At 30.6% G+C, this 144179-nt stretch overlaps 8 protein-coding genes and 3 long non-coding RNA genes across 15 annotated transcripts; 6 read left to right on the top strand and 5 right to left on the bottom strand.

The window, feature by feature from the left end:
* Nucleotides 1–9116: 9116 nt before the first annotated feature.
* LOC145956918 (uncharacterized) lies at nt 9117–10687 on the top strand. Its single transcript, XR_014433301.1, has 2 exons — nt 9117–9574; nt 10477–10687. It is a non-coding gene; the product is annotated as an uncharacterized LOC145956918 (long non-coding RNA).
* Nucleotides 10688–11241: 554 nt separating this feature from the next.
* Nucleotides 11242–12364, top strand: LOC145957460 (uncharacterized). The gene is made up of 3 exons (XM_083073722.1): nt 11242–11250; nt 11336–11560; nt 11687–12364. Exons 1-3 carry the CDS (start codon nt 11242–11244, stop codon nt 12362–12364), a joined length of 912 nt encoding a protein of 303 aa, XP_082929848.1.
* Nucleotides 12365–13875: 1511 nt separating this feature from the next.
* Nucleotides 13876–16020, top strand: LOC145956919 (uncharacterized). The gene is made up of 2 exons (XR_014433302.1): nt 13876–14905; nt 15810–16020. It is a non-coding gene; the product is annotated as an uncharacterized LOC145956919 (long non-coding RNA).
* A 7664-nt stretch (nt 16021–23684) lies between these two features.
* LOC109801907 (uncharacterized) lies at nt 23685–38453 on the top strand. Of its 4 annotated transcripts, none has more exons than XM_083072817.1 (21): nt 23685–23933; nt 24041–24113; nt 24785–24907; nt 25666–25835; nt 27104–27253; nt 28091–28234; nt 29105–29162; nt 29319–29629; nt 30844–30975; nt 31056–31175; nt 31617–31703; nt 31831–31962; nt 32109–32229; nt 32324–32449; nt 33335–33469; nt 33957–34096; nt 34189–34377; nt 35803–36129; nt 36466–36591; nt 37432–37513; nt 38027–38453. In XM_083072817.1, exons 1-19 carry the CDS (start codon nt 23883–23885, stop codon nt 36544–36546), a joined length of 2670 nt encoding a protein of 889 aa, XP_082928943.1. In that variant the 5' UTR covers nt 23685–23882; the 3' UTR covers nt 36547–36591; nt 37432–37513; nt 38027–38453. The 4 variants fall into 4 exon arrangements, with proteins under 4 accessions (XP_082928943.1, XP_082928944.1, XP_082928941.1 ...); XM_083072818.1 differs by having other exon boundaries at nt 23686–23933; nt 33954–34096; nt 34237–34377; XM_083072815.1 differs by having other exon boundaries at nt 23686–23933; nt 33954–34096.
* Nucleotides 38454–41087: 2634 nt separating this feature from the next.
* Nucleotides 41088–51688, bottom strand: LOC109801910 (GDSL esterase/lipase WDL1). Its single transcript, XM_083072819.1, has 7 exons — nt 50628–51688; nt 50091–50236; nt 44354–44431; nt 42804–42944; nt 42588–42661; nt 41592–41735; nt 41088–41501 (listed from the first exon to the last, which is right to left on the bottom strand). The coding sequence occupies exons 2-7, from the start codon at nt 50202–50204 to the stop codon at nt 41288–41290; spliced, it is 765 nt and encodes a 254-aa protein (XP_082928945.1). The 5' UTR covers nt 50205–50236; nt 50628–51688; the 3' UTR covers nt 41088–41287.
* Nucleotides 51689–64249: 12561 nt separating this feature from the next.
* On the bottom strand, nt 64250–66482 carry LOC109802015 (zeatin O-glucosyltransferase). The gene has a single exon (XM_020363203.3). It carries the CDS (start codon nt 66028–66030, stop codon nt 64603–64605), a length of 1428 nt encoding a protein of 475 aa, XP_020218792.2. The 5' UTR covers nt 66031–66482; the 3' UTR covers nt 64250–64602.
* A 4673-nt stretch (nt 66483–71155) lies between these two features.
* On the bottom strand, nt 71156–78590 carry LOC109802959 (LIMR family protein At5g01460). Its single transcript, XM_020364393.3, has 14 exons — nt 77996–78590; nt 77820–77905; nt 76441–76556; nt 76228–76338; nt 75203–75301; nt 74971–75093; nt 73592–73654; nt 73442–73506; nt 73209–73318; nt 72965–73079; nt 72786–72851; nt 72300–72410; nt 71755–71821; nt 71156–71665 (listed from the first exon to the last, which is right to left on the bottom strand). The coding sequence occupies exons 1-14, from the start codon at nt 78343–78345 to the stop codon at nt 71618–71620; spliced, it is 1530 nt and encodes a 509-aa protein (XP_020219982.2). The 5' UTR covers nt 78346–78590; the 3' UTR covers nt 71156–71617.
* Nucleotides 78591–90573: 11983 nt separating this feature from the next.
* Nucleotides 90574–92153, bottom strand: LOC145956917 (uncharacterized). The gene is made up of 2 exons (XR_014433300.1): nt 91967–92153; nt 90574–90949 (listed from the first exon to the last, which is right to left on the bottom strand). It is a non-coding gene; the product is annotated as an uncharacterized LOC145956917 (long non-coding RNA).
* A 3001-nt stretch (nt 92154–95154) lies between these two features.
* Nucleotides 95155–99250, top strand: LOC109802055 (vacuolar cation/proton exchanger 3). Of its 2 annotated transcripts, none has more exons than XM_083072814.1 (12): nt 95155–95594; nt 96346–96413; nt 96541–96569; nt 96751–96980; nt 97094–97306; nt 97669–97797; nt 97888–98004; nt 98092–98145; nt 98261–98377; nt 98470–98560; nt 98667–98733; nt 98827–99250. In XM_083072814.1, exons 1-11 carry the CDS (start codon nt 95325–95327, stop codon nt 98726–98728), a joined length of 1380 nt encoding a protein of 459 aa, XP_082928940.1. In that variant the 5' UTR covers nt 95155–95324; the 3' UTR covers nt 98729–98733; nt 98827–99250. The 2 variants fall into 2 exon arrangements, with proteins under 2 accessions (XP_082928940.1, XP_020218851.1); XM_020363262.3 differs by having other exon boundaries at nt 95159–95594; nt 96784–96980.
* An 11785-nt stretch (nt 99251–111035) lies between these two features.
* On the top strand, nt 111036–115924 carry LOC109801945 (thylakoid ADP,ATP carrier protein, chloroplastic). Its single transcript, XM_083072813.1, has 10 exons — nt 111036–111443; nt 112424–112480; nt 113057–113119; nt 113223–113279; nt 113361–113444; nt 113589–113657; nt 113731–113843; nt 113939–114108; nt 115335–115413; nt 115558–115924. The coding sequence occupies exons 1-10, from the start codon at nt 111120–111122 to the stop codon at nt 115670–115672; spliced, it is 1131 nt and encodes a 376-aa protein (XP_082928939.1). The 5' UTR covers nt 111036–111119; the 3' UTR covers nt 115673–115924.
* A 176-nt stretch (nt 115925–116100) lies between these two features.
* Nucleotides 116101–125989, bottom strand: LOC109801944 (alcohol dehydrogenase-like 4). Its single transcript, XM_020363122.3, has 10 exons — nt 125781–125989; nt 125447–125583; nt 125246–125295; nt 124827–125161; nt 120030–120112; nt 117873–117948; nt 117132–117193; nt 116952–117047; nt 116576–116737; nt 116101–116421 (listed from the first exon to the last, which is right to left on the bottom strand). Exons 1-10 carry the CDS (start codon nt 125866–125868, stop codon nt 116311–116313), a joined length of 1200 nt encoding a protein of 399 aa, XP_020218711.1. The 5' UTR covers nt 125869–125989; the 3' UTR covers nt 116101–116310.
* Between the last annotated feature and the right edge of the window lie 18190 nt (nt 125990–144179).

Raw genomic sequence — 144179 nt, 5'->3', positions numbered from 1 at the left:
ACACCTGGTTGGATGCGATTTGGAGAGCAGATTGGTTGTCACAATAGAGGAGAGCAGGTCGAGTAAAGGAGATGCGAAAATCTTCTAAAAGATATGTGAGCCATTGAATTTCACAAGCGGTGGAAGCAAGAGCTCGATATTCTGCTTCTGATGAACTGCGTGATACAGTGGGCTGTTTCTTTGATCTCCATGAAATGAGTGAGTGTCCAATATAAACGGAAAATCCTGTGATAGAACGTCGAGTGTCTATGCAACCCGCCCAGTCAGAATCACTGAAGGCTTTCAATTGAAGGGAGCTGTCTGCAACAAGAAAAATGCCTTGTCCAGGGGCTTGTTTCAAATATCGAAGTATACGAAAAACAGCTTGTTGATGAGAAGATGTGGGCTGAGAAACAAATTGACTAAGATGGTGGACAGCGTGAGTAATATCAGGCCAAGTATTGGTGAGATAAATCAAGCGCCCAATTAACCTTCGATAGGAAGAGGGATCAGTCAAAGGGGTACCAGTATCAGCAGATAAACTAGCTTTATAATCCATTAGGGTGGATGATGGGCAACAAGCTAACATGCCAGTGTTAGAAAGAATATCAAGTGTATATTTACATTGACTCAGATGAATACCTGTGTTGTTTCTAGCAACCTCAAGACCAAGAAAATAGGTTAAATCTCCAAGATCTTTGATTCTAAAAGCTTGATCAAGAAGAGTAGTGATGCGTTGTATTTCAATGAGGTTGTTCCCAGCAAGAACGATGTCATCAACATAAACTAGGAGAGCTGTACTAGTAGAATCTGTAAACTTCAAAAACAAAGAATGATATGCAAAAGAGTGTGTATATCCATGAGTCAAAAGAAACGTTGAGAGGCGGGCATACCACTGACGGCTGGCCTGTTTGAGCCCGTACAAGGAACGATTTAGCCTGCAAACTTGTCCCGATTTAGTGGAGGGTAAACCAGGAGGAAGATGCATATATACTTCCTCATTGAGATCACCATGCAAAAATGCATTGTTGATGTCCAATTGTTTAAGAAACCAGTTATGAATTGCAGCTAATGAGAGAAGAAGGCGAACTGTAGTTAACTTAGCAACCGGTGAAAACGTGTCAAGAAAGTCAAGGCCCTCAAGTTGTGTGTATCCTTTGGCTACTAAGCGGGCTTTGTATCGTTCAACTGATCCATCAGCATTGTGTTTTATCTTGTAAATCCATTTGCAACCAATTGCTGTTTTGTTGGGTGGTAAAGAGGTGATAGTCCAGGTATGATTGGCTTCTAGGGCAGTGATCTCATCTTTCATAGCTTTAATCCAACAGTCATGCTTAGAAGCTTCAACAAAGGAGTTAGGCTCGGTGGTAGTAGAAATAGATAAAATGAAATGACGAAAAGATGAAGATAAGTGAGAATAAGAAATGAAAGACTCTAAGGGATAGCGAATACCTGGAGAAGATGGTGATCCAGTTGATGTAAGTGTCACATGAAAATCTCGAAGATAGGAAGGTGGATGATGTGAACGAGTAGATCGACGAGGAGCAGGGGTTGAATGAGCATATTCAGGTGAAGAAATAGAAGGAGAAGGCTAAGAAGTGGAAGGTGCAAGATTATGAAGATTGAAGTCAGAAATAATGTGGTCATTTGTGAAAGGTAGAGGGAGAGATGGAGTAAATGATGTAGGTTGAGCAGTATGGTCAACATAAGGAAAATGGTCTTCATAAAATATAACATTTCGAGAAACCTCAATGTTACGAGTATGAAGATTGAAGGTGAGATAGCCTTTGGTGTGGGGTTTGAATCCAAGAAAAACACAAGGGTGAGCCCTGGGATCCAATTTCTTACGGTGGGCTTTAATAGTACTAACATAACAAAGACATCCAAAGACACGAAGAGTGGTAATGTCGCATGGTTTGCCATATAATTTTTCAAAAGGGGAAATATGTTGTAAGAAAGGCGTGGTAAGGCAGCTGATGATGTATGTAGCATGCATGAGTGCAAAACACCAAAACGAAGGGGGAAGAGCAGATTGAAAAAGGAGTGCACGGGTAACGTTTAAAAGGTGTTGATGTTTACGTTCAACAATTCCATTTTGCTCAGGAGTTTCAATGCATGTGGTTTGGTGAATAATTCCTTTGGATTCAAAATATTTATTCATGGAAAATTCAACCCCATTATCAGTTCTTATAACTTTGACTTGAGTTTCAAATTGGTTTTCAACGTAAGCAATGAAATTGGTTACACAATTACGCACCTCTGCTTTAGTTTTCATGAGAAAAACCACGTATATCGTGTATGATCATCAACTATGGTAAGAAAATAACGATGTCCATGTAAAGATATTTTTAAACAAGGTCCCCAGATATCAATGTGAAGTAAGTAAAAAGATTTAGATGTATGAGAATGACTCAGAGGGAATGGGAGTTTCTTTTGCTTAGCATAATGACAGGTGTTACACGTAAAGTGTTTGTTACTATATAGACAGGTAATATTGTTTCATAGAATGTAATTTTTCATATGGCAAGTGACCCATGCGAAAATGCCACAAATCAATGGATTGAATGCTATATTCAGGATTGCAGACAGTAGAACATATAGAGGGTGGAATGGCAACAATGGTCATGGTGTAGAGTCCAACATTTACATCAACTGTACCAATCTTCTCGTTGGTTTTCAGATCCTGAATAACACAAGACGTGGAGCAAAAAAATGAGTTGCACATCAAGAGAAGAAACCAACTTAGAAATGGAAATTAAATTGAATTTAAAATCTGGTATAAACAACACATCTGATAAGTAGAAAGTATCAGTGAACTTTACCAGACCGGAATGGGTAGCGAGTACTTGTTGACCTGTGGGTAGCTTGACGACAATAGGATTAATGGAACGATACGAAAAGAAATTTGAAAGGGAAGAAGATATATGATCAGTGGCTCCAGAGTCAATGACCCAAGAGGTGAGATTGTATGTGCTGACAGAGGTGGAAAAACAATTACCTGGGGATGGTGAGGGCTGTGTGGAACATGAAGAAACAGAACCAACATGATTTATATGTGAAGAAGGAGAAGCTGAGCTGCTATTGGTTGACTATTGTATTAAACCCATCAAGATTTGATACTGCTGAGGAGTGAAGCGATAATCCTAGTTTGGAATAGCTTGCTGTTGATCACTGGCCTTACATTCATCAGTCACCGTGTTGTTTACAATGGAAGTCTTGCCAGTCGGGGATTTGTAACCTGGAGGAAACCCGTGTTTACGATAGCAAACATCTATAGTGTGTCCATTTCTCCCACAATGAATACAAATTTTACCAGACCGATTAGAGGCACCACGATTGCTTTTATTGTCATGGTTAGAGGGAAAACCATGTTTACGATAGCATAGATTCTCCGTGTGTCCTAATTTACCACAGTGGGTACATGTGAAAGATGAAGCAGTTGCATTGATTGTAGCAGTTTTTGTAACCGTATTGGCAACAAAATTAGACCCCAAAAGTTGGCGTTCCTGTTGAGCAACATAGGAGAAAATCTTAGAAATTGGAGGAATGGGGTCCATGAGGAGAACATGAGATCTAACATTGCTATATTGTTCATTTAATCCACGTAAGAACTGCATGGCTTGATCTTCTCACTTCCTTTGAGCAATGGTGGGTAAAACATTGCAAGAACATTTGTGGGTACATGAACATGTAGGATCTGGCCTAAAATTTTCCAATTCGTCCCAAATAATCCTAAGTTTTGTGAAGAACTCAGTGACAGAAAGGTCTCCTTGCTGAAGGGAAGAAGCTTCATACTGCAAATCTGAAATACAAAGGAGGTCACCTTGAGAGTACCTTGATTTAAGATCATTCCAAATCTCATCAGCTTTGTCCATCCAAAGTATACTCTGACGAATAGAAGGAGAAACTGAATGTACAAGCCAAGAGACAACCATATTATTACATCGACGCCATGCGAAATAAGTAACACCAGACTTAGGCGGTTGTGGAGCATTCCCGTCCACGAATTCCATCTTGTTTTTGGCACTAAGAGCAGTAAGCATGGATCTACTCCATGAATGATAATTGCCTGAATCAAGAACAGGTGATACAAGCGCAGTGGTAGGATTCTCGCCAGGATGAAGATAGAGGAAACTGTGAAAATGGGGTGTTGAATGAGTTTCGTCCTCCATAGTAATAGGAAGGAAAGAAAAAAGATGAATGCACAGCAGAGCTCTTCAATGGAAGAGCTCTGATACCATAATAAAATCCCGCATGAGGGAGAAAAGGAGAATGAAGGGTGATGCGAAAAAATTGATCAACAACAGCTCAATCTCTTATTGCTGAGAAAACGATGGTATATGTACAAAATGGTGCATCAAAAAGGTAGAAAGAGAAAAGGTACAAAAGAGAATCTGAAAATAACGGAATGAAAAATCAAAATGAGAAAGTGGCGTGAACGAAAAAGAAAAACGTGACGTGCATGAGAGACGTGCATGAGTCATGAGAGACGTATGAGTACAGCTGTTAAGAAAATCTACACTCCAAGGTAAGGGGGAGGAGAACTTTGTTTCCTTAAAATTTTATCTATTATTATGTTTATTTATTTATGTTATTTTCTTTGTACATTTATCTAGTGAGGTGTCCCTAACCTCATTTATTTGCTTAAACTATGCTTATTTTTGTCTATAATAATTATTAAGGTGTTCATATTTTATATTGTTTAATTATTTTATAATGATTGTCATTTTTATTTATATCATCGGTACTCTTAATATATTCTTTTTACGTAAATATATTTATAATCAACTATGATATAGTTGTGATATCTTGGACTCGTCTTGTTGTTATTTCTTCACATTTTTATGAAGATAAATATTGTTCTATGGCCATAGAAGATAAAATTTGAATTATTTGTAGCTGGAGGTTTGACCTTGGGGATTTAAATGAGTAAGAAATGAATGTGAAATATCCTATTGTTGGTTAAGGTGAAATATCCTTTTATTGGTTGATATTATGATGATGCTCATTTATCCTGACTAGTCACTACAAGTATAATTCAAATTTTAATGTTAATCATCATTAATATATTATATTTTTTTTGTATTAATTATTGCTATGCGTATTATGTGATTAAAATTATTTATTTGAAAATTGTTCTCACTCCTTATGTTTCTTGTGTAATATAATCATAAAAATAATTAAATAAATAGAGATGGATGTTCCAGCAATTCCAGCCCCTTTTCCTTTCGTAATTTCTGCAATATTTTCTGGGACTACATGGAGTGTAGATGCAGTAGCAAACACAGTCACATTTAATGGAGTGGCGGTGTCGAGTTTTACCTTCTCTCCAAACCAAGAAGTCCTTACAGTGATCGACGGCCCCATAATAGTTACTTTCTTTTTACAGCCCGCTAATCACGTGAACTCAATTGTGAATTTATTTCAACCACTCATGTAAATATTATAATTAGAAGTAGAAAAAGAAACTAGGTTATGTAAATAGGCAAGTATTGTAAATATTTCCAATAATATGTAATATATATGTAAAAGTAAGGAACTACGCACGTAGTGGTAAATATTTATGGTATGGTATGATATATAATATTATTACTATATATGTGTTTTCTAGCTAGAAATATTATTTATATACGTATATTACTGTGATTAACATTAATACGACTAGGCGTTACATTTTAATGGTATCAGAGCAGGTCGATCTAATCGGCCGTGAGTTATGAGTTTACCGTGCTTGCTTGGTAGATGAAGTCTATAGTTGCAACGATTGAATTTAAGGAGATTGTATGTCGAGAATTAGAGTTTTTAATGTTCTTGATGAAAGGCCAAAGTGTGCATCTTTGTTATTTTTTTTATTACATGATTTAGAAATTATAAATTATTCCTAACTAGGAGGCACTGCCACCTTTACTGGAATTAATTTATATTTCCTTTATTACTTTTAAATCTTATTATATGATTTATTAAATTTGATGCTTACCTATTGATTTTTTTATGGGTTAGGCTGTATGAGGATTTTATTTTAGTTTCTAAGTTTTCTGTGCTAAATAGGTAAGTTGTTTGGTTTAGGATTGTAGGAAAAAACTTAAATAATGGTTTGGAAGTGTTTTAAGGTATTTTTGAGGCTTTAGACTTTGGTGCGCTCTTTTGCTGATCCATGCAGGAAATGTCTTAGCTGCAGTTTTATTGTGTCAGTACAAGTATTATATTGACAGAGTATTATATTGACAGAGTTGGATTTTATGATCTTCATAAAAGTTGTAGTCTTGGATGTTAACTTTTTAAGGGCACCAAAATCAGGTACAATGGAGATCTAGAACTTTTGTTATGACTATTTTAGTGAATAAAGGTCTAGCTGTTAACGCTGATTATATCTATTACAAATTTTGAAATTTTTAGCTAAGTATATGATCATTTTAGAATTTCAAGTCTTCATAAGAGTGATAGCTTATCCTGTGAGCTTTCTTTTGGTGATAGGTTTAAGATCATTTGGTGATAGCTTGTATAATTCTCTATGTATCATTTTCTTTGATAGTTGTTAAAGGGATATATATGTTATCATGATGTTTGTAGGAAATCGATTTTATTCTGATTTTTTGAGGTGTTGTCTTGTGGATCAAAAGTTTCTATGATGTTATGTGGTAAAGACTGTTCATGTACAGGCTATACAGAGTAAACGGTAATTGATTCATACATGCTTAAGGATGGTATATATGAAGGTTTAAAGTAGGTATTCTAATATGATTTGATATGCATGTATGTTGATGTGGATAGATAACCTTAGGGATCAATTAATGAATATTGGTGTGTTTAGTGAGATTGACCTTAGGATATGATATCATCATATTGGAATTAAGGGTAAAAATATATTCAAGACAACTTTACACCAATCTATTTAAGTATGAATTTCTATTGTATGAAGTGAATTTTCTAGGTTTTGTAATTTTTAGTGAAGATATAATATAGAACTATCTGTGGTAGAAGTTGTGCTTAAGTGGGAGATACCAAAGTCAGTTAGTGTGGATATGAGTTTTCTTGAATTAACTTACTATTATAGGAGATTTATTGAGGAAATTTTTAAGATAACCTTACTTTTGACTAGATTGATCAGGAAAAGATAGTTGCTTTTAAGGAATAGTAAGTGTGAGAGTATTTTTCAAACTCTTAAGAAAAAAATTGACTAGTGTTAACATTACCGGACTCTAGTAAGTCCTATGTGTTATATAGTGATGCTTCGAAGGCGGGTTTGAGTAGATTGTTGATGCAAGAAAGAAAGGTAGTAGCTTATATTTCTAAGCATCTAGGTATGGAAAATTCATGGAAAAAAAAATTACCTTACCCATAACCTTGAATTAGAGATTGTAATATTTACACTTAAGATTTTGGAGACATTACTGGTATGATTCTAAGTTTGAGATATTTAGTGATCATAAGGATCTTACATATCTGTTTGATCCAAAGGAGTTGAATAGGAGACAGAAGAAATAGTTGGAAACTGTTAAGGATTAAGATTTTAATCTTAGTTGTTATTTGGAAAAAGCCAATGTGGTGGTCGATACTTTTAGTAGGAAACCTCTATATATATCTCCCCTTATGGTTAAAGGGATGTATCTTTTAGCTCACATTAGAAATTTAAGTTTGACTTGTGAAATTATTTCTAGTAGTATGAAACTAGGTAGACTCGAGTAAAGAATGGACTACTGAAGGAAATTAGAGAAACATAATTAGTTGATTCATTTTGATGGCAAGACATGAGACCATAAGACAAGGTAGTAGATAAAGTTTGAATTATTTGTAGCTGGAGGTTTGACCTTGGGGATTTAAATGAGTAAGAAATGAAGGTGAAATATCCTATTGTTGGTTAAGGTGAAATATCCTTTTATTGGTTGATATTATGATGATGCTCATTTATCCTGACTAGTCACTACAAGTATAATTCAAATTTTATTATAATATAAAAATTTAATATATGATCTGTATATATATTTATATATATATATATGTTTAATATTGATTATAAATAATTCTATATATTCTTTTGAATTATTATATTTATTGGATATTGTTCTCATTCCTCTCTTTTCTTGTTTTTAAAATTAAATATATTATAAAATAGATGGATCTACTTGAGATTCCAGATCATTTTGCAGTTGTTGTTACTGCTGTCCTACTTGGAAGAAATTGGAATATGGAGGCTATTTGATGGATCTGTTATAATTCTATTTGCTAACCATATTATTTCAATTGTAATTTTCTTTCCACTATTAATGTAAATATTGTAATAGAAGGGGAAGAAAGAAATAATGTGTAAAATATTACATTATTGTAAATATTTTAGAACGATATGTCATGTATTAAATTTATAAAATATTCTTTTTCTTTATCTTTACCTTCAAAAAAAAGAAAAAAAATATTGTTAATTATATAATTGCGAAAATATTATATAAGAAAATATATAATAATTATTATATAAACTGGGCGTTACACTTTATATTAATATCTCACTTTAAATCTCACTAGTTGTTATTCGCATGCATTTTTTTTTCTTTTATCTTGTTATGAGTTACTCTTCACTATAAAAAAAATTTTATCATATGATACACATCCTATAATGACATAATATTTGTTGTTAAAAATCATCTTTATCTACACTATAAATACAATATGTATTAGTATATTATTAAAAAATGTAGATATAAATCATAATAACATACAATATACGTTGTTGAATCTTATTAAAAATCAACACTACAATTATGTGTAATTGTAAAATAAATTTATACCTACATATATTATATTTATAGTGATACTTTTATATGTTACTTGTAACACCCCAATTTTTTTATAAAGAGTATTTTTGTATTAATGGCATTTTCGTATTTAGTAATGGTATTTTCGTAATTTTAATAGAGGAATGAGGGTATTTTTGTAAACTTATTATTAATGGCATTCTCGTAATTTTGTTAAAGTTTTTGGGTATTTTTGGTTTCTGGAACGGGCCGTTCCAAATGTGGAACGGGCCGTTCCAAATGATAAAATTGTGTATTTTTGGGACGTCCAGAACGGGCCCAGAACGGGCCGTTCTCCAAAGGAGAACGGGGCATTCTCCTTGCAGAACGGGCCGTTCCAGAAGGAGAACGGGGCGTTCTCCTTGCAGAACGGGCCGTTCCAGAAGGAGAACGGGGCGTTCTCCTTGCAGAACGGGCCGTTCCAGAAGGAGAACGGGGCGTTCTGCTGGGTTTTGGAACGGGCCGTTCTGATTTCAGAACAGGCCGTTCCAGTTGAAAATTTTGCGTAGATTTGAAGGATCCAGAACGGGCGTTCCACTTTTCGGAACGGCCGTTCCGGATAGGTCCGCGAAAATGCCTATAAAAAGGCCCCTCCTCCCTCTCAAATCCTCACACCTCTCATCTTCTCTCCCTTCTCTCTTTTCTTTCTCTCTCTACTTCCTGCTGTTGATGGAAGGAGCTTAGGGGTGGAGGTTCTACCCTAGTTTCGGTCCCGATTTAAGGAGAGAGAAGAGAAGGTTCTGCCCGAATTTTGACTACCGTTTAAGGAAAAAGAAGAGGAGGTTCTGCTCAAGTTACTATTCATCCAGGTACGGGGGAAAAGGGGATTATTTATATGTAGAGTACATGAGGGAATTGGGTAGAGGAAGAATTTATTAGGATTATGATTTTATAATTATTTTATTTGAAGAATCATTAGTTCTATTGAAATTATGTGTTGAGGTTTATAGATATGCCAAATTGTAGGAATAATGATCTGGGAAGAAAGAAGAAATCATAAATGCTGTGAACTAGAATTTGGAATAATTATGAGTTTCACTGTTATATTAAATTGATTATCTTATTGATTATTATAATTTATGAATATTATTGCTATATTACCCGTTAAGAATGGATGATCTTGATGTGAATTGCTTGAAGGGTGTGTAAACCCTCATTTTGTTGGGCTTATCTGTTGTGTATGTGATGTGTATGTGATGTGGAATTATGTACGTGATGTGAATTTGAGTTATGAAATGAGAAGTGGGGAATGTGATTGAGATGTGATTATGGTACTGATGACCAGGGGTGAGCACGACCCTAAGCTGATGGGTAGCGTGACCTTGGCACAGTGTTATGTCAGGGGTGAGCACGACCCTAGGCTACTAAAAAGGGTAGCGTGACCTTGGCACAGTGTTATGTCAGGGGTGAGCACGGCCCTAGGTTGGAAAAAGGGTAGCGTGACCTTGACATAGTGAAATTTGTGTGGATTATGAATGAATTGTAATGTTCAAGTGGATTGTGATGGATTGATGTAATTGTGAATTGAGATGTGAATATGATGAATGGTTGATAAATTATGATACACACATATATATATATATATATAGATAAATGCTTATGAATATTTTATTAAATAATGAGTTATTATGAGATTATATTGTGATGTGTTTGTATGTACTTTGCATATAGATATTTTCTTTTCTCACCGTATAAACTGTGGATATTTTAGGAGAAGAAGATCCAGCTACGAGTGGCTTCTAGGATGCCAACAATTAAAATTCTGGGAATGCTCTGATAGTGTGACATCGGGGCAGAGGATTTCTAGGATGAAATATTTATGTGTATTTGGCACTGTAATATTGTTTTGAAAACAATTTGTAAAACTCTTGTGTTTTATGTTTTATATCTCTATTAATGTGATTGTCGAATTTTTATGTGAACCCTTTTACCAACTTAGAAAATTTAACCTTCTTAAATATATTATAAATTTTTTATATATGTGTTGGGGTAGTAAGGGTGTCACATTTAGTGGTATCAAAGCAGGCCGATCCAATCGGCCGTGAGTTATGAGTCTACTATGCTTGTTTGGTAGATTAATTATGCTCTTATTTATTTATTTGTGTGCATTGTATTCTCAAGATTTGTCTGATAGACATGATATAATTTGATGATGCTATTTTTTTATTGATCTGATCATAATTTCTTATTTGTTTGATACTTTTTTACGTAAAAAGACCTTAAATTTGGATGATTTAAGAGTTTACGGTTAATGGAATTTAGGAATCTATAGTAGTAAGCAATTGAATCAAAGGTGGTTGTATTTGAGAATTGGAGTTTTGATATTTTGATGAGAGATTGGAATGTTCCTTGAGTATTGGTGCTTGCATGTTAACTTTATGGTTTAGGTAGTATGTAAATTTTATTCTCTAAGTCCTTTGTGAGCTGTTTTGAAAAGCTTGAATATGAGTTTAAAGTGGAAAAAAGTGAGTTTGGAATGGTTAAGGTATTTTGTGAAATGTTAGTACACTAATGCTAGTATGATAATTCCTTATGTCTGTTGTTTATTTGATTGTGTACTATTTTCTTAGATTATGGCTGGTAGGAATGATCGTGCAATTGCTGATGCTCTTCAAGCATTAGCACAAACTGTAAGTAACAACCATAGGACTGAAATCGCTCCTAATTGGTTAGAGCGATTTCAACGAAATAATCCACCTACTTTCCAGGGAGGATATGACCCAGATGTTGCGATGAATTGGCTAATGGAAATCGAAAAGATTTTCAATGCCATGGAGTGTCCTTTCACTCAAAAAGTGAGGTTGGCTACCTTCATGTTGACTGCTGATGCCCATTTTTGGTGGGAAGGAGCACTTCAAAGGATGATTGATGGAGAAATGCAATTGAATTGGGACAACTTCAAGAGGGTTTTTCTTGAGAAGTATTTCCCGGATGATGTAAGAAGCCAGAAGGAAGTTGAATTTCTTGAACTAAAGCAAGGGAATGACACAGTGGCAGAGTATGCTGCAAAATTTGATGCCTTGGTTCGCTACTGTACTCATTACCATGGTGAGGATGGCGAAAGGGCTAAGTGTATTAAGTTCGTGAATGGCCTTCGCCCTGAGATAAAAACAGCAATCAATTATCAAGAAATTTATCACTACCCGACTCTTGTCAACAAGAGTAGAATTTATGACCGTGACAATCGTGCACGTGCTGACTATTACAAGGGAGCTGGAGGTCCTATGCGTACCACAAATTCTAGTGCTTTAGGTAAAAGTAAAACTTACACCAAGTCTACTGGGAATTCAAGTTCTAAGGTGAATAATCAAGATTCGATGCAACGAAAGAGTCAATCTCCAATGGTTGGACAAACATCAAAAGGGGGGAGTGAGGGTTCTGTTCCACGCGATAATTGCTTCAACTGTGGGAAGACAGGTCATAAGGCATATGAGTGTTGGGTACCAAGAGTGATAACATGTTACAACTGTTACGAGAAGGGACACAAAGCTCGGGAGTGCCCCAAGAATAAGAAAGAAACAACAGAGGTTGAAGGGAGGGCTAGCAAGCCTAGAGCCACAGGGAGAGTATTTGCCTTGAGTAGTGTTGAAGCTACTTAATCCAAAGATTTCATCTAGGGTATATGTTTCATCAATGGAACCCCTCTAATTGTTTTATATGACTGGTGCGACTCACTCTTTTATATCACGTGTATGTCTAAATTACCTATTTTTTTTCCTTGTCTTCTGAACTAATAGTAGAGACACCCACTAATGGTTCAGTGATCACTTCTGATGTCTGTCCAAAGTGTCCCTTGACTATTGATGGTAGAGAATTCATGGTTGACTTAATTTGTTTGCCTATAAGTTAGCTAGTGAAATTAGGAGCTTCCTTGGATTGGCTGAATACTATAGAAAATTCATAGAGGGATTCTCCAAGTTAGCATTACCTTGACAAGTTTGACTACGAAAGGAGTTGTGTTTGTATAGGATAGTAAATGCAAGGATAGTTTACCGGGCCCTTGAGGAAAAGTTGACTAGTACACCTGTTTTAGTATTGCTTGACTTTTGTGGTTTATTGTGATGCTTCTAAAATAGGTTTGAGTGGAGTGTTGATGCAAGAAGGAAAGATAGTGGCTTGTGATTCTAGGCAACTGAAAACTCATCATAGGAATTACCTTACTTATGATTTTAAGTTTACAGGTGTAATATTTAGAGACATTGCCTATATAATTCTAAGCGTGAGGTATTTATTGATCGATAGGGCCTTAATTATTTGTTGACTGAAGAAGTTAAAATATGAGACAAAAAGAGATAGCTTAAATTTTTAGAGGATAAATATTTCAAACTTAGTTGTTAATTAAGTAAAGCTATTGTGGTAACCGATATTTTGAGTAGGAAATCTTTATATTTATTTTCCTTTATGATTAGAGATTCAAATTAGGGATTTAAGTTTGACTTATGAGATTACTCTTAATAGTGTAAAACTAGGTATGACTCGAATACTAAGTGGATCGTTGAAAGAAATTGGAGAAGCATAATTAGTTGATTCATTTGATAACAAGATATGAGATTATAGGATAAGGTGATGGATAAGAATTTGACTTGGGTGTAGATGGAGTGGTGAAATTAGTGATCTGATACGTATACCTAGTGAACTTACACTTAGGTACTTAATCTTTAGAGATAACCATAGAAGTAAAACCAATATTGTAGCAGATACCTCGATTATGATGACCTCTGATATATCATTTTGATGATTTAAGGGTTGGATTTGATTGAAGAATTTAGAGACTTATGCTAGATGAGTGAGATTACCCTTAGAAGCATTGAATGGATTATGCTGAAAGTAACTAGTGAATTAATGGATGAGATTAGAGAAGCTTAGGAGTCAGATCCTTTCTTAGAACCAAGTGGAGAAGATTGGTAGAAGTATAGATAACCAATTCTGAGTAGAAATCAATGTTGTTTTGAGGAGCAAGAACCAATTTGGGTGTTTAGTAACCTTGAATTAAGAAAGATGATTTTAGAGTAAAGACATACGAGTGTTCTTGAAATATATTTACGAACTACTAAGATGTATCAGAGTTGCGCAGCGGAAGTGTAGTGACCTAAGGTGAAGAGAAAAGAAATCTTTACAAATTTTGTAGCAATTAGACGTCTCATTTTGGAAGTAAGATGGTGAATGGATAGACCTTAATTATAGGTTTGTTTGAGACATTTAAGAGATTGATTTAGATTCCTTAAAATTTACTTGTCTTACCCTTAGATTTCCTTGGTAAAATGAATAGAGTTGTAGGTAGTGAGGTTGCATAAGAATTAGAAGTAAGAAGCGAAGAATTTACCATTGCAAAATTTCGAGGACGAAATTTCTAAAAGGAGGGGAGAATTGTAACACCCCAATTTTTTTATAAAGAGTATTTTTGTATTAATGGCATTTTCGTATTTAGTAATGGTATTTTCGTAATTTTAATAGAGGAATGAGGGTATTTTTGTAAACTTATTATTAATGGCATTCTCGTAATTTTGTTAAAGTTTTTGGGTATTTTTGGTTTCTGGAACGGGCCGTTCCAAATGTGGAACGGGCCGTTCCAAATGATAAAATTGTGTATTTTTGGGACGTCCAGAACGGGCCCAGAACGGGCCGTTCTCCAAAGGAGAACGGGGCGTTCTCCTTGCAGAACGGGCCGTTCCAGAAGGAGAACGGGGCGTTCTCCTTGCAGAACGGGCCGTTCCAGAAGGAGAACGGGGCGTTCTCCTTGCAGAACGGGCCGTTCCAGAAGGAGAACGGGGCGTTCTGCTGGGTTTTGGAACGGGCCGTTCTGATTTCAGAACAGGCCGTTCCAGTTGAAAATTTTGCGTAGATTTGAAGGATCCAGAACGGGCGTTCCACTTTTCGGAACGGCCGTTCCGGATAGGTCCGCGAAAATGCCTATAAAAAGGCCCCTCCTCCCTCTCAAATCCTCACACCTCTCATCTTCTCTCCCTTCTCTCTTTTCTTTCTCTCTACTTCCTGCTGTTGATGGAAGGAGCTTAGGGGTGGAGGTTCTACCCTAGTTTCGGTCCCGATTTAAGGAGAGAGAAGAGAAGGTTCTGCCCGAATTTTGACTACCGTTTAAGGAAAAAGAAGAGGAGGTTCTGCTCAAGTTACTATTCATCCAGGTACGGGGGAAAAGGGGATTATTTATATGTAGAGTACATGAGGGAATTGGGTAGAGGAAGAATTTATTAGGATTATGATTTTATAATTATTTTATTTGAAGAATCATTAGTTCTATTGAAATTATGTGTTGAGGTTTATAGATATGCCAAATTGTAGGAATAATGATCTGGGAAGAAAGAAGAAATCATAAATGCTGTGAACTAGAATTTGGAATAATTATGAGTTTCACTGTTATATTAAATTGATTATCTTATTGATTATTATAATTTATGAATATTATTGCTATATTACCCGTTAAGAATGGATGATCTTGATGTGAATTGCTTGAAGGGTGTGTAAACCCTCATTTTGTTGGGCTTATCTGTTGTGTATGTGATGTGTATGTGATGTGGAATTATGTACGTGATGTGAATTTGAGTTATGAAATGAGAAGTGGGGAATGTGATTGAGATGTGATTATGGTACTGATGACCAGGGGTGAGCACGACCCTAAGCTGATGGGTAGCGTGACCTTGGCACAGTGTTATGTCAGGGGTGAGCACGACCCTAGGCTACTAAAAAGGGTAGCGTGACCTTGGCACAGTGTTATGTCAGGGGTGAGCACGGCCCTAGGTTGGAAAAAGGGTAGCGTGACCTTGACATAGTGAAATTTGTGTGGATTATGAATGAATTGTAATGTTCAAGTGGATTGTGATGGATTGATGTAATTGTGAATTGAGATGTGAATATGATGAATGGTTGATAAATTATGATACACACATATATATATATATATATATAGATAAATGCTTATGAATATTTTATTAAATAATGAGTTATTATGAGATTATATTGTGATGTGTTTGTATGTACTTTGCATATAGATATTTTCTTTTCTCACCGTATAAACTGTGGATATTTTAGGAGAAGAAGATCCAGCTACGAGTGGCTTCTAGGATGCCAACAATTAAAATTCTGGGAATGCTCTGATAGTGTGACATCGGGGCAGAGGATTTCTAGGATGAAATATTTATGTGTATTTGGCACTGTAATATTGTTTTGAAAACAATTTGTAAAACTCTTGTGTTTTATGTTTTATATCTCTATTAATGTGATTGTCGAATTTTTATGTGAACCCTTTTACCAACTTAGAAAATTTAACCTTCTTAAATATATTATAAATTTTTTATATATGTGTTGGGGTAGTAAGGGTGTCACATTACTATATGTAACATTTCTTGTAGTGCTTATTTTCTATTTTATTTTTTATTTGTTGAAACTCGCTCTCTAAAAACTTCCATTAGCCATTTTTCATTTTGTAAAATTGTGTTATCTTTAATTTTGATTGTAAAATTTTCTTTTAATTTTTTCATTTTACTTGTCACTATCGTTCTCTATTTTATTTTGTTAATACTCTTGCTTTTTAAAAACTTTTCTTAGCTATTTTTTTTCTTGCACTTGATTTTTTTTAATTTTTTTCTACTTCTTTTGATTGTTAATTTGATTTTTTTTTGAAAAGTAACATATATTTATAAAATTGCATGTTTATTATTTTTATTAAGTGTTTTTGACATATATAATAATTTTTTTTGAATATTTTAATATAATTTCATATTATTAAAATTTACCAAAATAAATTTTATTTCTTTAAGAATACTATTGACCAATACATAGTGACTTAAATATTTTATTATTTATAATTTAGATTTAAATTTTTAATTGATATTATATTTCAAAACACCATTAAAATAAAATTTTATTTTTTGACATTCTAAAAATTAAAATTTCAATACTTTGTTCTTAAATATTTTTTTATTTAATTTTATTATTATAAAAGTAATTTTACATGATATATTTTATTTTATAAGTATACTTTTTTTTTTATTGAATGTGATAACTTATTTTACATGAATTTGATTTTTTTAAATATTAAACAACTTATATCTTAAAAAGAATTTTTAAGGTAAAAAAAAAAATTAACAAACAACTATTGCTTTTTTTTTATAGAAAAAAATGTTGTGCCAAACATAACATTAAATATGAACACAATCATACTTTAACTTAACATGAACATGTTAAGTTAAAATGACAAAATACATATGTGTTGACTTTTAACTAGAGTCAATCCCAATATTTTATGAGTCTAAGGTAAAATAATAAATGTGAACATTTATATTTTGATAATTATGTTATTGACATGATATTCATCTATTTTATTAATGACTAATATATATTGTAAAATCTGATTGGTTACTCGATACCTATTTAAGGGAATCGAATCGAATATCACTTAAACTATCATTTGTTAATTTGAACTCTTATATATAAACATTTATATGATAAAAATAGTTATATAATTTAATTAAAAATATCATATTTTATTACATGAAATACATAATACAATGATAACAAATATAGAAGAAGTACATTATATTTTTTATTTCAATTTGTTTTTATAGTATCATTTGTTATAAAGTGTTATATATACACGAAAATAGAGAATGACTTTTATATATAAACTAATTAATTATTCACACAATCCACATAAATCATTAGTTTATAAATACATCAATGAATGTATTAAATTTTATAATGAAATATAATTAAATTAATTATAATTTAAAATGAATTATTTTATTTATTTTATGTATTTATTAAAGTTCAAGTCATTTATATTGATTGATTTCTTATAATAATAGTTTTTCAAATGATATACATGACTATATTAAATATAAAAAAATTATATCGGTTGAAATTAGTTTATGAATTTATTTATTTAAATATAAAAAGTGTTTTTAAACAAATGCTTTCAAAAAAGAATTTAAAAAAAACAAATAGTAGTTACTTCTTAAAACAAATAAAAAACTTCTTATTAAAAAAAGTTTAGATAAATACATCTAAAAATAAAAAAGTGTTTATTTTATTATAAAAACACTTTATAAGAAATTCTTTTTAAACAAACATACTTTATATTGACTAGACTTAAATAATTTAAAATGATGTATAAAAGCTTGAAATTTAGTGTAAAACTAGTATTTTAGCATGTAGAATGTATATAGGTTAAATGTTTATTTATATAACTAAAATTTATAATAAATTATATGTTTAAATATATTTTTAGTTTCTCAAATTTAAGGTCTTCAAATTTAAAATTGATTTTTTTAGTCCTTTAATTACAAAAAAATCTTATTTTAGTTCTTATACTCAAATGTTGTTAAAAAAATCTATCAAATACTATCATATAAATTTTTTTTATTGGTGTCTCGATTAGTGAAAACTAAAAACATTACCTTAAACTCAGTTGATGATGCATAATTGTCTCAACCTGTCACTTCTAGATTGTTATGGGTGACTTGAGACTAAAATAATATTTTTTTGAAAATTATTGGGACTAAAAACTGTAACGACCCATGACCGTCACATTACAGGACAACACAAGTTACTGAGCAAGCAACTAAAAACATCCAACTATAAATAGCAAAATTTGCTACTATAAGGTAACCTACAAAAGGAACATCCACTCTAGGCGTCTCCTGTGGCCTCTAGTAACTATCTCCCAACCTATCTCTGCCCTGTTCTTGTACATCGTATGATCATTGCAGTCCAAACCACATGAAAACATGCAAGGGTAAACTAGAGAAAATAAATGACTCATAATAATTAAATATGCAACACAACAACTATATAATTATCTTCACATCCGACACAAGTAACAAACAACACATACTACACACCTCTCAACAACACATATATTTAAAAGAAACTTACAACACAGGTAATCTAGCAACGCTATCATCATTATCAACTTGTTTAACATACAACGCACAACACAAACAACACTCATCTCAATAACACCCTTACAACACATCAACACATACAACTCATATCATCACAATATCAACTCATCAACACATATGCGTTGTTACACATTTCAACTCGGAGCTCTCCTACAACACAGGTGAGCAGTCTAAGCTAAGTCCTATCGAACCGACAACACAACTTTTTTAGACTTGCTAGGTAAACAACAAATTGTGATAAAAATCTACAATACGATAACAATTTCTCAGACTTTGTCACTTAAACAAGAAAGTATAGTGCTATGTCAAGATAGGACATCTATGTGACACCCTTACTACCCCAACACATATATTGTAATAATGAAAACTTACAAATAAATTTTTTTAATTTCGGTAAAAGGGTTCACATGAGAATCTTCAAAATTATCCTTCAATAACCACAATAATAAAAATGAAACGCAAGAGTTTATAAATTGTTTTAAAAAATAACATTTACAATTCCAAATCCAAATAAAAACATATGTTCTAAAAATCCTTTGCCCCGATGTCACAATATCAGAGCATCTCCACAATTCAACTGTTGGCATACTAGATGCCACTTGAAGCCGGATCTTCCTCACCTAAAACATCCACAATTTATACGGTGAGAAAATAAAACATCCATATGTAAAGCACATACACAACAATGTAATCTCATTATATAATGAAATATTTACAAGCATTTCTATATATTATAACTCTATTAAGCATGCATCATTTTCACTTCAAAATTCGCAATCACACCCATTTATCTCAAATCTTGCAATTAACATTATCATTTTCACATTCAGAATTCACACAATCTTACAATTAACACTATGCCAAGGCCACGCCACAACTGACATAAGTGATACAGGTTAATTGCCTCACTCATCCCACACCATGCTAGGGTCACGCCCTCCCTGTAGCATCACTTACCCAGGGGCCGTGCCATCCCTGGTCATTGATGTGAGGAACCACAATCACATTACAATCCACACAATCTCTTACAATTAACCCTATGCCAGGGCTACCATATTTGACATAAGTGATACGTGTTAATTGTCTTACTCATCCCACACCATGCCAGGGTCACGCCCTCCCTGTAGCATCACTTACCCAGGGGTCGTGCCATTCCTAGTCATTAGTGTGAGGAACCACAATCATAATCAAATTCACATCCATAAAACATCTCATCTCATAGCTCAATTCCATACACACATCAAATAGGTCCAAAATAATGGGTTTCATACATATCAAGCAATTCATATCTAAATCATCAATTTTTATCAAATAATATAACAATGATAATAATAAATTAATATAATACTCAACGGAATTACCAATTTAATTAATTTCAACCTAACGGTAAAACCCCCAATTGTTTTAAAACCTAGCTCACAGACACTTTTCTACAGTTTCGTTCTTCCTCTCAGATCATCATTCTTACAAATTAAATATATATTTCTAATCCTCAACACATACAGAATCTAATGGGATCATCAATTTTTCAAACAAAAATATTCCAATTTTTCCAAAACCTAGCCTACAGACACTTTTCTATAATTTCGTTCTCTCTCCCAGAGCATCATTTTTACAAATAAATCATATATTCATAGCCCTAAATATATACAGAATCACATGAGACCAATAATTCTCCAAATAGAAATGATTATAAAATTTCTCACAATCCTAAGGGTTCTTCCTCTACCCAATTCCCTCATGTAACTCTACATATAAATAATCCCCTTTTTCCCCCGTACCTGGATATGTAGAAGCTGAATTTATACGAGATCTGGTTGGTCTCCCTCGCTGGGTTCCCCTCGGTCTGAAGCAGAAAGTAGAGGGAAAAGAAGAGAGAGCAGAAGAAAAGATATCAGAAAATGAGAGGTGTGCTTTTTTAGAGTGGTAGACAGCTCAATTTATAGGCCTCAGACTTCGCTAGAACGGCCCGTTCCAATTTCAGAACGGCCGGTTCTGGAACGCAAAATCGTGGGCAAAAATCACACCCAGAACGGCCCGTTCCCAAACCAGAACGGCCCGTTCTGGTTGCATTTATTACTCATAACTGTCGTAGCCCGTTCCAAGCCCGTTTCCACTTAAAGTATAAAGCAGTTTTTAATAGTCCAGAACGGCCCGTTCCAACTTGAGAACGGCCCGTTCTGGGCTACGAACTAACATACAATTTGGTAGTTTGGAACGGCCTGTTCCAATTCCGGAACAGCCCGATCCCAGCTACTAAATCACATACATTTTGGTAGTTTGGAACGGCCCGTTCCAATTCCGGAACAGCCCGTTCCAAGCTACTAAATCACCTCTATACCTTTATAAAATTTACCAAAATACCCTCAGTTTAAAAAAAATAAAAAAAATGAAATAAAACTGGGGTGTTACAATCTGGGTTTAGGCCTACCATGACATTAGCTAGCTCAATTAAGCCACCTATGAGATTAACCTACTGACTATCTTCCAAATACTATAACCCTTTGATACTTGGTTAGCAACTAAGTTTCTGACTTCGTACTTTACTCAAATTGACCGCTTGTAATCAATATAACTCAACCTGATCCTTATACCGTGGTCGCTTTGTACACGTGTGCCTCGACTTTGCCTACACACAAAATCAACTAAGTCCTATAGGAGAATAACACATCATCCACTCCAAGGGACAACTTCCCAAGGAGGATTTTTCAATGAATTGGGCTCTCAGAGCATCACAACTATCTCAATTCGCACAATGGGATGAGCAACTTTGAAAATATTTTTCCTAGTCTTAGTGATCAATAACTCATCATCAGAGCACAACAAACAGTTATCATCTCATCAACTCAACTATCAACTCATTTCAACTTTAAATAACACAGTCAACTCAACAGCTCAACCATCACAAAGTAACATCTTTTCAACACATAGTGCAACATACAACTTTATAACAACATACAAAACTCATCTAACAACTTAGTAACACAGTCTACTAACAACTTTTGGATCGTCTCAACACATCTACACACTTCGCATCATGCTCCTCACAACTCACAACATTATCATCATGCACTTCACAACTCTCAACTAAATCATCTCATCATATTTCATAACATATAAATAGTCAACACAACTTGTAAACAACTTCAACAATATACCACATATTCAACACATTTTTATTTAGCACAATAACTCACTCAACACATAATTCCTCAACTCATTTAGCACCTTTACACAACTATACAATTTCACAACTCAACTACAACATGCATCTCACATCTCACTACCTAAGTATCCTTATCATGATATACAATATCATCTTCAACACAAAACACATCAACCCATGCTATGCAATCATCTCTATCCACTTACAACATTCACAACACATAATAGCTACTCATACATCTCGTTTACATCCCATCTTCATCACAAAAGCATCACCAACAACAACATTATTCAATGTTTTATCATTTATTATCAACACAAAACATTTTCATCACATAATACAACTCATACTACGTGTTTATAACTCATCTATCATGCCAACTTACACACACAAACAACATAAATCAACCTAAGCACTCAAAACAACTTTCAATTTAACCAAGTCACTTATTGTGAAATGGTAACCTTCACATAAAATAGCATGTATGAAGTTATATTACTCCTATCATGCTCATCCTTATCTCATATGAAAGATAAGAAGATTTCCTACAACTCTCATGAAGACATAAAGTCCTAATGCCATCATCTACTTTGTTAAAAAATGTAAAAATCGCAACAACTAGCCTAAATCCTGACAGTTTGACCTTTGCTCATTAAAAAGGTCATAACTAGAGTTTTAGACCTCCTTTTGGGGAGATTTTAGTGCCATTAGAAACATAACATCCAAAGTTACAACTTTCATGAAAACCCCAAGACCAAATTCGATCATCTACGTACCCTTGGCGTTGTGGCGCTCAATTCAGCATTTCAGCTTAGGCTTTTTGCTTGTTTTGTTTTCTCCTAGAGCTATAGTCCCCAACCTGGAGCTATAGCGCGAGGAGTCGTGTGTCTCACAAAAACAACGATTTTAAATTTGAGAGACTAAAAATAAATTTATCCTAAACTTGAGAGATTAAAAATATATTTAAATCTAAATTATATATACGAACAAATATTATGTTTGAAATTTACATAAATTATATTTTATATTCATGATAAATAATATAAATCATAATACATGATTATTTTATTTATTGATAATTTATTTTATAAATATTAAAAATTAATTTATATATAATTATCATAATTAAAAATTGAATTAGATAAAAAGTCAAAAAGATTTTTAAAATTTTTTTATTAATTTTTTTTCTTCTAAAAATACTCTTATGTAAAATCGTAAGCTAATACATAAGAGTGGGTAAAAAAAGTTATACTCTTTTAATTATTTAAATCAATCAATGAAAATTCAAAGCTAAAATTGATAAAATTATAATCGATTATTTTCGATATATGAGTATCTCAATATGTCAAAATTGCAATCAATTAATAAATATAAAATATTAATTAATGTGTTTGCGTGAAGGAATAATAATTTAAAAGTAGACATACGATTTCTTATCGATTATTTCATAAGGTGAATTTTTTATAGGAAAAAAATAATAAGGTATTATAGAGTGAAATGCGTAGGTTGAAAATAATCATTCAATAATTATTTCCATTATATAAATAAATCTATAATAAATAAATAATTTGATTATATATTATATTCTAATTAAAACTTAAAATAAGTAAGTAAATAATTTTGAATATGTAAATATATCTTAAATTTATAATAAATAATTAATACTATGACAAAAAAATATTTTTAACTATTATTAATAAAAATTTGAAAACTAAAATCGAAGTAAATCTGAAAACTTCATATTAAAGAGGATAAGAAGTTAAAAATATTAAAACAAATAAAAAATAATGAAAGATAATATTTATATTCTAAAGATAAAATATATATTTAATTTTGATATAGGTAGATAGTATACTGCTTAGTGCGCGGCCGCAGAGGGTGAAGGAAGGAGGAGAACAAGTCTCTCACTGCCTACACGCAGACGCAGCTGAACAAATCCAACCAAAACGAGTGCTTCTTCATCTCCTCTGCTCACTCTTCAGTCTCGTGGTTTCTGTAATTTTTTCCTTAGGGTTTTCTTTTCCTTAGTGCAAGATGACTCGTTCTAAAGCCAGCTCCAAGAAACAACGTGGCGTTGATTTTAAGGTTTCGCATATGGCCCTGATACAACTCTCATATGTGGATTATGTTTATGTTTATGTGTTTTTTTTTTTAAAGTTTTTTACAATGTGTCACTTGTTCATAATTTTCAGAAAATAAGGCGAAAGGTTGGAAGGAAGCTGCCACCACCTAAGAATACAACAGATACTGAAATTAAATCTAAAGGTACCCTTCTGCTCCAAAATTTAGATATGTTTCATTACATGTTCATCTACCAATGGGCATGCATGGTTTGGTTTTGCGTAAAACCAAACCAAATCCAAGTTAAAACTAGATGTTTGGATTGGATTTTGAACCAGATCACTTTTTCTTTTTAATACTAGTTTTGCTTTTGGCCTAACTGGTAATGGACAAGTAATAAACTGGTTTGGTTTGAAAACCTGTTTACATTATTTGGATTTTTGAATTGTGATTTGCTTTGGATCATGGATTTGTTTAGTTTAATTGGTTCTTTTGCACAGCCCTACTGTATTCTATGTTGGCAAAGGAAAGTGCAAGAGTAGTGATAAAATTTGTTGCATGAACTTAATAATTAGTTTGTGTTTGTTGATGCTAATAACAATCTGAATTCTGAAGTGTTTTCCTTTGCCATATGTCGTGTTTTCACACAAAAAGAACCCAATAAAATGCTAGATTATCCTGTCAAACTAGAACATTATATTTTTTCTGAAGTTTAAGAATGTTCATCTGCTTCTGCTGTTAAAACTCATGTAGTAAAAAATCCCTCTCTCCTTCCCTCCCTCCCAATCTCTCTTCTAAACACACACAACTTAACAAATGAAATTTCCTTTTTAATTGTTTTATAACTTTTAAGTTAACCAACATATCTGCAACAGCAATTGTTCTGCCGGAACAGAGTGTAGCGGCAGAGAAAGCTGGTTTGGCTGTAAACAAGAAAGGTTTGACTTTAAAAGAACTTCTCCAGCAAACGTCTCATCACAATGCAAAAGTTCGTAGAGGTATATATATTAATATATTGTCAGTATATAATTGCCTTTAAATGTGCATATCAGTGTCAATAATTCTTTATAGAACAATTCTGTATGTTTGAAATGAATAAAATCCTCAAAAAGATTAATCTTGATAAGCTGAGTTGAACAAAAGTTTTCAGCACAGTAGATATTAACTTGTTAGGTTATTTATTAACCTTAAAATTTAGAAGCCAGGTTATACTTTTGCACTTGCTACTAACATGAGGGGGGAATATGACTAATGTATGAACTATTTAAATAGTTCTCTCTATTTATTACAATTATAATGTATTTTTTGTTATTATAATTAACAGAACATTTTTATGTATTGAAATATTGATGAACCTTGGTCTGGAGCTGAAACACCTAACCTAGGTTTTGGTTTAGCTTTTAAAATTTCAGGAATGATAAAGGTCAGGTTGGTTTGAGTTTAAGCTTAAGGCCAAAAAATTAGGACCATGAACATGGTGTCAATATTAGTCACTATTTCCAAATCTGTCAAAAATAAAATTCAGCGGTCATTAATTATATTGTTTGGATCCTATGGAAGTTTCTCTAATGGCATGTCTTTATCGCTTTAATGTGTTGACCTGGTTCCTATACCTAATATTCTATTATTCTTTTTGAATTGTAATATCATAAATTAATTCCATTGCTTTATTTAATCCTGTTAAGCATTCCAATCTTTATTTAAATTTGGTAATCCTCATATTAATACTCTTTCTTTTCCACCCGCTAAATTACAGATGCATTGATTGGTATTAAGGATTTATTCATCAGATATCCAGAAGAACAGAGGTTGCACAAGTATGCTGCTGTGGAAAAACTTCGTGAGCGCATTGGTGATGATGATAAAGTGGTTCGAAAATCATTATATGATCTTTTTAAAGTAGTGATTTTACCTGGCTGTAAAGAGGTAATTTTCATTTTGTTTACTTGAATCACTTTTCTCACACATTGGGATGATGCTCCATTGTCATTTAGAAGGATAAAGTATTGTAGGCTGCAGCTTTTTTTTCCCCTCCTATTTTGATAAAAAGAGTTCATGCAGAAGAAGGAAAATAATATAAAGCAGGTGGATTAAGAATTGTCCTCAAGCTGCACAGGGGACACTAGAGAAAAGAAAAGAATGATAAAGTACAGAACATCAAACAAGTAGCCCAGTACTTGCTGGAAGCCTAGGACTAGAAGAACCCTTAAAAATCTTATAAGCAAAAGGCCACAATTAGCATGAAGTGGGGTTGAATAAATTTATGACTAAAAGTTGTGGACTCATGCTCTGGCAAATGCACATTCCAGCCAGGCAGTGCAATATTATCATCCTACTCCATAAATCACTCATCCACCCTAAAACTATGCTGTTGAGAACTTGAGTCATTATGATTTCGTGTTGGCTTACTTTAAATATTTTAGAGAGAAAATTTTCATCTATAATAAACTCAAATATATTTCAATCAGGGATATAATACTTTCCAATTCATCTAAAATTAGTTTGATTATATTTGGTAATATTGACCTTCTGACATCAGAATATTCAGCCTCTGAAAAATAACCAATCATTTATTTGTTTAGAAGATTATATTTCCTGCAAGATTTTATCATTTGAACATCTTTCCACATATTGATGGGGGTTATAATTTAGAAATAGAAGTTAGAACTCCTCAATTGCATCATCATGTCTTCTAATGTTAGTATTAAAATATGCAATTAAATGAAAAGAGATTGATACATGTATAGCTTACCATGTTTGTTACATTGAAAAAGCTCAAAAGAGAGTTTGTCTCTAAACTGAGCTAGCAAAGGTGTGCTTACATTTAATTTAATTTAAAATGCATTTTGATTATTTTCCACTAAAGGAAAAGCACAAGATAGTGTGGGCTTAGAAGATGGAAATCGGATCTCTTTTTCTGTTACGAAAAAGCAAATAATGGTTTTTCATGATTTTTGTTTTGCCATATCGCTTCTGGTTATTAGCATAAGTTGTCTGGCTACAATACTCTTACTCTATGAAGCTGATTGCTATCCTCATTGGTTTTGAATTCTGATTCTGAGGATCTAATTTGTTTTCCTTTGATGCATCTTGTAATCTTTATATGATTATATCATTACAGATTTACAGTAAAAATTGATCTATTTAAAACTTCATTTGCCTTATTCTGTTTCTTGGTCTCTCTTATTTTGTAGGATAATCAAGAGCTGATCATTTCTTTATTAATGCCTTACATTTTTAATGCAATGACTCATTTGGCGGTTGATGTCCGAATCATGGCATTTGATTTCTTAGAGCTCATTCTTGAGTTTTATCCTCCTTCCTTTTCATCTCATGCAGAAAAGGTAATATTATCTGCCATATTTTAAATTTTTACTAATATGTTAGAACTTAAAATTGCCTCTTGAAACCATATTTTGTTTTAAGATGCAACTCTTTGTTCTATGGTGATGGGGGGAAGTGTTGAAGGTGTTTTACTCATTTGATACATGTTGTGGGCTCCTTAACAATTTCTGATGCACTTGTTATTGGATTTTGCATCCACCTCTACTGTGAAGCTTTTATTTATTTAAATAATGTCAACACTTATCTTATACAGTTTAATGCAAGTGGTCTCTGAATTTTATGCCATTTTCTGTACTGAAATGTTGCCTAACAATAGGAAGAGAAAAATAAGCCAAGTCTTCTATATATCTTTGGATTTGATAGAACTTTGCGTTGATTTGTGTATGGTTTTCCCAGATATGGCTAGCTTAAAACTTGTGGGGCAATTTCCTTGTTATTTTAAATATTCTTATTCTTATTTCCAACTTCATTTTATTCTGAATCCCCATCTTTTTATTTATTTATTTATTTATTTATTTATTTATTTTTAATTATATTACAGTTTGAACACTTGTATGAGGAAATCTGCTTAAAAAATAATCACTGTAATTTATTTCTTAGTTGTGTTATTTAAATATACACTGCAATTTATTGCATTTCTATTTCCCATGGTTTTTCATGATTGGTTCCTATGCCAACATTGTCATATCAGTGTCCTAACCTGTTATTTTGTTGTATTCTTCATTTGCATACTTTTATTCTTCAATTGTTCCTTATATTGAGTATTATATCTCCTGTAATTGTATTGTATTTGATGCTTAGAATTCACTTACTTATGTTGGTTGAATGGTTAACAGATTTTTCAGAATTACGAGGATATTCTAAGGAAGAACCAGTTCTATTTACAGGACAAAGGAAAACTAAAGGATGCTCTTGCTGGATTGGTTCACTGCTTGTCACTCCTGCCATGGAATAAAAGAGATACTGATTTTCATAATAAGGTATTTTATTTTGATTTAACTGTGAAAATTGGTAAGACTTTGTGAGATGAATTGGCAACATAATTGTAAATACTCTGTTCAGTCTTTTTATTCAAGCTTTGGAATTTCTTTACATGACATAAACCTCCTTGTTTTTTTGCTTTAGAAATCTCTTTCTTTTTTAATTTCATTTCCACTTAGTAGCTTTATGCTTAAACTGGTTGAATTATTTGCATGTGGAACTTGTAATTTTTTCCCAGGATACATGTAGTACTTAATAGTCATGCACAAATCATAAATTCATAATACACATTACTATTTGTAATGGACAAACACTTATACTACAAATAGAGGTGGGAGTTATGACTTATGATTTAATTTTTCTTGGATTTCAGACAGGATAACTGATATACACCAACTGGTATGAGAATAAGGACTGAATTTTATTCAATTTAACTGATACGGAATTACAAATTACATAGGAAATTTAGTAAACTGATTTTAGTGCAAAGGTTTCCTCACAAGATGTTTGAGAGCTTGGTCTCTCCCTTCCTGAAACCACTAAAAAACTGCCTACTTTTTGTCCTGCTTCTTCTGCTATTTTTTATTCTGCTAATAACTGCCTAGAGGCAGTTATGCTTGCCCCCACTAATAGCACCCAGTGCCTAATTAAAATAACAATAACTGCTAAAATAATTAATAACTGCTAAACAATTCAGTCCTATTATAAAACCAAAGTCTTGGCTCTCCTCTTATAATATTTACTTATAAGAGGCCTAACAGTAACTTTCTGCTGGGTAAAACATTTCATTGTGATTAATGCTGTCTTTATTTTATCTTCTGTTATTGCATTCATCAATTTATTTCTGACACTTTTCCTAATTTTAATAGGATACTGGAAAAAGGGTATTGCACGCGTTTCAAGTTGATGTGTCTGTGAGCTCTAATGGTACATTAACTTGAAAATACAATTTGATTTTGAAAGAAATAACTAATTGACTGCTGTTGCACGAGTTTGCTTAATTTTCAAACATCTAAGATTTGTTATGCTTTTTATATTGTCAATAATTGACTGCCTTGTTCTATGCTTTATCTGTTTGTGTAGGTTTTTCTTTTAACATAAAGAAACTGAAGGATCTAGTGCCAATATTAATAAATAGTTTCCTGGAATTTATTCCACTGGTTCATGCTACGGAAGGTCTTGAAGGGAAGTCTTTTGGTTGTATGGTATCCATTCTTCGTAGCATAGATCTTATAGTTAGGTCTATTGCTTATGGGACTGATAAGGATTCAGAATCCCCAAGTTCTCAAGGTGGAACTGATGTGGCTGTACAGGATGTTACTATCTCTTCTGTGCTTGTGAAGAAATTATTTTCACTTTTTCCTCTCAATCCAGCTGAGCATCTTTCAGAAAAGGTATATATGTGTTTGTGTTTATTTATTTTACCCTTTAGTGAGCACTGGTGAGTAGAACTATAATCCTAAAATTGGGGTGTAGAGAAGATAGAACTGTTCAGATTGTCTATCTCCCCCTCTGATAACTTATTCAACATAAATTTGACTTCATCTCATCAAATATGATGGTTTGTTAAGTTATATAGTTATTGGGTTTTGTTATCTGTGAAAAAGACATTTTTCTTAGAAGGTAAGGCAGAGTACACAGAACAAGGAGGTATTGCTTAAAAATTTGCTTTGCATGCCAACCAAGGAGTTTCCCTGAAAAAAGTCACGTCTTCCCCTAATTAGGTCTAAGGAAAGATTGTGATAATATTTTCATGTCTCACGTCTGTTTTGGTGGATATCTTTTCCTCATAGTTGTATTCCCTCTTTTCTCTTAAATAAAGTTCAGTTTCCTCTGTGAGAAAAATATATCAAGTATAGTTGGAACTGTAAGATTGAAGAAATATGCTAAGTACCTTGGGAAAACCATATCACAAAAGCTAGTTGTTGTAGATAGACAGCCCAAGGTCTGATAAACCCTATACTAGAATCCCATACTTCCAACGTGGGACTCCAAATCCCAATGTTCCATACCTTGCTATTGGATCCTAACATTCCACCATGATTCGCAACACTAGTGTCCATGTGGGCTAGCTGTGTGCTATCCCTTTGACCAGTCCTAGACAAACAATGCAATGCTAATGTAACCCACCTGCACCACTCATCTGCAGCTGTTGTAGTTGGAGAGCCCAATGCCTTATTAACTCCACACTCAAACCCATCCTTCCAGTGTGGGACTCCAAGTCCTATACCTTGCAATCAGATCCTTACAAAATATGACTTTTGACAAGGCTTGTCTAGTGTTCCAACTGGCTACTTTGAAAAACGATTATTTATGTCTAAGCAAAAGCATCTAGCCCTATATTTTGACAAGTCATTTAGCAATATTTCTCGAGTTGGTCTTGATTAATCTGATTGCTTTGGATACCAGCCCTCAAATTTGACATGTTATGGTCAATTATATTCCAAAAATGAATTTAGTTTACTGCGCTAAATTGTTCTGTGATGGATTACCATTTTTCTGTTGTTATGGTGATCTAGTTCCATTTGTGACATGGAGTGGGGAGTATCAGGACTATGGTATTCCTCTAATTTCAAATAAACTAATTATTTCTTCCTTTGCTTGGCAGGATTGTGATAGGTTGCTTGACTTGAACATGGCCATTGCCAAAATATTCTTTGAATTAAATGAATGGAGGTGTCTTCCTCCTAATTTGTTGGAGACATTTCTAGAATTTTTTGAAAATGCTCTGCTTGGGAAGGTTTGATAAACATGCTAAACCTAATCCCTTTTAAGTTTTATTCCACAACTTAATTTGACTGAAAAATTGTTGGTATACAGTTATGCAGGGCTGCACGGTCTGGTAAGGCTGTCTGGGAAGAGCATTTAGTTCATCTCCTTTCATTTATTCCGAAATTTGTTTCACGTGGGGCAAGCTATTGGACATCTCGTCTTCTTCAGGTTTGACTTGCCATATGAATTCTAAATATTAATTTTATTTTTGTGGAACTTGGAAGCCATTAATTTTGGATATTCTTATTTTTGAATATTTGGTGGCTTTTGGTTTCTTCTTTGTTTTCATTGTCTATTGATATGTTCCTGTCAATAATTGCAAAAAATGTCACCTATTTTTAATTATTTCATGTTTCCAAGATGTTGTGAAGGATATGGTGAAAGCAAGATTTTGTTTTCACCATTTCCCTTGTGAATTCTTGAAAACAACAAAGAAAGTGAATATCATTGTTGTTGTTAGTGTAATTATATAAACTAAACTGAAAACAGAAAATAAATGGAACATTGCAGTGATTATCTCGTTTTATGCCATCTTGTTCCAAGTTTATGTTTATCCTTTCCTATAAAGGTTTCAATGTCGCTATTAACATGGAATTCTGGCACTTGCAGGCTTTTACCCAGACATTCAAGGAAAGCATGCCAGGTTCCTTGCTGAAGTTGGCCTGTCTTTCTGCTATTGAAGATATGCTAACTCCTGTAAGTTTGGCTTCATCTCATTCCAAGAACTTCCTTGACTCTTGGATAATCTTATGAAAGCAATTTATATTTTTCCCCCTCTCTCTTTCCAGATTAACATATGTTTTTGTCTTTGGTTCAAATCTAGATCCAAAGCATGCTTTCCATGGAGACTAGCAATCCAGAAAATTTAGAATTTCAAGATGCTTTACTTGCATGGATTAGATATCTCCCTCTGTTGCTTATCCAGCTTGGAGATAAACACCCAGCCTGCTCCCAGGTAGTCATTATTTTCATTTGAAAAGCAGTACTTCATGTGAAATTCCTGGATTTGACTGAATTGTGTGAGATTAATGTGCTTTAGTATTGATCTTAATTATGCAATTTAGTATCTCCTTTACCTTAAACGTCCAATGTTCATCATAGGTCGTCTTGCGTCTTCAACTTCGTATTGGACAATGTGCTTTGTTGAATCCTTCTCTTGTTTGCATGTATGACAACATGCAGTACTCATTGGAAGATTTTTATTGTACATGTCAAGAAGGAGGTAAATATGAACATGCTGTTTAGTTGGTATTAATAATACACTACCTGTGGGAGTTATTATTTGGCTTCTAATTGCTTTACTTTTTATATTGCAGGACCGATATGTTATGGTCCTTTTCTCAGGCTTCCTAGAGAATCTCAAGAGCTCTCTTTATGTTCCCTTTACTATTTCTCCCATTTGGACCTGCCTATTTTAAAGTCAATAGCTTGTTGTTGCCTAAGTAAGCTTTCACACTTGTTTAAAATTTCACTAACAATATATATTTTTTCTATTAATGTTTAGTTCATCATCTCTTCACTTTAACTTGTTACCTACTATCATTTGCATAGTTAATCTGAAATATTTATAAATTTTACCATGATACATCGTCGCGAGATCCATCTGTCGCAACCGAGATCGCGACGTACATGATGGCAAGTTATTAAAAGGCTTATCATTCAAATTTAAACACACAGCTATAGAGAAGAGGTTGTCTTTAAATTAGTTGAATATAAGATTTAGTTGTCTGCGGAGAATTTCTAATATATATATGTATATATATTTATAAAATAATTTCCAACTACTTTAGCTATGTCCACAAAGGTTACAACTTACAAGTAATATTTATAAAATAATCATAAAAACATGTAATTGTTGGGTCATCAAATAAAAAAGAAGATATTTGTATGACTTGGCAGCCTTATTTTGTATATATTTTATGGCCTACATTAAACAATGAAGTTAGGACTTTTCAATCAAGAAGTATAAAATGTGGTTTATGTTTGTTAAAATCTTGTAATGCTGATATGTTGGGACTTTTCCCCAGTCCTCACTCCTCACAAAGTAAATCTTGCAGCGACAGTTCTAATGTGTAAAACATAGTCCCTGAATTATCTGGAGAGATCCTTACAAATACCCTTTGTGATGATGTTGAGAAATAAATGTTTTGATTAGTTAATGCAATGGAGGATACTTTTGTACAGTACCTTTTCGTCATTTCCTGTAACAATGCTTTTATTCTGCAATGTAGGCAATGCCTTTTACTAATGGTATAAAATGCTGTACAAGTTTCTGTGTTAAAGCTTATGAATATTAATTTTGTTTTATACTTATTGGCTTATTGCAGGTTCAGATCTAGATCCCTATGTATTATTTAGGACTGTAGAGATTGTCCATTCAGCCTATAGAGATGGACATATAGCAATTGCAGATTACTTGAGTGTCTTCATCACCTTGGTCTTGCGTTTCAAAGTTTCTCCTGGTAGCTTACAAAGATTCATGTGAATTACTTGTTTGAACTTATAACATCTGATAATATCTATTTCTTGTTTCACTTCTCCAATTTAGTTCTTTTGTCTATTATGATCAGTAGCATTGATCACAAAGGACTAGAATGGGTTGAAATTGGCAATGCATAATATCTTCCATCTCTGACTTGTTAATTTTCATCTGTTCTTATCCATCCAAGTTGCACTCCTACCACCTATATCTGGCTGGTTAATTTGTAAATAAAAATATTTATATTGCCTTCTTTCCATGTTCTTGAGCTAGCAAAGTTACTGAATTGAGGAAAATACATAGTCACTGCTACATTTGTATAACTTGCTAGGAAGTTTTTGTTCATCCCAGGCCGGAAAAAGTTACTTTAGTTATCTTCAATGATTGAAATAGATGTCTGTCAATCTTTTTAACCTACTTTTGGTAGTTTTCTGGCATCAGAAATGTTATTCTTTTCAATTTTGCAGAAGTCGGTTCTGCTGGTTTTAAGGATGACCCAATCTGCCAAACTTTGAAGTCATTGACAACTGTTCTTTGCTCATACATCGCACAGATGGGTGACAATTCTCTTGTTCTACAGATGATTGAGAAAGTAATAGTCGATCAAATAGTAAGTTGACACAATTGTTTGTTTTTAGCTTTCTTTTGCATTGGTATTTTTTCTTATTTTACTTTTCTGGTGCTTCTTGTTGGCCCAGTTAGAGATTTTCCAGAAGAATGAGTTCTCATACTGATATTTTTGTACCACAGTCTGAAAAGCCTTCTTTGGATAATAGTTGTTCTCTCCTGAGAATTCTTGTTGCAGTAGATTCCAAGCCCACAAGACTTTCTGAACAAAGCATTATCACTCTTGGTCATCATCTTTCCGATTATCTGATGGATGCTATGCTGGTGAGTATGCTGCCAAAATCCTCTGACAAAAGCCATCATATAAGCTTGCTGCTATATTGTCTCCTAAATGTCTCACTTTATTCTTTTGGATACCCCAAATTATGCTTTAGGTTTTTTTTTGTTGTTGTTAAATTGCCCTTAATTGTCTTGAAGTCAAAATGTTTGGAATGTCTTTCTTAGAATAGTGGATTGAAGCCTAACTCAACCCTACAAAACCGGCTTGTAAGGTGAGGGTTGCTTTCCATTTATATACTATTTAATTGCCTAATCTCTAGTCGATGTGGGACTTGGATTTTTCCTAATACACCCCCCTCACATCCAGCACTATTGGGCTTGGTACGTGGATAAATGGTAGGTGACCCTTTTTTAATGATTTAGGATTGGCGGGACTTGAATACACTCCCTCATGTCCATGGTGCATGTATTAATGAATGGTGGGTGACTCATTTTTAAAACTCTAGGATAGCTATGATATTATCTTAAAATAGTGGATTGAAGCCTAACTCAATCCTACAAAATCGGCTTGTAAGGTGAGGATTGCTTTCTATTTATATACTATTTAATTGCCTAATCTCTAGTCGATGTGAGATTTGGATATTTCCCAATAGTCTTTGAAATAAAATAAAGATTATCATTGATTGGTACAATATCTTACTATATAAAATAAAGATTAACAACTTTTAAAAAGAAATGCAGAATCGAGCAATTTATTGTACTACAGGTGATGGCGGGAATGGTTTATAAATTCTACCTACTCAGATGATTGATCTTGGTTTCTTTACTTTGTTGGTAATTGTTTTTGGAGTTATCTAACAGCAGATATCAGCATCACAATTTTAACCAAAGTCATTGAAAAAATAACAACTTGATCTTCTATGGGTGCTTACACCCTACTATTGAAATTGAACTAGGACTAGATTCTTTTTTATATCTTGCATTAATTTACTTTTTATGGCTGAACGTTCCATATAATAAAAAGGTAGGTTTATAAAACTAACCCTTGAACCTCAAGGGTATTATTCCTAACAAATAATTTAGAAGGGCTGTTCATTTTCTCATCATGGTACTTCTAACTTTAGCAGCATCTATTAATTATTATCTTTTTTTAAAAAAATATTCTGCTAGATCCCTATTAAGTTATCTGACACTAGTAAGTGCTTCTTGTAATTTATCATAGTTTTTTTTTATTTTCTTTTCTAAAGCTATAAATTTTAATTTTTACGACATGAATTGATTTAATTATTATATATATATCTTAAAGTTTTGCTAGATTCCTAGTATGTTTTCCTAGTTAGTGCTTCTGGTAATTTATCATAATTTTCTTATTTTTTTCTTTTTATTTTCCCTAAAGCAATGGACCTTAATTTTTGCTGATATGAATTGATTTTAGTGCTTTGGTTAATTATATATTTCACTGTACCACAGTGCATTCCAGATGATGGTGATGAACGGGGAACTCTATCCATTCAATCAAGTACTCAGCATTATTATCTCCTACCTTGCTTTTTCTTGTTTGATCGGTGCCATAAACTTATGGGTCTTGTGTTGAAGAGAATGGGATCAGCTATAACGGAAAGTAGTTTGTCACTGGTATCTGATAAATGTGCTCAACCTGAGAGGAACTTCTTGATTAGGGTGAATGCTATTACTTCTGTACTTCTATTGATGCACAAGGATGCTAAATTGCAACAGATTATGTCTTTATTCAAGGAAGATATTGATAACATCATCCAGCAAGTTCTTTCTTTACAGGTAGGTTCAACATTGATGAGGAAAAAGAGCTATTGATTGCTATTTTGAAGCTTGCTGTTCATAAATATTACTTATCTACTACAGGAGTTTCTTTCCATTGGATAATACAACAAAATTGCGAGTTTTAGTAAAGGTTTTTAGTATTTTGTGATTGTTTGTACTCCAGTGTGTAGATAGATACATCCTCTACAGTGAGGATTTTTGGCGTGCAACTTTCTAGGGATGTGCACATCTTTTGCATCAAATACATATTGCTCATTTAGCATTTAATCCATTATATCACCTTTTTTTGGCTGCATACTTATAATTGTCCTTTGATTATTTTTTGTGTTTTAGTCATCAGGGCAGATCATTGTGACAATTGAAGAAAGGCATGAAATACAATGTGCGTTTGATCGACTAAAATTCTTATCATGACAACAATGGTCAGGAAAGATGTTCTGCAGTGGGAAACTGGTTCATGTAAGTTTTTCAAGCCGGAAAACTTTTATTTCTTTAGCAAATTTTTCTGACCTATCATTCATCTTCATGCTTATTGCTCACCCATTTTATTATATATTGCTGTTGGAATTCATTATTTCATTGTCTAGTGTGTATACCATACAATTATACATCTTCAAGAATTTCAGAATAATCCGTAGGGAAAAAGGCAAATTAGAATATTGAAGTTTTGTTCTGTGTGATTTAGTTGCTGGCATTTATAAGGTGCATTTCGTTATCTGATGTTTCTAAACTGTGCAAAGTAAAACTTCTATAGTTAATTCGTGACTAATTAACTAAGGATTAATTATGAAAGGGTTATTTTGCACATTTTAAAAACATTAGTAGTCGTCAAGGACTAAATCACACATGCTTTAGAGGTAGTAAATTTCATTTTCCTCTTATTTGTGCTTTATGGAGATACGATGATATTGGTTTGTCCACCAGTTTGAATTGAGCCATGCAGCATAAAGATGACCTAACTGCAATGTTGTTGAATTTACAAATCAATGTTTTTCATCTTCTTTGTCTTGGTCTTCCCTTTTTTTTTTTTTTTTATAAATCTTTTTTGAGATATCATGTTTATCTTCTTTATATCACTTTGTTCAGCATACTCTTGCTAGTAAATCTTTTGCTTCATTTGTTTGCATTCAGCCCTTCAAATAAATCAAACTATTCATGATTGCCATGGTCACCAAATAACATGAATAAAAAATTAAAAAATGCCATTAGTTGCTTAATTTATCCATGCATATATTTCATTATGATTAGTAATGGAAGTAGTTATTAGGTAGTTCTGATATGCTTTTGAGTCTATGACAGGATATTTGCAGACATAGTTGGTATAAAAGGGACCCTTTTGTTGTCAAATTGTTAGGCAGAAGGATATGGACCAAGCTCTGTGGTAGGCAATATGTCATAAATCGTGTTCAATTTATGAATATATTTATATTGGAAATGCATCTAGTGAGGGATTGTTTTAATGGGAGTTAGAGCCAGGCCACTAATTATATTACGAATGATCAAAATTAATACATATTTTTTTAAAAAGTTATGACTTTTTTAAATGGTCACATGACATTAAATCTTAACCATGCATGAGTAGTTGTATAATTCAGATTTACACTTCTCACTTCTGTAAAAATGGCTTTTTCAAAAGACATTCTTTTTTCCCCTTCCTCTCTCCCTCTCTGTATATATATACCTGAACCAGAGCACTGCAATTAACGTTTTAAAATGGTCTTGTGACCACTAAATAACTTTTAATATTAAGCATTTATGTTTGACCTGTATTTATGGTTCTCACATTCTTTAATGAAGTACTGTTTTCAATAGATATGCCTCTTACATATACATTTTGAATGTTGTTCTTTGTCTTTTGATTGTTCTGAGTTGTAATTTTTCTCTCTATTTTTAGTGAACTCTGGATCAAAATGGTTAAGGAGAATGCAATATTTTGCATACTTTGATAGTGGAGCAACTTGGCATCAGTTTTTTGAATCTCAGAGAGCATGCTTGGCATCCTCATATACCAACGTACTTTTCTTTGGATTATTTCGCAAGCAATTTTGAGGTCTGCTTGCAAGGCGCTATGTTTCACGGTGGAGAAATCTAAATTTTGCCTCCAATTTTGTCAATAGCATAGCAATGTTCTGTTCTACCAGTTAGGCTTGTGATGAGTGCCAATGGCCTAGACACAGTAAATACTGTATAATCTCCATGTTTATTTTCGTTTTCCTATACAACTATATTGTTACGACTAAAGACATCTGATAGCACCAAAATCTTGATGATAAGAGAACGTTAAAAATTAAATGAAATTATTTAAAGTAATTTAACAATCATACTAGGCGTACAAAATCAGATAACGCTTGTATCTATAGACAAATTTAAGACCAAAGTCTCATAATAATGAGATTTTGAGGATCATTTTAAAGTCGTCCAAAGCAGTGGTTTATTTATGTACTAGCTGCTAACCTATCAAACCACTTCCTAAACAGTATTTATGTGCTAGCTGCTGGTCGAATGATCAGATAATAAAAGGATCAATATTATGTCAAAGAAACAATCAATATTGGTATAGCAATGGAGATATATTACCCCCGGAAGCAGTCTGAACGCATTTATACAGATATGGGTTTCAAACGAATAAGTAAAAACAAATAATATAATTCATTTTATATTTAAATGTATTAGAAGAAAATATAACTTGAGATACTTGTATCAATTGACAATACCTAGTATGGGGAAGATTAATGTCTTTAAAGGTTGATTCAATTAGTAAGAATCAACCTCATCTCTTAAGAATGAGTTTGATTTTTGCTGTTGACATGAGAATCTTGTTAATGGAAAATTTGTAAATGTTGAGTGTTTAGGTTTGTCTTAACCTTGTGGTTTTCTGACTTTAGCCTCGAATTTAACAAAAGGTTATACAAATCAGTTGGCGTTTATGTAAAGAGGTGAAGACATAATTTCATTCCTGCGGATCTTGTTTTACGTTTACTTTACTAATTGTTTCATGCTAAGATATATCTTGGAGTACGGCCTGTTTAATTTCGTTGTTAAGAATTGTTTGAATCACAATTTTGGTATTATTATTATTATTATTATTATTATTTATTTTGTAAGGAGGTGTAGCTTTTTCTCACGATATAAGTCACTATCTATAGGCATATAGTGGTACCATGACTCCATGTTCAAGCCGAAAATTAAATTTCAATCATTGATTAAAGAGTATAAATATGAAATCATTTATATTATAATGACATTTAGTCAACTTTAATATGATTAAACTCTCATAATATATATATATATATATATATATATATATATATATATATATATAAATGATAAAGAATCATGAAAATCACGGAATTAATTACATGCTGAATATATGTTTCCGATATAACTTTTAGAAATATTTCTCATAGTTTGAATTAATCTTAAAATTATAGAGTAAGTGAATAACTATCTATTAATTTATTTATTTTTTGAGTCTAGGTATTTTGCACTTGTAGAACTGTCATTGAAATTTTATTTAAGAGACTAACACCACTAACAAATGTTTTTCCATACGTATTAACACAAGGATTGAATCTTCTATAACCTGTTTGAATCCACCGGTGTTTATTCTATACTCTATCACTCTAAATGTTTTCCCCTAAGTCTCTACGTTAAATTTTTCTAACCTATTGTTTTTTAAAATTCATTAAATTTAATTATTTCATTTGATTTTGTTTCATTGACTATATTTATTTCATGTATTTGTTTTGCCCTTTTCAATTTTAAATTTCCTTATTTGTTTATAAAAATTCCAATAAATACAAAAAAAAAGAATATTAATTTTTAAAATTAAGAAAAATCTTATTTAATTACATACACTAATACTAAACAGAAAAAGAAAATATTTATATAATATTTATTATTTTTCACTTATTTGTAAATATTATCATCTTATCTGTATTCCTCTTTTTATATTTTTCATGTTAAAAACAAATTCCTAATTTAATAAATAAACAATAAAGTAAAAACTAAAAGGGAAAAAAAAGCAAAAGTGAATAAATATATATACAATAAGTGAAAAGTTAATAAAAAAAAATTAAATGAACTAATAAATTAAAAATTTTAAATTATTGTGACAAATTTAGTAAGTTTTATACCGCAAATTGTTAGATAAATAGGTATAAATAGATTATAATTAAAATATTAATCATAATATGTACACCACTAACTATTTAATAAGAGTTATATTCTCGCGTGTTTTGTCACCATTCATTTATTGGCCTCCAAATTCAACTCTGTAATACATTATCTTATCAACAATTTATAATACTCCATCTGTTAGATAGACTTAAGTTATTTTACACATAAAAAAAAAGTTAATAAAAAAATGAAAGAGAATAATAATTTTATAAAATTAATCTTATGATTAATTTTTTTTATTAAAAATCATATAATACGACAATTTTTTTTCTATATAATATTATTAAGAGCGTAGATAATTAATACGTTTGAAAATTAATATGACACTTTTTGGAGACAGGATTAACAATCATTTCTTTAGTTAAGTGTATGCTTACATGGGTAGCATATTCTCGTGATGCTTCAACAACTATTCTACCACTATATAGGATAGAAGTTCCTCATTCATTTTCTTGTTTATTTTGTAATGTTAACTGCATGTATATCCCTCGTTAAAATGAAGAGAACGTAAAGCTATAAAAGAATTAATATGATATGATTGATAAATAATCTTATTTCTTAAATATATGTTGGTGTATTATATTTAAATTAGTTTATAGAAAAAATATGTCAAAAGATATTTGTTTTTTCAATAGATTACTAAATTTTGAGAGACTAATTTTTGACTGGCGATTAATAGATATCCCAATTTTTTTTTATAAAAAAGATAAATAGAGATGTTGAAACTTAATTAAATCGGCTCATTAAAGAAATGTTGAACTGCAATCAAAAAAATGTTGAACTGCAATCAAAACTTCACAACACTCTTATTATGCTAAGATCCATGGAGAACTGAATCCCCATTTATGATTGGAGATACAAAAACTATAAGAACCACATATATATGTTTAGGCACAATACTTCTATTTTGAGACCACTACCAAATGATTCATTGATATGAGTTCATGTCTCTAGTTTTCAATGCACTTAATAAAGTCTAGTCCAAATTGTTATCATCAAAAAAAGAAAAATGGGAAAGATTAATAGTTGATTTTCCATCAGATGCAGGTGGATCATATGGTGAATCTTCTTCAAATTCAGTTTTCATTGATTTCCAATGCAGACTAGGTTCCCACTCTGCTTCTTTAAGGACCTTTAATATTTCTTTCAACACTATCTTGCTTCCCTCACATGACAAATGAATTCCATCACTAAAAAAACAACCAAACCACTTAATCAAATGAAAGGAATATGGAAATTTGAGCCTCTTCAATTAAGGATTCATGAGATCATACACTTACATGAAACAAACATCTTGCCAATTATCTCTTTTCTGAATAGCAGACCACAAATCAATGGCCTTGATATTCATCTCACGACATACTTCCAAACATGCATTAGAATATATTCCACAAGCTTCATTTGTCCTTGATGGATTCCCATCACTAGTTTCATACCAACAATTTATCAAACTTTAAGGACGTGAATTCAAAAAATCATGATATAATAGTATTAGAAGTTAATTATGAAACTACTAATGAGTGAATATTTATGATACAACATAATTGCTAAAAATAAATGCAACATATTGTACTAATGAGAATCATTGAATAATATATTTATTATGAGAAATATTAATGACATTCTCTCTAATGCTTTCATGTTAATATACTATTTTTATTATTGATTATAAATTACAAGTTTTGGTAGTTTTTACCTCTATATTAAGAGGATACTTATTAAATAAGATGTGAAGTCTACAAAATTTATGATTTTTAATAAATTTTAGCTAATAATAAAGAGTATTGAAAATAAAATATTAGAGAAAATATTGTTAATATTTCTCATTTATTATAAAAAAAATATTAGAATGCTTAAACTTTTCTAAGAGTCTTATAAATTGATGATGTATGAGATGCAATTATGATAAAAGAAATTCACACATTCTTCTCATCTCCCTACTCATAAAATATCATATTTATCTTCCTTTAGCTTTTAGAATTTATAACAAAAAGAATATAGAAGGTTTCAGGAAAGCAACCATACACCCTTTAAACTTATCATATGCTAGTAAATATACGAATTCTATGTTCAACTCTTGTTGCTTTTAAGTTCAAGATGTAAAATTTAATTTACATATCAACCGTCATGGCAAACAAATGCTAGTTTAAGAAGAGAACTAAGGTAAGCATGTCTATATATAATATGACTAAGACATAAGTTAAACATCACTTTATTTATCTGTTTACCTTTATTTTTGACAAATTAATAACCAAAAATAGAAGATCATTTAGAACCTGTTTAGGATAATTGTTGCATCATTGATGGGAGGAGCAGTGAGAAGTAGAATGCGAGTGTTCGCTGAGAGACTCTAGCAATCATATGTATAATATTATTTGTGTCAAACATTTGTAGTGAAAAGAATAAGAAGAAAAAAAGAGAGGGGAATATCCCAATTTGTGAAAGCTAAAAGGTTTATTAATGAAAAAAGTTTGGTGTGAAAAATAAAATACCTTGAGATGGTTAACAATGATTCTCAAATTTTCAACATATTCTTGGAGAGGTACGTGTGGACCTAGGCCTGATGAGTGAGGATTAGAAGAATCATTACCACCAAAGTAGACGATAACCAATGAAGGTTGTAAAAGGACATCCTGAATTAAAGTTGAAAGAATAAAATTAAGTAATCACATTGTTCATGATACCACTTGTGATAATTGCTAGGTTCATTAGTATACATTTAGTACAACTAAAAGATCATAATGATCTTCCAAATTACTATGTGAAGCAATTTTCTAAGGCAACTTCATGATATATTCTTCATGCTAATTGTTGCAAATAAAATTCATTTGCTTACGATTTTAAGGATGATTTAGACATGAGTATTATTAATTAATATGCACTTTTATCTCTCTTTTTCTACTTTCTCTTATTCTCTTTCTCTTTTATAAATATTTTTTCTTCCTATCTCTATTTTTTATTTATCCTCACACTCTCCACCAAAATTGATAGTTCGAGTTATATGACATTTGTATTCTTTAATTATTGATTGAAGTTTGACCTTCACATTAGATATAGAATTGTGACTAGATGTACTACTTTATGAATAATGTTGTGACTAGAAATACTACTATTGATATACCGTCAAAATCCCACATCGTGACAAATATATATTTATATTTACAAAATACAAGTACACCTAGTGGTAATGAATTATACATCCTTATAAAACAAAAGAAGATCCTCACACCCTCCAAATATTTGTATGTGTACATCCCTTAGTCGAAAGACGAAGATTAATTAGGGGTGTAATAAATTGGAATTTCAAAAAGTCATGCAAAAGAAAAGATTTAGGAGAAAGAAAAAAGAGATATAAAAGGAGAAAAAGTAGTGTGAAATTTCAAAATTTTTGGTGAGATTGTTGTATAAATAATTATATGTAAATTCTGTTAACAAATTTCATAAAATTCATCATAAAAAATAATCCATTGAAATATTTGTGTTTTTTAATACCACTAAATTTTGATGTACTTTTTTTTTATTATATTAATTAAATGTTACTAAATTTTGACATATTTTTTTAAAAAAATTTAATTAAATACTACATGACATTTTGAAAATATTTTATATAATTATAAACATATTTTAAAAATATTTTGAAATTCTAATCTAACACCCCTAATTCTCCAAAATACGTGTACATTCTTTAGTTGAAAGATAAGACTAATTAATTCTTCAAAAGACTGATATTTATTTAAGGAGTTCATCCCTTTTATTTAAAAAAAAACTGTTAATTATTGAAATATAATTATGGAGATTGTGATAATGGAATATATTATGAGCTTCTAAAATAAATTACAAAATAAAAATCTCATGTGTATTATTATTTCACATTTTTAATCACATGTTTAGATTAGACGTTAAATGTCATTTTGACCTCCTTTGCAAAACACTCCACCTCACCCTCCCAAAAAGAAATCGACATTATTCACACTGAAATAGAGATTTTTTATTCAACATGCAGAAGCACACTCAGATGGTGAATATATATATATATATATACCTTGGGGAAAATTTTATCCAAAACCTGCAATGCACGTCTTGTATTCCAAGCAGCATATCCTCGCAAAATTATATCAGCCTACATGTCATGCCATATATTTATGTCAGTGTACGTAGAATAAGTTAATCATTAATATTGTAAAAAAAAAAAGTTAGTCATTAATATTGGCCAATGCATCTGGATAAAAATAATAACATACGTATGGAATTTGTAGTCCACCCAAATTAGTTAGGTATGTCTATAAATATGCTAAATTTCATTTTACAAGTCGTTAAAAGTAAGTAAATAAATATAATTATATATAATTAATAATACGTGATTAATATTACGAAGAAATTACTAAAATATCTAATGGTACGTAGCTAACTTTATCACACAATATATTAACAATGTTGTGAGATTATTTATTGTCATACGTGATTCAAAGTGCTATAGGGTTGTTGAAATATTCGATAGTTAAGTTTTATCCACAAGTAATTAATATTAATAACATAAGTATTTATATATAATTATGTATATTTATTTTTATCCTTCACAAACTTTGATACATCATCTCTTATTCACAAAATTTTAAATTACAAACATTATTAGGCTGGAATGTGTAATAGTATTATTTTTACGAATTTATCCGCATGATACATGTAACAACCCAATTTTTCGCTGGGCCAAGGGCCCAATTCCTTGCCCGGAACGAGCCGTTTCAAAAGTGAAACGGGCCGTTCCGGAATAAGGAAGTGCTTAGAAAATGAAGTGGGAGAACAGGTTGTTCCAATGGGAGAACGGGCCATTCTAGTTTGCAGCACGGGCCATTCCGGAAGCAGAACGGGCCGTTCTTCTGGGTTTGAGAACGGGATGTTCCGGTTTTAGAATGGGCCGTTACAGTTGAGAAATTTGCGTAGGTTTGAAGGGTCCGAACGGGCGTTCCACTTTTGGAACGGGCCGTTCCGGTAGGTGAGCCTGAAATCCTATAAATAGCGCCCTCACCTCTCATTTTCACACATCTCTCATTCTCTCTTCTTATTCTCTGCTATTCTCTCTTCTTTTCCTCTTCTTCTCTTTGAAGACCAAGGGGCATTTAGAGGAGGAGACCAAGAGATTCCTGTTTTAGTTCAACTGCTGTTTATCCAGGTACGGGGGAAAAGGGAATTATTTATATATAGAGTTACATGAGTGAATTGGGTAGAGGAAGAATCCCTTAGGATTATGAGTAATATTATAATTATTTCTGTTTGAAGAATTATTAGTCTTATTTGATTCTGTATGTATTTAGGAATATGGATATATGATTAATTGGTAAAAATGATGTTCTGGGAGAGAGAACGAAATTATAGAAAAGTGCATAGGTTGTGAAAAATTGGATGATTTCTGTTTGAGGAATTGATGATCCCATTAGATTCTGTATGTGATGAGGATTATAAATATGCCAATAATTTGTAAGAATGATGATCTGGGAGAGAGAACGAAATTATAGAAAAGTGCCTGTGAACTAGGTTTTGGAACAATTGGGGGTTTTACTATTTATGTTAAGATTGTATTAAATTGATAATTCCATTGATTATCATATTAACTTATGATTGTTATTGCTATATTACTTGATAAAATTGATGACTTAGATGTGAATTGCTTGAGATGTATGAAACTCATTATTTTGGACTTATCTGATGTGTGTATGGAATTGAACTATGAGATGTTGTGTGGAATGTGAATGAGATGTGATTGTGGTTCTTCACACCTATGACCAGGGGTGAGCACGGCCCGGGATTGTTACATGGGTATCGTGACCTTGGTTAACATGTTAGGGGTGAGCACGGCCCTGGGTTAGGGGTAACGTGACCTTGGCACAATGTTATATCAGGGGTGAGCACGACCCGGGTATGTTATATGAGTATCGTGACCTTGGTTAACATGTCAGGGGTAAGCACGACCCTAGGTTAGGGGTAACGTGACCTTGGCACAGTGTTATATCAGGGGTGAGCACGACTCTAGATTGTTATGTGGGTATCGTGACCTTGAATAACATGTCAAGGGTGAGCACGACCCTAGGCTAGATATGCTACAGGGGAATCGTGACCTTGGCACAGTGTTATATCAGGGGTGAGCACAGCCTTGGATTGTTAATTGGGTAGCGTGACCTTGGCATAGTGTGAAGTGCAAGATTTGTGATGAATGATGTGATTGAGAATTATGACGTGATAACGATGCATGATTGATTGAAATATGATATGTTGAAATATTTATGAATATTAAGCTATAATGAGATAATATGTTGTGTTTTCTTATGTGCTATATATATAGATGTTTCTTTTCTCACCGTATAACTTGTGGATGTTTTAGGTGAGGAAGATCCGGGTTATGAGTGACATCTAGAATGTCAACAGTTGATTTATGGGTATGCTATGATATTGTGACATCGAGGCAGAGGATTTCTAGGACATGAATTGTATTTGTATATGGAGTTGAACCTATTATTTTGAAAACATTTTGTAACTTCTTATGTTTTATTTTTCCAACTTTCATTTTCAGACTATTTTAGATATTGAAGAACGTTTCTAAAAGTTTTTATGTGAACCCTTTTACCTATGTGGAAAAATTTATTTCCTTAGTTTATTTATATTATTACAATATATGTGTTGGGGTAGTAAGGGTGTCACAATACATAATTACATATACGTTTCAGTTTCAGGATATATAAGAGACCCTTTCGAATAATAATTGGAGTAATAAAGTTAGCATACTCTTGTGAGAATAATTCAATTACTCACAAAGAGATAAAGTGGTAAGAATATATATATATATATAGAGAGAGAGAGAGTCTTGTACGAAATACTATATTTATAATGAAAAAAGTTATCTCTCAAAATCATTTAATTAAGATGAAGTCAATTTGTCAAGAAAATAAGATAAAATTAACTCATAAAAGTTCAAGTAAAAAAGATTAAATAAGACCTGGTCAATAAGACTAATTCATGGTAAAACAACAAAATTTTCATAATAAATTATTAAAATAATTTATAATAATTTTTTAAAACTTAATAAATAAATAACTTAAATATATTTTTTTGTCCTTACAGTTTAATTTTGGTTCTTAATTTTTTATTGCAAATTTTGTTTATCTAATTTTTAAAATTAAGTAATGTTGTCCTACTCCTCCATAAATATATATACTATCCAAAATAAAAAGAAAATGTTGACATGAAATGGATGACACACTTCACAGTTACGAAGTCACATTGACTTCTATATGTAGAGAACAAACATTGTTTTGGCTTCTATGTAAAGAACAAACAATTTTTTTTACTATATGTGTGTGATGTTGCTTTTTTATTTCAATTAAAATTTTATTTTTAATTTTCAATACTATCATTTTCATATATACATGTCTAATCAATTTTGTTTAGCATTTTTTTGTTTAATTTTGGATGACATTAATGGTGGACCAACATTATTTAATTTTAAAAATTTTGGAGATCAAATTTACAATTATTTTTCGTAAATTAAATATGTTTTTAGCCACTAAAATTTTGTCATTTTTTGTTGTTAGTCCCTAAATTTTTTTGTTTAATTTTAGTCTTTACATTCTCATACATGACAAAAAGAGTTTGATGTAGAGACCAAAATATTAATGGGTGAAAAAGTTTAAGAACTAAAAGTGAAAATAAAAAAAAATAAATTAAGGATTAAAGTTAATAAAAAAAATTTCCGAGGAACCAAACAAAATTGATAAAAAATTTAAAGATTAAAAATATATTTAATCCAAAAAAAAAATAGAAAAATAAAATTGCACATTCAAAAAAGTTATAAAGATTAAAATTGAGTCTTAAACTTAAATAAGTATATTAACCATTTAAAAATAGCTCTCAAAACATACAACATAATTAACATATTTATATACCCAAGTAATCATGTGAAGTTGGATGTTGTGACAAATCAGTACAAATGAAAAAAAGACTTTCAAAATTGATTAATTCATTTTACTTATAAAATCGATTGTTTGTTTACATTTTAAAAGCAAAACTTTAGAATCCATGATAAATAATTGATTTTAAAAGTCGGTTTTAAATTATTAAATCTGAAATCTCAGTTGAGATTTGGCACCATGGTGGATGATGTGACAGACCTTGACACTTACTTACAGGGACCAAAGTCCTTAACAACCCTCCACCCCACTGTGGGAGCTCTGCAATAGCTTCGAATCCATTCTTAACAAGTACCATCTTCTATTTTTTTATTGTCTGCAACACCTTCTTTTGCTAGCTAATAAAACTTATGTGTAGTACTCCAACTTAAGACTTAATTATGTATAGTAGTTCAACCTCATCATTAGGTTAATCTTAACCACTGATTACTTCATATGTATTAGTCTAATGACTGGTATTATACTAAACAAAAAACTCTTACTTTTTGTTTTGTTCATGATTATATTAGATTAACTGTACGTCATAGTATCAAAAATCATTTTTACATATTAAAAATTATATTATTTAATATTATAGTTGTACTTTCATAATTTTAAATAAAAAATATTACATTTGTTAATTTTCTTACTATTACTTAGAGGTGAGCAATAAGATACATTGGAATGAGTTTAACTCTACCCTTATTCAATCAAAAAAATAATCAAATTATTTATTCAAATTTAGATCTAAAATATATGGGATAAGATCAAATTAGTTCAATGTTTTAATTTAGTATATCAATATTAACATATATATAATTAAATTATGAGATAAAAGAAATATAAAACTTAAGTTAATATATATTTTAAAATAAATAATGTTATTATAATTATAATATAATGTTCTACAAAATATTATATATTTAAAAAAGTTTTATTATCAATACATAGTTATTTTAAGAACTTATGCATTTAAAAAAAAAAAAATGAAGAATGAGTTGAGACGACTCAAAGAATAATATGAACCTTCTTAAAAATTATATGTGTGATTTAAAATCTATAATCATAGGTTCCAAGTCTGTAAAAGAGTCAGAAGTTGCTCATGTATGCTATTATTCAATTAATATATAACAAAATTCATTCCTTAATTAACAATTATTTTTTATCCTTAAAAATCAATAGCTAGAAGCTTACAAGTTGATACACTGGTTAACCAATTGATGAGCACCTTACGAAACAATTTAGTTTTGCCTTCAGTTTTAAGGTTTGTCCCACGTTTAAACAAGTTGCTTTATCTCTTGAATTTTAGCATATTACGCCCTTCCCTAAATTATACGGATCTACTACATGTGCCAACTCTTTTACTTCTTCTAATTAAATAAAATAAGTCTCCAACAGTCCAAAACAAACACATTTCTTTCAACAGATTCAGATATCGACCAAAAACTCTGGGAAACGACAAATCTGAGTACAACAATTTCAACGAATTGTATTATAAATTAACATTCCTTTCCATTTTTTTTAGTGTAATGAGTCAGCTACAGAGGAGAGTTCAGTTCATAAATAATTAAAAATGATCTTGATTGTTTTAATAAAAGTTTATGGAGAAGAGATATTGACTATTCCAAAACAAGGGCACTCACAAAACTCAACAACGTAAGACTTGAAGATTTACATGAGTCAACAAATTAAAGTGGATCGTTTTCATAATTTAAAAGCATTCCTTGAAGTTGAAGGCATAACTGAAATATCCCATTATGATATTTTTGAGAAAGAAATGAAGAAAAAGAATATTAAGACGAATGTTAAGGTTTTAAGTAAATTAAGAAGAAGAAAACATACCTTGCGAGCATAGAAGTGAGAAAGAGCAGCTATCCATCCTTCATTGTGAAAACCATACTGAACAATGGAAGAACCAAACACAACAAACTCAGGCCTCACTAATGCTCCCGACATCGCTCTTTCTCCCTTTCTCTCTCCTTCTTTCTCTTCAATGCAAATATTACTTACTAGTTAGTAATCCTTTACTATTATTATTATTATTATTATTAATTTGATCATAAATTTAAGAATTTAAGTACATTTTATATATATATATATATATATATATTTATTTATTTATTTATCTATTTATCAAGTATATGTAAGTGTATGAAGAAAATTTTGTTGAAAAAGACAAATCTTAATCTCTCTCTTTATATATATAAAGTTAGTTGGGATATATCATTCGTAGAAACTGTTAGAATCGTTAAGTTTATGATATTTTATTTTATTTGAAATTTGAATAAAGTTTAATAGCACTTTTTTGTTATTAGCTCATATTTTATCTTTTAATGTATAATGATGGTTGGAACTTTAACTACTTACACACCCAGCTACCTTCCCAGCTTTTAGATCAGCTCTCTTCATTCCCAGGTCCCTCCAATATCTCGGCTCAGGACAATTTTGTGTGGGCTGCTAGCACCTCTGGTGTGTATTCCACACGGTCTGCTTATGCTTGGCTGAAGGGGACCACTAATGACACAATACAATGGAGGAAGGTTTGGAAGTCTAAACTTCCTGAGAAAATAAATTTTTTATTGTGGTTGTTGGTTCACCAAGCTCTTCCAACTAACGTCTTTAGAAACCGTTGTAACCTTCAAGACTCCCCATATTGTTCAAGGTGTTCCGGTAACATTGAGACTATTCTTCATTGCATTCGTGACTGCCCCCACTCCAGAGAGCTTTGGACTAGATTGGATTTGGCTCAGAGTAATGATTTTCATATTCTTGATCCTGTGGCTTGGATTTTTAAACAACTCTCGGCAGAGGATAAAGAACTCAGAATGTTAACAATTTGGTGGGCTTGGCGCTGGCGCAATAACATGATTTTGGATTCTTCTTGTTGGTCGGTGAACTATGTAGTTAGGTGTATCTATTTGGATGCTTTGAATCTTCATTTGTCACTCTCTTCTGATTTTCAACTCACACCTACCCTATTTCCTCTTGACTCGTCTACTGTTCACTTGAATGTTGATGGTTGTTGGTTCTCTGATCAATCTCGTCTGGGCTTTGGTGGTCTGATCCGGAACGTATCAGGTCATTGGTTAGCTGGTTTCTCCAGCAATTGTTCACATGGTGATCCTTCTTTAGCTGAGTTATTGGCCATTCTAGAAGGTCTCAAGATCGCATGGCATATGGGATTTAAAACTGTTCAATGTATGATTGACTCCATGGATATCGTGCAGTCTCTTCTTCATAGAGATCAAGCTTACCTACACTCTCATGCTTCTTATCTCTTTGATATTTTCTCCTTGGTGGACAAACCTTGGACGGTGAACTTCCTTTGGATTGCTAGAGACCGTAATTGCAGTGCGGATGCCTTGGCAAAGCTGGGAGCTAGCCTTGTCCTCCCCTATTTTTGAGTATTGGACGAGTCCTCCTCCATCTGTACTCAAGTGGCTCTTGTTAGATGTAGTTTCTTAGTTTTCTTTCTTATTTTTTTTGTTTCCCTCTCACCAAAAAAAAATAATTAGTTTGAAGTTTCAACAAAAATTTCATTGCAAGTCTTATGCATAGAGAAGAAATGACTTTTTTTTCATTCTAGTGTAAGAAGAAAATCAGTTTTAAAATAAGTGTTATATTAACTTTTAATTTTAATATAGTGTTAGTTATATTCTTTTTATTTATACTTCTTATAATAGTTTAAAAAATAATTATTACACTATATTGTTTCTATTAAAGAAAGTTAATTATAAGATTATTTTTACAAAAATTACTATTTTATTATTGATTTATTATTATTTTTATCTATGTAAAACAATTTAGAATGACACTTATTATAAAATAATAAATATTTTTTTTATGAATTTTAATTTCAAATTTTCTTCAATTTTATTCTCTTAATTTTACTACAAATTTCAATATTTTTTCCCAAAATATTTCCAAACAGAAATTAAAAAAGAAAATAGAAAAGATATTAATCAAGTCCGAGGGTGATTTCAGAGACCCTACTAATTTATCCTGACCTGAAAAATTATGGACCTGTTTTGTCACATAACATGTGATGTCTTCATCAAGATTCACGAGCCTTGTTACTGTTTTTGTTTTTATCTAAGATGAAATTATTACTTTTTCTCATGTTTTGTTTATTAGCTTTAGAACATCTCCGCTAAAAGATTGCTTATAAGTTATTCTTTGTATCATATTATTTTTACATTGAATTATTTTATAAATTGTTTAAATTTTAACAAATTATTTATAGAAATAATTTTACTAAAATTTAAATAATCTATAGAGTGAATCAGAGCTGATATGATATTGATATGATACAAGAATTATTTACAAGCAATCTCTACTTAAAAATACTCATAGATTAATGTGGGATCAACGCATGTCGCGCACGTGGAAAGGGGTTTCAACTTTCAAGTAATCCGTACATAGCCTTTTAAATTGGCAAACAATAGTGGAGGCACCAACTCAATTACAGCTCACCATAAAAAAAACATTTGTTACTTACACTATTATAATAATATATGTAAATATGAATTTATTTGATATATAATCATATATAATTTTAGTATTTTTTAATAAAATTATATATTATTATAATTTATATTTATATTTTTTAATATTATATATTATACATATATTTTTTTAATAAGTAACATTGTGTATGTCAATTTTCTTTTATGTCATTATTATAATCATTAACTAGATAAAGGCTCACGTTTTGTGTGGATAAATAATTGAGATATTTAAATTTTATTTAATTAAAAATCATATCATGTGTGTGTGAGAAGTTTACATTTACATTTTTACTTTATAAATTTAATGCATATATATATATATATATTTATTATAAAAATTTTTATATATTAATTTGAATTAATGAAATGAAGTATTAAATAATTTTTTTTTAAAAAAATTTATAATTTAATTTATGTGTTAAGAATTTTAAATTTAATAGTTATATTGTTAAAATTTGATGTACGTAGAACATGAATTATTGAATGAAATAAGTTTAGATAGACTTATTCTTAGAATAAACAGATTCTTCTTCCTCTCTCTCTATATATACAAAGAGAGTAAGAGAAAGAGGAAGACATATCTAGTGAGAAAGGGATTTCTTATGTAAGAGTACAAGGAGTTAATTCCAACCATTAGATTAAATTTAATTATTCATTAACTCTCGTACTTTTTCATTTCACATGTACTTTTTCATTTCACATGTACTTTTTCATTTCACATGTTTCTCCATTTTAGCCATAGGAAGATACCCTCTTTCCTCTTTTAATTTCTCTCCTTAATTCTTAAGAAAATTGAAAGCATTTATTGACATCTCCTTTTTTTTACTCTTTTTAATTTCTCAAAACTAAGCTTTTTATACTCTCCCTTTCTATTACTCTTATTGAATTCTCCAAATAATATGAAGCTTCTTTGACACCCACCTCTAAAAATGTGCACCCATCAAATTCTACCTCCCTATGCACCCGCAATTGGATGATACAAATTGCAATAGCAACCATATATCACCAAGTTTGTGGGAGCAATATTTTCTTCGGGTTGTAACTATCCTCACGTACTCATTGGGGGAAATCTCACTTGTTTGTACTTTGGTCACAATAAACAAACACCAAATCCACTACCAGAAGTTGGCAAAGCATTACTGAGATTTGGGGTCAAAAACATTGAATTCAAAAAGCATAAATGTGTTTATTGTTATACCTTTTCCACAACTATCTAATCGTAATGCACATGAAGTATATTATAACTACAATTTTTAATTTTACTAAGAATTTGACATAACCATATACCTTTATGTTTTCTTCCCGAGGTGATAGAATATTCTTCAAAATGCTGGTGTTTGTTGGCATGAAAGTGATGAGTAGGCCAATCACTACAATAAAATAGACTTTTAGTGACATTTAATATGATTTTTAGAGGTAATAAAAATTGCTACAAAATCTTTTACCGGCATTTTCACATTAGCCATTGTATGCAGTGTCGTTAAAATATTTAGCTGCAATTATTCTAAATACTGGTAAAAATCCTTATAATGGTCGAAAAAAGTGTATAACTTTTTGTAACATTTTTTACTTTCTAGTCGATGTGGGACTTGTAAGATGAGTACAAATACTCTTTAATTAGTCAATGTGGGACTTGTAAGATGAGAATTGTCTTCTACTTATATATTCTTTTTAATTTTCTTATTTTTTTAATCACCTTATTTCTAGTTGATGTGGGACTTATAAGATGAAGATTGTCTTCTACTTATATATATATATTATATATATATTTTTTTTAATAATCTTATCAATAGTCGGTCCCCTCAAAGTTTAGGGATTATTGAGTTTGATAATGATGAGTAATCTCATACCAACTTAGAATAGTAAGTTATAAGTCTAACTCAACCCTATAAAATAAACTTGTAAAGTGAGAGTTATCATTCATTTATATACTCTTTAATTATCTTATTTCTAGTCAATGTGAGACTAAAGTTTTTTTTAATAAATAATTATTGTTAATAGTAAATTCTGGTGTGATATAAATACATTTTTAGTGACCATTATATATTAATCATTAATAATTTTATTAAATAATAAAATAAAGGTAATTAATGTATTGCCGTTAAATAATTATCGGTAATAATAAATTTTGTTGTAGTAAATGAAAGTCATGAAAGATGAAAGTGATGTGCAAATATAGTATCTACTGTAAAGGAACACTAAGTGAACATTGCGCAAATATAGGGTCTGCACTAAAGTGAGAAATGAAGAAGCACATGAATTGTTTAATGAGTAATTAAATCTAAGCCATTCAAATTAATTCAATGTCCAAAATTAACTCCTTTCACTCTTACATAAGAAACCCCTCTTTGACTAGATATGTTCAAGGATTGTTTGCATATTAACTTAGGTAATTAGATTTTTTTTTTTTGCTGTAAAAAATATTGAGTTATAAAGTGTAAAAAATTATTGAGTCGTTACAATTTTAATTTCAAGTGAGAGCATATTGATAAAATACTAGCTTTGTCTTTAATTAAAAGGACTTTTCAACAAAATTATACATTTTAAGGAAAATAGTTAATTTAATTAAGAACATTAAATTTCTTAATAATTTAAACTACTTTTCCAAAATTAACATTCTATTTTTTCACTTAATCATTTCTCATGTAATTAATTAATGTTTGTAAAGAGATATTTATGTGTTTATTTATCTTCTGCAACCCTAATAAAAGAGAAAGAGTTTTTATTCAACTAATTTCAAGCATTCATAATCTTTTGTCTAAAAAAAATTATTTATCTATAATATTCATAACATATATAAGAGTATAAATTAAAAGAATCTCTTAATCAAATATATTTAAGTATTTTTTTAAATTATATATATATATATATATATATATATATATATATGACTTTGAATTTAAACAATTACATGTTTAGTATAACATAATTATAAATAATTAATAACTATCGATAGCATTCATTAAAAAAATTGAATTAAATATAATTAAATATTGTATAATTTAATTACAATAAAAAATATTAAATAATTATTTTAAGTTAAATAGTATAAATTTTAATTGATTGATATATTATAGAATTTTTTATCACAATTAATTAGCATTAATTATGAGTTTAATATCCAGTATAATTTAAATTATTTTTGTAACTAATTTTATTAAATTAATTAAAAATAATTTATTATACTTAAATTAGAAAAAATATATTTTGATTTAGAGCATGTCCAATAGAAAGTATTTGTGGTATACTTATAGTCCTTATTAAGAACTTTTTTTTTTTTTTTGGGAGTGTGATAATATACACAAGAAATTGTTTAAAAATAAATAATAACTATTATATAAGTAACTATATTTAGAGTACAAATTACTCTTACAAATAAATATTTATTATTTTAAATTAAATTAATATTTTTTTAAAATAATTACATTAATTTTTTTAAGTTATCAATAAATGAAGTGTTTATGATGATGATATTATAGTGATGTATGATGATGTTATTATGAAGATGAATGGTGTTGAATGTTTGTTAGTCCCTTAGCCTCAAATAACTTAAGAGGAAGGGGGGGTGAATTAAGTTTTCTAAATTTCCTCTTATAAAATTTTTTTCAATTACTTTCTTATCAAATTTAATTCCTTAGATAAATTTATATGTATAGAATGAATGATGATGCAAACTACACAATTACAATTAATAACAAGAAATTAAAAGTGTAGGGAAAGAAGAATTACAAACTTGATTTTATACTGGTTCGGCCAATCCTGCCTACATCCAGTTCTCAAGTCTCCCACTTGAGATTTTCACTACTCTTGTAAACCTTACAAGAAATGAATCCTCCAACACCTCGGAACTCCCTTTCCTTGTGTGAGATTCAAACACCAACAAGGAGAAAAATCATTTCTCCTTTACAGATCCAATGATCTTTTGAGTTTTACAGAATGACTCTCTTAAAGAGTGGATATTACACTTTTATGATCTTAAAGAACTCTTAAAAGATTTTGCAAATGACTTTGGCCAAGTAGTTTTTGTAAATGATTTTCACAATAGAGTTCGTCACTTTTCTCTGAAAAATTACAGGTATTTATAGACAATTGTTTCTTGGGTTATGTCTTTTCATGAAGAGTTGTAACTCTCTATAATTTTTCAGAAAATAGGCTCTGGTAATCGATTACTAGACTTGGTAATCGATTACAACGGTTAAAGTTCAAAATAATTGAAACATTGTATAATTCAAATTCAAATTTTAAAATTTTCTCTTCTAGTAATCGATTACAATCATTGGTAATCGATTACTAGAGAGCATTTTAACATTTGAACTTTTGATAAGAGGTTTTCTTTCTCTGGTAATCGATTACATCAAGTGGTAATCGATTGCCAGACACATATCACTTGTTTTGGCTTATGAAAACTTAAGATATAGAAAGCTTCTATTTTCCAGTTAAAAATATTTTTATTTAATCTTTTGAATACTCTTTTTGCTTTCTCTTCAAACAACTTATTCTTATATTCAAAAATATTAAGTTTATGTTTTCTTGAAATTCTTATTTTAATGGCCAAGTGAAATTTGCAAATTCTAAAATTTTATTTTACATACTAAGCTAAGCAGTCAAGACTTATCCAGTTATTACTTGAGATCTTGCTTCTTGATCAGCTTGCTTTAACTTGACCTTTATTTTCTTCAATGCTTTGGCATCATCAAAACTTTGTGCATATTTTCTTCCACAATGTTGATACATGAGGATGATGTTATGGTAATGTTGATGAGATTTGTAAGTCCAGGCTACAACTAACAATGATGAAATCCAAGCAGGACTTGGTATGTTGTGGGGAAGTCTAGATTTTGTGGTCTAGAAAAAATCACCAATTGGTCATTGCATTCATTGTAGTGTGGTATTGTTATGTATAAAGTCCATGCATTCATATTTTTTTGCAAGGTAGAGTAAGTATATGCAAGATAGTCTTTATGATCATTTACTTAAACCTTGGGGTGTTATGGTATAGGGAGCCTCTAACGTGAGTTTGAGGTAACCATGGTTGTTTGTAATGATTTAACTGGATCCTGGTATGTATTCCCTAGTTGAGGATAGATTGAAAGGGTCACCTAGTGTGTGGAGATTTAGTTCATGGCTCATAAACTACCTTGAGTAGGTGATGATGAGATTAGTACCACATGCATGTAAAATTAAATGCATGCATTTGCATGAGTTTTTATATTATAATTGTGATCGATTGATTGAATTATATGAATAATTGTTGTTGATAAAGACTGAATGTAGAGTGATTGATGTTATTGAGACGAGTATTGCCTTGGATGTTGGAAGACGAATACAAATGTATATATGAAAACCTAATTACGATGTATGTCTTTAGTGTTATCCTTATGCCTTTTTGTCTTATACATGTGGGTGATATGCATTCTCACTTATGATTGTTGTTGTGTTTGTTTCGGTTGATCAATATTGTAGGGATAGACCAAGTACAAGAAGATGAGTTTGATAGAGGCAAGACCTAGTACTTCTATGGTTGTTTTGAGATCTTACTCTGGTAGTGTGATATCGAAGGTATAGAGATATATGTTTTCCTTAGTGTTGGATAGAATTTAATTTACTTTATGGCATTTTATAAATTTTGTTGGATTTGTGTTATGAGGTGGTTTGTGCCTTATTTTGAACTTATGTCTCTAATTGGCTACCTTTTTTATTTAAGAGTTTTATTTAAAGTTTTGTGAACCTATATACTAGACAATTCGTTGAGTTTAAATATGATTTTAATTTTATTTTATTTTATTATAAAAATATTTATTTATTATACTTTGGGGTAAAAGGGTGTCATAAGAACATTGATTCATCTCCTCTTCAATTTTTAATCTATTTCATGTCATGACATTGATTATATAATTCATTCTAACCAAAAAATAAAAGTGTGAGTCACCATGGTCAATTTCTAATGATGATTAGAACAACAAATGATAATTGCAGTTTAAAGCATTCATGAGGGATGAATACTTTCATTGACATATTAATTTTTGTGAAATAAAAAAAGATAAATATCAAGTTATGAGTCAGAAATAATCTTATGAAGAGTGAAATAAGATAGAGAATGAAAATTACCTTCAGTTTCTAATGTGAATTGTGGTGTTAGATGGGAATTGCAATTTAAAACATTCACAAGAGAAGAAGAATTAATACCAAATCATGAAATTCGGGAAAAAAAAACAAATATCAAATCATGGTTAGGGAAAAAATATAAAAAGTAAAATAAGAGAAAAAATGTTCAATTTTTGAATAGAAAAGTAGTTTAGAGCATTCACAAAAACGAAAAGTCCCTCTTTATCCAATCAATCTACAACATAGTTGCCTAGTCTCAAAGTGTGTTTAAAGGAAGGATCCCAAGAAAATTACATGAAGAATATGAGAATTTTGTGGAGCATTTAAAAAAATAAAGACATAATACAAAAGTCAAAATTCTATAGGTATTGACACATAAGCAAATAAGTTAATATAATAATAAAAAGTTAGTGTAGCAATGTGACAATATATAATTACATAGCTCAACTTTTATATAATAAATAGATTTGAAAGTTAACAATTACGGTAGGATCATGTTCAAAGAAATTAGACGAGCTTCAAAAAAAAATTTAAAAAATAAGAATTTAGATGAATTCATTTTGACCTGCTTTTGTTAAAATTAAAACCACAAGCCACATAAAAGAAAACTAACATTTATGAAGAATGGGGAAAAAGTCACCATGAAGGGAGATTTCTTATTCAGAAGCTTAGATGGTCCTCGAACTCCAAGCAGCATATATCCTCGCAAAACTATGTCAGAGCCTTCATGTTATATATGCCAATGTATAAAAAGTTAAAGATTAACATTGGCCAATTCATAATTGCTCCCAATAAAAAGGCATTCATAGATGCAAATCTTTCTATTGAAATTGCCAAATGTTATGCACTTGTGTGCTCAAACTCGTTCAAATATTGGCCCCAAAACTCATATACTTAAGAGTACCATAACAACTCTTCTTGATATAACTGTATACAGATTGAAACTTAAATTTAAAAGTAACACAATTATTGATATCAAAGGATTGTTCTTCTGAAAAATCTAGATGAGAATTTTGCAACATGGCTTAGCACAAATATTCATACAAAAACTTTATTACCAGATAATGTGAAGGTTTTATGGTGAGAATCGTAAAACTGAGAGAAGAAGACAATACGTATTGTGGAAGAGTAAAAGGAATAATTGATTCTCTCACACTTTATTTCAATGAGCTGCAGTACAATATATAATTTGAAAACAAAATGCACCTAACCAGAATTTCAGCAAAATTAAAACATAATTATCTTGCTCCTAACGTTTAGGAACCACTTATTGACTCTGTTAATGATTAATAAAAATAATAATAACTATATTTCAGTTACAAAAGCACAGTTTTAACACTCCTCCTTGCTTTAGGAACTGCAAACTCCAATTCTTTTCCTTAGAAGTTCAAATTTGCTGATAGGTAATGACTTTGTAAATATGTCAGCTAGTTGATCTTCAGTCTTGCAGTAAACTAAGTTTACTTCTCCACTTTGCTGCATCTCTCTCAAAAAGTAGAGCTTGATATTGAAATGTTTAGTTTTCCCATGACACACTGGATTGTTTGCAATAGCAATTGCTGCTTGGTTGTCAACAAAAATTTCAGTTTTGTTCTTCTGGTGTAAAAGTAAATCACTTAAAATCTTCTTCAACCATAAAACTTGATTTACAGCTTCTGTTGCAGCTATGAATTTAGCTTCAGCAGTAGATTGTGCTACAATCTCTTGCTTTTTTGTGCACCATGAGAAAACTCCAGAGCCTAGGCTGAAATAATATCCTGAAGTACTCTTCATGTCATCAACAAATCCAGCCCAATCACTATCAGAGAATCCGTACAATTTGAATTCTTGACACTTCTCAAATTTGACACCATAATCAATAGTGCCTTTAACATACCTCAATATTCTTTTTGTTGTTTTTAAATGCATTTCACTTGCACAATGCATAAAACGAGACAAGAGACTTACAACAAATAGAATGTCCGGCCTTGTTGCAGTGAGATACATTTGACATCCAATCAAGCTCCTATAATATCCTTCATCAATTTTATCAGCACCATTTTCCTTGCTCAACTTCTCCTTTTGATTCATTGGTGTGTTAACAGATTTGCATTCCTCCATTTGAAATTTCTTCAAAATTTCCTTTGCATATTTTCTTTGACAGATAAAAACTTCATTCACACTTTGTTTTATCTCAATTCCAAGAAAATAGGTCATGAGACCAAGATCTGTCATTTCAAAGGCTTGCATCATTTCTTGTTTGAACTCCTCAACTAGTTTTGTGTCATCTCCAGTCACTAAAAGATCATCAACATAGAGGGAAACTATGAGAAGATTATGTTCCTTATGTTTCACATAAAGAGTGAACTCGGATAAGCTTTTTGCAAAGCCTATGCTCAATAGGTGATCATTTATCTTGCTGTACCAAGCCCTTGGTGCTTGCTTTAGGCCATAGAGGGCCTTTTTAAGAAGATAGACTTTATCTTCTTCACCTTTCTTCACAAATCCTTCTGGCTGCTCCACATATATTTCTTCTTGAAGTTCTCCATTTAAAAAAGCTGATTTAACATCTAATTGAAATATTTTCCAGCCATTTTGTGCAGCCACTGCTAGCACCAATCTAATTGTATCCAATCTAGACACAGGAGCAAAAGTGTCAGAATAATCAACACCAAAAATTTGTGCATACCCTTTTACTACGAGTCTGGCCTTGTACTTGTTGATTGAGCAATCTGCATTAAGCTTTGTTCTGAAAACCCATTTAACTCCAATGACTTTTCTATCTTCAGGCTTTTCAACAAGTTCCCAAGTCTGATTTTTTTAAATCATGGCTAGCTCCTCCTGCATTGCAGCCCTCCACTTGGGATCTTCTTGTGCATCCCAGTACCCTGCAGGTTCAAGGACAGCAACGTTGCACCTTTGGTAAATATCAGAGACCAATCTAGTGCCTCTTACAGGAATATGATCAACTAACTCATCTTGATTGTGCAAAGGGTCAGCTGCTGAAATTTTTTCTACATTATTCGAACTCCATTTCTCATTCTCCATGAAGTGCACATCTCTACTTATCAGAATTTTCTTTGTGTGAGGTTGGAAAATTCTATAAGCTTTAGAAACTGAACTGTATCCCACAAATACACCAAGTTCAGCCTTTTTGTCAAGCTTGTCTCTCTTAATCTGTGGCACATAAGTAAAACACAAGCATCCAAATACTTTAAAGTTTTTTAAAAAAGGTTTATAGCCATACCAAACTTCAAAAGGAGTCTTCCCATAAACGGCTTTCGTGGGCAGTCTATTTAGCAAAAATACTGCAGTGTTTGCAGCCTCTGCCCAGTATTCCTTAGGTAACCCTTTCTCATGAAGCATACATCTGACCATTTCCATTATCGTTCGGTTCTTTCTTTCACTAACCCCATTTTGTTGAGGGGTATATGGAGTTTTTAATTGATGCTCAATGCCAGCTTCCTCACAATACATGTTGAATTGTTCTGAAGTGTACTCCTTGCCATTATCAGACCTCAGTGCTTGAATCATGCAGCCACTTTGCTTTTCAATCCACTGCTTAAATCTCCAAAATACACCTGCAACTTCTGACTTAGACTTGAGAAAGTAAATCCAGCACATTCTGGAAAAATCATCTATGAAGATGATATAATATTTACTCTCTTTAAGTGAATCCGTTCTTTGAGGTCCAGCCAAATCAGTGTGAATTAACTGCAGCCTCTCTGTTGCTCTCCAAGTTGCTTGCTTGAATGGTAATCTTGTTTGCTTGCCATATTGACATGCTTCGCAGCTTGGTAATTCAGAATCTAAGTGAGGTAAGCCACGAGCCAATTCCTTTCGTTGCATATTCAACACAGCTGCATGATGAAAATGACCCAACCTTTTGTGCCAAATCTCTGTACTATTTGTAGTAGCTGGATATGCTGCCTGCTCTTCCTCCATGGGATCAAGTGTGAAACTTCTGCCACTCATTTTAATACTATTTCCTTGTTATTGACATCTTTAATAAAACAATGCTTATTTTCAAAGTTGAGTTTAAATCCCTTCTCAAGTAATTGTCCGACACTAAGCAAGTTTTGATCAATTTCAGGCACATACAAAACATCATGAATTAATTTTGTACCTTTGCAACTTTCAATGGCTACAGTTCCCTTTCCTTCAGCAGTAATGAAAACACCATTACCAATTCTGACTTTTGATACCTTTGATCTGTCCAGCTCTCTGAAAAGCTCTTGATCGTGGGTCATGTGATTGGTATAACCACTGTCTACTAACCAACATTCAGTTGAACTACTGCTTGTAAAACATTTTGCTACAAACAATTGTTCTTCTTCCTGCTGGCCAGTAACTTGAGCCTCATTCTTCTGTTGAAAATTGCTTTTGCAAATTCTCACATGATGTCCTAGCTTGTTGCACTTTTCACACTTGACATCGGGTCTTCTCCAACATTTGAAAGGAGGATGACCCATTTTTCCACAATGCTTGCAAGGAGGAAACTCTCTGTTCCCTTTTTCATTATTTTTGCTGGTGTTGGTGGCTGCTTTTGAACCTTTGAAGTTCTTCTTGTAATTCTTCAATTTTTTCTTTTCTGCTTGGTTGATTTGCAATTTAGCTTGCAATGCTCCTTCCACATAAACTTCATCCCTCATTTTGCTCCTTTGCTCTTGGGCCTGCATAGCACTTACAAGTTCTGCCAAGGTGATCTTTGACAAATCCTTAGTATTTTCCAATGAGGTAATAGAAGCCTCAAATTTTTCAGGAACTGTTACCAATATTTTCTGAACTATTCTTGAATTAGAAAAATCAGTACCTAGTAATCTCACCTTGTTTGCAATGCCAAGAAGTTTGTTAGCATACTCCTTGATTGTTTCTGACTCCTTCATTTTTTGCATCTCAAATTCTCTAACCAGATTCAGTGCTTGCATTCCCTTGATCCTTTCATCTCCTTCATATTCATCCTTGAGGAAATTCCAGATTTGAAATGCTGATTTGATTGTCATGATTCTGGTAAAAATGTCTTGTGAGACAGCAGCAAACAAAGTAGCTCTTGCCTTTGACTTTCTTGCTTTCCTCTCCTTATGATGTTTAATCTGAGCCATAGTTGGATTGGTTGGTAAAGGAGGAACATCGTAGTCTTCCTCAACAGCTTCCCAAAGGTCATTTGCCTCAAGGTGTGCCTCCATTCTTGCTGCCCAGATGTGATAATTATCACCATCAAACACAGGCGGTGCTAGTGCTGTGTAAGGAGTTTCAGAATCCATCTTTGATGAACTGAAACAAGATGTTTAGGATTTTATGGTGGGTTTTACTAGGTTCACTCACAGGTCCTTCTAAGAAGAAGGCTCTTGATACCAATTTGAAGGTTTTATGGTGAGAATCGTAAAACTGGGAGAAGAAGACAATACGTATTGTGGAAGAGTAAAAGGAATAATTGATTCTCTCACACTTTATTTCAATGAGCTGTAGTACAATATATAAATTTGAAAACAAAATGCACCTAACCAGGATTTCAGCAAAATTAAAACATAATTATCTTGCTCCTAACGTTTAGGAACCACTTATTGACTCTGTTAATGCTTAATAAAAATAATAATAACTATATTTCAGTTACAAAAGCACAGTTTTAACATAATGTCTCAACTCAAGAATGAGACACATGAATGCATTTTCATGCCAAACCCATTTTACATTAACTTTATGAGCGATTAAATTCTGGAAGATTTAACAAGTAGGAACCACACTAATATGAATTGATAAAACTATCTAAAGATATGATCAATGAAAGAATCCCTTTCCTTGCGAGAAACTCCACCTTCACCCATGGACCTATGAATGGCATTTTTAAGACTCATTGCTCTCTCTCGCATCTCATCACCTTCCTTTGTTCCCATCAACCTTCTCACAGCATTCTCAACAATCGAAGCACTAACCAACGCATTCCTTTGTGCCCAATCCTTCACAACCAAACCAACCTTGAGCACCTCGGTCACTAAAACTGTGTTTCTTGGTTGGTCAGAGTGCATAGGCCATGCTGCTATTGGCACCCCCATAGTTAAGCTCTCTAAGCAAGAGTTCCATCCACAATGACTCATAAACCCCCCAATTGAAGAGTGGCTAAGAATTTCCAATTGGGGTGCCCAATCCCTCACAACTAGCCCCATGCCTTCAACTCTCTCTTCAAACCCTTTTGGAAGTTCATGCCTTTTTGTTTCACTTCCATCAAAGATGTCTCCTTTATCAGCATCTCTCACCACCCAGATGAACTTTTTCTTGCTTTGTTCCAATCCAGTTGCAATCTCGTGGATTTGCTCCACTGTGAAAGTTGTTGTGGTCCCAAAAGACACATATACGACTGAATTTGGCTCTTGTTTATCAAGCCACTCAATGCATGGATGCGTTCCTTTTGAACCTTTCTTCTCAATGGCTAAAGGGTTGAATGGGCCCAAAGCCCAAACCTTCTTGCCACTACTAGCACTAATCCCCTCCATCAACTTAATGTAATCACCCTCAATCACCCTACTTGTGTTATAGATGTTGCCATCATTGAATTTGAGGAACTCACTTTGTGCAATAAGGAAGTCCAAGAATTGGGTTGTGAAGCATCCTTCCAAAGAAGGAATCACTTGTGGGACTTTCACATGAAACCCTTCAAGTGAGAACATTCCCATTCTCTCCCAAAAGAAAGTAAAGGTGGTGAAGGCACATACGCTGTGGAAAGTGTAGTTCTCAACATTCTCCATGTGTGTGGCATCTTGTGCAACCGATGCCATGAGGGAGTCATGGATGACTACGACCCTCTTGGCTTGAGATGAGAGGGTTTGGAGAAGCTTCTCCACAGGCTTTCTGAGGTGGGAACAAGCCTCAAAGGAAGGAATCATGTGAGATGGGAAATCGGTGCTTGCATTGTTGTTAGGGTTTGGAGGAGGGGACACAAAGGGAGGAACCTCAAAGTGATGGAAATTAATGTTTGATGAAGCAATGGAGTTGTTGGAGTCACGAAGTGTGGCTTGGCGAATGTGAGTTTGTGTGCCAACATAATGGACTGGTATGTTGTGTGAGGAGAGGAGGTATGAGAGGTGCAGAAGCTGGTTGAGATGGCCTTGTGCGGGGAAAGGGATCATAACCACCACCACTTTGGTTTCATCGTAAAGGCTATTACTCACTTTGGTTTCTCCATTTGAAGCCATCTGGGGAACTCGGGTACCTTAGTTAGAAGCTGTTATATTGAACTTTGGCACTAGATTTAGCAAGTATATATCTGTAATGTTGTATGGAGTATTTATATTAAGAATTTGTTGGATACAGAAGAATGTTTCCCTTGTGTATCACTGGTCACTGACATTTATATACAGCTGGTATTAAATCATCATAAATTTACTTTTATTTTTTACTTGAAATATCTTGTATCAATAGAGACTTAGTATATGCTTAATTATAAGTTTAAGTTCATTCTTTTATTTTAATAATAATCTTGAAATTTGTTTGTGACTCAACAATTTTGTAACTATCGAAAACAGTTTCGTAACTATCGAAAATTAATGCTAATATATGTGCGAATTATTCGGAACCTCCCATGTTTTCTGTCGGGCTTTTCATAATAATTTTAATCCTCCCTCTAATATTTAATGGTTTTTATGGAATGCTGAGCTGGGTCCAACGCAATGAACTTGCTCAACATTGAATAAAATATATTCACAAGCGCAATCCACATGGTAGAATTTTCAACTTGTTCAAGATTCGAAAAGTATATCCACAAGTTTAATCCACTTGGTGGAATTTTTAATTGATTACAGTCTTCAATATTGTTTGGTTTCTGCATTAATTCAACATTTTTTGATTGTGATCCTAATTAATTAGTTATCTAATGATATTAATTGTTTAATATATCCGTTATTTAGCATATTTTAAACCAATAATTTTTGTTTTTAGTATCATCGCAGCCCCCCTGTGTGGCCTAAAAGTTAATTTCTAAATCGGATTTAGTGATGCCATGACAAACACACATCAGGGGTTCTCTTTTTCCAAAACAGAAAACCTCTCCCTCGAATCTATTGTAGGATAGCATGTTTGGTCATGGATTGAACGTGTTTCTTCATGTAAAAATAAAATCTCCTAGTTCTGTCTTTTCCATCTAAGAGCATGGTTGGTCGAGTATCCTTCACGTCTAAAGTGAAGTTACTTGAAGTAGCTAGCTTCTACATCAATGATGTGATATTGTTGTTGAACTTGGATCTCGAATGGGAAATCAAACATATGCTAAGTGCGTGTCTAGTAACACGTTTTGGATGTGAAAAATCAAACTAATAATAAAGCTATAATATGTAAATTCTACGCCTTTTTGTACATTTGATGCGAAAATGATCACATAAGCAAATTTAAACGTGGATGCTAACATGCTCTAAGACCCACTCAACGTATTTATTGAATGGGAATCGTATTTCCAAAACATGCAAGTAGAGGCTGGGGAGCACTTTTTATCGATCGATTATTTAATTTTTAAGCAACGATTGCTAATGTGTTTTATTGTTAGAAAGTAATTTTAAGTGAATGTAAGAGTTGCTTAAGCAACTATAGTCGTTTATTGGATATGCATTTTAAGTGAAAGAGTTATATTCAACGTAAAATTTATGAGGATCTATCAACTAAAAATAAGAACAAATACTTACATGAAGCAAACATCTTGTTAGTTATCTAATTGCTGAATAGCAGACCATAGATCAATGATTTGACATTCATCTCACGACACACATCCAAACATGCCTTTGCATATATTTCACAAGCTTCATTTGTCCTTGATGATGGTTTTCCATCACTAGTTTCATTCCAACAATTTATCAAACTTTAAGAATGCAAATTCGAAAAATCACGATAAAAGAATGTTGAAATTTATGAGAAAGTAATCAAGATTCAACTCTTGTTTTTATGCTATATAATACAAGCCTATTGTTCATGACATATATATACGTGCTCATTTGAGAAGAAGAATATTGATTGCATTGTACATTAAGGTATATAAGTCTAGGAGGGACTTTGCGTAATTATAATAATTAAATAGAAAATTATAGTTTAGATCATGTTTGGAGTGATATTTTTGCATCATTGATAAGGGGGGATTTGAGAATAAGAATGCAAGTGTTCTTTAAGAGGCTCTAGAAATCATTATTAATTGTATCAAAAAGTCATATATATTTTTTATTTTAATTTATTATGTTTAAGGATATTTAAGTAATTTAAGATATATAATATTAAAAATAAAATAAACAAAAACGAAAAGTCTCTCTGCTCTCTCATCCCTAATTTCACATATTGATTAAATTCTCATTTGTTAATAGGTAAATATATTAATTTTTATAATAATTGTTTTGAAAGTCATTTTAAATTATTTCTAATTGATTGAGGGTATGTGGAAACTACAGACATCGTTTTTTTTATAATTATTTCCTTATATATAATTCCTATTACAACTTATTTGTTGTTTTGTGTTGGATTCATGTGTTTTTTGCACGATGATTGAGAGGAGTCTAAAGAAACTATTAGTGTTGAATGAATTGAAAAGTGCTTAAACATTATTTTTAGATGTCTGTGCAGGAAAGGTTACAAGGTTCTCCCCTTGAAAAATAATTGTTACTACAAGTTGATGTAGATAATTAGACCTATTAGTTTGGGATAATTTTTGTTTTTATTTTCTTTTGGTTTGGTAAAGCCATTTTCTATTCTCATGTGTTATTTTTGGATGTAACTAGAATGAATATTATATCACTCACTTTCAATAATGTAAATATGATGTTATGTATTATTTCCAAGAAATGGAGGAAAGTATATTTTGTTTCATTTACTAATCTTGTCATAAATAACAAATGACTTAATGTGAGGAGTGTTTTGCCCTTATGCAGATAACTTTGGACCTTTATGCAAACTGCTCGTATACAGGATTTAAATGGCTTGCGATAAATGAGATAATTATTCCTATTAATCTATGTGTGACTAGTTATTTACAATCAGTGATTATTCAGTTTCCATTTATACTAATTGTAAAATGTTAAGTCATTCTTCACATTAAGCCATTCATTATTTATGGCAAGACTTGTAAGCGAAACAAAATATGTTTCCCTCCATTTCTTGAAAATGGTACATAACATCTTATTTACATTATTGAAAGTGAGTGACATAACATTCCTTTTAATTATATCCAAAAGATACACATGAGAATAGAAATAAGTTTAGCCAAATCAAAAGAAAATAAAAACAAAAAAGTGTATCCCAAACTAATAGGTCTAATTATCTACATCAACCGGTAATAATAATTATTTTTTAAGAGGAGAAACTCATAATCTTTTTCCACGGATACTTAAAAATAATGTTTAAGCATTTTTCAATCCACTCAACATTAGGGGTGAGCATTAAACCGACACCCAAACCGAACCCGAAAAACCCGAAAAAAAATATTGCTTTTGGGTGGGTTCGGGCGGGTCTTATGGGTAAATCGGGTTAAAATTTTGATTTTATACGGGTTATATTGGGCGGGTTCGGTTTTGAATTTTTAAATCCGCTAAAAATCGAACCCAACCAAAAATGAGATAAGTTTAAATTTTTATTACTTTTGTATAACTAAACAACAATGGTCCAAATTTAAAAGTCTTTATTTCAAGTATAATATAGCCATCAATTTGTAACTTATTTTTTTCCTTTTTCTCATAACTTAGATATTTATTTTGTCTTCTCCTTCCTCATTCAACTTCTCAACACACTAGTCCATTTTTAGAGTTATCTTTTTGCTTCTTTCTTTGTCTTTCTTTTCCATCTTCTTATCTCCATTTTGAGTACATTTTGTGTGACTGTGATTTCTTATGGTTTTGTAATCTAAAACTTTATATTTCTTTTCCATGTAACAACTATGAATTTTGTTATCTTTTATTTTTGCTTCTTTAGTTTGTAAATGTTTCAACTACGAATCTATTTACACCATCTATTGTCACCTTCGTTCTATTTTTATACAATATTTTAAAAATATTTTTTATCGTTTTAAGCTTCATCTTCGTTAAGATAAATTGGTCTACAAAAAAATTCAAACCCGATTATACCCACCCGCTTAAATCCGAATCCGTTTTAACCCGAACCGCCTCAAATCGAAAGCTCAGTCGGTCGGATATGGGTCACATTTTTTCAAAGTCGATTTACAACGGGTTGGACATTTTTCACCCGAACCTGACCAAACCCACTCGTTGCTCACCGCTACTCAACATTAATTGTTTCTTCAGAATCTTCTTCTCTCAAATCATTCTGCAATATCACACAAATTCAACACAAAACAGTAAATAAATTGTAATAGGAACTATATATCAGGAAAAAAAAAAACAATAACAATTGATGCCTTTAATTTCCACATACCCTCAATCAATTAGAAATCATCTCAATATCATTTTCAAAACAATTATTACAAAAATTAATAAATTTACCACAGGCACAACAGTACGTGAATAGATGAGAGTTTGATCAGTACATTAGTATATGCTAATTAAATTGAGGAAATTCCGAAATTATATTCACGTCTTCTTAGATTTCACAAGATTATAAATAAATGCACTTTCTCTACTCTTGCACTAACTCTCCTTAATTTTTTTTTAAAAAACACGATACTGACACCTTAAATATTAGATATTAACCCTTAATTATCAAAATATTCACCTGGTTTCATATAAGGTAAGTTACATGCAGAGACGTTAAAAAATAAAAAGAAAATACGAACTTGAATAACAGTGTAATTTACTTAATTCATTATTGGGAGTTACTATGAATAGCAGAAGAGCTTCTTGGCATCGGAGGAGGAGGAGGACAGCGAGCGACGCTTCATGTGGGTGGTGGCAGCGACGGAGCAGGGCAGGTGGGGACAAGAGCGATTTGAGATGTTTAAAGGGATTTGAGAGGTTTAAAGGGAATAAGCGTGGAATGCTAAGACCCGTTGCATCAGCTAAGAGATAGAAACGTAAGATAGGGGGAACTATCACGCAAGTCCATAGACGCTATCCATGTCAGTCAGGCATATTCAGAAGGGTATGAACCACAATTAACAAAGGCATAATCAGAGACCAAGAAATCCTCTTCACCTAGCGAAATATATTATATAAAATGATTCTTGTATATATTATATAAAATACAGTGATCTACTTGAATAAACTACACATCAAACGTAGTAACTTAGGATATGCCATAGGGAAGAGAAAGCATAAGGATTAGCTACTTCAGTTAAAAATAAGCAAGCTTGCTACATAATCAATAAACATCAAATGCAAAATAAAAACTTCATAACGGTAATACACATGAAAGCCCCACTGAACTATTATACAAAGAATGAGGTACAAAAACATGTATGGTCAATAAAAGAAAAAGAAAAATACCCTGCTCGTACAATTTCTCCCTGGCAAGGGTTGCGTTACGCCCGTTACCTCAGAGTATTGTAGGAATCCAGTACTCTTTGCATACACGTAATAATACGTTTAATTACATAATGAGTGGAATTACACAATCAAACAAAGGAATAATACATACAACGGCTACAGAAGAAGCAAAGGCCAAAGTTGTAGCACTAGCACCCAACCAATGATTCGATCGCACCAAATTATTCTACTCAGATGATGATCAGCTTGCTCTATTGCTTTCAACATAAAACAACTAGGCCAAAACACATCCAAATATAAAAACCACTCTAAATGATATGATGCAAGGAATCCCCCATGACTCACTCCAGAAAGTGCTTTCTCCAGGCTAAGCCATACCTTATGTAGACAATTGGAACATGTCACTAGGCTTTTTTCTTCTCCATCCCTGATATTTCCATATGAACATTTTAGCATCCGAAAGATATTAACATGTATGAAAAATATGGGGCAAAAACTTTGCAGAGGTAAACTTACAAAGGCAGCGTAATACACAAAAGTCAATCCAGCCAAAACAACAAATGCAATTTGGAAGACATTGTACCTGTAATATGATAACCAACGAGTCAAACAATTGTGTTACTACCAATTATAGCTAGGCAAAGTTTACAGGCCCTCGTCTTAATTCATTGAGGATATCACTAAAAACAACCTTGATATAGGCATCATATAGGCAGGTTATGCTACTTACACCCCCCCCCCCCAACAAAAAAAAATATAAATAAAAGGAAAACAAAGAAGATCTACATTCCTTTGGACCTCGAACATGTTGCATCAATTTACTGCACATATTATCCAACAGCCTACTTAATAAATAATTTAGTTTGTCAATTTTTAGTGTATGAAGCACAATTCCTCAAGAAATTCAACTGAAAATATGGGATTTGTTTGAATTCAAAATTGGAACAATAAGTAGGCAAACCCATTGTGTGCTCTAGCTTTACAAGTTGCCAAAAAGAAGGGATCTTTTTTGCTCCACAGGAACATGGGAGGAGAAACAGAAGAAATCCAGATTAACTCACTTGTACAAATATTTAATTCCTCGAAGAGACTCCAAAGTGTGGCCAAATATTTCCTGGGCTGCAGTTGCTTGAGCATAGTAGGCAAAGGCTGTGGAGCAAAACTGGATCACACTGAAAAATTAAAATAATATAACTTTCAGCGAGGTTATACAGCATGCCATTATCATGATAAAAATAACAAGTCCCTTACACTTCTTTATATAGAACACTACTAGTTATACTGCAGAACACTTGAAATACTACACAAACAATGACTTAATTTCCCTTTCCACTTCCAAATTTAATAATTTCAAAAGGGAAAATCAAAGCCTAACATAAGAGTATGCCCATTTTAAATTTCCATTCTTGTGAGACTCTTCATATAATATGTAACCAAAGAACAAAAAGCAACATTATAAACTTTATGACACTCAGGTAGGAACTAGAAACTTTAACATCAATATACATAACATCTCATTTTGAATCTAAAGTACAGACTAAACTGACCTAATGGAACAAAGAAGAATAAGGCCCACGTTAAAGAGAAAAGAGTTCATGAGAGTTGCTCCCCACCTGCAAGATCACATTGTGAGATACTATTATCCAACGGAGAGTAAAATGATAAATTTGTCAGAACAATATAATTAGAGAGTAAAATGATAAATTTGTCAGCACAATATAATTACTTCATGGGATGTATAGTAATGAAAACTAGTCTCAGTCCAAGCATCATGGCACCAGCAATAACCGCAAGGAGAAGGTAGAAGCAGAAAAACGCAAATGCAGCAGTGCCAAGAAGACCTGATGAAAGAACAAATTAAATATATCATCTAGATTAACTGAATGAATGAACATTATATATAATATATCTATTATCTATTATTATACATAACCGAAGGAAAGAAAAATAGCCTGAGTTTTCCAACATACCCCAGACATCATCTAGCTTGATGAAAACTTCATTCAGGAAAGAAGAAAGTGGAGGATCAATTAATAGGTAGATAATAATATGAGCAACCCAAGCCACTGAAACAATCAACCTGTTACATTTTACAAAATTTAGGTAGATAAATATAACACCAGTTAAAAATAAGTAATTTTAGTAAAACTCTACAAAAGTTCAAAGCATCATCATTCATCATGCATCATACATTATAGCTTACCCTAAAACTCCCAAAACAAGTTTTGCCAGATAACCAAGAACTGTTAGTGCCCATGTTGTTTCAGCCTGTATTCAATCAAGCTTAGTCAGAGAGAAAAACAATACACATTGATTATGCCTGGAAATTTAAAAGTTGGAAATTTGATTAGACCTTTTCCCCTTGTGGATAAATCTCTTCAAGAAGCTTTACGTCTTCTTCCAATTGAAACAACTCCTACAAAATTATGCGAGATGAAAATAAATAACTAGAATCACATAAACAATGAATGCTTCAGCAACTGTATACTTTCTACCACAAACTATAACAGCATGCATCAAACTATTACCTATGAAGCCTAGATACTTAGTACGACACGGATATGGATATGGAGATACAAAGTTTTTTTTTTTTAAATTAAGGATATGATACGTTATAGATTTGTTAAAAAAAGTAGAAAAAATTATATAAATATAAAATATTGGTAAAAAAAAAAGAGAGAAATGTATCTTTGTAGAATATGTATATTAACTTTTAAAAGGTTTTTTCTGTTTAAAAATTTTAAAACTAAAAATAAAAATTTAAAATATTAATAAAACAAACATTTGGGTAAGAAAAACGTATCTAAGCCGTATCACATGTTATAAAGCCGTATCTAGCCATTGTGAGTCGTATCAGAGCCGTATCCATTATTATTTTTTTTTAAGTAAAAAAAAATAATAATTGGATACTCCTTGGATATGTATCCTAGCCGTATCGGTGTCTGATACGAATACGACACCAATACTTTTCCATTTTTGGAGTATCCGGACTTCATAGCTTATTACTACCTCCTTTCCTATTTATATGACTCAACTTAGAACAATTGTTTGTTCCTTTCTATAAGACCCAATTCATAATGATTAATGTATTTATTATTTTGAGACTAAAATACCCCTAATTAAAACGTGCTCTTAATTTGATTAAATACATTAATTATAGACTTTTTAAAATGTATGCATTCTAATTGGTTTGGAGAGTAAACAGTATTAATTATAAGAAATAAATAATATAAGACATCATTCTAATTGGTAAAGAAAGAGGTGAGTATTAGTTAAGAGAGAAAAGTAGTACAAGGGTATTTTTAGGAAAATATATATATAGAGAGAGTTAATCACCTATACACTGCTAATGTAAAGTTTTTTTACACTGGCAACCAATTATATCTTTTAATTATGCCATGTCACTGTAAACACATTTACTTTTAATAGTGACATGGCATAATTAAAAGATATAATTGGTTGTCAGTGTAAAAAAACTTTACACTGACATTGTATAAGTAATTAACTCATATATATATATATATATATATATATATATATATATATAAGTAGGACAAATTTAGTATTATCAACTATATTAATTACTTTTTTTAATTTTGGTGAATTTGGTATTTGGATCTTATGTATAGGAAAGGAGATAGTATAAGGAAAGCCAAAGCTGACACCAGTTTCCCCAAAAATACTTGAAAGAATGCAGCAAAGACAACTGATAAATAATCAATATTTGTTTACCTTCTCGACTTCCTTCACATTTTTACGAAACTTTCTACCCTTTGAACCACTTTTTTCTTCCTGACGGAGTGCCTCGGCTGCTTTCTTTAGTTCTCTTGCTTTTTTACCCAGTTCAGTGGCTTCCTACAGTAATCAACCAACCACATCATAAATATAGAATGGCATATCATGTAACCAAATACACACATAAACAACAATTTAATATATCCCATTCAGTAACAATAGATATCACCTTGATATACTGTGAGCGAGTGATAACAGCCTTTGGACGCCGAATAAATGAAAATATAAGTCCTAATGGAAGACACGCAATACCAACACCGCCAAATATCTGGATTGAATAGTGAGAAAACAATGGTTAAATGTCATGAATAGAAAAACTCAGTACTTAATGTGATTTAGTATTGAAGGCTTATATAAACACATCCATTAAGAGACTACCTTTTGTGTTCAGTATTTTTATTTTATCGTTAGGGTGATAACAAAATCTCAATTGCTAAAGAGTAAAGAGAATAGAATAATATTTACCTCTATTCCAATGTATAAGACCCTTAGAGGAATTTGTTTTGCCCATTTTTATAAGACTCTTTTCAAATTGGCGCTAGTTTTAATAATTATATTTTGAGCAAAATACCCTTTATTTACTTTCCAGTTTTTGTAGTCAATAAACAATAAATGCTATAAATTAATAAGATTAATCCGTTCTCTCTCCTGTGAGAATTGAAGATGACTAGCACAAATTTATTAATTAGGTAAAAAGTAATTAGGTGCAAAGAGTGAGATGATAAATTTCAATAATCTTAAGGGTCATTTTGGAAGAACAATACAAATTGTTAACCAATTTAATGTTACTATTTACATTACCAACTTTCTTAATTCATGTGAATTCATTTAATGTTACTATTTACATCACCCCCTTTGGTGTCCACATTATTTTGGACAATTTTGTTCCTAGATTCCCTCTCAACTTACTCTGTATTTCTCTACTATGTTTTTCAAAAATTATCCTTATAACTACAATTACCCAAAAACTGATTGCACCCTCTTATTATTACCCACTCACTTGATACAAAATGGTACAGAGTGTCTTTAGCATGCTAGTATATAGGAATGGAGGTAGCACAATATTCCAATTCATTCAGTCTCACACTTTATAGGAAAAGGTATAATGTTAGCCAAACCAACCTTAAAAACCTAGGCCACATGAAGCAGGAATTTTAAAACAGGATAATTAAATCTTTTGAAGAATAAGCTTACAGCAAAAAGCACAGATCCAACAATGGTAGCAAGTGCAACTACATATTCTGGAAAGGTAGTACGCATGGTCCATGTTTTCTCTGATGAAGGACTAGCGGAGTATGCTGAGCACTGGTTTGATGACAATAAAGCAGAATGAGCAGCAGCAAAAATATTACCTTTGAAAACAACAAAACTAGCAACAACAAAAAAAGAACCAGTACAGAAGAAGACCTGATGGACACCACTTCCAATACATGGTTCACCACTATTGTATGTCCATGTGCTAGGAAATGAAGTTGTGGATGAAGAGAGATGCCTAACAGTGAAGTCCACCTTACCAACAAGCCCTAATATATCAATCATGGAATAGAAAGCATAAACAAACAGTTTAAAGCTTTATATTAAACCACATCAGATTTAAAATATTACTCATGATTGTAGGTGGATTGTATTGTATCTTTATTGAATTAGAAATGACAGACAGAGATGACTTCCCTTCTTGAAGCAATGATTAGATTCTGCTAATTGTGAATTTAAGGATGATCATGAATTATGCAGTATTTTTTACACCTATAAATATAATTTTAAATTTAAATACTTAAATTGTTTATTTTATGTAGAAAGGCTTTAAGTATATGTTCAGTTTCCAAGTTCACCTACATCAAAAAGTGAACATTGTAAAGAAAGAAATTTTCAATAACATCTTGTCCTCTCTTCTCACCGAGTCTGACTCTTTCCTGCCTACCCAATACCCATCCTGTATTATGAACCACATTGCCTTACACAATTTCACTCGCATAAACTTTGAAACAGCTCCTGCTTGCAATACATTATCAATCTACTATTCCTACAAATACTAACCCCCTAATCTCAGTTCTCCTTGCTCAAAATCCTACCCCTTGTTGCTATCAATAATCCACTACAAACCCCTCCTTTTTTAACCCATCATCACTTAGGCATTACTTATTACTTATAAAGGACAAAACATTGCCAAGCTGCTTCCCTAGTCCACTTAAAAAACCCTGCAAATAAATAATGCAGAATAATTTTCGCTCTCTCTCCATTTCTATTCACCATCCATATCATTAACCAAACAAAAAACCACATCTTTTCACGTTAAGTGGATGTTCTACAAAAAAAGGCCTTCAAACAAATCCAATCCATTATCCAATCATGCAATACAGACAACACGGCAAGTTCCCGAATACCCATAATCCAGTCAGTCCAACACACCTCCCTGCCGACATCAAGGAAGAACCACAGCACCAAACACAATTTCATTTACAAAACCTCTAAAACCTCCATATTACCATTGCTACAAAGAGCAACCTAAACCCCCAGCACATGTGATAAACCCCACTCTTTCTCTAGTTCTAATTATCGCCCCCACATACCCTAATCACCTGAAACCTACCTTTCTTTTTAATTTTAAGAAACCGCACAACCAAAACACCCATTCCCATAATCCCTATTCCTCGACAACACTCTCATCTCAATCCAACCTCAAGCGCACACAGAGCAAGTAAAAAGCCACATAACATAACATAACATAACACGAACTCCAAACTAAATAAACAAGAGCATTGCATTATTCACGAATTCATCCATACCATATAAAATGCCCAAAACGAGGGCGCACACTATCGCCGTGGTCACCATCCACAACAACGCACTCTTAACCCTCTTCCCCACAGTCCTGCACAAAAAAAAACACACACACAACATTTCATTGAAACGAGGTTGCGAACATGAAACCAACGAAACAAGCAAAGGAAGAACGACGTACTTGTCCAGATCACCCTCGTAGTAGAACATGGCGAAGGGGATGACAAAGAAGACGAGAACCGCGTCGAGGATATAAACGGCGAGCCAGAGGTCCTTCATGGGGAGCGTGAAGTTGCACGCGCCGTTGTAGATCGCGTGGCGGCACGCTTGGCGATTCGCGACGTCAGCGGGGAGCATGAGGATGGAGATTGCGGCGACGGAGAGGCCGAAAACGACGACGAATTTGGGGAAGTAGGCCTGGTTGGCGTCGTCGGGGTGCTGGTAGTTGACGAGGAGGTAAACATTGACGAGGAAGACGATGACGCAGACCACCACCGCCACGATGACGAGGGCGAGGTTGAAATCGCCCATGTTCGCTCCGATGAGATCAGAGGAATGCGAATTTGGTAGGGTTAGGGTTTGTGGGGATCTGGTTTAGAGCGAGAAGGGGGTTTGGGTCCGGTGGTGGTTACGGTGGTGGTTTTGATGTGAGGGGTGGAGTTACTGTTATGCCCTCGTGACCGTTGGAGAGGAGCGAGGGGTGTAGGGGAAATGGTTTTGGGTATAGGAGTAATTTTCGATTGGGGCTTCGCTGGTGCGAGGGTGATTCAAACCAGGCTGTCTTCTGAATCATCAAAGGAAGGGTTGGTGGTGGTGGAGTTCGGTAACGGGCTCGTTCGGCCCAGTTTCTTCTAATTGGGCTGCTTTATTTGGGCCGGTTTATCGGGCGTTCAGAAAAATGGCCTATATCATCTCCCGATTACTTCAGAAATTAGTTTTTTTATATAAATATTTTTTGAAAACTAATTTTTGGAAAGAAAAAAAAAATTAAGGTGAAAAAAGTGATACATTTAATATTTTTCTTAATTTTTGTTTTTAGAAATTCTTAAACTGTAGTTATGTGCGATGGAAGGAGTGATAAATAATTTTACGTAACCTGTAGAGGATTTTATTTTACATTTATGTCAGTGGGAATATTAGTCAAATATTTAAAATATAACCATTTAAATATCAAGTTATGGAGAATGGTCCACTGGCCAAAAAAACATATATTTATTCGCATTTTTCCCCCATAGTTTTCTACATTTAGTCCTTAACTCTCAGAAAATAATTCATTTTAATTATTTTTCATCACGTTTTTCATTAACATTAAGAAGTATAATAAATATTTTTTTTTATAAAGTTAGGAATTAAATAAAATTTTAAAAAAATCAAGGATTAAAATGAGAAATAATAACAAAGCGAAAAACATAATTTCACGCTATAATATTTGAGTCACGTGTCACTTAATCTTAGTTTAAGAAAAAATAGTTTCAATTCCTAAGATTTTCAATGACTGCAGTATAACCCCCTCTATTAATTTTTCCATTAAAACTTAATAGACATGAGAAAGAATTGCAAGTTATCATGTCAAGTGATTAACATGCGACTAATTTGTTTTTAAAATTATCATGAGAAAGAATTGCAAGTTATCGATCTAAAATTTGAGTAATGTATAACTTAATTTCTAGCCGCTAAAATATATTTATCTTCGTCATTTTATCTAGACATAATAATTAAATTCGCACTCATAGATATCTCGTTTGACTTCAACATGATTTTGACAACAAAAAAAAAAAATCCGTTTTAATCATATATGAGTTTGAGTATAAGTTTTGTTCAACTTGAAAAATCAAGTTTGGGTGTGAATTCAGTCAGGAATATAACTCCGTGTATTTGCTCCTATACCCGTCCCGTTGTATTTTTTACATTTTTTTACGGCAGAGAAAAAAAAATAGATATGAATATATATATGTATATATATATATATATATATATATATTAAAAGTTAATTTTTTAATTTGTATAAATATTAAAAACACAAATAAATTATTTTAATAATTAAATAATTTAAATTACGGCAATAATTAAGTATGCATTTAATTAAAAGTTAATTTATTTCTTAAATTTTGTATTTATAAGTTGATTCTTATTTATTATTTCTTATATATTATTATATTATAATATAGATGTTAACTTCTAATTTGATTTTTAAAAAATATATAAATAAATTAAAATTCTAAAAAAATTGTGTTGAGTCTTCATGAGTTCACTCAAATTCAACAAAATCTAATAAAAATGGAGATAAATTTTTAAAACATAAAATCATCTTTTTTAAAATTTGAAATCCAAACTCGGCCAGCAAGGACAAAGGAGGGGAAAATTCATCTTTGACCTATCCCTTGGCATCCCTTATTTCATCCATGATATTTTGAGTGTGTAGGATAGTTTAGCTTGTAATGTATAATTATTTTTGCAACAAATATGCCTTAGCTTAGAGTCTATAGAGATAGGAGATCTCCTGTGAATGTAAGTGTTATCAAAATGTTTGTTTTTGTCCAATCTTTTTTTAACAATAAAAAAAGTGTAAAGGTGAAAATATTTTCATTCTTTATCAAGTTGACTCAATTTAATTTACAAATAGACATATGTTTATCATTAAACTTCAAATAAGTTTCTCATTTTGGAAGGAACTTTCTCACTTGTAAGATTCTAGGTCGAATAAAAACAATATTAATACTTAATATAGGTTAAAAAAGTGTAAATGTATATTTAATTTCAAGTTTAGCCATTTGAAATTAAGTTGAAATGTCGATTAACATGATTTAAGTAAATATTTACACATTTAGTCTTATATTAAAATCATAATAATGAATCTTACAAGTTCCTTTATTTTTAGTTAACATCTAAAATTGAATTTGAATTATCTCATATTTTATATTTTTTATATGAATTTGTAATAAAAATTGTAATAACTCACCTTAATCCCTATATTGTATGACATAGTTAACAACAAAAAACATCTAACTTAAGATTATTGACTTATAGATACTAGAGTATGTACTATATCACAAAGATATAAAGATGAAATAACTAAATAAGTATATGTAATATACATACAATAATTCAGTAAATGTAAATATACAACTAGGTTGTCGGTCAAGCAATTACATATGTCTATACAGATCTACCACTACTAGGTAGTCATTAGAAGACATCCAGCTCCAACAGCATTGTATGGCCTCCATTATAATGACTTTAGACTCATCCTTGCCTAACCATCATACTACATATGATCATCATAGTTTAAATCACATGGAAACATACAAGGGTAAGCTAAAGAGTAAAAGGAACAATATATGCTTAATACAAAACATCAAACTACTTCAATTACATCATCACATCATCATTTCATCTACAACATGAACAACACAAGGCATCACAATATACAACACATATTAGTGCAACAACTTAGCTTACAACAACATACATCAACTCAACATCACAACATCCTCAACATAGGTTAATCATCACAATAACACAGTAATTTCAACATAGCAACTACATGTGACGTCAGGCCTTTCAACTAGGAGATCTCCTACAATACAGGGTGAACAATTTAAGTGGCTTAATCCTAGCAAACTGACAACACAAGATAATCTTTTTAGACTTGCTAGATCACTAGCAAATTGGATATAAATCCAAAACAAAATAGCTCGATTTCTCATATTTCGTCACTTAAACAAGGAAGTTTAGTACTAGTGTAAAGGTAAAACAATTGGGTACAAGCCTACCATGGCATTAGCTAACTTAACCAAGCTTCCTATAAGATTAGTCCACTGACTACCCTCCAAATACTTGGTTAGGAATTAAGTTTTCGACTACGTACTTTACTCGATTGGTCACTTGTAATCAGTATATCTTCTTTAAGGGTCAACTTCCCAAGAAGGGTTTTCAAAAAATTGGTATCTCGGAGCACCACAACATAATATTCACACAATGAGATATGCAACTTACGAAAACCTTCCCTCTTGTCTTGAGTGGTCTACACAATTCAACAACACAACAACTTTTTATATATTCAACACAACAACGAAATAAACATACAACTTTATATCTAACAACTAAATCATCACTACTTATATTCAACTTTTTCATCATCATATATTCAACACAACTACATAGTCAACGAATAACTCTACAACTTTCAACACAACACACAACTTTCACCTCATTTCTACTTCTCAACTAACAACCCACTACACAATCGTCACATACTATTTCATCTCTGCAACTCATTCATCATTTAACAACTAAAATAATAAGTATTCAAGCAAGTAGCTCTCTGCTTTGTCCATGTCCGACCTACACAACCTACGCTTAGTGTGGCTAAGGTAGAGGTCCTTAAGACCTCACGCCTATCGTTGCAAACTACCACACCCAGCCCCATCTTAGGTAGAGAGTCTCGACTTGACTTTTGTTTAGCATCACCACATTGGCACCCAATGAAATTCAGACAGAGAGCTCTAGCTTGGCCACGTTGGGCGCCACTTACCTTTGGGCCCAACATCACCAAGTCAGAGAGCTCTCAAGGGTTCCGAGCCTGATGCCATTCAAACAATGCTTGATGCCTAGTCAACCCAAGTGAGTCTCTTTCCTCACACCCAACACCACCAATCTTGTGCCTAGCATGAATGAGACAAAGGGCCTCAAGTTAGAACAATGTTTGGTGCTATGAATGCACACTCAACACAACATCAGAATTCTGCATGTGCAGAACTCGATTTTGAGTCACAACATAAAATCTAACAAGGTTCCAACATATGCAACACAAAACAACAAGTATATACATCACAATCAACTCAAAAATATACTCAAATTCAACATTTAAACAAGATTTTGCAAAGAATTAATGACTATTGCCAACAACTCAAAAACCCTATTTCTAACATGCTTCCCACTTCAAATTCATTAACACACCCACACACAAATGAGATTCTAGACTATATATAACTTAGAAATTACCAACCCTCAATTCATCCAGCATACACTAATTTTTAGCTTCCCTTACCTCGAGTAGCACAAAGCCAAGGTAGAAGAAGGAGAAGAGAAATGTCACACTCCGAACAATCGCAGGATTGATTCAAGGTTCCTAATAACTTGAATTACAAATAACATAACTTAAATAAGGATCAGAGAAAGAATAGAAAAATAATGAGAGAAAAGAGAGCCCAGGAACAAAAGTCCCTTTCTTTATAACTCTTTCTCTAGATTTTTGAAGGAAATAAGTTTATAAAACAATATTCAAAACATAAACTTTATAAACTCTTCCTTTTATATCAAATTGGATCTCTGCCCACAGAAACCCTTTCTCAACATGATGGACCATGGGCCAAAGGCCCAATCACTAGAGCTATGACTAGAAGCATACAAGAAGAATTGGAAAACTTGAAGACCAGTGGGCTTTCTAAGCCTAAGGTACTCTTCATTTGGACTACTCTATCATGAAGAGAAGGCATAATTCTAATTGTATATAACTTGTACATAGTTTCCTTGTATAGGCTTATTTTTGCCTTTGTATTTGTGAGGCACTTTATTGATCATTGTATATTGTTTATAGGGTAGGTTACTTGGAGACTTTGACTCCATTGAACCTAATTTTGAAGTACACTTTTTTTATTTATTTTTTTCAGTAGTAGAAGTGGGGTGACATTTAGCAATGCTTGAGGGTGTGACTAGTAATTAGGCCAAAATTGGGCCTAGGCAAAATTTTACATATTGGACTCATTTTACTCCTAATTTTTCATAGATTTGATTTAGCTAGGTCTCATCATTTTTGGATGAACCTAACTAAACCAAATCAAACATTTTTGAAATAACCAAAGTGAGCAAAATGGACCAAGGCCGCCTAGCTTGCCTAATTTCCTTTCCTTGGCCAAATTTCTCTTCTCCTTTCAAGGCTTTGAGAAGTTTGTGCTACAAGCTTCTCCTTAGCTTGCTTCCCAAGCAAGCTAAGTGAGAAGCTTGCTCCACAAGCCTCTTAACTAGCTTGGACGGTCAAGCAACCCAACCATGGTTCCTAGTGAATCATGGTTAATGTTAGCTTGCTCCCTAAGCTACCTACTTCTATAAAATCCTAAATCCTTCCATTGTAATCACTTTTGAACATTTATGAGATTGATTTTCAGAAATTCTCTCTCAACTCAAGAGTCCAAACTGTGGAGAATTCTCCTTCTCCTAAGAACTTCACAAAGGAACTTCTCCTTTGTGCTTGGTTCCTCAAGTTTCTCTCCTTCTAAAGAAACTGAACCTCTTTAGGTTGCATCTTCAAGCTTTTGAAGCTTGAATCTCCTTCAATCCTCCATTGACGTGAAGAACCTCAAGAGAAGAAGGGACTTGGTCGGTTCAACTTGAAGAAACATCAATCATCTTCAAGAGGTTCCATCACAACATCAATGAAACTCCTAAGAGATCCTCAAGCCTTAGAGTCTCTCAATAATTCAACTCAACAATATAAAATGACTAGGAATAATATAACACTATCATAACTTACAATATTACAAAAATGGGATAGGCAAGCTATAATTTCTCTGAAAATCATCAAATACATATCTTATCTTAATTATAATTTAAATTTAATATATATATATATACACCAAATTCATAATTAATTTCACATTGAAGCAACTTTAAGTAATTTATGCATTGAATAAAAAAATATACCATATTTTATTAATGACTTATTTTTAAAATAAAAATAATGAAACATAAATTACTTCATTTTAAAATCAATTACAATTTATAAAATTAATTTAATTTAAAATCAATTTTACAAAATTCACTAAACAAAACAAAAGAACCAAGTTGTAAATAAATATTTAGTTGTAAAGTAGCTCAAGGTACGTACTACTATCATTTTTATTTTATTTATTGTTGCTTTATTGTAAATTTGGCTTCTTGTGTCACATGCAAAATTATAAGGCTTGGTGGAACCCCCCTACTGGGATGTTGGTGCCTCATTTAGATTCTCAAGAGATACGTTATCTATAAACAATCAACCATTGGCTCTTGCTGCCACGTTGCTATTTTCATTGAACCCGTGCATTTCATATTTACTTTGCATTGTTATCCACGGAAGAAGAAAATATTGCGTACACAAATGTTATAGAATTAGATTACTTTTATAAGTTAATTTGTAGTTTTATAAAAATAAATTTGTGTATCAAATAAACTTATTTTCCTCAAACTAATGTATAAATTAGTTAAAATAGTTTATAAGCCGATATTGTATGGGTCAATTTGAATATTGTTATAATTCAAATCACAATTTGATCATAATTTACATAATTAAATCATGGCATAAGAAGTCACTACTTTTATGAAACTACATTGTAGTGGTCGTACAAATAGGTTCGTACATTTTGTTTGTGGGGCACGTGTGCCGACATATAAACAAACAACAGCAAAATTTGACTTGCTTACTTCCAACTACAGTACGGAATTCTTTCGTATTTGAATTTTAATGGTACGGACAACTATGTGCAAGCTATAGATAGAACACAACCATTGTGTTGTGTGGAATTAATGTAGAAAAATGCGAAACTAATTAAACCGTGTACTCTTTGCTTGATTTTTGTAACATAAAATTTCAAGGGTTGAATTCTGTTTTGCTTAGCTCGGAAAATGAAAGAGAAGAGAAGAGAAGAGAAAAGGGAAAAATATGCATTGTTCTGTTTGTTTTCTGTAGAGGACTCACAATTAAAGTCGACAAAGGGATAGAAATAAACCATTTTTTTTAATATTAACCCACAAAGAAACAAATGTGAAAGTATCATTATCCATATCACATTTGGTAATGGTGTTCAACGTTTAAACTTAACCTTGTCACTCCACCGTTGATTACTTGATAGTGACCAAAATTTATTTTCTTCACGTCTTCTCCACTTGGAGAGAGTAAGTGACAAGCTCCGAATTTTTAGTATCGCATAATAAATACAAAGCATTTGAAAATAAGAATAGGGTTAGCTTTAAGACGACAAAAAATGCCAAACCCACCATTAACATGTGACCATTTTCACCCTACCTTCTTGTCGTGCACTTAAAAGAAAAGGGTTGAACACTTTATCAACAAAACCGTGTTAAATTTCGAGCACGGATCATTTGGGTTTGGCTAATGATTTTGTGTTCTTTTGGGTTTTCTTCCTTTATAATTTTCATACAAACAGAATAATTTTACTTTTAATATTGAAACTTTGGCCATTACTTAAACCTTTTTCTATTTCACCCATGTATTCTTTTCTGAAGATAAGTTTGATTGAAAACACAATCAAAAACTAAATATAAGTATTTCTTTTGATAATAATACGAATATTAATTCGTTATGTTGTAAGAAACTAGTCTCTTCTAGATTCACCTCCATTAGTGAACATAACAAAGAAGCGCCATTCATTGAGGGGAGCTAAAATTATGGAGAGTACTGACAACCCCTCCCAAAAGTTCTGTTATTGGTGGAGTGCAAAAATTATTGAACCTTTATAATATAGTATTTAACTTTATGGTTGGATTGTATTTATAAGAGAAATGATAGTTGTGCATATTCAAAATAATTCAAATAAGCTAAATGATAATAGCTTGTTTTTGTTTTCCAAGTTTGGTAGGAAATTTTGTAGATTTACTTATTTCATAATTATTTTTATATTTTATTAATAAGACTTCTCTATCACAACATATGTGACATATATACGAGATAGTTGAAAATTTATAAATAAAAATGAAGTTATCATCATTACTTTGAGCATTAATTTTCAACTTCATCATGATTGAAATAATACATTAATCACCGGCCATGTCAATTTTCATGGCAAGCAATGATCTATTGTGTCAACTTCAAGGTCACATTATATATGAACCAACTACCAAGTTAAAGTTTAAAGTTACGATTTAAATTAGTTCATATGACCGATCGAGATTTAAAACAAAATAAATCACACATCAATTTAAAAAAAAAAAAAAAAAAAAAAAAAAAAAAAGCTAAGCGCATGTTTGACTTCATGTTCATGATTTACGTTTAAATAAAAATTACATCAAAATTGATAAAACTTAATACTCAAAGTTTTAATGGAGTGAAGCATGTGAGTAGGGATGGCAACAGAGTGGGTCAGGTATGGGTTTCATAATACTCATCCTCGTCCCCGCGAGTTAAACTCATCTCCGTCTCCGTACCTGTACCTGTTGGGTATGTGATTTTCATCTTCATCCCCTTTCCCATTGGGTATCAAGTATATTCATACTCGTACCCGTCAATTTTTTTATTTTTTATTTTTTTATAAAAAAATATGATATTTTTAAATTATTTTTTTATTATATTATAATTATAATTAAGTTATTTCTCTATCTCATATTATAATAAATAATCACACATAAAAAAATATTAAATTTTTTTAATATAATTAAATTGAAAGTGGGTATTAAATTAAAAATGGGAAAGGGGACGGGTACGTGTACGGCTACGGGGTGGGTAAGTACATACTTGTACCCATACCCGTACCCGGTCAAACCGAGTATTCCCTGTCAAAGTCGGGACGGGTTCGAGTATTACCCGCATATACGAGTATATTTGTCATCCCTACATGTGAGGAGGTTTTCCAACAGTTCAAAGCATTTTTTTTGCCACTCCTCCCATCTGAGCAAACTAGATAGGGAGGTTGACCTCTTGCTATACTTAAACAAACATTGAAGGGGTTCTTGGTTCCCCTTAGTTCAAGAAGTTGGCAAAATGCATAAACTTATACAATTCATCAACAAAACTTTACATGAAGTTGAGATGATACCAAATCATTGAGAAACACCCTTTATCACTTGTATGACAGTCCAATCACAAGTGGAAAATCAATTTTTTACGTCAGCATTTTCTTATCGGTCATAAAAATACTTAACATAAAAAATACGCGGTGACATTTTTAAAATTAATCCAAACTTTTTTACGTCAGACCAAAGGGGGTCGGATGTAAAAATTAAAATCTGTCAGATATGGAGTACAGTCCGACGTAGATTTCAATTTTTACGTCGGACCCCTTTTGATCTAACGAAAAAGAGTTGTTTTATTTCCCCAGCACCTACGTCTTCTTCATATGCGCAAGTGTTTTTACATTGTTTTTCTCTCTAGTGATTTTCGGCGACGGTGGTATGAGACCTTAATTTGGGTGTTTTTCGATCACGATGAGCGAGGACGACAGCGACGGTGAGACCCATTTTTGATTTTGAACCTATCTCTCCAATTGGGTTGAAGCATTTCGGCATTTTCATGGATTGAGGTTAGTGCTTTCATGCGCATGTGTTGATCTTTCTGTGTAAAAAAATTGTTTTATTCCTGCACGTGAATGTTTTGACACTATTTTCCTCTCCACTGGTTTTCGACGATAGCAGTGCAAGACCTTTAGGCATTTTTCGTTCATGGTGCGCGGCGGCAAGACCCATTTTTTATTTTGAACTTATCTTTTCAATTGGATTGAAGCATTTAGGTATTTTTTAGATGTGTTCATGAATTGAAGTTTTTTTTTTGTTTATCAACCATTTTACGTCGAACGTGGTGGATGCTCGATGTAATTTTACGTAAACTAGCTAAACACCCAACATAAATTTATATTCCACATTAACGTCATACTTTTTTTTCGCCATAAAAAGTCCAAAAATAACATATAAAATGTCCATTTCCAACTAAGTCATAGTCATTTTAAACATTCATAATATAAATTGTTATATAATAACAACCTTTTAAAAAGACATTTTAATTAAAACTAATTTTCCAAACAGGCCGTATGTTGTTTTATTATTCACAACACATTGACCGTCCTTGTACTTTGTAGTACCCGTGGTCAAAGTAGGAGTTAGTTTTTTTCTTTTCTTTTTAGGTTAAAGTAAGAGCTAGTTACTTCAAACATTGATGTTGAGACAAGTAACGTTTTACAAAATAAGATGCCTTATTAAACAAAAAAAATTAAATAATAAATATTAATCTATATTTTCCCAAATTGGAATTGACCATCATGCCAATTTGAGACTGATTGTGTTAAAGTTTGGTAAAATTACTTTAATTAACCATTAAATATAAATAGAATAAATGTCTAAGTAAACTTCAATCATGAGTTTCATATTAAAATACGTGTCATGATAAGAAAAAAGTTACTCTAAATGTTTAGTAGATTAAAATATATGACAATGTGAGATGAAAAAGTTTACTTTCATGTATGCCGGTGAAAAGTTTTATTTATTTAATTGAGTCAAAATACTTCTTATATTTATTTAAATGTGTTTAAGAATTATTAATATTTATTAAATTAATTAGTACATTTAACTTTCAAATTTTAAGATTTTGAATTAATAAAAATAATTAATTTTTAATATTATATTTTATTATTTAAAAATTTAAGAATAAAATAATTAAAAATTTATGTATGTTAAAATAAAAAAATATTTTTATATATAAGTGTAGATAAATATAGAATACAAATTTTAATTAATTTGAAGGGGTATATATGATTTATTGAGATTAGGAAAAGGGAAAGATAATTATTAAAAAAAAATTGGACTACATATGTCAAAAATTCACTACTAACAAATATTATATAAAAATGTCTCATGGTGAAATAATATTTTTAAAAATTAGTTTTAACCAAATTTACTAACATTGAATTCATGTAATCCACTTTATTTAAAAAAGGATAAAATTGTTATTTTTATATTACATATCAATATTTAAAAATATGAGTAAAATATATTTTAATAAATATATTTTCTCATTGGAATTTATGCCGTTTAAGATGAGTACGAAATTTAAAGTGTAAATCAATCAAGTTAAAAATATCCTTAATTATTAATTCTTAGGTGGCATTTCTTCCTTGGATCGAGACGATTAACTAGCTTGCTTGTAGGTATTATTTTTATCAAACTAATAACTCGAAGGTACTTTATTTTTTTTATTCTTTTTTTTTTTTGTGGATTGAAGGTAGTTGAATATTCGTGACGTGGAGCATGGTGGTACAATCTCCATCATGTACAGTCCATATTAAAATATCTATTTGTACCCTCTTCTATAGTGATTGCCGTTAAATTCAATTTATTTTTAGGGTATAAATATGTACTTAACTTCTTTTTCTGTTTCATCACATTTATTCTTTTAATTTATTTTTTTTACTTTTATCATCGTATTATTTATTATATTTATTAATGTATAGAAGAAGAATTTTACCATTCATATTAATTCAACTTAACTTAAACAAAATTATTTTCAATAGATAATACATATGGTTTATACAAAAATATATTTGTTCTTTTTTTATACGCTGAAAAGTAAAAAATAAACAATGCTCTACTGTTCTATATGGTCCAACAACGTCTTGAATTATACAGAAACAAACAATACATTATTCAATAATGATAATAGCGACATACGGATGCTCATAGAAACCTAGTAAGTTATTCAACCACAATATTTTCATTTGAGTGTTTGTATAAATGTTTGAGATCAATAATTACATCATATAAATAATTAAAATCATTTTAATTAGATTTAGTATTAATTCTCCATTAAAATTATATATATAGTTTCACTTCTCATATGTTCTTATCTTTCATTTGGTACACACACATAAACTAATTCATTTCTCCTTCATAATTGACAACATTTCCATTCAATGGCCAAAATCAAAAACACGTAGAACTTTGTAGAATGCGGCTAAAGAATAAAATAGAGTTGCTTGCAGAGATTGGGCAAGTGTGACATACGTAGATATCAAAATATATTTGAAGGGAAAAGAGGAAGCTTCGTGGAAGGTGCGAAGGTGAGAAGAAACAAATGCATGTGCAAGTGCAAACATGTTAGTGGCTATTGAGAACGTTGAAGGGTGGTGATGAAGAAAGAGGTTTACCAGATTTGGATGGGACTACATGCATGCAACCAATTGATGGGGTTTTGGAGGGAAGTGATGATAACAATATAATAATAATAATAATGTGATACAAGTTGGAACCAAGTTTTGAACACTTCCAGATTTCTCAGTTTCTCATCATTCGTTCATTGGCCTTGATCAAAGGGTGGGCACGAAAATAAAGCTGAACAGTTTGCCTCCTTAGGCATGTGATGCCCTCGTGGCTGAGCCTGTGACACAGTTAGATATGTACATGCGACAAAACAAATTACGAATGTCTGGTTATTATAGAATAGAATATCAATGCTTGCTTGATTGTGCAATCTTGTGGGGCATTGAGTCTACTTGGGTGTAAATTTAGTTTCTTATTGATTTCTAATTATTTAAATGAGTTTATAAAATTATAATATTTAAAAAGAATGAATAAAAAATGAAAATACATGAAAAATCATTTAAAACTAAAAATGAAGAATCGATATTAATTAAACATAGAAAGGTGTAAATTCAAAGTCACTCGTGGATCCAATTAGTTGGAAGAATTGGCAAAATTTGAGAAGTACTGAGTGTTGTTCTTTCCTAATTAAAATTCAAGCAATATGTAGTGCAGTTGAAAATATCTTCTCTGATCATATATATTTTATGATTTTAAATTTGAAAAAAGAATCATATAAGGACAAATGGTTGCGGTCCCTCTACAACTACGACACTGTCCTCTATCACACGAGACAGTTGAACAGAACTGTGCTCTAATTCTACAGTGTTGACACAACAAGAGAGAAGATTGATGAATCAGAGGAAGATAAATATATATATATATATATATATATATATATGCAACATATATCTAATAATATAGGGAGAAAAAAAAATCCATAATACATGTTATAGGCCAACATTAATTCTCTAAACAAATATTATTCAGCAAGCATGTTTGCCGACATTCTTATCCTGATGGGGTTTAGCCTACATCATTTGATTTTAGAAAACTAAGAAGAAAATATTTTAAAATTCATCAGTCATTAAATAATATGATTGAATTGCAATTTATGTTTAGTTTAACAATCAGTTATGGCAATGGCAGCTCCCAAAATTACAGTTGCAACTCCTATTTCACTATTGGGTTTATATTATTAATTAATACATACCCTCCAAAAAATGAAAATTCAGTACCTAATTTTACCTAAGATAAAAATAAAATAAAAAATAAAAATGTACAAAGTAGAGTTTTTTTTTCTTCTTCTACTTACATCGGTGAAAGTGTGAAAGGAAGTGAAGGACAGCATCTTGAGGAACGTGCATGCCTCTCCCCTACATGGTGAAGTAAAATTACGACCCAACATGGTTTCTTTGCCAAAACTCTTGAGCAATTTTTTGTGCAAACTGGTTATAGCAATATATATAGAGAGGATAAATAGCACTTTACTTTAGGAAATTTCTTACCAATTTCTGTGTCTTGGTTCTTCCCAGCATCGAGCGCTGTGGATGTTGATATTTGTTAATTTCCTCTTGTCTCGATACAAGGGAGATAGTGTTTTTTTATTTTTATTTTTATATATAACTATATATATTTCTTATCGGATTAACTTTTATAAAAATAAAATAACATTTTCAATTATGTCAAGATAGAAATCAAACATTAAAATTTAATTAAAGAATATAAATCCCCATCTATTTGAGTTAATAATTTTTAATAAGAAGATATTAACTTCAATTTTGGTTGGGAGATACACAACTTCAACACTAGTAGATTCATATATATATATATATTATAAACAATATTTGGAATAGTATAGGTTAGTTTACTTTAACTTTAAATTTTTCATCTTTTCTAAAGTGGTTTAAATAGATCAAAATAGTTATTATATTAAATTTTTATCACAATATAATTAATTTGACACATTATTTTTAAGTTTAGATTATTCTAAATTTAAAAAGTTTCATTCAGGTCTTTTCTAAAGTGTTTATTTTACGATAATTCAATGAATCTTGATGTTACTAACCGCATATCTGACGTGATTAGGATAGAGTGTGTCTAACTTGAGTCACATCTGATATCATGAAGACACGTTTAACGTGATGAAGATTTTGTACTTAACAAAATCTCATTTCTCCGTTCAAAACCTGCAAATTCCTCGACCAAACCAACATACATTCCAATTTACAACATATATATGGCTTGTATAGCTCAAATTCAAAATATAATGAACTTCAAGAATCACCAAGTTTTTTTCAAACACTAACACAAAAAATCAAAACTCAATTACAAGCCACCATCACATATTGATTCAAACAAACAATCATTTATAATTATTTCAAACAATTAATCAATTACAACATAACAATCATCAATACAAACTCCCCTTACCTTGAATCATTCCATGAGAAGAAGGAAAGAAGATGGAAGAAGAACTCAAAAACTTCACATGTCTCTCAATTCAAATTCTCAACCTCCAAACTTTGAATTCGACAATCTATTGTTAATGTTTAGCTAAGGAGAGAATTTCTAGGGTTCACCGAAGAATAAGGGGAAACAAACATCTTTTTTGACTTTAGAACTTATCTCATTAACTTTACTTAAGAATTGAATTTATGATGTTCACGTCTTAAGAAAAATCTTATATATTGGTTCATGACTAAGCTAACTAAGTTCTAACTAAAACTATTTCAACAATACTCATCTCTAAAAAATCCTTTCACCCTTAAAACTCTAAAATAACAATAATTACAACAATTAAACATATAAATCAAACAATTAATTAATAAAACTAAAACACAATATTACATAACACATTTCTATATATAAAATATTTGACTTTATTTACCATGAAATTTGAATGAAGAGAAAGAATATTTAAATACTTATAATTTTATATACTCATTATTAATAGTTTACTACTCACCCTTTCTCTCTCTCTCTATGTATATATATAATATCACTGTATCATATTTACATTTTCGACTCTGATGGGTGTCTAGACATTTTGTTTAGGTAAAGTCCATCACAAAGTATGTACTGTTTGTACCTTGCATATATTATTCAATGGCATGATAAGTAATACGTGTTTATTTTGACAGCCACTCTGTTATTTCTTATTCTGGTGGTCGTAGTTCGTCAGTTTTTGCTTCAACTTGGACAATGAATCCGCAACTCCTTGATTATGATATTTTAGTTTTATGCAAAACTACAGAACCCTCAGTTTGTGGCTCCCAAACTTTCTTATGCTTCAATGATTGTTGAAACTAAAATGCCATTCTACTCATTCGGAGTCGGACAAATTTCAAATAACATTTCTTCAGTTACAATTCATATGCGGTACCAAGTATTTAAGGCGAATCACAATAACTAATTTTTTTTCAGAGATATTGTATACACACACACACACATATATATATATATATATATATATATATATATATATATATATATATATATATATATATATATATATATATATACGAAAGAAATAATCACGATATATAATATAACTAACATAATTTATGCGATATAATTGCACCTTGTTTGCTCAATTGTAATTATCACACAAAAAGGACAAACAAACTATAATTTTTATTTATTTAACTTTTGTTTATTTGACATGTACATACATTCGGTGATTATTTTACTTTTAATCTCAATTAAGTCTATTCTTAGGGGATTTTACTTTTATTATGTTCTAAACAAATATTAGTTATTGCATAATGATTTTAAAAAATTATATATATATATATATATTCACAATTTTTATAAATAGATATTTTTAAATATATAAATTATATGTAGATTTATGATAAATAATTTATATACTAATATAATATTTTTTATTTATTTTAAAATATTAAAATTTAATCTGTAAATAATTATGATTAACAAATCAAATTAATTAAGATTTTTAATAAATTAAAATAATTTCTCAAAAAAATTTATCCAAAACAAATTCCTACAATCACTTTCACATAAGAAAAAAATTTGTTTAATATATATTTAATATATAAAATTTGATTACATACATTAAATATAAATATTTCATTAAAAAATTAAATAATAATTCACTATATAATAAAAGACTTTTTTTTTTTCAATTTTCATTTGGAAATAGATTGAAAGCATGACTTTTGTAACTATAGTATTATGACCACATTTAACAGAAAATTTTTCTTCTAATTATATTTTTTTATTAGAAAATTTGAATACAAAATTTCATTTAAAAAAAGACAATCTAAGTTGAGTAACATTAGAATCAACGATTAAACAATAAGACTTTTTTCCGAAAATTCTAACCTTAATTAGTCATAAGAGTCTAAACTGTTCTACTAGCTAGACTCAAAAACTCGACCCATATCACTGATAATATGTTTTTTTTATATATAGAGAGAGAGGGAGAAACTTCGGGGAAGGTTCCTAAGGGTTTGGCTCTGCTGAAGTAGCTCAGAGTTTATAAATACAGATAAGCTTGTTCATGACATGCAACATAGTTAGCACACAAGTGCGACAAGATAAGGATATACACTCTCGAGTTCGTGGTTTCCTAAGCACGAAGAAGAAGGCATATCATATCATATTTAGCATTTAGCATTTTGCATTGGCTTAGTTGTGTCCTTTAGGAAATGGGTTCTCATGAGACCGAGCCATGGCTTCTGGAGAACGGGAACCCGAAGGTGTTGACGAGGGAGATGAGGCATGGACGCACTGCACACAGCAGGTCCTCCATGTCCTTGCGCAAGAAGTCTGACAGAACCCTTGTGCAGAAGATTCGCTGTGCCTTACTCCGAGACCTCCTTTCCAACGTCCAAGAGGTTATTCTTGGCACCAAGCTCTCCATTCTCATCCCCGCCGTTCCCCTTGCCATTGCTGCTGAGATCTATGGCCTTGCAAGAGTGAGTCAACACTCAACATCCTCTCATCACTCATCACTTCACTAATACATATATATCTTTCCTTCCTCAAATTCAAACATGCATCAATCCACTTAATACTATATTATTTAACCACATGGTCAGAGTTCAAACATCATGGATATATGTTCTTTCATGTCGTTAAAAGAAGTCAATCTTTCTTGATAAATCTTCTTACTGTGAGAGATTATAATCCTTGTTTTTATTAATATAAGAAAAACTGCATTAAGAAAAATTGAATATAAATTTTCACGTATATATTTCGACTTCGCTGAGAGATTGATTAGTATCTGAATGTTATTTGAACACTAAAAAATTATTTTAAAACTTTTGATTGGATATATGGTTGAAACCTTGTAGTCTCCTCGTCGTGGCAATCTTTTATCTATGGAAGCATAGTTAAAATGTTAAAAATGTTGAGTACTGCATTAGAAAATCATGGTCAACCAAATGATTTGATTTCGAGTTATTTTAAAACTACGGCACTGAATTAAATTATGATTGAGTAGGGCGGTTTTTTAATTATTAATTTGAAGTTTGTTTCAACTTAAGATGGTTACGTAAAACATATACAGTATTATATAAATTCATTCACTAATGTTCTTCATTAAAATATAATTAAAATGTTGCAAAGTGATTTCTCTATTGTCATTTGTCGCTATTACGTTATGAAGATTGACGACTCTCTCTCTTTTTTTAATTGTTAATTTGATATTATTATTGCAAACTGCAGCCTTGGGTTTTTATATTGAGCTTACTTGGGCTTACCCCACTTGCTGAACGTGTGAGCTTCATCACAGAGTAAGGAACCTTTGTTATATTTTTTTTTTATCTTTGGATCATTTGTTATACAATACGCTTTTTTGTTTCTGGGTTGATTGCTGATTCTTGTTCTATTTTCTCTGTGGGTGATTCTTAAAAATTGCAGACAAGTTGCTTTCTACACTGGTCCCACAGGTATGAATCTTAAAATCAATCTTGAAGAGTTTATAGCTAATGTTTAATTTGGACATTGAGACAAACCATGTGCACTATATTTGTGATTTTGGAAATAGTAAAATCAAAGGGTTAAAACTTGAATATAAAAGCATGTTCCAACAAATTGCTTAGTGAAATTGATTATGGTATATCATTGCAGCTAAATCTTTTACATTTTCTCAATTACGTACAGTTGGAGGACTTCTGAATGCTACATGCGGGAATGTTACTGAGCTCATCATAGCAATATTTGCCCTTAGCAGTAACAAGATTGCTGTGGTCAAGTATTCTCTGTTGGGTTCTATTCTTTCAAACCTTCTTCTGGTTCTTGGGACCTCTCTATTATGTGGTGGCATTGCAAACCGTGGAGTGGAGAAAAAATATGATAGAGTAAGGCCCTAAAATATATTCATAATTTCATGAAATGTGTGCATATTTTTCATTAGTTCTGTATGTTTGTTTAATAATGAAACAATGACTAATGTTAAGCATTGAATTTGCAGAGACAAGCAGATGTGAACTCTCTTATGCTATTGTTGGGATTGTTGTGCTACTTGCTTCCAATGCTGTTCAACTATAGTGCTGCCTCACCTGCTCTCACAGCAGACCCTTCACTCTACTTGTCAAGAGCTTCTAGCATTGTCATGTTGATTGCATATTTTGCTTACATTGTCTTTCAACTTTGGACACACAGGGAGTTATTTGAAGCTGAAGATGTAAGTTTTCTTGATTTATGAAAATGGTGAAGTTGGTTTGCACTTAGGGCCGTTTTGGATAAATTTCTCCAAAAGCACTTCTAAAAGAAAAAAAAAATATAAAAGAAAAATGAAATAAGTTTCTCTATAAGTTAAGATTAACTTATCCATAAATTAATTTATAGAAGCTTTCTCATATAGCTTCTCCAAAAAATTACAAGTTAATTTGTACATAAACTAATTTTAGTTTATGGAGAAACTTATTTCATTTTTCTCTTCTATTTTTTCCCAATGATACTTATGAAATAGTTTATCCAAATAGACCCTTGATATAATTGATGCAATAATCTTAGAATTAACTATTAACATCATTAATTGGTCAGGAGGATGAAGATGGTAACAAAGATTCAGAAGAACAAGCTGTGATTGGATTATGGAGTGGCATTGCCTGGCTAGTTGGGATGACTGTATTCATTGCTTTGTTGTCTGAGTATGTGGTGGATACAATTGAGGTAATTGACATTAAATGTTTTTCAAAAAATGAACACCATTTTGATTGTTAATTTAAATAATAATGAAAAAAATTGTCATACTTAAAACAGGATGCATCAGATTCATGGGGTTTGTCTGTGAGCTTCCTCAGCATAATCTTGCTACCAATAGTTGGCAATGCAGCTGAACATGCAGGAGCAATCATATTTGCTTTCAAGAACAAGCTGGTGCGTTCTATTTTAATATTGGCCAAGCAAGAAAATTTTTTTATAAAATATTTATTCAGTTAAACTAAAGTAATGCCTTGACTACAGGACATCACATTGGGTGTTGCATTGGGTTCAGCAACTCAGATTGCCATGTTTGTGGTAAGATACAAACCTTTAATATGTAAATGGATTCTTTCATTTAGTTTTTTTTTTTTTCCTTTTACCCTTCTTTTTGAGATGGGGTGTAGTGAAAGCTTATGCATGTACAATATAGGTCCCTTTATGTGTCACCGTTGCTTGGATAATGGGTGTCAAAATGGACCTGAACTTCAACCTCCTAGAGACAGGTTCTGTTGCTTTGGCAATAATAGTCACAGGCTTCACTTTACAGGTATATTTAAAACACCATATTTTAATCCATATTTTCATTCAATCTCTTAATTGTACTCATAAGAATTGACAAAACCACCCTTATTTATATAGGATGGTACTTATCACTATATGAAAGGCCTTGTTCTCCTGCTATGCTACGTAGTTATTGGTGCTTGCTTCTTCGTACAAAGAACACCCTTGAGTAAGTAGAAAATGTCTAATTTCCAATGGTTGCATAAATAGTAAAAATCTATACCATTTTTATAAATTTTTATCTCATGCCTAAAATTTGATCTCTTATTTTTCAGACCAAGCTGATGTTACTAACTTCACGCTTAAACCAGCCACTAATGCAGTTTTAGGCGCTTAGTATAGGTAAGTGACAAGTTATGTGGCACGTACATATTTGAATAATCCTTCTTATGCACATAAAAACTCTAAAGTTAACTTTGGGAACTTGAATTGCAGACTTTGGCATATTTTTGTCCCTTCCTGAGATGAAGAATGGTGGCATTCAAACCCAAACTAGATTCAATGGATTGGTTAATGTTTCATTCTGATCACTTTGTCCTATCCAGCTGAAAGAAGGGAGAAAAAAGTTTGCAAGTATTTTTGGTTGCAAGCTGTGAATAGAACACTGTCCAAAATGTTCAATCATACGTGTGTTCTTTCATAGAGTTGCTTTTGATCGAGATATTCAGTAGATGCCAAATAAGTGGAAAATAGTTATTGTTGTTTGAGTTTGCTTTAGCAATTAAGAATCGCTTTTTTAGTTTACACTTTGCAGAATGTCTTGTATTTATTGTGTTACTATTTGTACAATCTCTTGCATGGGACTGGTGGAGAGAGTTTTAAGGGTAATAAAAAATCTATTAATAATGTTTTGTTTGAATCTTTGACCATATATTTCCTTACCTATATAAATTATTGAGACTGACATCTAAAGTTTGAGTTTTGATTGGGTAAAGTCATCTTAAAAATATATAAATTTTAATTTTATAAGATTGAGTGTAAATTATATAATTGATGAAATTAAGTGAAGAGAAACTTATATGCATTTCTACAGAATTAATTTGGATTCAGAAGTCACACAATCGCATACCACCTTCCGAACAAGGTTTTACTAACAAAGATATGCTTGAGAACAAAAATACAAATTGAAAATGATATATGGATATATGTTTCTCAAAAGGAAGAGAGAAGATAGATTTTAACTTGGGAGAGGTGAAATAAGATATTAGAAACAGGAATGGAGGTAGGTAGAAATGAGTAAGGTCAATTTTCAAAATTCAAATTTATTGAACAAATATGTAAAATATAAGTATTGAATTTTATGTAAATATTTATAATTTTGTGTGTTTTTTTATAAATATTTTAGGGATATATAATAAAAATATATATTTAAATAAAAGATAAAGTAAATATAAATATTAATTGTTAACTTCATATATCAGTGTAATAAGCATCGTGAATTTATAATGAAAATTAATTAATCTAGATGTTGATTGTAAATTTTTACAAAAAGCTTATTAATTATATTATAAAAATTATTAATTAAACTAAATTATGTTTTTCAATTCGCCGTATAATTATCTTTTATAGTGATTTTTTTTGGTGAAAAGAAGGGACATGACCCCAATAAATTAAATTAAAACTCAAAGAAAAAAAAGTAAAACTTACATAAGCCTGAATAGTTAAAGAAATAAAAGGTATAGCATTATCAAAGATATGTAAATTATTTGTATAGTTTATCAACTTATCAATAACTTGATTAGCTTCACGAAGATCGTCGCATCACTCCAAATCACCACCCTCAATAGCAAAAGATTGAATACTTTGAACCAATCTAAAACATGGGTGACAAGAAGAACACTCATCTTGGATAAGATTGATTGTTAACTAAAATTGGGACTCCACCAAAAATTATGAATCCCCGATTTCAAACAATAGTCATACTAATGTAAATGGTCCACAGTTTAGTATTCACCATACTACAGAAACCAATATTGGCCGCAAAAGAAAAGAGAATTGTCCCACCATGATTGCAAAATACACCCTCAACTGCAACACTCTTATCTACAAGGCTAGCTGAAGCATCACAATTTAGTTTATTCATCCTAATAGGTAGAGATACCCAAGTTACTTTTATAGTGATAGAACTCAGATAACAATAGTTTATATATATATATATATATATATATATATATATATATATATATATATATATATATATATATATATATATATATATTTTATAAAGTAATTAAAAAATAATATTGTGTGAGATGATGATTATTGTTGGAAAAGCAAGTACATCTAAAGCAACTTGATATGTGATATTCTTATTCTCAAGATTACAATAATGTGGAGTTAGAAACAATGTTTTTAAAATTGGACTAATTATTGAATGAGTCTAAATACTCATTTACAGTTCAATAATTCAATTGTGATTGAATTATAATTAAATCGATATTAATAAAATTATTATTATTATTATCAATACTAAAATAATATTAAATAAAATATATTATCATAATTTTATAACACTTAAAATTATAATAAAATGATTTTATTTATAATTTTCAATATTTAATGTGATATCATATTTAAATTCTAAACAAAATATAGTATAATATTTAACTCTAAATTTTAATAAAATATAAAATATCCATTAATAATAACAATAACAACAAAATATTAAATAAAGGATATCAAATTAATATAATATAAATTAAAAAATAAAAATATTAAAATTAAAAATTAAGTATTAAAAATAAATTATTCAAATTTATAATTTTTAAATATATATTCTTATTAGAAATATTTTAAATTAATCTTTAAAAATTTAAAAAAAATTAATTGAACTGCTTCAACCAATTTTTTACCAGTTAATTTATTGTCAAATAATTTTAAAAATCAACTAAATTGGTTAAGAACTGATTCTTGGTCGAACCAATTTGACCAACTAATTTGATTCAAATCTCAAAACTATAGTTAGAAACATGTTATAAAAAATACAATGACAAAAATAATACAAGAAGATATTGGACAAAGAAAATATTAAAAAAATGATAAAAACAAAGAATAATTATAAGTGCATTTCATAGCTTAAGCAGTCAATCACTTATATAACATTTGTAAGTTTGTTTCCTTTACAAATTAAGATTAAAAATAAATAGTTCTAATTATGAAATATTTATAATAAAATCAATTAAAAATAATAATAAATTCATTTAATTACAAATGCAATTATTTCTAAATAGAAAGAAAAATATAATTATGATTATAATATAGACTATAAAAATATAAATAAATTTTTTTTAAAAAAAAAAGTGTTATTATCTTCATCATATATGTTATAAAAAGAGAATAAAATATGTCATCACAAATATAAAAAAGAAAAATAAAACTTAAATATTATTTCTACAACTAAACTTTCAAATACAAACCATCATCCTAGCATTAAAATAAAATATATATTGGTAAAAAAAATGAAAATTATGGAAAATTCTGGAAAGCTACTCCTCCTAGTTTCTAATGTACATCCGTCCTTCATATGAAAAAAATTTTCGTTCACGATGAGAGTTTTAATAGAAGAGATAAATCTTTTCTTTTATTTTTGTCTGATAATTGTTGTGTATAATTGTTATTTAATTTAGGTAATTATTAAATATATTTTATACTTCAAAATCTTATTTTTGTTATAAAATATTTAGTTAGGAGTTAATTTTATTTTTAGGATATAATTGTTTAATATTAAATTTTTTAATATTTCTTATGTTGAGATGTGATACAAGGAGAATATAACTTAGAAGTTGCAATAAGTCTAAAAAGAAATCATCTCTCTAAGATCAATTAGACACTCTTTGAACAACTCAAAATTTGTTCAAAGCACCCAACAACTCACTTTGAACGAGATAAATTAGATACTACACTTGAGAGAAGAAACTAACTCGTTTAAACAAGCAAAATGCTTACTCTAAATGAGCTAAAATTCGCTTAAAACGATCAAAATCTCACTCTGAGCGAGTAAAGTCAAAGGCTTCCTTTTAGAAGAAGATGTTATCTCACTTAAGCGAGTGTAATACTCACTCTAAGCGAATAAAATTCACTTAGAGCAGTTACATGAGTGCTTTAAGTGAGTCAAATTAGAGACTATCTTTGAAAGAATTAAACAGACTCACTTGAGCAAGCTACATGAATGCTCTAAGCGACCATACACAACAGAAACCTATTTAAAATGTTATAAAATAAGTTTTTCTAGAGGTCTTTGATTCTTACATTTTACGAACACAATTTTAGAGTGATTAGAGAGAGTTTTGTGAGAGAGCATTTCGGTAGTCACAGATCACTTAATGATCCCTTCTTTATTGTGTAATCCTTAATTATAAGTGATTAAGTTTCTACTATTGAAAATTGAGGTAGTTACTATACTTATTTAGTTCTTTATGTTTTCATTCAATAAAAATGTTTTTATTTAGTTAATTATTTTATTTTATACTTAATGTTTGTTGTGGCTTGATCAATCTATGTATGATTTTATAATTTTAATTGAGATTGAAAAATTCTTTTAAAATCATGAACTAGGTAAAACATTGATAACACTTATTACTAGGAATACGATAAGTCTTATCAATCAAATTTAATTTTGGTCCTTGACTTTAATATAGGTTGTTTAACAAAAGTTAGTAAAGAATAAAAAAATTTCTTAAATAACCTAGAAAATCTTACCTAAGAAATTAAGATTTAAATGCAATTATGAATTGTTGAATTAATTGTATAAATTCTAATTTTTAATGAAAATTTAAAAAGATTTATATTTAAAAAGTTAGTGAAATTAATCTCTAACTATTCTATTACATAAATTAAAATTCTTCTTTAGTTATTGCATATTTTTGCTTTCATAATTTTATAAATTTTTTATATTTTATGTTGAACAATTATTAATTTTTGTTAGTTCCTCTGTTTAATATTAAGATTTAGTTAAACAATTATAACTTAATTTTTTGTAGATTCAATAACTTGAATTTCTGTTTAATTTATTACCTATATTTATTAAATGCGTAACATTTTTATTTTGCTACAAGGATGCTAAAAGATTAGAAAGATGAGAAAAACAAAGTCATAACCAAAACAACTATAGGATACAAAGTACTCATATATCATAGTTCTTTTCTTGTTTGTAACAGGTAGTCGTGTTCCTGTGTCTAGGGCGAATATTAATAGGCATATAGGTCTTTTTTTATTTTTTATTTTTAACTTTTGATACATGGATTTAATAAAAAATAAATATATTTTTTTAAAAGACACATTTTACTGAACACAAAATAATTTTTTTATTACTTAAATATATTTTTAGTCATCATAGTATACATATTTTATGATTTTAATCTTTGTAAGATGTTAACTTGCTCCCTATAAATTTATTTTATAGTTTTAGTCTCTAACGCTATTTATTAATAATGTGACAAATATCTATTAGATAAAATCAATGACTAAAATCGTAAAAGAATATTTTATAAGAATCTTATCAAAACTTTACATTTTATAAGGATTTAAAAAATAACACTAAGAATTAAAATTGAAAAATAAGATTTTATAGAGACCAAAACAAATCCAAAAAAATTATAGAAATATTTAATTCATATTTCTTTCTTCCATACTTAATTCAATAAATATAGATAAACAATATTATATGTAAATAAGTGTTTTATTTTATTTTATTTATAAATTTAATTTTCATTAAATTTATTTTGATAAGTTAAAATTACAGTATCATTGTAAAAAAAATGGAATTTGTTATTTAAGATAAACTTTTTTGAATTATTTTTAGGTCCCTCTTATTCATGAGTTTGGATCAATAGTACATCCTAACCTTTTTTTAAGACTGTCTGGTAACAACGAGAAGAAATAAATTTTAAAAAATAATTTATTATTATATCCTTATAACTTTGTATTTATATCTAAGACATTATCTTACAGGTCTTTTAAATCATTTTTTCTCTCTTCCAAAACATTTTAATATTTGAAGAAAGTTAAAATTAGATTGAAAATTTTTTTGTCTCCTTCTATTTTCCTTTTTTTATTTTTCTTCTATCAAACACGATGAAAAAGTTACTGATTAAAAGTACTTATTTATTCATAATAAATTAAATTAGAGAAAGTTGTCTTTTGTGGCAAAGAGAAAGTATAGTCTCCTGTGACCTTAATTTACTTGGCCCATATGGATTAACTTACGATTTAGCTAACATTTGGGTCGATTTCGAGTCCAGCAACTGTTTGGGCCACAACCCAACTAAATAACCAATTTATGTCAATTTTTTTTAGAACATAAAATTTGATTATTTAGGTCAAGATTTTATTAAAGAAAATTTAATAAAAAAATTTAAATTATTTTGGCAGTTGACATTTCATATCACTATCATGATTATGAAAAGAAAATATAGTATTTTTTTAACCTATTAAATAGTAAATGATTTTTTTTTTTATTCATAAAATCACTTTAGACTTAAATCATTTTGAGTAAAGAAAAGTGCATTCATTGTTTAATGAGATCAAATTTTCTTGAATGCATTTTTTTTCCTCCGTATTCACAGCCATGTGAACCAATGTTGGTGTAAAAGATATTTCAGGATTGTTCGTAGCATCTCTAATCAACTCTTGATTATTGATTAAATTAAAAAAATTATAAAATTATGAGAGAAATTTATTTAATAAGACGTGAAAATTACAAATTTTATAATTTTTAATATTTTTTTATTAATGGAAAAGCTGAAAAAAGGTAAAACAACCAACTAATTACCTTTGAAGAATTTTCAATAAATTTTAACAATTAAAAATTCATAAAATAATATATTGTAACATTTATTATGATAATTTTATTTTTAAAAGATTAACCAATAGCATTCATGATATTTATAATACATCAAATTATTTCTCTTAAAATATTATTATATTACCTTTTCACAGAGTTGAGAGTGTCAAAGTTTTTTACGTTTTCTCTAATGTTATCATTATTATCATCATCTTTTCTATTACAATTTACAAATAATTGGACAATATCTTTTCAAATCTTATAGGGGGGTTGGGGAGAAGACATTATGACCTTTTCTTTCTTTTTCTTGTTCGGTTGATCATGTAACAATAGGGGTGTGCAAAAAATCTAAATTGATCTGAACTGATCCATAACTGATCCGATCTGCATTGAAAAATTCGATTCATTTTGAAAAAAATCTGAACCGATCCATTTTTACAAAATGAATTGGTTCGGTTCGGTTCGATTTTTAAAAAAATCAATTCATATATGAGTAAAAAATGGATAACTACACCACACCGAACCAATCTAATTTCAAAAAAACTGATCCATATTTAAAAAAAAATCAAACTGATCCACTTTATAAAAAAATGGATCGGTTAACCGATCTACTTTTATAAAACAGTTCGGTTTGATTCAGTTCGGTTGGGATTTTTCAAAAAACCGATCCATGAACACCCCTATGCGACAATGGTGATAATTCTATTTCAATGGTGGCATGTCGTATTGAAGAATGCACACATTTCCAACATTGTTTATTGCCAAGTGACAAATGTAAAGACTAAGGAAAATCATTAGTTTTTTATCCTATTAGTTTCTTTTCTTCAGTTTGTTGGTGAAAATTGCATATTGCATTACCGATAAAACTCGTAATATTATGAGTTGTGGTTAATGAGTTTAGATTTGGTTGACTTGTTTAGTATATGGCTTATGTGGAGATGGTTGAAGGAGAAGACATGATAAAAGGAGAAAACAAAGGTTTTACTGTGACACCCTCTACCCCACATACATAATACATAATAAATATAAAGTACATTCCTGAGTAAATAAATTTTTCTTAAAAATAAGGTTTCAAAACACATAGATAGAAAGTTCACATTCATATTTCGCAAATCGTGGTCCAATGCAAAAATGATGACAAAATAAAACATTAATCTTTTCAAAACATAATAACAGTAATGAAACTCCAATGCTAATCCTAACTAAGCCTCATCACCAACATCTTCATGCTGATGATCACCTGCAACACAATTTAAACACATACAAGAACAACAAGGGAGTGAGAAACATCTCACTCAGCTTCAGGTGTAGAAATAAATGTTAGATAACACACACAACAAACATAAGTCACAAGCACAAATCACATGTAAATAATACACATACACAATCAATATCACATGCACACTCATTTATCATGCAATGATGTCATGGACTTGACTCATAAATGCATGCATGTGGCGCCATACATAAGTTCACATTCCTCATCATTTCATCACTGGTGACCCAAGGTATACCTAGAATAGCTTGTTACATCACTGGTATGCGGCCTAAGCAGCACACTTGGAATAAATCATTTCATCACATAGCTTGTTACATCACTGGTATGCGGCCTAAGCAGAACACCTGAAATAAATCATTTCATCACATAGCTTGTTACATCACTGGTATGCAGCCTAAGCAACACACCTGGAATAAGTCATTTCATCACATAGCTTGTTACATCACTGGTATGTAGCCTAAGCAGCACACCTGGAATAAATCATTTCATCACATAACTTATTACATCATTGGTATGCGGCCTAAGCGGCACACCTTGAATAAGTCATTTCATCACATAGCTTGTTACATCACTGGTATGCGACCTAAGCGACACATCTTGAATAAATCATATATGCACATGATGCATGTCACACATTCACTATTTCATCGACTCAACATTTCACTTATCACGTCATATTCACGTCATGTCTCATGTCATTTGTTCACATTTCACATAGTCATACTCATAATTGTTCCTCATAGGATTTTGCACAAGAACCCACAGAACACTCTAATTCATATCAAAACTTGTTTATTTTCAAAATTAATCACATATTCATACATCACATCTAACAAGGATCACAACAGAACAATCAGAAGGCAAAATAGAAAACATTCATATATTTGCCTGTTTATCATAGGGTTTTCTCAGAAACTCACAGAACACTCTAATTCATATCAAAACATATTCATTTTCAAAATTAATCTCATAGTCATGCATCACATCCAACAAGGAACACAACAAAATAATTAGACAACAAAACAGAAAACATTCATATTTTGCCTGTTCCTAAAAGCATGCATCAGGCAAGGGATTGGAGGCCAATCCTACTACTCAACAATTATTCCCACACCCCCGAGCGAGGTTTCTTACTCTCCCTTACCTGGATAAGTAGAAGATAAAGCTAGAGTGAAATATGGTTGATCTCCTTCTCTTGGCTCTCCTTGGTTTTCAGAGAGTGTGTCTAGAAGTAGTGCCAGAGTCTGTTATTTATAGATGTCAGAAGTGGCCAGAACGGTCCGTTTCAGATCCAGAATGGCCCGTTCTAGACTCATTCGTCATGTGTAAAATTCACATCTAGAATGACTCATTCCCAACTAGGGTTATAGGCCTTTTTAGTAGTTTGGAACAACCCGTTCCAGTTTGGGAACAACCCGTTCTAGTTTGGGAACAACCCGTTCTGACCTACCAAAAATAGGTCTTTTTAATAGTTTAGAACGGCCCGTTTTGGGCTACTAAATCACCCTTATTGGGCTTTGAGCCTTCATATAATCTGTGAAAATTGGGTTGTTACATTTACAATGATGATTGTAGAGAATTTTTTACTGAATTAAATTTTTTTTAAAAAAAATACCAAAATAGAACCCTGTACACTTTAATTCCCCAACTAGCACCATTCACGGTACAAGGTCAGAATTTGGTTTCCAGGAAACGGAATTCTGACCTTCATTTTTTCCTCCCCCGCCGGCGTGGGTTGTCGGAATTCGATTTTTGGGGAACCAAATTCCGGGCAGCCAATTTTTTTTTCCCGTTTTGCCTTTCTGCCCCTTCCGTCCTCTCCAAGTGCTACGACACTCTCTCCTCCTACGAAGCCTCCGCCGCCGCCCGCCAAATCAAGGACGAGGCCTTCTCCGCCGTTGTTGCCTCCGCCACCCGCCTTTACCGAAGGCATTGGGACGCTCTAGCTCTACTCTAAGGAGATCAACAAGCGCATGCTCGAAACCGTCAAGGCCAACCAATTAAGCATCTCAACGCCTTCGGTAAAGGCGGGTGGCGGAGGCAACGATGGCGGAGAAGGCCTCGCCCTCGATCTGGCGGGCGGCGGCGGAGGCTTCGCCGGAGGAGAGAGTGTCGTAGCACTTTGGAGAGGACGGAGGGGGCAGAAAGGCAATACGAAAAACGGGAAAAAAAAAATTGGTTTCCTGGAATTTGGTTTCCAGAGAACCGAATTATGGCAGCCCACGCCGGGAGGGGAGGACATAATGAAGGTCAGAATTCGATTTCTGAGGAATCAAATTCTGACCTTGTACAGTGAATGGTGCTAGTTGGAGAATTAAAGTGTACAGGGTGCTATTTTGATATTTTTTTTAAAAAAATTAATTAAGTAAAAAAGTCGGTTGTAGATGAGGTTTTTCTACTTTTTCCCCCATATTTTAATTTGACATAAATGTATTTTTATTTTTTTAAGTCTCCTTAAAATTATTTTGGTCATTATAGCTTTAATTTTTAATCAATAGAAAATATTATAATTGTGATAATAAGTTTCAAAATTGATAATTTGCATATATGTATATAATTTGGAGGCATATTATATAATTATTGAACATATCGCATGCTTTAGAGTTGTATTTACCCTAAATAATTAATAAATTCATATCAATAAAATTTATTTTATTAGATATTTTGATGTTTTTATGTTTAAAATATGGTAAGAGCAAGAGTATATAAAGTTTTGATGAAAAATTGGAAGACATCAAGTCAAGTGAAGAAATTTTTGACTAGGGAAGTATCACTCAAGTGAACCACTTTGATCGCTTAAATGAGATTGATAGAGAGCTTAAATGTGAAAAGTTGAAGGTTCACTTAAGCAAACACTTTGGTAGCTTAAAAGGGTGGGGGGAGGGGGGGACTAAGAGTTCTAAAGGTGAAACATTGAAAACCCACTTAATTGAGTCATTCAACATTCAAGCGAGACAAGTTAGAAAGATCTTACAAAGAACTTGAAGGCTTGCCCAAGCAAATTATCTGGTCACTTAAGCAAGTGAACTTGATAGGCCCAATCATATAAAAGACTCAAAAATAGAAATTAAATGATTATCCAACCTAAGAGAGAGTGTAGCAGAAGTACTCATCATTAACTTCACTAAGATCTCATCTTTCCTTCTTGTTTCTTCTTATATTAGTCATAAGTGACTAATTCACTCTTGTTATAGGTTGACTTAGTTGACTCTATTCTATTTTTTTCTTTGTAATTTCTTATGAAAATTTTAATTTAGTTAATTGTTTCTTCCTCCTATTTTTTTAATGTTTAATTGATCATTATAATTTAAACTTATGAAATTAAATATTGTTTGAAAACACTTTTAATGTTATGGTTTAAAAAAGAAATCTAATAAAACTTATTACTATAAAAATTGTGTAAGGTTTATTAACCAACATTTGAACCTTCAATCTCAATGTAAATTGTTTAATTAACTTTATAAAGGAATTGAGATTTTAATTGAGAAATTTAGATATTTTTACCTTAAAAAGTTTGGATTATAATATAATAAATGGTTGTTGAATTAAAAATAATTAGAAACTAAATTCGTAATTGGTTAGTACAAAGTGGTTAGTACAAAGTGTTAGTGAAATCAAACTTTTTTCAACCCTTTTATTTGTATAATATTAATTACATATACTATTTACGTAATTTTAATCAATTAAAAAAATCATACAAATGTTTTTTTTTATTGTTTTTCCTTGAATTCTTGCGATCAAATTCTAAACACTTTTTTTAACCTATATATGATATAATTTAATTCGACTAGTATTATGTTTAACTCTATTAAGATACAATATTTGTACTTTGTTATTTTATTTTTTGTATAATCCTGATACATTTATCAAATTTCTAACAAAATTTAATTTGTTATGCATTTATCTCAACTACTGAATTAATTAATCATATAATTTGAGTATTTTATTTTTTAATTTTCATAATATTATTTTGTAATATTTTAATCTTTGATACACTTGCTTTGTGTAAACATCACATGACATTTCTTTGGCTTCATCAACTTTTAATTGAACTTATCTATTGATATAAATTAAAAATAATAAAAAATATTTCAGAGATTAAAATAACAAATAATTTATAAAAAAAAACAAAAATGCTTAAATTATAAAAATTAAAAATATTTAAACTAAATCAAGAACTTGACCACAAATAAGTAATATGTTAAATCCAAAATTGAATTATTTAAATAATATTTAAATTCGATTCTTTTTGTCTCTCAGATAAACTAAATTATCTTAAAGATGAAATTTTAGGATATTATTACAAAATAAAAATAAAATATTTAAATAAAAAATTATTAAATAATATAAGTTTAAAATTTTGATAATTAATCTCAGTTAATCTTCTCTCATATTTAAAAAAAAGTTAACATCTCTCTTATTAACTTTCTGTTCACTAAAAAAAAACACCATTATTCATATTTTCATTTTTCTGATGGGACATTTCCATATTTGTTTTCCTAAAGAACTATGCCAAATTTTTACAAGAAATAAAAAAAAAAACATAATATTTTCGTATTATTATATTAAACAATTAAGAGGTGTCTCCTTTGTGTGTTGTTTAAAGTTGGAACCATTACCCACCGCTTCTGGTTCTTCCTCAGCGTCTTATCTCCTCTCCGCCTCACCATGTACCCCACAGAGGAGAGAGAGAGACTCACACTCTCATGGCGCAAAATCCCTAACCACAAATGCCACGCCGTTCGCCCCCGCTCCCTCCGCAACGCCACCGTCACCTTCGCCGCCGCGGACACGAAATTTGCCTCCGTCTCCGTCGCCCAACCCAAACTGCACCCCGATTTCATGCCCACTCCCTCTCAGCTCCTCAAGCACCCCCTCGCCGCCTTCGCCGTCGTGCCCCGCGACGCCGCCCTCTTCTCCGCCGGAGCCATCGCCGGGGCCGCCGCTAAGACCGTCACGGCGCCGCTCGACCGCATCAAGCTCCTCATGCAGGTCCGCAAAATGCCGCTATTTACTGTTTTACTTCTTACATTGAAACTAACTGAACTTGTAAAGAAACTGAATTGCCCCTAACAAACTTGTAACTGAACTTCAACAACTTGCTAACTCAAACTTTGACTCCAAAGGGTCTTTTAAATGAACTTCCTTTTTTTATTTGTAAACATATAGTTTATTTATTGGATTCTCACTTTGGTCCCTGTGAAAAAAAAATATTAAATTGGTTTTTGTACATGTAAATATTATCGGTTTGATCCTTGTTATCATATGTTGACCGTTGACTCCCTAAAACATTCTTAATTTACTCCTTAAACATATATCACATTATTAATTTGGTCCCTACATGCATAATGCATTTTTTATTTGATCCTTATATATAGGGACCAAAAATTAAGAATGACTTAAACCATCAGGACCAAATTAAGAATGCCTTAAATCATAGAAATACCAAATTAAGAATGTGTTACGTGTAATGGATTAAATAAAGAATGCGTAAGGGAGTTAATGGTTACAGGAAGCAATTGGTAGCATTTGCATGTATAAGGACTGATTTAATAAATTTTTATGTATGAGGATCCTTATGATATGTAGAAGGAATAAATTATATGTTTAACCTTTTTTTTAATAAAGAAGTAAATGTTTAGGCATTCTTCCTAGTTTAAATTGCTTGCTATTGGGCATAGATGTCACGTGTGTGTTTGGATTATATTTATTTTGCTTTTGGAAGAACTCGTGATTAAAATGTTATGGTGGGATGTTAGGATTAACCGAATGTTGAAAACAAGGAAATGTTATTGTGACTGTTTCCTTTGCAAGATGTTGGGAATGTATAACAAAATGAAAATAAGATGGTAATGAAAACGCGTTGACTAGAAATGGGAACAAAAAAGACGTTAAACACCCTCTAATAATCGAAATATGTTGCAGAGAAGTTTTTTATCAGGTTAATCCAAACAGTCAATATGTATTTGCAGACTCATGGCGTGAGGGTTGGGCAAGATAGTGCTAAGAAGGCAATAAGTTTCATTCAGGTAATGTTGTTCAATCTTTATATTTCTTCTGTCATAATTTGTTATGTGTTGACTGGCTTTTTTCTTCCTTTGTTTCAATCTGGAGGTTCAAGAGTATGCTGTTGTTGATGCGTAATTTGATTGTTTATGTGCTATAGGATAGTTATCTGGAGCTTCTGCGCTTCCTTTATGCCCTTCCTTTGGCCTAAAACTTGAGTAGCTTGGTTTCTCTTTGGGAATTGGGATATGGGAGGGTGTTTTGTTATTTTTCACTTACCAGGATCCAAATTTCATAATGGTCATGTGAGAAAATATTATGCTAACGCTTAGGTTTTTCATTGACCAGTACATAGAGTCTGTTTGGATATAAGAAGCATTTTTGGGAGCTTCTCTCTACTGGAAATAAAAAGTATTTTCTAGTAGAAAAAATCTTAAAAATGCTTCTAAGCTTGTATTCAAATAGACTCATATTCCTTTATTTTATATGTCTTTAAAAAATGTATGTATTTTTTTGCCCTTTGTAGATTCACTAAGCTCTCTACACTGTTCAAAATGTTACAATTTTTTTCATGGATCTTACATCAATATAAATAACAGGCCATAGCAGTTATAGGGAAAGAAGAAGGCATTCAAGGTTACTGGAAGGGAAACCTCCCCCAGGTCTGTACAATAAGGAAAGACTCTATTGATATTTCTGTACTTATACTGCATAATATTGACCAGTCTTTTCATTTGTGTAAGTGTTTCTTCTTTAATATTCCAGGTGATTCGAGTTGTACCTTACAGTGCTGTCCAGCTATTTGCTTATGAAATTTATAAGGTTACCCCAAACTATTGTATCCAAAGTTCTAATAGCAAATATTACCTGTTCATGTCTGAATATCTAATTTTGTATTCACAGAAAATATTCAGGGGACAGAATGGTGAACTCTCTGTTGTGGGAAGACTTGCAGCAGGTGCTTTTGCTGGAATGACATCCACTTTCGTAAGTAATCAGAGGGCTGTTGCTTTTATGGTTTCATTAGGTTGTAGTGTTCTTGTATTTTGTTACAGATATTTATATAATACAGCTGATATCTCTTTATATCTTGCTCACTTCTTTTATTAATATGTCTAATTATCCATGTAGATAACTTACCCATTAGATGTTCTAAGATTGCGATTAGCTGTTGAACCTGGTTATCGGACCATGTCAGAGGTATGCTTGAACTGATTTAGTATTTATGCAAGATCTGCCTTCGTGAAGATGAATCATTTTGTGGCTTCTCCAGGTTGCCTTGAGCATGCTAAGGGAGGAAGGATTTGCATCTTTCTACCAGGGCCTTGGGCCTTCTCTTATTGCAATAGCTCCTTATATTGCAGTGAACTTTTGTGTTTTTGACTTGTAAGTTCATTAATAATCTTATTTCTTTAAACTAAATTGAGACACTGGATATTGGCCGTTGAAATTGACACATCCTTACTTCCTATGGATGATAGATTAAAGAAGTCATTGCCTGAGAAATATCAAAAGAGAACTGAAACATCTATACTCACAGCTGTCCTTTCGGCATCTCTTGCGACACTTACATGCTATCCTCTGGACACTGTGCGAAGACAGATGCAACTGAAGGGTACACCTTATAAAACAGTAGTAGATGCTCTTTCAGGTGAGGATTGCTCCTGCTTACCTTTTAGCACCAACAATATATAGTCACTCACACTAACTTGATTTGCATGCACATTAGTGACAACTAAGCCGTATTCGTTATTTGACACCATTCATCAGAATGCAGAAGTTCACAAGGGAAATATATTAAAAATTCTGGCTTCTGCATTGTAACATTGTTTCTACTTTTATTCTTTGGACCAGAGTTATTGGGTTTGTAGCTGCAATAATTAAGTCACCTTGTCGGTGCTTTGAATTTATATTTCCTTATGCTTTGTTTGGAAAGGCTGAAACTGGAGTTTGGAAGGATGGATTATAGAGGAACGGAAAAAAGCCTGTGATATGCTCCTTCCATCCGTTTGGAGTATTATCAAAAGTGAAAGAAAAGATAAAAAAATGTGACTTACTAACTTTTCTCATTCGTCCAAAGCTGGACAGAAAAGAGAAGGAAAGGCTATTTTAAGTATATTTATGTTATTTTATACATGTATTTATTTTCTTTCCTTTTACTTTCTACACAATTAAACAAGAATGAAAAGTTTTATCTTTCTTTCCTACCAAACAACCTATAAAATTATTTCACTTTCTACTCCTTTTCTTTCCTTTCACTTCTCTAAATCAAACATATCATTAGAAAGACATGTATAAGTGCAATACCTTAAGAATCTTCCCATTTTTGACTAAATACTTATCCATTTGACTAAAGCAGTTAAGTCGGCCATTGACTGTAACTGATCCCTTATATATTTGTGAATTGGGAGGAATCAATACTCTTTACTGACGGTTACTTTAACAGGCTGAGATTACCAACGTATTTGTCTGTCTAGTAATTGTTTTTCTTTACTTTTAACATTGAAAGTTTACCCATTATGTTTATAATCACGGTTGTAATATGACACAATAGTATTTATACATTCAGAATTGCTGGGAGGGTGCACTTGATGGTAAGTTATTTGAATTTTTGTATTATAACATATGAAGGGAACTTTGTAGACGTTTGCTAAAGCAAGCAGTTATTATGTCTACTTTTAGTTTGTGGGAGTTCTTTGGTGCCTTCATTTAGTGAGGCGTGAGGACGAGTATTAATTATTTTTTGTCCTACCAAATCCCTTCAAACTAAAATCAGTTGACCATAACGATGGAGTTTATTTAAATAATGGGATTCTTTTGTATTTGTATGCTTCTGTAGATTGGATAATGAACAAATTTATACTTTTGTTGATGCAGGTATTGTGGCACGTGATGGAGTTGCTGGTTTGTATCGGGGATTTGTGCCAAACGCTCTAAAATCCCTACCTAACAGCAGGTTCCTGGGATCTACTATTCATCCATTATTTATAATAACCCTGTTACCTTTTAGTGATGCTCATTACAGATTTTCCTTTTTGACTCCTAAAATTTTATGCTTGCTTGTCATTAGTTTCTTATATCTTCCTTTTTCTCTCTACAGCATCAAGCTTACCACATATGACATTGTTAAGCGCCTACTTGCTGCTAGTGAGAAAGAATTTCAAACAATTGCAGAGGAAAATCGCAACAAACACAAGAACACTAACAATCAATGAATACTGAACTTAGGATTTTTATTGTTTTAACCAGTTTTCTCCCTGAAAATTTTTGTGGAATTAATGCTAGTCACCATAGAACTTGTCGTTATTTGTGGGTATTACTTTAGCCTATATCTGCGGACAGTGATGATGATATTATCCGTCTGCCAATGCTTCTGCATCCATTGGCTGAAATTTTGTAGAATATATGTTTTTGCTAGGTGCGCTGTAAATGCTATATTCTTTTGATGATTTCATTATTAGCTGTAATTTTTCGGGGATGTGTTGCTTAACTTGGTGATAGAATATGAAAAAAAAATGTTATTTACAAAATCTTTTCATATCACCTACCATTTTCATCTGTGCATATGGTGGTATCAGACTGGTTCTTATTTAATTGTCTACCAAGTTGTTATTGTAGGCTGCAAATAGATAACGAAAAAGCAGCAGTACAACACACTCTCACTCTTTATTATCAAATGATAGGTGAACAAACTTGAATACACTTCCACTTATTTTCTTTCTTCTCTGCAGTACACTGCTCAAAAGCACCCGAACCCCTCTCTTAGACTGCTACACAGCACACTCATTTAGATATGCTCCTATTGAACAATTCAGATCATAACTATCATAACCATTCTAAAGGGCATCTTTTCTTAGAAGTGCAAAAGACATCTCAGCGACTTCCCAGCGATCAAAAGATCGAAGGCTTTGTTTATCTCTTCAAATGGTAGCTCGTGAGTGATGAAATTATCCAGCTTCACCACCTAAACGGTTAGTTAAATGCCATAACAAATAAATATTAGTGCATGCATGAGTTCCGGTAATCTGAATAATATAATAAAATAAAATATTAACATTATTTTATCATCAAGACTCTTCTTTATAAAAAAGAATTTTCAAGTAGTGATGGATGATTACTCCATGTCCACATTGTGTGGCAAAATGAGGCAAGTGGCTTTTCCCTTTGAAACCTCCAAATACTGATCCTACAATTTGGCGACCATCAAAGAGCTCCATTGGGTGGATGGGAAGCAACTTTGGTGATGAATGAATTCCCAATACTACAGTCAATCCCCAACCCTGTGTCACAGAAATTGACACGAAATTTGAAAGTGTAAGGTTACGATTTTTAACTATAAAATCTTATGTAATGAATTTGAAATTGATCTTTGCTTTCAAATGAGGAACACTTTTATGAAGAATAGTTGGAATATTAATTATAGCAATGAAACTAGAACCATAAACAAGGGTTTAACTAGCTTGAATCATTAGCTGGTTGAATACAGCAATATACCTTATGAGCAGACAAGAAGGAATCCCTTAGAACGTTCACATTTCCTGTACATTCAAAACTGTAGTGTACACCTCCATCAGTCAATTCACTGATTCTCTGCAAAATAAATTACCTTATAGTGAAAATGAATGCATGTATGATATTTCTCTTTTGTGAAATGAGGGGACAGAAAACGCTAACCTCGTACACTGGCTTCTCTTCATCCTTTGGGTTTATGAAGTGTGTAACTCCCATAGCTTGGGCTTTGAGCACAAAGAGTATTAATAGAATGGAAATTTTAAAGTCATTATACTAGCAGAAAAAAGTTTGAGGTCCTCTTATCATTTACAAGGGATAGGAAAAAGGTAAAATGAATTGAATTTATCATGAAAGTTATTTCACAAATCATATTATTAGTATGAAATATTTATCAACTTAATCAATAACTAATTTTTGTCGAAAACTTGATTATCTATTTTTAGTGTGGTCTTTTCTACCAATTACATGTTATTTTTAAACACAAGATTTGAATCCAATATCTTATTAAAGGGTGATACCACTTGTACTAATGACTTGTTGGCATTAATTAAGTATATAAGGACATGTTTAGATGTACATCCAAAATCCACATTTATGTTAGAATCACATAAATTGATGAAGAAGCTACTCTTTATTGTTTTTGTTGGATGTAGAGAGAGGCTTTTAATTCACATTTTTTTTATTTGATTTTAAACACATAGTAAGTTGATTTCAACTTATAAAAGAATTAAATTAATTTATTTTTCTTATTATCTTTTTTATAAGAGTTTATGGGAAAAAAATATCTAAATAGAACCTAAGACTTAATGTTTTTAAAGTATTTTTTTAACTAATCGAAACTTTCAAAATCAATGAAAAAGATTAAGATGAAAATCAACAACAATTGAGAGGAAGTTAGTTTACCTTTGATGAATTTGTCTGGGTTGATGTCCACACCTATTATTTTGGATGCACCTCTGGCTCTTGCCCCTTCAGCAACCTGGATCAAGTCCAATTCAACGAGCATCTTAGATTTCTCATTTCATATGTTATTAGGTTTTAAAGTAAATAGGATCAGAAAAGAATATGATAAACAAAATTAAAACATTACATTTTTCACGATTACATATTAAACAAGATTTTAATTTATATTTGTTTTTCCATTGTTTAAAATAAATTACTCATCAATAATTTAACAATTCACGCATATAAGCTCTGTGGAACTGTACAAGTCAAGCAGAAGTGCAAGACATAAAATAGGTGTTACTAATATTATATGCGTCTCTGTTATAATTCGTCATATATGAATATGATAAAGTCGTTTCTTACTGATATTGGACATAGCACATATGTAAGATAGCGATAGAAAGCAATGTTATCTACAAAGAAAAATTATGAATCGTACATATCTTTTATCTCATTTTTTTTTTAATACATATATCTTTCATTTGAGATAGTTATTAAATTGGTTAAAACTAAGCCCAAGTACAGAATGGGTTTGGGTTAAAAATATTCAGCCCAGTCCAAATTGATAAAAAAAAAGGGCTAAAAACTTATTTTGGTCTCTTATAATTTTTTTTTGTTTCAATTTAGTCCCTCAAGTCTCAATTTGGTCCCAAACTAATTAATTGGTTTCAATTTAGTCCCAAATTAATTAATTGGTTTCAATGTGGGACTTTCCGTCTAAATTGCTTTAACGGTGTTAACTTTTGGCTACGTGGACGCCACATAGATGCATACGTGGATGCCACGAAGAGAATTTTTTTGAAAACACCTGGACATAGAACGGCCCGTTCTGAAACCGGAACGGGCCGTTTTGGGTGCACTTTTGGTGTGTTAATTTTGCATCCGGAACGACCCGTTCCATGTGCAAAATTAACACACCGAAAATGCAACCAGAACGGCCCGTTCCGATTTCAGAACGGGCCGTTCCGGTTTTATTTTAATTAATGAGGGACTATATTAGGCCTAACATTTGGATTTGTCAGGTTGTTCAAGTTGGTCAAGTCGGATTAGGCGGGTCGATTTAATCAGATTGGGCTATATTGGGCTAACATTTTTATTTATTATTTTTTCAAAATCTAAACAACTATTTAATTAACTTGGGTTGGATCTACAGTTTTATGAGACTTTTTTTAAGGGATTATAGGCCTTTTAATTCCTATGTCTTAATCCATTTGGGTATAAATATTTTAATTTTGAGACTAACTATCGCATTTTTTGAGATGTCTTCAATGTAGTGAGGAAATTAGTCACTATTATCGGTAAAAAAATATATTTTAATTTAAACACAATAAAAAAAACCATTCCAAACCAAAGCAACAAACCCAAAACTCCGAAAAGTCAAGATTAATTGTTTGAAATAAAAAAAATGCATGCAATTACGTTTGATTTCAGTCGAATCAAAAAATTTTGATCAAACCTAGTTAAAACTATTAAGTTTTTTTTTGTTGAGAATTTAACATTACTCTAACTATATATCTACCATTTAAATTTGTTAAGTAAAAATAATTTTGTCTTAGTTGTTCTACATATTCAATAATATTTTTTTATCTCATTTATAATTTCCTTATTTTTTATAGCTATTTTATATTTTTCATCATATCATAACTTTCTCTTTTTATTATCTCTCGTCTATATTCATTATGCACTCAAATCCATGGGTTTCGAGAGACAAGTACTCATCCCCAAATGGATAGGCTAAAATAAAGAGGAGAAAATGACACCTGTCCCCACCCTTTTCTTTTCAGCAAATAGGGAAAAAGAAGAAAGAAAATGACAAATACAATAACTAATGTAACGGAAAAATAAAGAAAGAAACAGGTAGAAAAAAAACAGGAATAGGATCAAAGGGAAACTAGTGGATTAAAATTTGCTTAATTTTTTTCTAAATGACATGACCCTACATTAATTTTAATGTTTAGGGTTTAGATCGAATTTGATTTGATGTTTAATTCAAAATAACATCATAGTTACTTTTGAATTCTCGTATTGAAAAGTGAGAAATGATGGTTACATTAAGAAAGACGTGTAGCCAAACATGTGATATAAAGTTGAAAAAGAAAGAATGAGAGAACTTACTGCAAGTCCAACAGCTCCTAAACCAAAAATAGCTACAAATGAACCAGCATGCACATTAGCTGTATTCCAAGCTGCTCCAACTCCTGCATTTAATTCCACAACAACACAACACAACACATTAATTGCATCACAACATGTAACATGTAACATGTAACATAACCCACACGTTATCACAATTCAATTCAACCCATCCACGTAACAAAATCATTTAACAACACTTATTCTTTCCATCTCCACCCATGATAATAATAACAAGCTCATTTTCTGAATGATTTGTCATTGCCCCCTTTTTTTTTCTCAGCAATGAAGTGCCACACACCGGCGGTTTATGAATTGTGATAGTTCCAGAAAAGCAGAAAGCGACTTGTCCAATTAGGGTAAAGTCAGAAACGCAACAACACAGCACAATAGATATTTATTTTCCTTCTAAATAATTCCAAATTTTCAACTCAAGTGTTATTGTCTGACTTGAAAACCAAATTCCTATAACACTAATTCCACAATGAAATGGTCAAGTTTCTTTGCCTTGAAGATTTCTCACATATATCAAAACAACACATTTTTTAAGGTTAAGGTTATCTTCTATGATTTAAAAAATATAAGGACCTATTAAAAATATTAATAAAAATGGGTTTTGGAATTGAAATAAAATTAGAAAATTCAGAGTCAACGAGCAGATGAGGAAAGCAGTGATCATAATTGACAAAGGTGTAGATGTTTAAAATTGAAAAATGAATGCACAAAGTCATGTATTTTGTTCTATTTTATTTTTTCTCTTTTGGTTTTATAAATAACTTATTCAATAAATATCTTTTTAACTTATTGTATGAACGAGGTAGTCACGTATGAGATTGTTGATAGATGAAGTAATACTCCGAACTCTGGAAAATCATGGAAATGAACTTTGAAAAATTATGGAATTAAAAATTTTCTTCATCTTTATAAATTTTCTTCATTATTTTATGTATATTTTTCTTTATTTAGAAGAGTTTTAGAATTACTTTTTGAAACTCTATTTTTAGAATTATTTAAGTTGTGCTTAAGAATCTTCATATTTTTCTTTATATATTTTAAATTGCAGAAAACAAAAATATTTTGAATATCATTGCCTTTCTATTGTAATTGTTGGTAATATTCATTCTTTCTCATATTTTATTTGTAATTTCACTCTTATTTCTCCATAATTTAGATACCTAATTGTGGTGTGAATATCATGAATTACAATGCATTCAGTTGATAGGTTTGTGATCAACTAAAGTGGTCTATGTTGCTATATTCAATTAATACCTCTTATTTTTCTTCATTTCAATTATAAATCTTATTTTATCTTTTAGTCTTTTCTCTAATATCTATTGTCATTTTTTTCTATTTTAAATTCTTTTAAAGATTCTTTTTCTTCATTGAGTAAGAAATGTACAGTGCTAAATAGAACAGATGAAAATTGCAAAATGTCATGAAAAAGAATTATAAAAATAAAATGTAAAATTATTAATAAATAAATTAAATTATTTATTTTCCATTATTTACTAAATTAAATTATTGTAATTAATATCTCTTAATTTCAAACTAATCATCAATAATATTTTCTAATTATTACATTTCATTATGACGTAACTGTGTAAATTAATTGATGTTAATTAGATATAAATTACAAACTTTAATGTTAAAATAATTATTAAATTTTAAAGTATTAGTTACTCAAAACAAATTCTAATACAATTACTATCATTCATTAAAAATTATTTGTCGAATATTTTTTTAATTAAATATTTATTACAAACTTTAATTTTGTTATCGTCAACCTTAATGTATGATACATATACATATAATTAAATTAATTTAAATTACGTGCTATTTTTGTTGTCAAAGGAAAATAAATTAGTTGCTATTTTAAAATAAATTTTAATTTAATAATACAACACCTCAATCATTAGATACATACACAATGACTATTTATTTTAATTGCACATCATTATCATATTAATACCAAAATCATTATTGAATCATTTGGTAAATCAACTCATGTTAAAAAAATATGTTTTTTTATTTATTGTTTTGCAAATCGAACTTCATGATTCTAATAAACATAGAACTTAATCATATTTATTGAGTTAATTTTCTAATAATTGACATATAAAAAATAATCTCTTCATCACAAATTAATTATCAATATATTTATAAAAAAAAACCTACAAATTAATTATTAATATATAACTGCTAATTTTTAAATTTTTAAATTATTAGTTACTGGTAACAAATTTTAACAACAGTATTACATATAAATTAAAATTTATAAATATTCTAATATTTTAGTCTGTACAGTGTACAGACTAAATATCTATTATATATTACTAAAATTTATAATAAATTATATATATACAAACAAATTTTAGTTTAAATATATAAATTATATTTAAAATTTATATAAATAAATATTTTAAATTATAATTTAGGTATATCATAAATAATTTATGTTGTAGCATAATATTATTTTATTTATTGATAACTTATTTTAAAAATATTAAAATTTAATTTTAAAATGATTATAATAAATAAAAATCAAATGAGATAAGAAATTAAAAAAATTCCTCAAAACCTTCTCATCAAAAAAATCATCCTAAAAATGTTGTCGTATAAGATTTCAGTCCATGTTTAATATATAAGAGTTGATAAACATTTGTTTGAATATATAAATCATATTTAAAATTTGTATATACAAATAATTTTAAAAATTTATGATAAATAATTTATATTTTAGTATTTTTATTTATTGATAAGGTCAGGGACGGGCCCATGCAGAAGAGAGTGGGGGCACATGCCCCCATTACCATTTGACACATACATATCTTTTTTATATAAAAAATAATATATTTTTAAAAATAAAATTTATTTTATAACAAAATAAATATATATATTTAAATCATCATATGTATAAAATATAAATTTAAAAGATTTGTTCATTTATTTGATATTTATCAAACTTTCGAAAAAGATTAGTTCTTATATGTGATAAAGAATATTCCTTAACAACGAATTAATTTTTTTAAAAAATTTAATTTTTGATAAAATAAAATTTGTAGCATATATATTTACTTTTTGTGCTTTTTATTTATGTATACATTGATTAAAAAAATCAAAATAGTAAAGATTGTAAGATTGTATACTTTGATTAAAAAAATCAAAATAGGAAAGATTTTGGAAGATTTATATTCTATTTAGAATTTTTATTATAAAATATATTTTGAAATAAATTATCATCTAAAATATTATATTAGATATTAAAAATATGTTTATATTATAAATAAATTAAACTTGATTTTTATACAATTTAACATATTTATTTTTATGTTTTTATTAGTATTAAATTATTATAAAGTGTATTTTTAGGATTGTAGTTCTAATCAAACATTTAAAAAAATGTCTAATAGATAAATAAGTCATATAATTATACTTTTAAAAATCACATGTAAAATTTTTAGTACTATAAATATATAAATAATTATTACCCTCACTATCTAAAATTTATGGATTCATCACTGGATAAGGTATTTTAAAAATATCAAAATTTAATCAATATTATATATTAAACACAAATCTCTTGAAATATTGGAGGATTAGTTTGTGTCTTTCCCTGCGTGAAGAGAATCAATGTATTTGATTTTAATAAAAATGATGTTGTGCTACAATATAAATTATTTATCATAATTCTAAAATATAATTTATATATTTACACATATTTTTTATATAAATTTTAAATATAATTTATATATTTAAATATATTATTTATTTGTATATATAATTTATTATAAATTTTAGTAATATATAATAAATATTTAATTTGTGAATTGCACAAACTAAAATATTAGTTATAAAATAATTATTCATTATTAAATAAAAGATTCAGACTATAAGAGAATAATTTCATTTTGATGTGTATGGTCTTCTTGGAAGATAGATAAAAAGAGACAATATTGAGAAATTTTTTAATTTTAAGTTAATAGAAAAGAAAAAAGAAAATTTCCTTCAAAGTTAATATTTTTCCTTTTTTATCCTTTCTAATTTAATGAAAAATATGTTTATTTATATTCTTTTTAATCTGTATAAAAAATCACAACAATAACCATAAAGATTAAACTTTGAATTTAAAATCATATGCATCTATCTTAGATATCTACCAATAAGCCAATTCTAGTGCTTTATTTTATTTCCTTCTATGAAAAATTACAAGAAAGAGGTGGGAGGAAGAAAAAAGAAAAAAGAAAGTAACAAATGTGATAAATAATATTTTTAAAAAGAAAGTAAAAAAGAAAAATTAAAAAAAAATGTATACTATCTGTAATTATTTTTAATTACAAGATTCAATTAATTAATTCATCATGATTAAGCATTAATTAATTTAATTAAGTATTAAATTTATGTTTTCTTTTCAAAATTATCCTTAAAATTAATGGGATACATTCTTACTCTTTATTCAAATATGTAATTATTTTGATCACGTCTTGATTGTATCTCACCTATTATTAATTGAATATATAGAGAAGAAGAAAAAACTAATTATGTGCATATCTTTATCAGTCAAACATATTAACCAATTATTTATTAAAATATTAACCAAATCAAACTTGTAATTTGACTTTTATAAAATAGAACTGGATGCAGTAAACAAAGATAATTTCTGAAACTGATCTATTAGTTCCAAAAGCATAATGATGCGTAAAATGAATTTGACAAAATATTTGTACCATCTAGTTAGTCAAAAGGTTCAAAGTATGTGGGCTATGCATGACTATGACTGACCTGTGGAGACACCACAACTGAGTAAGGTAAGATTTTTGAGGCTGAGACTATGACCATGGTCAAGCTTCACCACGCAGGCTGAATCCAACACTGTGTACTCTGAGAAAGTTGAAGTGTTCAAGAAATGGAAGATGGGTTTGCCATCAATGGTTGAGAACCTGCACGTGCCATCTCCTTCCATCACCTTCTTCATGGGGTTCACCCCAAACCTCTCACACATGTTGCTCTTCTCACACTTGCAATAGACACACTCTCCACACTCCCCATTGAATATTGCCACCACAATGTCCCCTTCCTTCACTTCACTCACACCTTCTCCTACACTCTCCACAATCCTACAAATCCATTCAATCAAATCAAATTTATTACAATCTGTTTTAATATAAATGTGTAGCTAGTAGTATCAATTCATGCCCTACCCGGATGCTTCATGGCCAAAAATCCGAGGGAAAGCTCGCTGAGACTCATTCTTTGGTTGATCATCGCAATCACATGGGAAAAGAAAAAACAAAACATCATGAGACAGCTTATAATTTGGTTTGGATCCTAAGGGATCATATGTTACATGTAGAGATAAAACTTTGATTTTAGTTTTACAAAGTGTTGTATCTAAGTTATACCTGGCCTTGCCAAACGGTAAGATCAGTGTGACAAATGGAAGTGTACAAGATCTTAATTCGGACTTCCATTTTCTGAGGAGGATGAACAAGAATGTTTTCCACCACGAAGGGCTCTCCGGGACCATATGCCACAGCAGCTATTAATGTATAACAGTATACAACCATATTCAATTAGATTTCTTCCATGAATATGATGATGGAAATTAAATTAATATTAAGATGAAGCTAATAAGATAGAAAGGGGTTTGTATGATATATATTAGCATCAAGTAATATATTCAATTAATGTGAGATATATGTATAGTACTTGTGTTGTGAGTTTATGCGAATTTACCTTTGCAAGTGATGGTCTTGCCTTTTGTCTCACTTGGCTTCTTCAAGCTCAATGAACCGTTCCCATTTGCCACTTGTGGAGATGCCATGTTCCTCTAACTTTTTTTTTCTGTGTTTTTCTTTCTTTCTTTTCGTTTTTATGGAAGAGGATCGTGGCTTCCAAGGAGATGAAAAACAAATTTATGGGTGATGAGGACAAAGGGTCCCTCACGACAAGGCAATTTATGGGGACTGCACATCTGTTTGATTTTAATTAGATATGTTGGTACATGAAAAAATATATTTTACGCAACATACAGGGAGAAAAGAAATTGATAAGTAAAATGACATATGTGATGATATTCAAATGTCCAAAATACTTATAAAAGGATTCGGAAATTTTAGATGATAGATGCAACATTTATTTATATATTTATGGTATTAAAAAATTTTCATATAATTTTTTAAAATATAAATATATATTATAATTATTTTTTTTATATATTATATTATATATGTGAACATTAATAATCTTTAAAAAATTAATTTGTTAATTATTAAGAAGTATTTTTTATTATATATGAGAATTAATCTCCTTCGAAAATTTGACAAATATCAAATAAATAAACATTTTTTTTGAATTTATATTTTATATATATGATAATTTAAATATATATATATATTAGAATATAACTTTTATTTTTTAAAATATATTATTTTTTGGATACAAAATTATGTATGTATAAAATGGTAATGAGTTTGTTCCATGTAAATCTACCAAATTCAAAGTATCTCTTAATATTCTGTTTTTTTTTTAATTAATTAATTTTGATATTAAATATGTAACTTATGTTTTAAGATTTATTTTCATATTTTTGGAATAGAATCATATCAATATTTGTTACATTTAATACAATGTTAAAAAATATAAATACAAAATAATCATAATAATTGCTACATTTAATATTTTTAACATTTTTCTATTCACATTTATTAAAATGCTACTAGAGATTAAGTTAATAAGTTATTGTAACAATTTTTTTAGAACATTTCTAATAGGAGCAATTTTTTAGAGTTGCTTAGTGCATGAATTTATGTATCTGGTGACTGGTGGTCCCTACTGTGTCACATCAGTATTAAGCAATTTTATTCTATTTTTACTCCAACAGTCTTCAAGTAATTATAAGGAATTCAATATTTTATAATTTTTTAATATTGAACTTCAATAAAATTAAGGTACATTTAAATTAATTTTTTTTAATTATTTCTTCTTTTTCTTTCTTTTTTCGTTTTCTTCTTCTTCCATGCCTAGCTTTCTCTTTCTTTTTATTTTTCTTCATCATATTCTTCTTTCTTCCTTCTTCTCTCTTCTTCTTTCTTTTTCATTCTTCTTCTTTCCAAGCCTCCGCCTCCACTACCACCGCGTGAAGGAGGTTGGGCCTCTATCGTCACTGTGCATCTGCTACCATCGCGCCTCCGCTGCCATCGCACCTCCACCGCCATCGCGCCTTTACGCCGCCCCGCCTCCACCGTCGTCGGGTCTCTTCTCTTCCCTCTACCCCTTCTCTTCTCTTTCACTTTCCCTCTTTTTTCAGTTAAAAATTAATTGTATTTTATTTTAGCAACAATTGCTTATACATGTAACCCAAACAAAAATTTAAGCAACACTCATGCCATGTTGGATTCCTCCAATTTTAAATTTTTTGAAGGATCTATTGTTTGGATTAAGTAACTCTCCAAACAATAGCCATTGAAGATGCTCTTAGTAATGTTATTTTAGATAAAGTAATATTTTTTATCTTAATATTAATATTTTTAATTATTTTTTAAAATTAAGTCTCACATCAAACAAAAAATAATATATAAAGAATATACTTCTCAAATATTTAATTATTTTCTAAAATTAAAGTCTCATAAATAAAATGAATGACACAAAAAGTATATATAACTATGGAGTGAAATTTAAAATAAATAAACTTTAATATGTGATTTAGATCTAGTAGTTACTAACATAGGATATCTTCAACTTTAAAGGACATATAGACAAGAGTCATGAAATATAAGTGATCATACAATTTATATTAATAATAGTTATCATTATACAAAGTTTACAAAAACTTAACATTATAAAAATGTTGCAAAATATTATTGGTAACATTTTTTAAAATGTCATCATTAATGTGTAAAAATATTGTTAAAAATATTTAGTAATATCCTAGTAATACTTACTCGTAATTTAATATTTTTTTAATATTGCTAAAAAAATATTTTATTGTTGTAAATTGACACTCTATATTTATCTATTCTTTTTATTTTTATCGCATAATATATATATATATATATATATATATATGTGTGTGTGTGTGTGTGTGTGCTCGCGCGCTTTAAAATGTAGATTAACGAATGAGATGTTCAAAAAAAAATTGATGTGACAAGAAGAAAAAAAATATTAATAAGATGTTTAAAAATATTAGATTTTATTTATTTATTAGAATTGATCGAAAGTTTGTGATAATTTATGTAGTTTACTATATCAATTGAATTATAGAATTGATAAATATTAGTTGTCTAAAAATAATTAATTTTAGTAAAATTATTTTTAAAAAAGCTGACCAAGTAAATAAATAGTACAAGTTGAATTTGACGGGAGAAAGTGAAAGGTAGTGGATTTGAGGGGAATGATAAAAATAAATACTTGTTTGGTAAAGGGGAAAGAATGGAATTTGAGTGAAATTTATTAGGATTGACTTGATTAGTAATTATTTTAAAAAAAATGAAAGAATTTGAATGAAATTTTGTTTAAACATTAATGTTTCTCTCTCTTATTCAACTACATGTAACTATTTACTTATTTTTACTCTCATTGTGGTAAATATGTAATGTTATATTTAATTATCGTAACTCATATTTAAAATATGAAAGAAATCATATTTAAAAATACAAGGCTATATTCTATTATGGGTATTTCGTATTCAAATATGTTGTGTATGAGCATTATATTCTATTATCTACATAAAAAAAAAGGTACATTAATAAATCAAAGATTAAAATTGATAAAATTATATACCAGATCAATACTATAATTTAAAATATCAAATTAATGTTTATAAATCACTTATTTCTTGTAAATATCTTTGTAAAAAATTGGTTATTACAATATTGGTTGTGTACTCACTTGTATACGTTAATAACAATTCTTCCACTAAACTCTTCTCTACCACCACTGTCCCTTGAATGGAACAAAAATGACAGTTTTAAAATTTATAGGAATCTAGTGAGATCATGTTTTTTTAAATTTTTGAAACCCTAACTTAATATCCATCCATCACAAATATTAAATCATTTAGACATTGTATAAAAAACTTAATACACTTGCCTATTAAGCTTGACTTAATAATTAAATATTAACTATACTTACATGGTGATTCCCAAATTAAAAATAAATCACATAATAAAATGAGTTTATAGAGAAATATATATGTCAAATAACATTAAACTTATTTTCATAAAACAAATGACATCAATTAATAATAGTCCAAATAAATAAAATTTTTAATAAAAATGATAATTTTATATATTATTTATTTTTACATAAAATTCTAACTTAATAAAATCCAATTTTAAAATATCAATATACTTCTAATTTTTTTTCCATAATTTCACTTGATTAATCATTTATAAATTTCATTTTATTTTACTCTATTTTTTTAAAATTAATTCTAACTTATTTCTCTCTATTTCCTGTTATCTCTTTTCCTTTACCAAGTAGGCGATAAATGAAAAAAAAAATTGTATCTAAATAAGGTCAATTAAATTACGGGACAGGGACCGGCCTACATGGTCCTTCCTCTACTAGCCTTGGCCTCCTCCTCTAACATTTACTTAATTAATTTTGTATATGTATTTAAAATATTTTAATATTAAAATAAATATAATTAAATATTATTTATTTTTACAAAATATTATTTTTATTCTTTTTATAGACATAATAATATTTTCTTTTGAAAAACTATTTAAGTATTATTTTTAATGATTTTTTATTTTATATTTTGTTATTGTTATTTTAAAAGTTATATATATATATATATATATATTTATTGTATTTAAAAATTATTCTCTTTACATTGATTTGATAAATACAGGACATTTATAAATATTTTTCTATGACGCAAATTTATGAACTCTGTAAAAGATTGACAATTTATATATTTACAAACAAATATTCTTTGTTTTTATTATTGTTGTTCTCATATTCTCTTTATTCTGTTTTCTTTTTAATAATTGTTTGTAAGGTTTTGCCGTCGAATGTATAAATTCAAACAAGCCAAGTGTATATATCTTGGAAAAGCAGTTTTTTTTTTTCATCGACAACTATAGCGTAAAGATAAATTAATATATAACAAAATTTATTCTAATTTAATATATATTTTTTTTAGTACATAATCAATTGAACTTTTTGTGTAGAATATAATTATTACACATATCAAATTTTATCATGAAAGTTTATAGTGACATTGAAAATTAATGATTGACAATATAATATTCAGTGTTTAAAAAATATGTTTAATTTATTTTATGTAAATATATTTTTATTATATTATTGTATTTTTTTAAAATACAAAATTATAATATTTTATATAAAATTGAATGTTTACGTATAAATTAGATCAATTATAATTTTTAAATTTGTGCCGTCTCTCATTCCCTTCATCCTTATTACCGTATATTGATAGGTCCATTGCATTTCATTCTCATGTATTGCAATATGTTATTGTCTTTGTTGACTTTTTATTCATGAGGTGTAATTTTTAAAAATGAATATTTTTTCTTTTAAATTTCTCAATTTGAGAAAAGTTGTTTTTTGTGAAACACAACTATTTGAGTAAAAGTCGTGTTTCACAACCACGACCCTACTTTTTTCTTAGAAAAATCAATTAAATAAAAATAAAGTTTTGTTTTAAAATATAAAAGTTATGACCATAGGAATAATTTAGTGATTGAAAAGATGAGATTTGAATAATTAGAAATAAGTGAATATAAGTTCCATCCTTCGTGTTTTTTGTAATTTTTTTTCATTCTCTATAATAAAAAAGAAGAAGTTATGTATAAAAAATATTATTTTATCATAAAAAAAAAAAGGAAAAGTAAAGGAAAGTGACAGGTGTCAATTTGATTCACAACTTATCATTTTGAAAAGAAAAAAAAATCGAGTTTAATGTTCACCACTCTTGTTAAATAAAAAATAAAGTAAAAATGAAAGTTGTTCAAAAACATGACTTACTCTAATTCAATTATTTTTTTTAAAAGTACTTATTTTGAGAATTTGAAAAATAATTGCACTAGATATAAGAGATTAGTAATCTAGAAGAGAAGAAAAATCAAACAAATAAATTTGGGAGAGAAAGGAGCTCAAGAACCCAAAGTTCTTCTCTCTAAAACTTCTCTCTAAGTTTCTTTAAGAATAAACTTATGAAGTCTCCTTATCAGAGAAACCCTTATATACTCTTCTCCCCAGAGTCAACTAAACTTTGTAATCTACTCACTATGTTACAGTTGATATTGTTAATTTTATAAAATGAAATAATTTATTTAATTAACAACTAAAAATAAGTGAAAAATTAAAATAATTGATGAAAAGAAATAGTTATTAAGAATAGTAATTTTCATTTTCACGTGAATATAAGATATTCATCCTTCATCATCCTAAAAATGAGGAAAATGTCAAATATAAAGATTTTATATTCTTAAGAATAAAATATATCCAAAAATATTTTTTATAACTTAAAAATAGAAAAATACTACTTAAAATAAACACATCCATAATATTTTTTTATCATTGCGGAACATTAAACATATACCCTTATAGTTTTTATTTATTTCATTTACTTTCTTACCCGATTATAATTGTTTATCAAATTTTGTAATAATTATTTAAAAATATATTTAGAGTTCTTTTTAATTGATTAACGTATAAAAACTTCTACAAACATTTAACCTGAACTAAAATTAATTAAAGAATAAAAGCTGTTCACTCATGCCAGAAGTTGTTACCATCCTAAATCCCTGTGTAGATAAAGAAGAATTGTATAGAAAAAAATGGTGGCATATATTTATTTAGCGTATGTTTAGAACCTTGGTAGATAAGGATTAGTTGAAAAAATGACGGATGATGTTAAAGATACATTTTACGACGGTAAAGAAACTAGTATGATTTCAACCTGGTTTTAAAGCAAGCCTGTCCAACTTTGACTTTTGATTCTGTCAAAGTCAGAAGTCATCGTTCCCCACCGTAAAGGACACTTTTGTAGGACCACCAATAATGTAACCCAACTAATGAGAAAACAGCTAAAAATTGACTTTTTAAAAAATATATATATATATATATATATATATATATTATTTTTTTAATTATTTATTTAAATAACTTAGACTATTTTTTATTTATCTAAATGACCTATTTTGTGGTCAATAGGATTTTAAGAAAAATTTTCAAAATCCTATTGACAAATTGGTTATCCAATCATAGATTTTTCAGTTTTTTTTTTGTTTTTTATTTTTAAAATTAAAAAATAAAATTATTTTAATTTTCAGAATATAAAAAATATATTTAATATTTAAATTATATATTTTTAAAGAATAATATTTAATAATGAAATTAATATTATACTTATTTTTAAATTTTATTTTAAATTTAAGAATTAAATATTATACTTATATTTAAAATTTTAAAATTGATTTGATTATTTAAATTTATTAAATATAGAAAATTGAATAATGCAATTTAATAATTAATATACTGATTTTGTATCAATAATTATAGATAATTAAATTTATTATTAAATAAATGATAATATTATTTATTAAATATTAGAAATGGTAAAAAGAAGTATAAAATTATTGAAAAAATTAAAATTAAAGAACATTATTTATTAAGTACAATAATTACAACGGTTACATCATTAAAATGAAAATAACTTAAATTAAAAAAATAATTTAAAAAAACTTCAAACATAGTAGATGAATAACATAAACTCTAAATCATATAACATTAGTTTTCCAACTTCATTGCTTGGTCAAGGTATCTTTCAATCACTTCCATTCCATGTAATAATTCAAAATATGTCGTCATAGCATATAATTCGAGACTTGTTAGATCATGCAGTTCTGTGAACAATAAAAACATACACTCCACATCTTCATCATCCCTAAGACAACACGTTGTATATGAATATAAACCACTGATACATGAAATTGGGTATCGGTAGTGGATGTCTATGACAACTTTGTAATGAGGAGGATTAAGGTTATTATTAATAACCTGCTTAAGTTGCTCATAAGTCATCTTGGTGCTTACCAGTAGGGTTCTAACCTCGTTGCTAACAAACTTATCTCCATACTCAGTGGACACAATTTGTCCATCATAATAAATAGTGCCCAGAACAGTTAACGACTCCATTGATTGGATGTTTCAATCTAATGCATTTTAGCCTTTGTTACAGAACATTATATAGAACTAAAGCAACATGCTTGCAAGCTAATGTGGACAAACACAAAGTCATTGAATTCCTGACGCTTTGAGACCAAGGCAATGACACCCTGCGTAAAGCATTAAATTTATGATGCTATAAGACAAAGCAATTGATGACACTCTGCATAAAGTCATTAGATTCCTGACGCTCTGAGACTAAGGCAATGACACTCTACGTAAAACATTAAATTTCTGACGCTATGAGACAAAGCAATTGATGACACAACATAAAGTCATTAGATTCCTAACGCTCTAGGACCAAAACAATGACACTCTACATAAATTATTAAATTTCTGATGTTACGAGACACAACAATTGATGACATTCTGCACAAAGTCATTGGATTCCTGACGCTTTGGGGCCAGGGAAATGACACTCTATGTAAAGCATTAAATTTCTGATGCTATGAAACAAAATAATTGATGACACTCTGCACAAAGTCATTGAATTCTTGATTCCCTAGGACCAAGGTAATAACAATCTGCGTAAAGCATTAAATTTCTAGCGCTATGAGACAAAGAAATTGATGACACTCTATACAGAGTCATTGGATTCTTGATGCTCTAGGGCCAAGGCAATGACACTCTACATAAAGCATTAACTTTTAGACGTAATGAGACAAAATAATTGATGACACTCTACACAAAATTTTTGGATTCCTAACGTTCTAGGACAAAGACAATGGCACTCTACATAAAACATTTGATTCCTGACGCAATGAGACAAACTAATTCATTACAATAATATTAATTGTCTCAAATTTTTTGCACTATATATACACTACATATGTTCCAACCCTAAACACACAACAAAAGATCAATTCTTTTCAGCTATTGCATTCTTCAATTTCGTTGCTATTCTTCTTCAAAAATGTCTTCTTCATCTTCAACTATGTTGTGGAAACAACAACTCCATAGATCAAATGAAACTCATGTTATGGTAAGTACATATATATTGCATAATATTTACAAGTAATATTATTCATTACTAACATTTCAATTCTACCATATTCGCAAACAACAAGTGGTCAAGTAATTCAATCTTACTATCATTTCATGCCTACACCTGACCCAAGAATTGAACATTTGTTGGAGGTTGCTAGCTTTGGCGAGGTTGCCAAAATTAGACATTTTAAAATCGATGATTGTTGGATAACGTCTTTGGTAGAGAGGTGGAGACCTGAGACACACACTTTTCACCTCCCAATTGGTGAGTGCACGGTCACTTTGAAAGATGTGGCACTACAACTAGGTTTGAGGATTGACGGCAAAGCAGTCACAGGACCAACTTTCTTTGACTGAGAAGAATTGTGTTATGAGTTGTTAGGCTTCAAACCATTGAAAGGGGAAGCTCTAATTGGCTAAACTATAAAACTAAAATGGTTAAGAGACCATATAATTGCACTACCGAATGAACCCACTGAACAAAAATTGCACCAACATTGTAGGACATATATCTTAGGGTTGATTGGTGGTGTCATTATGACAGATAAGTTAGGTAATAGACTTCACTTAATGTATTTACCGCTGTTGGTTGACTTGGAACGTGCAAGACAATATAGTTGGGATTTTGCTTGTTTCGCACAATTATACAGAGAAATGTGTAGGGAGATTTATCTTTTGTCAAAGAAAATGGGTGGATGTTCTTTGCTTCTGCAATCTTGGGCTTGGTATCACATGCCCTCCATCCAACCAAGAGTCCAACGGGATATTATATTTCTACTTGCATCGAGGTATGAATTAACTTATATACCACTTTAATACATCGAACAATTATATATTCTACCTAAAATTTTATTAATGTACAAATTTTTTAGATGGTCAAGAAGAGGGCTAAGATTTACAGGCACGTCCCATGGAGACTTACTTGGCTACAAATTACGATATGACAACATGAATCATAACGAGGTAATACGATGTCAAATTCTCTCACATATACTCTCTTTTATTCAATTAATTTATACTGTAAACCTTTTTCTTTTTCAGTTTCTGTGGATGCCATATAAGGGATTTGAATCCTCATTGACAACACGTGCTTATAAAGATTCTAGAATATGAACTTCTTGTACTGCTTTAACTTCATTTATAGTTGTAGTTTGGCATCAAAGTGACAGAGTTCAATTGCAATTTGGCTTGTGGCAACCAATCCCCAATGAAACCCATAATTTGATAAAATGCACGAAATAGACATGAGAGGACATAATGACACCAACTGGGCTGAACAACATGTAGACTGAATTTATATTTGGAAAGATAAACGCAAACATGTTTTTGGGCAACCACTTCAAGGGCCTTTACAACACACTCCTGAGTATTTGTAATGGTTTCGTGCTAATTCAAAATTATTTCTTTGTAGCCAATATTCTTCAGTTGGTGCATCCACTTCTAGTACACTACTCCCAACAACTATAGGATTTCAACATTTTCCAACACCATCACTGACCACAGTGGCCGGAGATAACCACCCACCTAATAGTGTCGAACAACATCCCCAATCTTTTTCAATGAATCCACCATCAACAACAATTCCAACAAGGGACTTCATGAGCAATCTTTTTGGTGTCGACGTACACGCCACAAAGTGCATATGATTACATGAAAAACATGAATTTTCCTTCATTTTCTTCTTATCACTCTGAGGTCGATGGAAGTGTTTCGTCAAATCCAACCACGGATATTGTTCATATGGAACATGATGAGGAACAAGTTAAACAACAACAACCACGCGTTGGTTGTCAAAACCCAATAAGGACTTGACAACTTTCGAGGTGTGGAACTAGTGGGCATAAACATCATTAAACTAGCTTGCTGTTATGTGATTTGGTAGATTATGATTGTGTTGTTATTTTTATTTATTCAATCTCCTATTTTGTTGGGATAAATATTTTAAAATTGTTCATTTCAATTAAAGTATTATTTCATTTCCTATGTCTCAAATTAAAGAAAATTACAAAATAAATTAAATTTTACATATTTATAATTTTAACAAATGATTTACTAAATTATAATATTCAATTTTCTATATTTAATAAATTTAATTTAAATAATCAAATCAATTTTAAAAATTTAAATATAAGTATAGTATTTAATTCTTAAATTTAAAATAAGTATAATATTAATTTCATTATTAAATGTTATTTTTTAAAATGTATAATTTAAATATTAAATATATTTTTAATATTCTAAAAATTAAAATAATTTATTTATTTTTTATTTTTTAAAATCAGAAAACAAAAAACGAAAAAAAGGCACATGAAAAATCAGTTATTCTCAATGAGATTTTGAATTTTTTTTTTAAATCTTATTAAGAAATCAGCTACACAATAACCGATGTTTTACTTGGATCACAAAAAGGATAATTTAGGTAAACGAAAACTGGCCTAGATTATTTAAATAAATAATTTAAAAACAATATATTTAAAAAAAAGTCCTAAAAAATTTATTTCAATAATAAAAAATAATTATTTACCAATATACACTCTTCCTAAATTACCTCCATCGATAGCCCTGTTTTCATTTCAAGAAGTTACCCTCCCAAGTCCCAATCCAACTTCCTTTTTTTCCCAAACTTTTACCCTACTTCTTAAAGGATCATTAAATTTTTATTTTTTATTTTTAATTATTAAAAAATAAAAATATTGATTATAATTATTTAATGATTTAACGTGTGATAAATTACCATTTTAAATAAAATTTGAAATAATAAACATAAAATGTATAATTAGTAAAATGAAGCGGTTAATGGGTGATATGGAGTAATTATTTTTCTAATTTTTAATAATCATAATTAATGTACCAATTAATTATTATTAAATAATTTAAATACCAAATATTGAAAAAAAATGATACTGTTTTCCATAAATATATCAAAATAAATCGTACATGAAAACCATTTGAAATTTAATAGAAGTTGTTGTTGCACAGCACAGTGTACATTCCATGATGTCAAGGGCATATCACATGCGACATGGCGGATAAGGAATCCAGAATCTATAATAAAATTTAGGTAGTGTTTGTTTCCGGGAAAGTACTGTTCACGAGCAAAGAAAGGCGTGGAAAGTATTCGTTTGTTTCCCCTAATTTGGAACGAAGGAAAGGCGAAGAAAAGCGAGGAGAAGCACTGTTGCTCTCCTCGCACAAAAGGGAAGAAAGGAGGTGAAAGACACGTAGGATTTGTGAAAATCCGAAAATGCCCCTCCCATGCATGTGCCATGCAGCAGAGGAATCTCTGCCATTTCACGGACCGTCCTTGTCTCATGCATGCATACTGGCAGGAATCTCTGCCATTGTTGACTGGGATTATTGAAGGAGCTTTGTCGTTGCGTTTGAAATAATAATATAAGAGGAAGCTCTCTTTGTGGTATTCTGGACAGAATTTCGGTTCAGTAATTTCGGTTGGTGTTGCTCACGTTCTTCACGGGCTGGTGCGTGGCTGGTGGTGGCTGGTGCGTGGCTGGTGGTGGCTGGTGGGTGTTGGTGGTGAGTGCTCCTCCATTGAAGGTTAGTTTGATGTCATTTGATATATATGAAGGAGCATAATCGATTATGGTTGGGTACATAATCGATTATGGCCTTCCATAATCGATTATGGGTGAGGCATAATCGATTATGCAAGGCCATAATCGATTATGTGCCAAGCATAATCGATTATGCAGTGTATTTTCGCTGACAGTGGAACCCGGAACGGCCCCGGAATGGCCCGTTCCAAAATGCATTTTATGAGAAATATGCGAAATCAGAACGGGCCGTACCACTTTTGGAACGGGCCGTTCCACAATCCCAGAACGGGCCGTTCTGGGTATGTCAAAGAGCCATGTAAAATGCGTCCAGAACGGCCCGTTCCGGACCCGTTCTAGACACATTAATTTATTAATCCGTATATATATATATAATTAATATTTAATATATAATACCTTAAATAATTATATTAAATATTTAATATTTAATATATGTATATATATATATAAATTAACTAATTATTTAATTTATAGGTATAAATAAAATAATAATATTAAATATTAATATTTTTATGTTCTCACTTTGATATATATTAAAGTTAGGTTATATTTTTTTAGGGTTTATATTTTCGTTTTTAATTATATTTGATTAGAATAATAAATTTGTTATTTCGAAAAATATTCAGATGCCAGACGAAAATATCGATGTTGTTAGTTTAGACAATGAAGAAATGGATAATGATTTGGACTTGAATTTAATTACACAAATACAAAGTCAAATACAAATGCGAACCCAAGTAGGAGCAATGACAATCCTTTGTCTCGTAGCTTTTGGGTTAAATATGTTGTGTACCATATGTTGTTCCACAAGTAACATCAGGGACTTCATTTCTCAAAAAGAACGTCGTAGGAATGAGTTGATGTCATACCTTATTCACACCGAACAATGTCGTGACATTATTCGCATGGGACCTGCGGCATTCATTAACTTATGTGAACGAGTAAGGGCAACTGGATTGGTCAAGGATGCCTTCCGATCAACAGTGGAAGAACAAGTGGCTAAATTCCTCCATATTATCGGACACAATGTTAAAAATCAAAGTGTTTCATTTTTTTCCATCGATCTGGGGAAACCGTTAGTCGACACTTTCATAACGTGTTGAATGCGGTCATTATGTTGGAGGGAGAAATGTTAGTTCAGCCATCAGGCAGAAATGTTGATCCTTATATCTTAAACAATAGCCGATTTTACCCGTACTTTAAGGTAATTCAATGCCAAACTAAAGTATTACATCACATAGACGTATTTGAACATTAAAAATAACGTATTACTATCATATTGTTTGTACTTAGGATTGTTTAGGGGCAATAGATGGAACTCATGTCCGAGTTAAAGTAGCAAGATCAGATGCCCCCCGTTTTCGTGGAAGAAAAGATTGACCAACCCAAAACGTATTCGCAGCTTGTGATTTCGACATGAAATTCACATATGTTCTAGGAGGGTGGGAAGGAACAGCATCTGATTCAAGAATATTAAAGGATGTCCTAGGTAAAGAGGATCCACTTATTATACCACAAGGTTAGTTATTATTTACTTCGTAATTAGTGTATAGTAACGTACTTATGATATTATAATGAGTATAACTTCAATGACTTTAATTAGGTAAATACTACTTGGGGGATGCTGGATTTATGTTAAAAGGACAAATAATTACGTCGTATCGAGGGGTTCGATATCACCTTAAAGAGTATTCTCGAAGAGCTCCACAAAACACAAGAACATTTGGAGTCTTGAAGAAAAGATTTCCTATAATAGCTAGTGGAACCGAACCTCATTATTCATTCGATACAATGACGAATATTGTACTAGCATGTTGCATTTTACACAATTTTCTTCGAGGCGTAGACAATGATGAATCGCTTTTAGCAGAGGTCGATCGAGAGTTGATGGAACAACCTATGGATTCCATGCCGACTCAAGCTCGTGAGGATGATCATAGGGAAGGGTCAACTATACGGGATGCTATAGCATATGAAATGTGGACAAATTATACTAATAATTAGATGATGTATTAAATAATGTATTTAATAACATGTACTGTTTTAGTTGTAATAAATTATTTTGTTACAAGTTTTCATTCATAAATTTTAATATGATTATCATCATTGCGTGCCTTGTTTTTGCAAAAAATAGGTGGAAAATGAACAGAGGAAAAACTGTTGTACCTGATTCCTCGACTACGGTCCGCGAGTTCACCAAATGGACTGATGACATGGACTTTCGTTTATTGATTGCCATGCTTGACGAGGCTAGGTTGGGCAATCGGGTTGATGGTAGTTGGACAACCCAAGCATACAATAATATTGTTGAAGCCCTCCGACAGACTGGATTAACGGGTATCACGAAAAATAATGTTAAAAATAGACAAAAAAGTCTAAAGGATAGATGGTGGGAGGTTCACGACTTGTTTAGTGGACTTAGTGGATTTGCGTGGGATGAGTCCACGAAACGGTTTACAGCTGAGCCTGAAGTGTGGCATGACCTGCTGCAGGTAATGTTTTAACATTCGGGATTTATTGAATTAGTGAAACATAATAATTATGAGTGATAATCACGGTTTTTATTTGTAGGCGAAGCCAGCTGCAGCTAAATGGAGAGTGTCTTCCATTAGGTATTATGACTTGATGGAAGAATTATGGGGAGTTGATTGGGCGACAGGCCATATGGCTAGGACTGCACGACAAGCTCGTAGAAATATCGGTATGCCAAGTGTAATAGTCGACTTGAACGATGATGTCAATGACATACCACAGGACGACCCTTTTCAGGCAGGGTTTGATACAGCATACCGGTCGCCACCACACTATGGTTCTTGTAGTCCTGTTGATGGTAGTCAGTCAGTGCCATCTGCTGCATCTGGTGGTACTACTAGAACATCGTCATCTCGAGGCACAAAAAGAAAAGCCCCAATGATTGATGTGATGGATGCACAATTTGATAGGCTAACTACGAGGCTCGATGCATTTACAGATTACCTTGGTCAAGGTAATGCATTGACCCAAAGATTATCTGATATTGTTGAACGACAAGTGGTTGCCATTGAACGAAGAAACGAAATAATTAATGAGCAAGTTAATATCTTGAGGCAAACATCAATAGTTCAATATTCAGAATCAAATATTTGGGACATGTTAGTCGCTATGAACTTGCAAGACGAGCAAGTTATGGTCCAGTGTTATGATTTTTTGTGTAATAATCCATCACATGTTAGGCGACTTTTTGGCTTACCCCCACATCTCCGCCTCAACCAATTGTTAAAGTTCATGGGTCAAAGTGGTTGATTTGTGATTCTTAGTTATTGTATTTTTTTTTGCATTATATGTAATGTTTTACTAATGATTTAAACATTGTAAACTTGACCATAATGTTATAAAAGTATTTATTAATGGTCAAAGATACATTTTAATGTTATTACTTGCAATTATGTTTTATGAAATATGTCTTATGTTTAACATCATATTTGTTATTGGTTATTTTATATATAATTTTCAGGTATGACATCCGGTTCAAGAAAAAGAAGTTCAAAAGAAAGCAAAGGAAAAACTCTTGCCACCTCGGACAGAGCAGCTGGTCCTAGATGACCACAAATTGAAGAAGTTCTAAATCAGACACGTTTTTTCAGCCAGCGTGATCATATGATTAAATATGGCAAGGAGTTTTACCACAGGATAGTCCTTCATCCAAAGGTTATGGACTTTAGCTACTTTGCCACATCAGGGCTGTATTTTCACCACCATTTAGAATATCAAGGTTTGCAGCATTTTGTGGCTCTCAAATGTGAATTATTTGAAGATCTTATTAAGGTCTTCTATTCCAACTTGAGAGTATTTGAAGCTGGTTTCCTCTATAGTGACGTCAACAAAACAAAGATAAAAATAAAACCATCTAATTGGTTTACTCTGGTTGGTTTGAAGTATCAGGGGCACAAAGTAGCATTTCCAAACATCCCAGAGGAGATGCAGTTCGACCGTCACATAGCACTAATATCTATGATTAGACCAGAGCTGCAGGGCCAAAATGTCAGAAATGTAGGAAGTCTTAACATTAACGACAGACTCCTACATTATGTCTACGTCCATATATTGGCTCCCAGATCAAGTAACTTTTCCCAACTCTTGCAGGAAGACATTTTTCTGTTATGGGCCTTAAAGAATAACATTTTGATCAACTGGCCCCATTATATCATGCAACACATGGTCAAATGCAAGGACAATGGGATGCCTCTTCCATACCTCATTTTAATTTCACACATTTTGGCTGCTTATGGCGTAGACTTATCAATTGATGTTGCAGTCGAATTAGGGTGGCCACATTTTTTTAATAAAAATACCTTGAAAAAATTAAATGTCGTGAATGTCAACGGGGTATGGATACATGGCAGGGATAATCATCATCATGGCCAAAATGTTGAAGATGAAGACCATGCAATGCTTGAGGACCATGGTGAGGAGCAGCCTGCCGACATCACACAACAACCTCCAGTCCAGTATGATGGTCAAATGTTTTCCCAAATATTGACTGGCATTCAAGGGTTACAAGAAGGATTAAATAATTTGACTATCAATGTTAATCAAATACATAACAGGCTTGATACCCTCGAACAAAAATTTGATGACTTTCAGAGTTCATTTGAATAAATTACATTATCTTATTTTCTTTTTTATTATTGTAATTTAAATATGTTTTATTTAGTTGCAACATTTTTCTTTTCTATTATTTTATGTCATATTTAATTATTGTTTACTTAATTCATGACTGAAGTGTATTTTCTGTTCTATTTTACAAATATGTTATTACCCATCTACTTTGTAATGTTATAAATTTTTAAATTTTTAAATTGGTAAAAATTAACTTGTACAATTAACAAATGTATCTTCATTTCATTGTAATTTATGTTAATGATTTATCAATTTTTTTAATTTATTAATTAACTTTCAAAAATTTTATTGTACATTTTTTTTATATTAACAAATTTCTATTATTTAAATATTAACATCAAAAAAGTTGAAATATAAAAAAAATAAAGTAATACATGTTTATAAAATTAAAATAATAACACTTTCATAAACATTAATAAAATAATGTTACAAAATATAATTATCATAATATATTTTGTTATTATTATTTATTATTATAAATATTATTATTTTCATTTTTATTAATATTAATATTATTATTTATTATAATTAGTATCATTATTATTTATTATGATTCTTATTATTTTTCTAATATTTATTATTATTCTTATCATTATTTATTATTTTTTTAATAAATTATACCTATTAATATAATTTTATTGTTATTATTATTAATTACAATAAATAATATTTTACTCATTTTTAATCCAAGGATAAAAGTGTAAATTATATATTCATCTTTTAAATTTTTAATTTTTATCTATCATTAAATTTAAAGCAAATATTTAAATTACTTTATTTTTAAATTAATTTTTTATAATTTTTTAGTTAAAATTTATATATTTATCTTTTAATTATAATAATTATAAACTTTTTTTTAACCTAAGGGTAAAATAGTAATCTTTCACAATTATCAATTAAAAAATTTATTTTTATCTATCACATCAATCAATTCATTCACAAACTTTCACAAACTTTCTTTACACTTTCCACTCACTTTCCCTTAATCCAAACAACCTCACTTTCCACTCTGTTTATTATATTTCAACATATTAACGAAAAGTTATAATAAGATTAAATGTAGAACTAAAATGTCTTATGGTGTGTTTGAATAAAAAAATTTATAAATTCAAGGAATTTTAAATTCTTGGTATTTGAATTACTTTGATTTCAATTTCTATCATTCTTAAAATATTTTGTTTGGATAAGTCAATTCAAATTTATCAAATTTTAAATTATTAGGTTGGATATGATAATTTGATTCCACTATGGTAAAATTAATTTTAAAAATATATTTATATGTTGAGAATTTTTAAATTAAATTTTATAAAAATAAGTATTAGCTAATTTTTAAATATTTCATAATTTTAAAAATTAATATTAGATAATATTTAATAATTTTAAAAATATTTTTGAATATTCAATAATTAAAAACATGAAGAGATAAGAGATAAGATAAAATATATAAGTGAAATAAGAAGAAAAAAAAATGAGGAATTTCAAATTCTTACATTTTTGGGAGAATTTGAAATTCTATTATTTCAAGAAATTTCACAAATGCTTGAATTTCAAATTCCTTATAAATTCTCCATCCAAACAAGATATTTCACCTCAAAGAATTTGAAATTCTTCAAATCAATGAATTACTCCATTTAAATTTCCCATCCAAACACACTATTAGTGAATTTTTTAACGGTAATTATTTGAGATATAAATGAAGGACACCCATTAAGGCATT

The sequence above is a fragment of the Cajanus cajan genome, chromosome 4 (assembly GCF_000230855.2).
Source record: "Cajanus cajan strain Asha chromosome 4, NIPB_CcT2T_4, whole genome shotgun sequence".
Taxonomy (NCBI): domain Eukaryota; kingdom Viridiplantae; phylum Streptophyta; class Magnoliopsida; order Fabales; family Fabaceae; genus Cajanus; species Cajanus cajan.
This window is presented reverse-complemented; position numbering and strand designations above follow the sequence as displayed.

Coding starts and splice junctions, on each gene's coding strand:
- LOC145957460 (XM_083073722.1), top strand. Junction 11,561..11,686: donor AGTGTCCTTTCACTCAAAAA/GTGAGGTTGGCT, acceptor TTTCTTGAGAAG/TATTTCCCGGATGATGTAAG.
- LOC109801907 (XM_083072816.1), top strand. CDS start 23,883: ATGACTCGTTCTAAAGCCAGCTCCAAGAAACAACGTGGCGTTGATTTT. Junction 24,908..25,665: donor CAATGCAAAAGTTCGTAGAG/GTATATATATTA, acceptor GCTAAATTACAG/ATGCATTGATTGGTATTAAG. Junction 29,163..29,318: donor TGTGTCTGTGAGCTCTAATG/GTACATTAACTT, acceptor CTGTTTGTGTAG/GTTTTTCTTTTAACATAAAG.
- LOC109801910 (XM_083072819.1), bottom strand. CDS start 50,204: ATGTCGGGAGCATTAGTGAGGCCTGAGTTTGTTGTGTTTGGTTCTTCC. Junction 44,432..50,090: donor CTCACTTCTATGCTCGCAAG/GTATGTTTTCTT, acceptor CATGACATGTAG/GCTGATATAATTTTGCGAGG. Junction 41,736..42,587: donor GCAACAATTATCCTAAACAG/GTTCTAAATGAT, acceptor GTATGAAACTAG/TGATGGGAATCCATCAAGGA.
- LOC109802015 (XM_020363203.3), bottom strand. CDS start 66,030: ATGGCTTCAAATGGAGAAACCAAAGTGAGTAATAGCCTTTACGATGAA.
- LOC109802959 (XM_020364393.3), bottom strand. CDS start 78,345: ATGGGCGATTTCAACCTCGCCCTCGTCATCGTGGCGGTGGTGGTCTGC. Junction 75,094..75,202: donor CTCGCTCACAGTATATCAAG/GTGATATCTATT, acceptor TGATTACTGTAG/GAAGCCACTGAACTGGGTAA. Junction 71,822..72,299: donor GGAATTAAATATTTGTACAA/GTGAGTTAATCT, acceptor ATCATATTACAG/GTACAATGTCTTCCAAATTG.
- LOC109802055 (XM_083072814.1), top strand. CDS start 95,325: ATGGGTTCTCATGAGACCGAGCCATGGCTTCTGGAGAACGGGAACCCG. Junction 96,981..97,093: donor TGGAGAAAAAATATGATAGA/GTAAGGCCCTAA, acceptor TTGAATTTGCAG/AGACAAGCAGATGTGAACTC. Junction 98,561..98,666: donor CGTACAAAGAACACCCTTGA/GTAAGTAGAAAA, acceptor CTTATTTTTCAG/ACCAAGCTGATGTTACTAAC.
- LOC109801945 (XM_083072813.1), top strand. CDS start 111,120: ATGTACCCCACAGAGGAGAGAGAGAGACTCACACTCTCATGGCGCAAA. Junction 113,445..113,588: donor CTGGAATGACATCCACTTTC/GTAAGTAATCAG, acceptor TTATCCATGTAG/ATAACTTACCCATTAGATGT. Junction 113,658..113,730: donor GTTATCGGACCATGTCAGAG/GTATGCTTGAAC, acceptor TGGCTTCTCCAG/GTTGCCTTGAGCATGCTAAG.
- LOC109801944 (XM_020363122.3), bottom strand. CDS start 125,868: ATGGCATCTCCACAAGTGGCAAATGGGAACGGTTCATTGAGCTTGAAG. Junction 125,296..125,446: donor TTACCGTTTGGCAAGGCCAG/GTATAACTTAGA, acceptor GATCAACCAAAG/AATGAGTCTCAGCGAGCTTT. Junction 120,113..124,826: donor CAGTTGTGGTGTCTCCACAG/GTCAGTCATAGT, acceptor AATTAAATGCAG/GAGTTGGAGCAGCTTGGAAT.